At 35.8% G+C, this 121896-nt stretch overlaps 2 protein-coding genes across 4 annotated transcripts in view; both read left to right on the top strand.

Annotated features, from left to right (window-relative positions):
* Positions 1-3074: 3074 nt before the first annotated feature.
* LOC136025211 (cyclic nucleotide-gated cation channel subunit A-like) lies at positions 3075-74301 on the top strand. Of its 3 annotated transcripts, none has more exons than XM_065701023.1 (9): positions 3075-3185; positions 6280-6411; positions 23893-24084; positions 31316-31478; positions 36359-37206; positions 45173-45376; positions 54726-54861; positions 71859-72048; positions 74053-74301. In XM_065701023.1, exons 1-9 carry the CDS (start codon positions 3171-3173, stop codon positions 74126-74128), a joined length of 1956 nt encoding a protein of 651 aa, XP_065557095.1. In that variant the 5' UTR covers positions 3075-3170; the 3' UTR covers positions 74129-74301. The 3 variants fall into 3 exon arrangements, with proteins under 3 accessions (XP_065557095.1, XP_065557093.1, XP_065557094.1); XM_065701021.1 differs by having other exon boundaries at positions 3076-3185; positions 45173-45442; positions 74053-74294; XM_065701022.1 differs by having other exon boundaries at positions 3131-3259; positions 45173-45442; positions 74053-74293.
* Positions 74302-98757: 24456 nt separating this feature from the next.
* LOC136025209 (transient-receptor-potential-like protein) overlaps positions 98758-121896 on the top strand; it is a 92153-nt gene continuing 69014 nt past the window's right edge. Inside the window, exons 1-5 of the mRNA XM_065701016.1 lie at positions 98758-98848; positions 111340-111519; positions 115019-115256; positions 117687-117829; positions 120785-120986. Of these exons, the coding sequence (XP_065557088.1) occupies positions 111368-111519; positions 115019-115256; positions 117687-117829; positions 120785-120986 (735 nt within the window). The 5' untranslated portion in view covers positions 98758-98848; positions 111340-111367. The remainder of the gene's footprint in view (positions 98849-111339; positions 111520-115018; positions 115257-117686; positions 117830-120784; positions 120987-121896) is intronic.

Genomic DNA, 121896 nt, shown 5'->3' with positions numbered 1-121896 from the left:
AACAATTCTTCCATGGAATGCTCCTCCCGCGTTAATTACCCTCTGCAGAATGTTAACAATGGATAATTCGATCCTTGCTGAAACTTTAACCCAGAAAATCTGTATCGTACGGTTCCGCCTAAAAGAATTCTCTTAGCATACTTTCATTTGAAAGAGACTTTAATTTCTGATTGTTTTTAAATCTTGCCGGAAATTCCCCTCACTGAAATTCTTTACAGAAATACCCCACCCCAGTTAAAAGTTTCTCTTGCTTCCCTATATTAGATTTCCCCGGCTGAAAAATATCCCCTGAAGGAAATTTTCCAGACTGTTCGAAAATTTCCTAATTGCCGTGGAACGTTTCCACATGTAAAATTGAGTCAGCAAAGAGAGAGTGAGAAAAATAAACAAAAAATTTTTATAGGATTTCTGGGAAATTCCCCCAGCTTAAAATTTCGTTGGAAAGTTCAGCCCTCGGAAATCTTCCCCATAGAGCGTAAAAATTCATCCTCCCCATGGAAAATTCTCCCCGTGTAAAATCCCCCTTCCGGAAAATGTCTGTATACTTTCCAATTACATATACTATACGTATACATTGAGCAAGTTTTGTGATTTACAGCCATTTCCTCAAAACAGTTTGGGGGAGGGGAGGTCAGGTTATCACCAAAGATTTAGCTATTGAAATTTTTAACTATGTTGAACAAAATAGATATCCAAAAATTTTGATCATATGACTTCACGGAAAAAAGGGACGTGGGAGGGGGGCTAGTTGCCCTCATACCTTTTTCGTCACTTAAAAGAGACGCTAGAATTTTATTTTCCGTTCGAATGAGTCCTCTCTTGATATTCCAGGACCATTGGTTCCATACGATTACCCCTGTGGAAAACAAAAAACCAAATACAAATAAATACCCGCCTCTGACCTTTCTTCTGGCAAAAAAAAAATTGACATTTTTGCAGATGGAAACATGAATCTTCTACAGTGGATTCTCTGATACGCCGAATATGATGGTCTGATTTTCATTAACATTCATTGCCTTTTTGGGGTTATTTCCTTCTTTTTCAAAAATTAAGCAAATTTTTTAAGGCTCATAGCTTTTGTTGGATAGCACTAGACTTCATGAATCTTATACATTGGGATCATCATAAAAAAGCAAATTTCTTAATGTATGTATTTTACATAAAAATTCAGTTCTCTTTGGTTTCGATTGTTATTGAACGGCGTCGCTCTTTACTTACAGTTTCTTACTGCGAACTGCTTGATTTACAGGATGCCTCCGTATTAATGGCACTGATGTTCCCTTTACGTAACATTTAGTTGTAGACTGAAGCTCCTAATCACGCAAAAAGTAAAACCTACATGAAAAAACCCAATCATTTTCCTAAATTAAAATATACTATTTACCAGTACTATGTGATGTGGAAAGCTTGTGAGCCACCACTATTTGTTCTCTGACGCCAAACCAGTGTCACTGGTGGTGTCGCTAGAATATAGTAACGTGATCGGGTGATTAAAATGACCCTATAGTTTTTCTTCGGGCGCTGGTGTGTGTGTGTGTGTGTGTGTGTGTGTGTGAAACGTGTACTATCTTTTCAAGGGCCAAACTATTGGCCAAACGTGCCATACATTGCACCACCACCAGTATCTCTGTACCTATCTCTTCGGAGGGTAAACGGATCTTCTTGTCGATATATTAATGACGGTACTTCTCGCAAACTCTTTTCCAACTTTGCCTGGGTTTGGGGAAAAATATTCTCACACAGTTGGAGAAAATAACTCACTTTTATTCTTCCAAGCGTAAACGCCGACAAAAATATGAACTCTGTACTCTATAACGTAGACTTTGCAGTTTAAAAACAAACTAACTAACACTATGTTCATACCACAGCTTAGATACCAATCACAGGTTAGATACTAATATACAGTTATGAAAATTCCTATCTTGCCCATGAGAAGCTTTTAGTACAGAGCTCTGAACTTGGCGCCTCCTCCAAGCCCGCGCTCCGACGCTTAGATCGTACTACAATACCATATTCGGGAACGCAATTTTGTTTTGTTGCATACACAGCTAAGATACCAATATATTGGTATCTGAGCTATGCTGCCAGTTTCCTGTCTCCAGCCGCTAGTATCGCTGCCACGCACTGTGTCCCAAAAATAAATCGAGTTTTCATAATGGTATTGATATCTAAGCTGTGGTTTATACAAAGAAACCTGCTGTAATGGGCGGACCCTAAATTGACTCTGGCCATTGAGATAAATGAGGGCTTCAAATCAAGGGCATCCATCAATGACCATGCCTAGACGCCTAGACAGATAGAAATATATCAAAATGTTTACTTATTGCGACACCTCTGACTTAGCAGTGAGAATTTAGCATGTCTTTTGAAATTATGCGGTAAGCAAACGTAATTAAGAAAAGGAAATGGGTCATTTATCTAAAGAAAAATAGAAAGGCATAAGGATGAAAGATTGAACAACCCACTTGTCTGAGATAGCAATTTGTAAAATAAAGAGGGTGGTTGGCATTCCCAGTTCTTTTGAATACATATGTAAAAAAAAATTTTTCGAATGAAAGTCCCTGCTAAATACGTACCCAAGGAAGCCTTGGGTCCATACTTCCTCACAGAATATCAAGATTGTATTTTTTTCCCTACATATTCCCATGCCTTCTGCATAATCCACCGACTGTGATTCGATTTTGTTTTCTTTTTTACTGGGTAGACTAATTTTTGTTCCAAAACTTTAAATTTATCTACTTGTTTTCTGGAAATATGTTGGAAAAATGTATTAAAAATGTGGAAATTTTTGTCGGGCCTCTTAAGTTCAAATACACGCTTGAATCTGACCGTACCCGTCTATAAGATATTCGGGCTCTAAATTCTGTACCATCTTATCTTTATAGTTTTATGGCTGCACCAAGAACGGTAACGAGAACCAAAGTATGGGGTGCCTGATTCCTTTTAATTTAGTTGTTCCGTCAAGCTCATTCCATCAAGCTCATCTTAATCGGAATGCCCTAAGTCGCATCATTTAGGACTCACATATCCGGAGAATCCTTTCATTAAAAGGGAGTGTTTTGACTATCGTTACCTTAGAAACATTGTTTCTTCGTATTCTCTTTAGGTTTATATTGCCACCAGTTTAGCTTCTGAACCCGTATGTTAGTGTAACGGTATGGTAATTAAAAATGGCTGTGGAAAACGTATGTTTTTTTTTATTTGTTTGGTATCTGTGACTACTGCATGTTAATACGGAATTTCACTTTCGCAAACTATGGTAAAGTTTGATTTTATATACATATATATATATATATATATATATATATATATATATATATATATATATACATATATATATATATATATATATATATATATATATATATATATATATATATATATATATATATATATATATATATATATATATATATATATATATATATATATATATATATAACTTTAGAGAAAAGGGGACCTGTATAGAAAATTCTTTGAAAATGTAGGGGGTGGGGAAACAACATTTTTGCCAGTGAAACTGTCAAACTGTTCCCAAACACACACACAAAATTTATGCTTATTTTTGGTATTTTAGAGGTAGAGAGGGAATACACAGGTTAAATTACCTCCCCTTGTGAGATTTCCTAATCTTTATATCCTCGATTTGCTAAAGAAAACAAAGAAAACAGTGTTTACATTAGCTTCTATTGTCGTTCAGGTTTAAGTATCCTTGGTAGAGTTTCTTTTCTTTCCTTTTTTTCGTTTTTTTAAAGTAAATCAAGTTTGCTGCTGGTACTCTTCATTGTACTCGCGTACGAATAATAACAATATTCAACATAAATTTTAAAATAATACACGAAAGGGTTATAGATCGGAACGAATTACACTCAGTATAATCCTTTTTGCCTTTTTTTCGGGATAGGGGTTATTTGACCAACTGTAACTTGATAAGGAACAACTCCGTTTTTAATAGACATTTGAAAAAGTAGAGATAAATGACTAAAAAGAAAAGCACTAGTATAATCAAAATGTCTGGCAGTAATTCCATCAACTCCCGCGGAATTTCTTTTCTTTAGTTTTTTACAATAAAACGATACATCACTTGGCTTAATTATAAATGTCGATACCAACATTGAACTTGAGAGTATAAACGATACCAACCTTGAACTTGAGAGCCTTTCTTAACACGCTTGCACGAGACAGCTGAAGCTTCAGCACACTTTAATGCATGGTTAATTTGTAATAGATATGTGGTGTAATATACAAGTCCAATGGCCATTTCTTTTCCATTAAGGCCCGAACGCGTGCACAACAAAATGAAAGGGCACCTTTATTTTATTTAATATTCTGTCCCATTCAAAACAAAACCTCGCATGGTTACCTTTTTTCCAGTCTTTTATATAAAACTACTTTTATCTGGCTGTTTAAAGGCATTAAACGAAGCATTTATTTTCAACTTTATTGGAAAGTGATTCGAATGAAAGCCATCACGAATTACCTTGACAGTTTCAGGGGGGAAAGCTGCAATAAAATGATCAATGAATCATCAGAAGTCGCTGATAGGACACCAATAAACGTGAGAGTTTCTGTTTTGGCAGCAACTGAGTAGGAAGGGGGGAGGAAAGTCAGAAGGAGTCGGGTTCTTGGTGATGAACTGTCTGTTAGGTCACAATTGAAGTCTCCTACGATCAAAACTTGAGCGTTTGGGCGCTTTGAAACTCTCTTCACAAAACTCGCTAGCCTTTTGTAAGCATTTATGAACTTATTCTCTGATTGTGAAGAGCAGTAATTAGTTGGTAGGTAAACTTTTATACAGATTAGGTCCGAAAATTCACCATCAATGAAATGGCCATTCGACTCAAGGAAGTTGACAGGAAATGATAGCTAATCCGCCTGAAGGTCACCCACGGCACATGTTAATTTTCGCTCAGTGAAATAAGAGATAAGAATTGTGTGAAATGCTGAGTAGATTTTTCCTTTCACTAGATAAAAAATGTTCTTGCAGAAAAATTATTTCATTTGTACTTAAAAGTTCAGAGAGGACTAGACCTTTGTCAACCACTTTGCCATTGATATTCCTTGATCGCGAGCCATCATGCTGACTTAACTTCACTTAAAAGTCCTTGGGCGACTGGACATTTAAAGCTGTAACATGGATAATCCTGTGATTTGCACAGTGCACACACACACACACACACACGCACACACACACACACACACACACACACACACACACACACATATATATATATATATATATATATATATATATATATATATATATATATATATATATATATATATATATATATATATATATATATATATATATATATATATATATATATATAAAAGAAACACATTCTTATGGTGGATATTGAACATAGATAATTCATTAAGTGTAAAGCTATCCACCAAAATGGTTACTATTAGCCCAATCGACCTTTACTACAGGTTATCACTGAAGCACCGTAGTAGAAATTTGCTTCATATAACTTATAAGCGTAATTGTCAGTCCACAGCTTGCCCAATGTAAATATTTTTTTTAAAGCACTACAACCTTTCAGCGTAAAGAGAGGGGAGTTGAGGCGAGAGTATACCTCCTCTTGTGTGAAATAATATTTGTTCCTTTTAAGATGTAATGTCGTTCTTCGGTTTCATTTGAAAAAGCTAATTCTTTATATTTCATTTACTCCAAGGATTATCGCATTTCAAAGGAATTAACAGTTGTACATACAAAATGATATAAGATAAACCATAGCTATGGCAAAAAGTAGGTGAAAAGACTTGTTTCTATTTTTTTTTTTAATTTTGGAAAGAGTACCATAGGCTCAAAAGAACCGTAGCCTATTTTTGATCGAGAACGTGAATTCAGCTTCCATTTCAGCATATGGTATCTATTGTAAAAAATATTGTAAGTACTTTACATTTACTTTGTTTTTTCAATGAAAATACAAGAGAAGGCATTTTTCAAAATCTTGGGGAAAGTGTCAAATGCCCCCAACCCAGTTGGCACCACTGGCTACTGATGGAAAAAGTTCATGACCTTCCTTTTGTGAGATACCTTCCATGTGCAAGATCTTCCATAACCTTGTTTTTGAACATCGGAAAAACCACGAAAAATTTCGTCATCATTCATTAGCGATCCCTTAATGCTGATAACTCTTTTCTGTATGAGAATATACCCCAAACTCCGTCCAACTGATAAAATTTATGTCTGTTCTTTAAACTTGTCAACGTTTAGCGCTTGCGCAATAAAAGCTATGAAACTTACCTTTTATCATTATGTTTTCCTAGGGGAGAAACAATGAAATAAGGCCTCTTGAAAAGGATGAAATAGCCACAATTTCTATATCTGAGGATGTGAATGTTCAGCCAACTAATCCTAAGCAGCATCGTACCTTTAGCAGGATCGTATCAACCGTACAGGTAAAAGTCGTAAGATTAAGTTTATTTTGTAAAAAAGTTGCAAGATTAAGTTTATTTTGTAAAACGGAACATGAAATAGGAGCCCCAGTCCTCAGTCCAGGGATGCCACCCCTAGTGATTTATCACTATTTCTAGTGGTTTTTTATGTTGACTAGAGATTTTATTCTGGCTAGTGACCTATAGTGATTTTTGTTCTAAACTAGTGATTCTTTCTTAAATTTAGTGATTTTTCATTGTATAGCACGTAGATTCATGATTCAATTAAATAAATCATACAAGAAGCTAATTGATAAAAAACGCAAAATAGTGATTCGCTACAGTTCTTAAAATGCTCCAGATTAGGATTTATGGAAATATACTGCCTTTAAAACTTTTGATTTCCCATCATATATGCATATCAGATATAAACCCCAGGGCGTTATCATCAATATAATAGGCAAACCTAGTTAATCGCAAAATTGCAAAAATGCTCTATACTTCCTATTTCACAACATTTGCTCAGGTTGAATTTTTGTATTCATATTTATAGTTTTTTTCCTCAATGATCTATCAGTTCCAAATTAGATTTGATTCTGTTAAAACTTTTGTAAGTGGAGTGTGTGGTAGATATGAATCCACCCTCTACATTTACAAATAGAACAGAAATGGATTCACTGAAAAATAAGAAGCTATGTATATATCAAATATAATTTTCTAAATGAAAAAAAGCAATCATTGAAAAGTAAATAGGACTTAGTGCTTTTTATAAGAAGATTTTTAATATAAATTGATAGATTAAATCGGTTACAGTTTGATGATTGAAGTCTGATGGGAGTAGGGGAGGGGCATCTACTTTGGGAGTTGTCGAATGGTTTAAATATTAACTTCTAATATCTAGTCGAGACTCCAACAATTCTCCAAATTCTCTTACTTGTAATTGAAACACCTAATAACCACAGATAACGTCATATTCTTTAAGTTTCTGAAGGTATATACTAATATATCAAACAGTTTGTGGTAAAAAACTGTAAGAATGGAGCGACACGGCTCAATAGTAACCAACAGTCTGAAAGCTGAATTTTGACAACGATCGATATTTCGTCGGCTTGTTATTTTGCTTCCAAATACATAAGATTCATTAAGCTCAGTTTTACCCATCAAACTTCAAAAATTTGCCTAATTTTCAAAAGAGGGAGGAAACACCAACTAAAAGCCAAAGAATCTTAATTGAAATAAAACCATTAGATTCGGCGTAGCAGAGGACCCTGCTGTAGATTTGCCAGAAGAAAAAATCACGGATGAGTGTTAATTCGCTTTTTTTTCCGAGGGGTGATCGTATCGAACCAACGGTCCTAGAACATCGAGAGAAGGCTCATTTGAAAGGAAATTAAATTTCTGGTGTCCCTTTTATTTGAAAAAAGATTGGACGGAAACTAGCCCCCCTCCATCGTCCCTTTTCGCCCCAAAATTGTTCGATCAAAAGTCTGAGATAGCCTTTTTCTTCAGGTTAGTTGACAGGTTCTAAAATTATACCTTTAAATTTAACATGACCCACACTGCCCCTGAGGATTGGTCTGTTGATGAAAGTATGCTAGGGATAATTTGCTAAAGATAAAAAGAAAAGTGTAAGATATATTAAAACCAGTTTCATAGCCACAAAGACATATGACGGGTGACAGAATACATTGGACCTGTATAACTTGGGCTGTATATTTGAGCATTAGGGGGGGGGTGGGTGGAGGTAAGGTTAAGTTACTTTACACTGACAACCTCTAATGTGCAAATATATAGCCCAAATTATATTATCATTTAAACTAAAGTACTATATTTTCATCAATTCTTGGTATATCTCATTAGGATTAACATAACTTACCTCTTGGGTGTGTTCCATATAATTAACAAGTAACTCTTTTTTTTATCAAAGAAGTAATACGACTGGTGCTTATTGAAATTTGTGAAGTGTGGGACACATATTTTCCATGAATATGTAAAGGGCCATTTTCAAAATTGTCACTGGTGTCCTAGTAATGATACTAGCTTAGCTAGTGTAAATAGGAGATGGTTTCTATATTTTTTTTTGGGGGGGGGGGGAATGGGGGTTTGAATCGGCATGGGGAAAAAATTAAAAAGAAAAAGTGAATATTACGATTAGATCGCTTATGACCAATTTTCAGTGATCAGGGTATAAGCCAAGTTTACCAATTAGGGAAAATAAGGGAGGAAGCAAGGATTTTGTTCTATTCTCTTCATAAGCATGCAAAAATCGGATTATTTTTCATTTTCACATACCTGATTGCCTGAGGTATGAATTTTAATCCCACTTGCTAGATATCGCAGTATTTGGCAAAATACCAGTTTTAATTGAAACTTGTGTGACGGTTTATCAAGGTGTCAGCATCTACGAAACCTGTCTGACTAGTTTTTAGCAAGAAATTAGACACTTCATTTAGCCATCAAGTAGTGAATATAATTAGGAATTCCGATATTTAAAGGCAATCACGCTGCGATAGAGTTGGCGAGAGAAAGGTAAGCAGAAGGGGGGGTGAGTGAGTTGGTAGCAAGAGCCGTGGTACCCGCCGGGCGTGCCCCTTAAATTGCGGGGACAAGGTAACCAACCCTCAACACTTCCCTTACTCTTCTCGTAAGGAAGCCACCAGTAAAATGGTGATATCCTAGTGCGGAATGCAGTGCTGAATTTTATCTCGAGAGCTATGATAGCAGGTGTAAAAACAAATGTTTTTACTAGGCGAGAACTCGAGTTTTTCAGCCGTGAAGCGATTTTAGAAGCAAAAGAGATTATCTATCGCAAGTCGGAATTAGGGGAACGTGTAATAAAACACGTAAAGGACGAGGATAACTTGATGGACATTGCGAAGACGTTCGCTCGCTGTGCCAAAGAAAAGAGACAGCTTCCTGAGTTCGTTATTTTTGAGCCCCAAGAAGTTCCGGCCTGCAATGAAGAGATCGCTGCTTGTGTAGTGTCCACTGTCAACGAGATGAATCGCAAGTTCAATGGCCTTCTTGACCGTTTGAACCAAAAACCATTGCCGTGGCCTGAAGGCAACCCTGTTGCTGCTCAAGCTAATGAGTCTCCTTCGTCTTACTCAGTAGTCTTGAAAAAGCCTCCTCCTACCGTTGCTACCGCAGAAGAAAGGAAAAACTTCCTGTCGAATATTTGTGGTGATGCTTTGAATGATGACGATTTTGAACTCCGCCGAGGGAAGTACGAATGGCGCCTCGTAACTAAGAACAAATCTAAAGCAGCAGTACTAGCAACATCTATTAACAAAAAATCGCCTGAAACACTGGCAAGCGTTAAAACTCCCACTTTCATCGGTATGATCAAGTTTGTCCCAGCTCATATTAATGGTGACGCGCTTAAGAGAATTATAGCGAATTGTGAAAAAGCTGATCAATGTGGCAAAACTAGATCCTTCAAATTATACTTCTCATCCCGCCAGTATCTAAACCACGCCATGAAAAACCCTCCTAAAATTGACTTGGAGCGGTACCCCATCGAGGAATTAACTTTCTCCCAAAGCGCTGTTTTAACTGCCAGAATTTTGGTCATATTTCTGCTAATTGCTCTAGCCAGCAAATTTGCTCTTGACGCGGAGAAGGAGGTCATGGCTCTAGCCCCTACCAGTTCTGTGGAAACCCTATAGCATGCACCCTCTGCAAATCAAAACGCCACACTTGCCGTTCCTTCAAGTGCCCCACAATAATAAAAATCGTCAGTGAGCTGAAGCGGCCCAATGTCTAATAGCCCAGCCTGTGTCAAAATTACGTCATGGAGCATGAATAGAGGAGTCCCCAACAAACTCGCCATAATTCAAATATTTTCTGCAGACTGTGACATTATGTTTATACAAGAACATATGCTCTTTCCTCACAATATTTCTCTCCTAAAGTTCTCGCACGAACTTACTTTTTACTTCGAGCCGGCAAAAATTCGGTCTTTCGGACGCCCCTCCGGTGGCTTGGCAATTATTTGCCACCCGTATATTGAAAGTAAGGTGTTATTTACGCATGATCACTTCTTGGCTATATCTTCTGGCAGTATCGCATTCTTCAATCTATATCTTCCTACAAACTACCATGATGACAAATCGGAGCGAAAGTTTATGAACGCAGTTCGCGAACTAGCGAAGTGCCTGAAGTCTGTGACTGCAACCTTCTTGACAGCAAGTGTGCCCGTAGTCAGCTTCTAAACGGCATCTTTGATGACAAACTTATCATCCTCCCAAAAGACAGTGATTGCTCCTTCGTTCATAATTCTGAGTCCGTTTCAAACATTGACCATACGGCCGGCTCTAAGAATATTAACGGAAGTGTAACTGTTCTAAAAGACGCTGTCTTCGCTGATCACTTACCCCTACTAGCATCTCTAAGCATAAAACCAGCTCTGCGTCAACCCAAGAACGACAAGTGGAAACTAGTAAATGAATGGGATAAAATTAATACTACTTTGTATCATCAAGTGCTGAACTCACTTCTTGTAAAGATACGAATCCCCTTCCATTTACTCCAAGTGAATTCGAATTTTGATCACGCGGATGCAAGAGTACTCATCAATATATTTTGTGCCGAGATTACTCACTCGCTTCTCGTAGCTGAAAAAAAAGCAGTTCCTACCAGAAAGTTTAAAATGAAAACAGAAATTCACAAATTCTTGCAAAATCCGGCCCTAGTTAAGTGTTGCAACGATGCTAAGTTTTGGTTTAGAATATGGCAAGATTGTGATAGGCCCAAATCTGGTCCTGTTAACTCTATCCGTTTATGGACTAAACAAAAATTTGACAAGCAACTGAAAGCTCATCGTACCAAATTGAAGGAAGAGTACTCCTCCAGAATCGTAAGTGACCCAAAACTAATCTGGAAAGCCCGGTTGAGCGAACCGGTCGCCGGAAAACCCCATGATTCGATTAGCGAAAAAGATTGGGAATCGTACTTTTCCAACGAATTCAGTGCCCCCGACCCAAATACGTCTAATCCCTTCGTAAACCGGCTAGAATCGGTATTATCCAGCCAGTGTGTCCCTGATTTTGTCGTTACTTACGGAAGCGTAGATGAAGCTATTTTAAAGCTGAAGAAGAAACATTCCCGTGGTGTAGACGAACTGTGCGCGGTAAATCTGCTACACGGTACTACTATGCTTATTGAATATCTGACGCTGCTATTCCAGATTATTTTCACCACTGGTATAGTGCCTGACTCTTTTTGTGTCGGTTTGCTCTCGCTCATCCTTAAAAAAGGGAAACCAACAGACCAATGCTCTTCGTACAGGCCAATCACTGTTGCTCCAGTGCTCTGTAAAGTTCTAGAGATCTTAGTCTCAAAAGAAATTCAATATTCGTGCCGAATGCCTGACCACCAGTTCGGTTTCCGACCGGGTCTGGGTTGTGCTCACGCTCTCTTCAGTCTTGCCGCTATTCTAGCAGATTCTCACGAATCTGATGAACCTATAGTGATTGGTGCTTTTGATGTGAGTAGAGCGTTTGATTCGTGGATTCACGCTCAGGCCCTTTTAGCCGCTTATCAGCAAGGTGTAAACCTCTGTGTCACTAGCGTACTGTACGATATGTATTGCCGTTTAAAAGCGCGTATAAAAATAGGTAACCGCATCACATCAGTGGTTGTTCCAGTAACGAAAGGTGTCCGCCAGGGTTCATTATTATCCCCAAGTTTGTACAATAACAGTGTTTTAAATGCCCAGGCATGTGTAAATGTTTCATGTATCTCCAAGAATATAAATGTGTCGCTACTTACATATGCGGACGATCTATTAAATCTAAGTTGGTCTATTAGGGGTCTGCAATCGAATTTCTCGATCCTGCGTGATGAATACCGAAAAATCGGCCTGGCTTTCAATACTTCTAAATCTGCAGTTCTTTTTTTCAACGATAGTCCTTCTCAGCCTGAACACTTCCTACTGGGTAGCGAGTCAATTACCGTTTCATCTCACGTAGTGTATCTGGGTTTACCCATAGGCCGTAACCTTAATGAAACTCATCTACTGCTCGTCAAACACGTCGATAAAAAACTCCGCACCGCGTATGGGTCTATCGTCGCCAGCAGACTCATCTTATGCCGAAAGTATCTCGCGAATATGTATAACGCTATCGCACTGCCGCATATTCTATATATCGCGCCATTTTGGAATTTATTAACTGACACCCAAAAACGCAAGCTACGGTCCCTTTATTTTAGGTTCGCGAAGTCCCTTGTGGACGAGAAATACTTATATGATTGATAAACACAGGATTGCAGACCCCAGTATCGCGGTAAACCGGTTGATTTCTAATTTCCAGGCAAAATGGAACCACCCCTGGCTTAAACATTTCGACAGTTCTTGATTATGTATTTTTTCATGTTGTATTTTAAATTTCTCTCCGTTTTTCGTCTCTTTTTTTCTTTTCTTTTCTTTTTTTTCATTGTACTCCGTTTTGTTCCATGTGAAAAATACGGGCAATAAATATTTTACTTACTTACTAATTTTTCAAAATTTCAAGGGTAATTTTTGCTTTAGAAAAGCCAAAATGTCAATATTAAGGTATTTTCCACATCGAGGGGGATAATTTTACCCACTTTCTGTAGTTGTGCCTGTATAGAACATGGTAAAGAAACAAAACAATTATTAGGTGCAATGGTAAAGAGTATACAAATCTTGTGATTTCTAGTTAATAATCTAGTGATTTACGTGCTGATTTAGGGATTTTTTTCAAGAATCTAGTGATTTTTTTACCGGTTGGCAACCCTGTCTTGGTCTTAATTCAAAGTTTATGGCATAAAGACCTTTTTTGGGTTGATTTTTTTTGGTCACTTTTTTACTCGTTTAATTGTTGAACCATTGTGTGTACTTTTGGATAATAAAGATATTGATTGATACTGATTGAGTGACGTCAGTGGCTGAAGCAAAATAAGCCTTGAAAAATTTGTCTTGCGAAAGCTCCCATATAATTTCCTTAAAAGAAGACCGATTAGTGGTGCTGGAAAAATGCCTGGCCTGTCAGGCTTTTCTATTAAGAGTTAAAAAAAAAATGATCCCAGGTTTCCTAATGCTTCTCTTAAAAACAAATTTTTAAAAGTTGTTTTTTTTCTAACGAAAGTAATAATAATAGTTGCGTTTACGCTTAATTCTAGATGAACACTAGTTTTGCACCCTTTTCAACCTCTCACTCATGAAGATGATTGTACTAAAAAGAATGCTGATGAAACTCTTTGGATCTGTTTTTTCACTATCGACTATCTATAAATAGGATATTTAGACCCCCATTTCGTATAACTCATCAGTTTTTACCATATAATGGTAGTGCCCCTCAGATTTCCCCACCGAAGCCAAATCTAGCCAGGAGACCAGAAAAAGGATAAACTAATTTGCATAAGTGTCTTCCACCTCATCTTAGAAGATGACTGATCTTTAGCAATCTATTCTTACTTCCATGTCGCTTTCCATAGTGGATGTGTAACCGAGTATTTTGCATCCTCAAATGTACCAGAAGCCAATAATAGGTTCACTCACTAGCAAAAGATGCCAACCCCTCATCACTGAAGATGACCATTGTATAAGAAGGGATTTAAAAAATATAAGTATTTGTGTTTATAGTGAAGCCTGTCCCTTTTAATCGTCGGCATCGTTACCGATTAAACTTAAAAATTTCATCGTATAGAACCTAATTAGCACTGTATATCTGTCTTTAATTTCTAATAATCACAATGCTGCAGCTACTCTTTATTACAGTAATTTTAAAACTACTTCACTGTGCTGTATTTTTACGTATATTTACGGAGTACCCGCATGGAGACAAAATTTACTTAGCCTCAAGTATATTGGAAACAAGAGCAATGTGAAAAAAATATTATTAACCACTTTAGGTAAGTTTAAGGCGCTTACCTGGAACCAAAAATATTTACACCAACTAGGAAAAGTTCCAAGTCCTTCATCGACATAGATGATCACGGCCTAACAGCCGAGTGTTGTTTTCTACTATCTAATTGGTCTTTTACCTCTAATCCGTTTTTAATCCCTCGAAACCTTTTAGACACTTCAAAAATATAAGAAACTAGCTGGGTCCTGGTGGCTTCGCCGCCGGGCCCCAGCCCGGCACGCGGTAGGCTTCTATATATGGATTCTCTTTGTCCCTTGTGTTCTATTGCAGTTTTTTCAAAGCTTTTTTTGCAGTTTTTTCTAAGCTTCGAAGTTTGGTTTTTGAATTCTTGTAATCCCTCGTTTTTTAATTTATTTTTTTTTAATTTTCTTTTTTAGTTTTTTCTTTTTTTCGTTTTTTAGTTTTTTTCTTCTTAGTTTTTTTTAGTTGTTTACTTCTTTTTAGTTTTTTTTTATATTTTTTTCTTCTTCTTTTTATTTTATTTTTCTTCATTATTGTTTAGTTTTTTCTTTCCGGGCGTGCGTAAGCAACACGTGTGCAAGGTCCTAATTTTTAACTGCGTAATAATTGCGGATATACAACTGATAATTCTTCTGATATACTCTGGTAATTCCTCGACACGCATCATTTTTTACTTTCTCTTTCAGCCGCAATCCAGGTTTCGCGTTGCTCTTGTAATACGTAGACACACTTTCTTTTGGTAATTTCTTTCTGAGCCGCAGGCCTAACCCCCCCTTCCTAAAGCAAGACGTTTGCAAGGTGCTAATTTTTAACTGCGTAAAACTTGTGAACATAAAACATTCATTGCAATCCCATTGCCGCTGCATATAAATAGATTGTTCGGTTTAACGACTCTAGAACATGCAACATATAATTGTCCATGGGAAAAACAATCTGTATTAAGATCTATACCGCATTTTTCTAATGATTGACCTTGAGCTTTGTTGATGGTGACTACAAATGCTAATCGAATTGGGAATTACAATCTTTTAAATTGAAAAGACAGATCTGTTGGAATCATGGGAATGCGAGGAATAAGAACAGCCTCACCCTCAGAAGGTCCTGACAATATTGCTGTTTCTATTACTCATAAAGCCGCAAGCCTGGTTTCACGTTGCTCTAGTGATTCCTCGACACGCCTTCGTTGACGTAAAGCCGCAAGCCTGGTTTCGCGTTGCTCTGGCGATTCCTCGACACGCCTCTTTTTTTTACTATCTCTTTCAGCTGCAAGCCTGGTTTCGCTTTGCTCTGCTGGTTCCTCGACACGCATTAGTTGACGTAAACTGGACATTCCTAATTTAGCCCTTTCTCTTTGAGCCACAAGCCTGGTTTTGCGTTGCTCTGTTGTTTCCTCCTTGTGTTCCCTTTTTGGTGACATTATAGGATGATTTTTCTTTGACATAAGTGATACTTTCTCTTTGAGCTACAATGTAATGGTACTTTTTCTCTGAGCCGCAAATATTTATATTGAACTGGCTGTTGGGGTGGCGCTTCGCGCCACCCCAACACCTAGTTGGTGGGGCGCTTCGCGCCCCCCCCAAGCCCCCCCGTGCGCGTAAGTCGTTACGCGCCATATTAGTTACGCGCCATTGTAGTTGTGTCCCTGTATCCCACCTTTGAATATAGATAGATTTATATATGTGTTTCAAACTACGTAAAAATTGCGAATATACAACATTCTTGGCTTTCCCATTGTCTGTGCATATACAAAGCCGTATGTACTAATAATGACGTCATATGCAAACGCTCTTTTTACAAACAAACAAACATGCATACACACAACTGGTTTTTATATAGATAGATAGATAGATAGATACAATACAAATTAACTGCGTAAAACTTGCGAATATACAACATTCTTCGCTGTCCAATTGTCGCTGCATATAAATAGATTGTCAGGTTTACCGACCCTCGAACATGCAACGTACAATTGTCCATGGGAAAAACAATCAGTATTAAGATCTATACCACATTTTTCTATTGATTGACCTTGAGTTTCGTTGATGGTGATTGCAAATGCTAATCAAATTGGGAATTGCAATCTTTTAAATTGAAAAGGCAGATCCGTTGGAATCATGGGAATGCGAGGAATAAGAACAGCCTCACCCTCAAAAGGCCATGTCAAGATTGTGGCCTCTATTAGGTTTTCCATTGTTTTTTTTTACGGCAAGTCGCGTGCCATTGCAAAGCTTTGGTGGGTTGATATTTCTTAAAAGTATTATTGGTACGCCTATTTTTAGTTGTAGCACGTGTGGTGGAAACCCTGAAAGATCTATGGAATTTAAAAATTCAGATGGATAATTAACCGCTTCATTTGGTTCCAAAACTGTGTCTACTGACTTGTAAAGGACTGCCTGGTCTCGAATCTTGGTCAAAACAATATTGTTGATTTCGTGGACGTCTATATTTTTGGGTGCGAGAATCGCTCTGTCACTTAGCCATTTATTATTTTTATAATTTTTTAGAATATTCGGAAATACTTTTTCAATCAATTCATTTTTGGACGTCACTAAATTACAGAAATCAGCAGGTAGTTGTATACGTTCTGAAATTGAGTCAACTGGGATCTTTCCGTTTCCAATTGCCAGCAATTGATCTGAAAATGTTTGACCAGAGTCATCATTTTGCAATCGGACACGCATATTTGTAGTTAATTTTAATATTTTTACATGTGCCCATAAATTAGAATTTTTCAGGCAAGCATTCATTTCGTCTGCAGGAGTTGATCTAGGTATTATAGGTAATGTTTGCCTGAAATCTCCCGCAAGCAATATTAATGTGCTGCCAAAGGGTTTCGACTTCCCTCTCAAATCTTTCAAGCATTGATCCAGAGCCTCGAGCGATTTTTTGTGTGCCATTGTGCACTCATGCCAAATAATAAGTTTGCATTGCTGCAATACTTTACCCATCCCAGATGATTTGGAAATATTGCACGTGGGAGTTTCTGTAGAATGCAAATTCAGCGGCAATTTCAAAGCGGAATGAGCAGTTCTTCCACCAGGCAGCAATGTTGCGGCTATTCCGGACGACGCAATTGCCAACGCTATATCATTTTTTGATCGAATTGATACCAGAATCAGTTTTATCACAAACGTTTTACCAGTACCTCCTGGCGCATCCAAAAAGAAAATTTCTCCAACGTTGTTATCGACACAATGCATTATCGTATCATAAATGTCTTTTTGTTCCGACGTTAACTTGGAAATGTTATTTTGTACATACGACAATAGATCACTCGTACTGTAACTTTGTTCACGATCCAATTCTACACTTGTCGAAACAGCAGCGATACGGTTAGGTGAAGGCATTCCCAAATCCTGAAGAGGTTTGTTTGCCATACGTACGCACAAATCTTCTATAATAACTAAAGTGTAGTTATAAATTTCTGATGTAAAATCAAAAGTCATATCTGACGTCTCTAACTGTTTTCGATGGAGTATATCTTCGGACATTTTTGACTTATATTTTTCCCATAACTCTGTAGGAGCTGATGGAGAGCAAGTTGTTAAAATGATGCCAAACAATGCACGAATTTGACTTGGGGTTGACGTTTTGCACGCGTCATTGATGCAGTTATCCCAGTGTTGGTCATTCTCCAATAAATTCAGAGCTTGGCATGCACTACGGTAAGTGTCATGTATAGTACCGTTTACAGTTCTCAAATACTCAAAGGATGTCGGACCGGGTACATTCACCAAAAGCAGGCGTAGAAAGAAGCATTCATGTTTCTTGGGGTGAACGGTGTAGAGTCTTCCTATCGTGGTATCTTTGAAGATGGTAGGTTGGCCGTCGTCTGACTTACCCTGTTTTCGACGTTCAAATACTTTATTTTTGTATTCCACGTGTAATACGAAGGCACTTCAGTATACAGCAGTTTTTTTTTGCAAAAGAATCATTTTTGCAAAGCGAAAAAAAAAGTTGTTAATGTTGTATCCGGTGGATTCAGGGCTCTTTGTTGCACGTTGGTTTCCGTGAAATAAACACGTTGACCATTTTGTAAATGTACCGCTAAGTGAACAAAAGCTGGACTACGTTCATGTATCGGAAATGAAAGAATTCACCAAACAGCTTCATTACTGCTTATGTATCTTCCAGCCTCATATTGTACGATTTCGTCGAAATCTTTGATTTCGGGCTGCAAGCCAAAAACTGCCATGTCACTGCCTTTGTTGACGTATTTACATATGTATTTGATTGCCTTTACGGAGTTACAGTATTCAACGTTTATGTGTGCATTAAATGTTTATGATAATAATGGGGAATATGGAACAACCCACTGGTTATCTACTTCGATGGTGGTACCGTTACGCTTCTTTATTATTGCTGTTTTACCGCCATCTTCAGTAGATCTTCTTCTATATTGTGGGTAACCATCATTGCCAGTAATTGTGTTTGATACTAAAAGTCGAGGATATTGCTTTGTGCACCTTCCTTTGGCCATGCATGGTGAATTTTTGTTCAGTGCACCGCAAGGTCCATGTATCATATTTTTTACAATAATATCATGTAACCCCTTATCGAGATTTTTATCAGGTATTTCAGCGGAAATCACATCATCAATTTCGTTCGAAGTAATTTTTTTATGTAGCCAGATTAGTATATGTGCGTGTGGCAAACCTCGTTTTTGCCATTCCACTGAGTACATCCAGCATCGCACTGACCCAAACACTTCAAGTTTTACTATGTAGTTTATCAGTGATTTCAACTTTTGCCGGAAGACACAAGCCGTAATGTCATGCCTATGAACCGCCGATTGTCCTTGAAGTAAAAGCTGCAGTATATCGTCCCAAGATTGATTACATGTAAATGTAATAAATAAATCTGGACGACCATAGAGACGAACATACGCAATAGCATCTTGAGCATATTCATGCATATGACGGGGACTGCCAGCATATGACGAAGGTAAAATTGTTAATCTTCCAACGTTTGTGGTATTACCGTCATTTATAACTGCATCTCGCAAATGAATGTATTGTTCAGAGCGGAGCTTGGTCTGATTCAGGCGGATATATAGCAAATGTTCTGATTCAATTTTAGCATACATATCAACGACAAATTGGTGAAACAATTCACGGCATTTTAAAATATAATTTTCTTCATCCTGCCGAATCATTAGTCTATAGGAATAATAATGCATTGCACTGCATTTCTTATTCATTTCTTTGTTAGTGGCTGGATTCATCAATTTAATATTAAAGTGATAGCCGTCGGCTCCATCCCAAAAAATGATAGGATATTGTAGGGCATCGTAGCATCGATGAGTTTCAGCAATTCTTAACAACTGATCGTTTCGCTTATGAAGAATAATATCTCGAGGTAAAAACTGATCACCGACCATAACGATTGCCACTTCGTCGATAGTTGGAGCATTGTATCTACGCACATGTTGGCCAGGAGGCGTTTTGTCAGCGGAAATAACAGTTTTTATTCGTAGCAGTAGGCATCAAATCGATGGCTGTTTTGATCAGACGCACTAAATTATTATTTTCGTGGAAAAGATGTTGCAATTGGGAAACGATTGTCCTTTCAACGTTGGGAGAAATTTCGCAACGTGCATTCAATTCAGAATTTCTATCACTGATGAAGTACAATCGTAAAAATTTATGATTCTCGCCTGAGAATGGTAGAAGGGACCCTGCTCTATGATAAATTTGCCCTTTTACTTTGAAAGTAGACATAAATTGATCTGGATTTTCGATTTGGGCTCCGAACGACGTCATTTGGAAACATGAGTTGTATTTTCTGATTTTTTACAAAAAACGCTTAGATTCCGACGTAGTTCCAGTAAGGAAAGTCTTCAATGGCTCTGGTGGTGCAGCCAATAGAGGAAGTTTAACTTTTCCTGAGGCGCAACACATTCCCATTGTTTCACCATTGAATTTCAAGGCCTTGCAATAGGGACAAATTTTAGACATTGTCCCGATTTGAACACATCTACTCAAGCTATAATCATCGACTGGGCTGTACCTGAATGCCAGGCGATAACTTTCAGGTTGCTCTGATTCCTCGGCACGCTTTCTTTTCTTAGTTTCTCTATCAGCAGCAAGCCTGATTTCTTGCTGTTCTTGTGATTCCTCGGCACGCTTTCTTTTCTTACTTTCTCTATCAGCAGCAAGCCTGATTTCTTGCTGTTCTTGTGATTCCTCGGCACGCCTTCTTTTTTCACTTTCTCTTTTAGCAGCAAGTCTGCTTTCGCGTTGCTCTGGTAGTTCCTCGGCACGCTTTCTGTTCTTTCTTTCTCTATCAGCCTCAAGCCTGTTTCCTTGCTGTTCTTTTGATTCCTCGGCATGCTTTCTTTTCTGACTTTCTCTATCAGCAGCAAGTTTTTTGGCATAGACTCTTTGAGCATCTTCATCGGCTTTTGCCGTTGTAAGTTCATCAGTCATTTTAAACTTAAACATTAATAGATTTCTACGTGAACATATATGTCTTAAATATCTTTAATGACGTCACCGTCATAGCAAAAATGACGACAAATAACTTCATGATTAAATATCTTTAATGACGTCACCGTCATAGCAAAAATGACGACAACTAACTTCATGACGTCAGTCGACACAGAAACATGACGTCACCTGACAGACAGAGACACAGACAGACAACTTATTTTTATATATATAAGATAAGACGTCATATTGAATATGACGTCATGTATTAAAATGAAAGCTTTTTTGACATCATATTGTGACAGACAACAAATAACAGACAACAGACAGTACATTTTTATACATATAGATAGCACAAAAGTCAGTAGAAGCACATGATCCTACTCCATGAAGACGGCCGTGGTCTAACAACCGATCCGCAATTAAAACTCCCTCACTTGTATTTAGATTACGTTTGCCCAATTCTTTTGATTAAAATTAAAGGTATCCTAATTTTCATTAACAAAGAAGATGAAACTAAAAATGAAACCAACATGAAACCAAATTTTTTGTACCCTCAAATGCATCGAATTAATCTTTTTTAATGTACACCACAGTACTGAAGGTGTCAATCCCAACAATTTTTAATATAGTGCATTGTATGAGCGAATTTTGGGCGAAAAATCTACTACTACTACTACTACTAGCAAATCACAGCATCTCAAACTGTCTGATGCCAAAATTGATGCTCCTTCTCCATGCCAATCTATTTAACGCATCCCCCTTTAAACCCTCCCAGGAAGTTCTAGTTTCCCTTAAACCTTTCTTTACGATATCCTCCCACACTGTTCTGGGACGACCTGCTTTTCGTCTGATCCTAGAAGGTTGGCCAACAAGGACAATCTTTGCAATCTGTCATCCTTCATCTGCAAAATGTGCACTTGCTGTGGGGCAATTTCCTAATATTATTGCTTTGAAAGGGGCAAAGAGAAAGAACCAAATTCTTTGGCAATTGAGCCGGGTAACCGTGACACGTCTTAAGCAGAATTTGGTTTTAGTTCCAATTTGACTTGAAATTGACGCCTGCTTGCTTGAAAAGAGCTTTTCAGTTGAAAACAAAAACATGGCTCGACGGAATGAAAGCTTAGGTGCTTAACTTCAGATTGGCCTACCCAACTTAGACTATGAAACTTCACTTCAATTCTCGCACTGTAGGCTCTGGCTTAACTACACACCAAAAACGATCCTTTTTAGCCCCAGGTAATAATAACATGGAGCTTTCCAAAATATAATAACATTTTAATCCATACGGCTCAAGGTCCAATCTTTCCATAAAACTACGGAGTCTAGACCCATACCGCATTATGAAAATATGCTGACACCGTTGGAGTAGAAAGAATGAAAAAAAAGACGAAACCAAAGAATGTTTTCCTTTCCTTTTTTGTGAGCGCTGAAGATAACTTAGCTGAAATTTAGGCTCAGTCTTTTCGTTTATTCACTGGCAGGAATCTTTGTATTAATTTTTATTTTCCGTTCTTCGTTATCTCTTGTGAGTCGGAGCCATTTATGGGTGATCTTAAATATAACGAACGTTTTATATTTGTAATCCGTGTTCTTTATTTAGAGTGTCCGTTCCTATTGACAAATGTCGTTCGTTACTTGTAGCTCGCCAGCACGAACTGTTTGGTACAGGCAGAAAACTAGCACTATTTTACACTATGTCGCTCTTGTGCTGCTTTGTGCTATGACTGCTTTGCGCTGTGATGAATTGTTGGTGGTAGTAGTAGTAGCGGTGAAAGTTTTAACACCAAGCTTTTTTGTAAGTACAATACATATTTTTGTAAATAGAAGTATAACGACTTGACATTACAATGGCAATACGGCTCTTTGTAATTCGAAAGATAAAGAAAAGAAAAAGAAAGCAAAACACGAAGCCTCATTAGCGAATAGACGTCCCCATATGTCAGCTATAAGAATCGGAGCTGATGGTTTAAAGGTGTTCCAAATCCTAAAAAGTAAACTAGAAAATCATGGTACATCATCTTCACGAACATCACTTTTATTTTCTTTTTTTTTATAGTAACACGCCAAGACACCGCAGCTTGATTTTCTCTTGTTTGGAGTCCTTCTATAAAAAGAGAAAATATATGAATGTATATTTTATATTTGTACGAAAATAAAACCTTAAATATATATTTTTCTCTACGCTTCGCCTTTTATTTTGTTTTACTTGCGTAATTGCTTCTTGCTATTTTTTTTTGTTTTTAGTTTGTTGCTTGTTGAAAAAGGCCTCAGGAGATAGTTCCGATACATCTGAACTTGAAATGTTGTATAGACTTCATAATTGCCCTTTAATTCAATTTTTACTTTCAACTTATTTGTAACATTAATATTTGTTTGTTCTCCTTTATTCAATTAGACATGCAATCAGAAATTCAGGATTTTAGAATAAGGTGTATCATTAGTATCATATCAATGTGAATGAAAGATAATCAAGGATAATATAAATGAAGGATAATAGTTTGATTTTGCCTTTAATTAAGCAGTTGTAAAATCAAGTTTGAAGGTTTAATAAAGTTAGTTTTATTCGCTGTGATACAGAGCTAGAACTAGGATTTTTTCTCAGGGGGGGGGGGCAGACTTTGCCACGCCTGCTGCACAATTAATGCTGTAGATATTACAATTTTTAACCAAAAAAATTACAATTCAAATTTCTTGCCACGCCTTGGCGTGCCACCCGGGGAGTTTGCCCCCTCCAGGCTCCCATAGGTCCGGCCCAGCAATGGTATTTCATGATTAATTGAATAACACTTAGACTAATCTTAGTCTATGGGCTGGACATAATCCTTTTGTCTGGAAAAATTTGGGTTTTTGGCTTTACTGGAAGAATTTTTGAGGGTTGATTTAAAAGATCATGACAAAAATATTATTTTCTTCACTCAGCTGTCATAGCAGGGTTTCTGAGTTGTTGTTTGTTTCCCTTCAAAGAAAAAAGTGTTTTGATTAGGGACACTTCAGCCTTACCATAAATTCAAGAAAATACTAGCAATCCCCAAGAGAAAAGATCATGACAGCTGCTCTTAGAGAAAACCAAGTGGGGCTGTTGACTGCTAAATGCGCATCAAATAAAGAAAAAAATATTCCGAATAGGTTTTTGTTGCAAATATTATAAAAAAGTATGAAAATCACACTTCGATGTTCTTGTCCCTGTTTGCTGTAACCTCATATTTTTTTCTCTCTTTCAGAGCATTGAGTTTTTCAAAAATCATCGGCGAAGAAAATTTCAGTCTTTCCGATCAAATCCAGATCCATTTTTGGGAAAGTTTGCTCACAGCAGCAGTGAAGAAAAACATGACACCGGATTTAAGGCTTTCTTTATAAAGAATCGTTGCAAAGGTGACCTAACAATTGATCCATCCAAATCAGACCACTATAAGGTGAGTTCCACGCCGAAATGCAATCCTCGGATCTGGATTCACAATTGTAAGTGCATAAGAAAGAATATTAATATAACTTACATGAGCACAAGTTTTCTTTCTTAGCTATCGTAAAAATTGAGAAATTCTGAATTTTAACAGATATTTTACAGCTTTACTTAATTTTTATCTGTGGATACGATTTTTCTAAAAAAATTTACCATTCATAAGAGAATAATATTCCGTCTTAAGAAATCAAATTTGAATATTTACATCGTGTTTGAAGAAAACGCAAACGTTGGGGTTCATCGTTAGTAATTTGAAATTTAATGTTCATACTACAGAGTTATGGTTTTATAAAGCTAAATTGATTTTCTATGATTGTAATTTTGGGGGGCTATAGGGTTTTTGAAAAGTATATCTGATTGCAATGTTTCCTGATAGTCACTATATACAAGGGAAGATTAAGGATATTCGAAACGACAGCAATGAATATAGGGAAGTATAACATCGGAGCATGTTTTCTTGGTTTTATCTTCAAGGTAATTTTCTGCGTACCGGATTGTCGATTTATGAGTAGAGGACTATCCGATCATGTTTTAAAAATATGAGCTGTACCTCTTTTAGTAAGTTATTACAATTAGGGTTTATACTGAGGCGTCACTGAAGACGGCTTAGAAGAAGTCTTTACCGGAGTTTTTGAATTGTTTTCCGAGATTCGTCTTTTTCAGTGGTCTCTAGGACTTTCTGAAGTATTTACAAATTTTCTTGCTTTATACTTCGGTGTCATATAAGTATTTTTGTATTTTTCAAAGTGTGAAACCAGGATTCACAAATAATTAAGCTATGACAGTAGTGCAGGGTCGTCAGATACGGAGTGAACTTCCTTATTTGAGCACTAAAGCTTACCTATACTACAAGCAGAACACCTTTTTGGGCACTAATAATTAATGATACTGAACTTAAGCATTGAATAACATACATGACCAACTGTCCAGACAGGTATCCGACGCTTTTGGGTGAAGGACCAACATACTTCTGTCAGGACATGATTAGAATATACTTGATCTTCACTGAATAATAGCAATGGCCAGTTTTTATTTTACTTAACATTCATGGCATGAAAATTAACTGAATAATTTTTTTGTCTTTTTAAATATAACTTATTATTGAGGTATGCATAAAGTTGAAACTAATAAAGTAGTATATATTTTAAGTTTTTATACGTCAGCCCTTGGTCAACCATGTCCCAACTTTCAGGGGGCCCCTAATACTCCCGCCGAAGATCTCCCCCCCCCCAAAAAAAAATATAAAAAATAACGGAGAATAAAAACAAATTTAAAAATATCAAAAATTACGAAAGATAAAAACAAACTTAAAAATGAAATAGATAACAAATAAAAACAAATTTTGAGAAGTACCGAATACGACAGCTTTATAAGGGAAATGATATAATAAAGCCTTTTAAAAAATATTGCTTAGTAATAGGGTATGCATAAAGTCAAAATTACATAAAGTATATATTTTACGCGATGAGACGATAGGCATGTAAGGGAAGTGGTATAATAAAGCCTCTCGAAAATATTACTTAGTAATGAGGTATGCATAAAATCGAAATAGTAAAGTCGTATATATTTTAAGCAATGATACGACAGTCCTAAGAGGAAAATGGTATAATAAAGCCTCTTGAAAAGCATTGCTTTGTATTGGGATATGCGCAGATTCAAAATTAATAAAGTCATATATATTTTAAGCGATGATACGACAGCCCTGTGAGGAAAATGATATTATAAAGCCTATTGAAAAGTATTGCTTAGTATTAAGGTGTACATAAAGTCGAAATTAATAAGGCTGTATATATTTTAAGTGACGATATGACATCCACATGGGGGAAATGATTAGACTGGTGAACCAGTTTTTTTTGTGGCTGTCCCAGTCGTACTCTCTGGCTGGTCATCGACACTACCTAATTTGTTGTATATTTGTAATCAGTCTTCTTGTGCATTTGAATGATAAGCACCTGTATCGTATTTAAAAAAAAAGTGGAGATGAAATATTCAAGGAAAGTATGTGCACATGATAAATTTATCGTTGTGTTAAATGCTGGCAAAGACAAATACTTGAATTATGAAACAAGCTATAGTTGGGATCTTATCAAAAATGCATGTCTGCATTTTCATGACAGTGAGACATTAAATTTCTTTGGTGTACTAAGAAGGTTCAAGATTCGTGATAGGGGATATGTGAGAGTACCGTTTCCAGAGATGACCGTGCTCAAAGAGAATTCAAAGATAAAACTAAAAGTTAACGATAAGACTCAGCTTCTCGATTATGGTTCTGGTAACATGTTACCTGTTGATACATTGCTGTCTTTCTGGTATTAGAATTCAAATGAAAGAAAAGGGAAAAAAGTAAGGCCTGCTGCTGCACTAATTTCATAAAGCATATCTTGTCTATGTGCCAAACTGCAAACTATGTAAAAACAATGCGGTAATAGACGATGGAATCGAAAGCATAATAAAAAGGGCATTAGCAGGCAACATACCATTTAAAAATTTATCCAGAATCAGTCAAACACAGACACCATTATCAGCTAAAAAGTGGAATAATAGAGTCTGAAGTAAATGAATTAGGTTTTTTCCAAAATCTGAAAGAGTTGAACCGGATTCTTTTTAGAGTTAGAAATAAATAAAGTGGGAATTAATCAAAATTCAGTCAATCACAGACACTACTACTAGATTACAAGTTTTGTACTAGAGTCTTAAATAGTTGAATTTAGATTTTTACTAGAGTCTGAGAGAGATGAATCAAATTCTTTTTTGAGCTAGAGACATATAAAGTGGGATTTTATCAAGATTCAGTCAACACAGACATTACCATCAGCTACAAGGGTTATGTTAGAGACTGGAATAGATGAGTTAGGTTTTTACCATAGTTTGACAGAGATGAATCGAATTCTTTTTAGAGTTCGAGACAAAAGAAGTTGGAATTTATCAAGATTCAGTCAAGCACAGACGCTACTATTATCTCTCAAGTGGTATACTAAAGTCTGAAATGGACGAATTGGGTTTTTATCATAGTCTTCGAGAGACGAGTGGGATTCTTTTAGAGTTAGAAACATATGAAGTGGAAATTTATCCAGATTCAGTCAAACACAGACGCTATCATCAGCTTACAAGTGGTTCATTGAATTCTAAAATGGACAAATTAGGTTTTTATCATAGTCTGCGAGAGACGAATCGGTTTCTTTTAGAGTTCGAAATATATGAAGTAGAAGTTTATCACGATTAGTTCAAATACAAACACTACTATCAGCTCACAAGGGGTATAGTAGTGTCTGAAACAGATGAATTAGGCTGCTACCAAAGTCTGAGAGAGATGAATCGAATTCGTTCTAAATTTCGAGACAAATGAAGTGGGAACTTATCGAGATTGGGAATTTATCAAGGTTAATTCAACCACAAACACTACTATCAGCTCAAAAGTGGTATACTAAAGTCAGAAATAGATGAATTAGGTTTTCTCTAGAGTCAGAGAGAGATGAATTGGACTCTTTTTGGAGTTAAAGACTTATGAAGTGGGAATTTATTGAGATTCAGTCAAACACAGACACTACCATCAGCTCACAACTGGCATTCTATATTCAGCTATAATAGCTGAGTTAGGTTTTATTTTTACTATAGTTTGAGAGAGATGAATCGGATTCTTTTTAGAGCTAGAGACACATGAAGTGGGAATTTATCAAGATTCTTTCAAGCCCAAACACTACTATCAGCTAACAAGTGGTATATTAGAGTCTGAAATAGATGGATTAGGTTTTTACCAAAGTCTGAGAGAGATGAATTGGATTAGTTTTAGAGTTAGAGACATATTAATTGGAAATCTATCAAGATTCAGTCATACACAGACCCTTTTATCAGCTGACAGTGGGTATACTAGAGTCTCAAATAGACGAAATAGGTTTGCCGAAGTCTGAGAGAAATGAATTGAATTCTTTAGAGTTAGAGATATATCAAGTGAGAATTAATGAAGATTCAGCCAAACACAGGAACTACTATCAGCTGACAAGTGGTATACTAGATTCTGAAATAGGTGAACTAGGTCTTTTACCAAAGTCTTAGATAGATGTATCGAATTTTTTTTTGAGTTAGGGACATATGAAGTGGGAATTTAAAAGGATTCAGTCAAACACAAACACTGATTTCAGCTCATAAGGGGTACACTATAGTCTGAAATAGATGAATTAGGTTTTTACCGTAGTCTGAGATAGATTAATCGGATTCATTTTAGAGTTAGAGACGTGTGAAGTGAGAATTTATCAAGATTAAGTCCAATAAAGACTCTACTATCAGCTCAAAAGTAGTATATTAGAGTCTGAAATAGATGGATTTGGGTTTTACCAGAGTCTGAGAGAGATGAATTGGATTTTTGTTAGAGTTAGAGATATATGAAGTAGATACATTTTATCTATGGATACAAGTTGTACATACATTAGCACATACTTAGTAAATACTTTCTAGAATTGTGTTATACCCACTTTTTAAAATATGATACAAGTGTTTGTCATTCCAATATACAGAAATACTGATTGAATCATACAATCAACTAGATCTTTCGATGACCAGCCATTGAGTACCACTTGGGGCAGCCATATATAAAAATCCAAAAAGACATTTTTACCAGTTCAAACATTCCCCATATTTCTGTTGCAGTAGCATTTAAAATATACACACATTTAATAGTTTTGACTTTATGCATACCCTAATACTAAGTAACACTTTTTAATAAGCTTCTTTGTATTATTTTCCTCTTAGGACTATCGTATCATGGCTTAAAATTTATACGACTTTACTTATTTTGACTTTATGCATACTACAATACTAGGCAATGCTTTTCAAAAGGCATTATTTATATCATTTTCTTCAGAGGATTGTCGTATCATCACTTAAAAAATATACGAGCTTATTAATTTTGATTTTATCCACACCTCAATACTAAGTAATATTTTCCAACGTATTATATTATTCCCTCATAGTCGTGTCATATCATTGCTTAAAATATAAACGACTTTATTAATTTCGGCTTTGTGCATACCCCAATACTAAGTAATATTTTTTAATAGGCTTTATTATATAATTTCCCGCAGAGGCCTGCCATATCATCATTTAAGATATATACGACTTTACTAATTTCGACTTTATGCCTACTCCAATACTAATCAATAATTTTCAAATTTTGTTTTTAATTTTTCATTATTTTCCTCATTCTTTCGTTTTTTCATTTAAATTTTATTTTATTGTTATTTTTTAATTTTTCTTTTGTTTTTTTTTCATTTTTTGGGTGTGGGAGGGGATAAAAAATTTGGAGGACGGTGATTGAGAGCCTCCCTGGAGGCTGGTAGATGAATGACCAATGGCAGATGTATCATTGCTTAAAATATATACGACTTTATTAATTTCAACTTTATGCATACCCCGACAATAAGCAGTATTTTCAGAAGGTAAAAAATGTATGCATATAATTGTCATGACTTGAATATTAAGTATTATAATAACTGGACATTGCTTTTATTCAGTGAAGATCAAACTTCTGCTAATCAGTCCTGAGAGGAATATGTAGGGCTTTTCCCACAAAAGCGTCGGATGCCTGTCTGGGCAGCTAGTTATGTATGTAGGTCAATGCTCTAGTTTAGCATAAGATATTTTTAGTGCCCAAATAAGGTGTTCTGTTGGTATTAGAGGTAAGCTTTATTTCTCAAATAAGGAAGTTCCCTCCGTAGCTAAAGATCTTACGCTATATATGACTTCTGTAAATACAAGCCAAAAAATGTTCCATTATCATTTATAAGACCAATATCTTTCTGACCACGGACACAAGACAAATAATTAGAGTCACAACCAGCTTTGGCGTCAAAACTGATAAAGACAAAGAAAACATCATATTCAGGTACCGTGTTGACTGTGTCATCTAATTCACTTCGTAAAATATTCTTTTTTGGATTTTGGATTTTTATAGTTTATTCCAATTAGACCTCATATGAAGGTTTTATGCCTTCATATGCTTCGTGACTATTTAAATGCTGCGGAAAAGTAAATATTTTGCCCATATTTTTTTCGATAATGTATAATTTAAGCTAAACAGGTGTACACAGATCCGAGCCTTAGCAGTGGGGATAAACGATAGTTTGTTTCGATGTGGGTGAGATAAAAGACACTTGAATTTAAATGGAATAGTTGTATTATGGCTAATTGTAGAAAAAGCCAAGACAGATAGTACAATTGAGTGAGAGGCAATTCTGGTATTATCCTCCCTCCCCTTATTAGGATTGTATAAAAATAATGTTAATTCATATGTGAACAGATATGTCTATCTATTATCCGTCAATGCGTCATTCCTAGGGCAGTAGAACTAAGGTAGATAGTCATAGAGCTAAGATAGTCATAGAACCTATAGTTTTCCAAGTGTTTGGTTAAATGGCAGTGGTAAACGGCGGGAGTAAGTGTGCCTCTCTTATTGGACCAATACTTGGTTGTTATCTTTTAGCAAGTCACGCCTGCCTAGAGTCCCTGGCAGGCTGACCAAGAAAATAAAGTTGACACAAGACCCTTAGATTGCCTGGAATGAGAGGTAAACAAGCACGCCTACCTATGGTCTTAGGCAGGTTGAACCAAGAATTCAGGATTGACATAGGAACGTTAATTTGCATGGAATGACAGGTAAACAAGCGTCTAAAGTCAAAATTAGGCAATTCTGCAATGAGTGTCAGGCAAGGCGATTGATTCAATTGATAAAATTAGACAATTTGCACTAGATAAAAGTTAATTTATTGTTAGCTGACCAATAAGTTGACTGAAATTGCAAGGGGAATAAGCATCCAAAGCCTAAGAAGGCCTCCTGTCTGCCTGGAATGTTAGGGAAGTGAAACCAATTATAACCTAAGACAGTTGGGCTAACAAAAAATGAATGAAAGATTGGTTGACCAATATTTAGTTGACTGTCTGTGTTTGTGTCTTGGGTTTGACTGTCTAGGGCAGTTTTACCAGCAAAAATGTCCAGATAGTCAGTAAAATGGTATTATCCCTCTTATCTGCATTTGTGATGCATTATCTAAATATCTTAACAAAATAGTTCCTTAATCACGACCAGGAGCAATTGGCTTTTGTTTGTGGAATTAATATTTCTTACTCTTAATTTCGTTTGAAGTAAAATAGTATACCAAGAAATAATTATCTTTCCTTTTCATGTATATCAGTGGCTTGCTGTTGTTACAATAGCAGTATTATACAATTATGTCTTCATTATTGGACGAACAGTATTTTGGGAGCTACAAAATTTATTTCCAGTCCTGTGGATTGTTTTGGACTACCTCTGTGATGTTATTTATGCTATTGATCTTGTTGTGCATATGCATGAAGGTACGAATATTTTTCACCTATCCAATAATTCAGTTTTATCTCTCAAATTAAAAGAAAATATTTATCCAGCCTCTTAATTGTGTTTTTAGTTTTTCTTTTTTTCATATTAAATAAAATTGATATCTTATAGAGAGCGCAATAGTGTTACCTAGGTAAAGAGCAATACAGCTTCAGTGTATTACTCATTTTTTTTTACCATGCCACTTCGTGTGGGAGGATTTGAAGTAGGAACTTCACAGGTGGCTCATTAGATTGGAAATTAAAAGTTTTAGCGCCCGTTTTTGATTGGAAAGAAAATAGCGTCCGTCCCAGACCCTGCTTGGCTACCCTCACCCAAAAGATAGGCTATCCGATCAAAATTTTGAGATAAATCTATTGTTCAAAATGGTGAACAAAATGGAAAACAATGTCCCAGGGGCAAGGACTGTAAGCTATAGACAATGTCCTTTGTTTATTTATAAGTTTGTATAAGGTTTATTTATAAGGTTATTAGGGAAGGGGAAACGCTGAGGTGAATTTTGAACTGAATAAAGCGACACAATGTGCATCTAGGTTGTCAAAAGGACACATCTGCAATACAGTATTTCCGAAAAAGCTAAGGATTCTAACTTGAAACTTTCAGGGGACATTAAGGGGGAATTTTGAAATAAATAAAAACACGCTATGTGAATTTCGTTGTTTAAAAGGCCGTATCTTCAGTGTCTCAAAAGTAACTATGAATATCAATATGAGAGTTTCACGTAATGTTAAGGAAATGTTGAACTAAATACAAATCACTGAAAATCCAGGTTAAGGGCATTAAGTTGAAACTTTCAGGGAATGCTGAGGGTGATACTGAACTAAATCTTAGACTCTATGTGCATCCAGGTTGTCAAAGAGGTATATCAACTATATTTTAGGAACTACTAAGTGGAATAAGTTGAAACTTTCTGAGAATGGTAAGTGTGTAGCAAAAAATCAGGAGACATCATATGCATGAAAGGGGTCAAAAAGGCAGATATGCAAAATATCAGGGTCGGTTAAGGGTATATGGCCAAAGGCACTCCTATGCGTTCCTTAACAACCATATCCTGTTATGAACCTTCCCTAGCAACCATATTGTCTATAATACAGAGGGTACATCTCTTTTTCAAACTTCCATGAGAACCTCATTTGCATACTTACATAAAGTGCTGGGAACAAACCAAAGTAACCAGATCTAATATAAGGCTAGATTTTAAATGTGTATTATACTATTAAGAAAGTAAAATTAGAGAGAGAACAGTCTGAATATATTCTTTATCATCAAGTTTTTATTTGACAAAACATAGTAGCAAAAATGAGTGGTTTGTTTACACTATTATAAGTTGATAATAGAGCTGGCAGCAGCAATGATCCAGAGACAAAAGTTACCAAACATAGCAGTAGAAATTACAAGAGGATCTCAACAAAGCCCTGAATGGGATGAGATGTGTGCAAGATATGGGATACCATTGAGCAAATTCAAATTGGACCAGCAGTTATGTTTTGCAGCAAAACTTAATATAACGCATATTGTCTCCCGAGAGCGGTTTGTCATAACTAAGGTTCTTAAAACTCCGAGAAAATTTAGTTTGAAAATTTCATTTTTGCTAGAACTTACACTGTACAACCGATTTTCTTCGCAAATACATAAAAAAAAGAGAAAAAATAACCAGGAAGGTCCCAAATGTCAGATGGAAAAGGTGAAGTTTTCATTGTCAAAACTTGAAATGAAATAGATATACGAAAATCAACCCTTAACGAAATTGGAGTAAACTTAGATAAGATGAAATGGTATTGGCTGCCTATTTTTGCAACGTGAAGGTATGACAAACGAGTTCTGATGCAGCAATACTATTTGAAAACGCATAAAAATTACAAAACATGTCAGAAACGTTTATGTTTATTTGAGTTTCTTCGCCGGCCGCTGTTTTGCTTCATTGGAATCCTCCTCTGGACAGGTATCTCGCGCAGACGGAGAGGCTTTCAAACGTTCAACATCCCCCTTGGCCTTGTAATACTTTTCAATCTTGGTTTCTAAATACTCCTGGTCTTCGTTGGGGATGAACTTCAGGAGATTATCGAAATGTTTGATTTTCGCATCAGGTAGATCAATCCTTTTCCGCAAAGTATGGGAAAAACAAGACGTTCAAAAACAAGGACTTCCGAAGTGTTGGGACACTTTTTAATCGAAGTACATTCTTGTGATTTAATAACCGTTTGCAATTCTCCAGAGAAGAAAATTTTAAAACAAACTCGTTTAGCGTTATTCTGACGGAACTCAAGTTACTTTACCTTTAAATATGGTACCGACGAGCACTTGTACATCTTTTCTGGCTTTTGAAAGTCAAAGAACTTTGACTGGGGGATTTGCAGGATATGAAAAGGATGTATCCTTCTTACTCTCAGTGACTTCCTCACCAGATCTATTGGGGGAAAAAAGTGAAGGTGCTTTAAACCCTTTTTAATAGTGCCATATAGAGCATCAACCTTCTGTATTCTCGAACGACCTGGTTTACAATACTTCCTAACCACTTTTTAACCGTCGATATTTTCTTTGAACATCTTGGATGGCGAAGCTTATAATTGAGTTTTGGTTCTGGGACACGCAGGAGTCCGACCAAGTAATTAATTGGCACATGTCAGGGTAAGTATCAAGAATTTTTTCCAGTATAGCCAGTAGTCCACTAGCTTTTTTGTTTCCTACACGTTCAGTCTCCAGCTTGGACCAAATGCGACAGTATACCTCATTGATTTTCTCTCTAGTCCATCTGTGGAATGAAAGATTTGCCGTGAGGTTGAATGTAGTTATCTTCCTTTTATAGAAAAATGAAGAAGTATTACCCCGGGGCAGTGGAAAAATATTATCCAGATTAAAACAGAGTAGAGGAATAGATAGGTTTGCTCTGTCTACGTCACGCTCAATCTTGGTCTCAATTTTACTTTCCACATGAGCCTCATATTTCTCTTTGACTACCTGACCCATTTCAATTCTGTTTTCTTTTCATTCCTTACATACATCAAATCGATCTGTTTTCGGAAACGAAATGACAAATTAAACTGCATGTTGAAGATCTCACGATACTTTAAGTCAGTAAAATCATTTCTTGCTAGTTATCTGCAGCATTCCTGATACAGTTCATACATTTTGCGAATGTTTAGATTTGCATCCAAGAATTTTCTAATAGACTTGTCTCGTGTATAATGCAATGCAACGGACGGGAAAGATTCAATATGCTTTATCACTAGTTCAATGTCCTCATTATTAGTTTTGTTTCGAGGTACCTGTATTGTCTTTGGATTTGGCACTCCTGTTGTAGAAACATTTGAATGTGCGTAGTAAATTCTTCTCTCTGAAAATATCTAGAGTAGCCAAATAAAATTTCTTGCAAATCTTGGCTGTTTTCGTGTTAACGACAAAATAGTATCGCTCTAGATAGTGGCTGCACTATCCACTTTCTTCTTGGGTGGAACGGTCTTAGTTCCTTTCAAGTAAAACTTTTTCTTAATATCCTTACTTAGTCTCCAGAAATCATTAAATATCTTTTGTCTCTCTTCAGAGGCTATAGAGACTTACTGCAATTATAATGACAATCCTTATTACAAACAACATTCTTGACTTTCTTCTCTTTCCCATGAGTTTTCTGGTTGTTAGGATTCATATATACAGTACCAGAGTCTACTGCTCCCTTGATCTTTGTCTTAACCTAGTTCTTCCTATCTGAAATTCGGTTTCTGTTTTTTTTTTTAACGTGAATTAAGATGATTCACTGTATTGCTTTGACTATTTAGATCTGGATTGGTTGTTTCTTTACATGTTAAACCTTTTTGGGAATTTCGAGGTGCTCCTAATTTTTGCTACTACTGAACCTGTTATGGCGCTTGAGCTAGAACCACAGCCAACTATGACATTAACCTCTATAAAGAGACCTTAATCCTCCTTTTCTTGAAGAGAAAGCTACTTCCTGATAAGAGTCTTGGAAATTTATTTCTGAAAGGCTGATTGCATCTAGTTCCAGTTGATAGAGAGGTTCACTGCCTTTTTTGAATCAGAAGATAGATCCTCCTCGCTAGAAAAAAAAACTATAGCTTGAGTACGCCTGTCAGAAAATTTATTACACAGGGGTGGAACCAGCCTTCCAATCTAGGGGGAAATCTTTCGACAAAGAGGGAGGGTGTGTACGAAACTTTTCCGTTTCTTCTTAAACTCATCTTACGACCTTTTTCAAGTATACAGATTCTATCTCATAAAATCCATTATATAATGCATATACATAGACTACAAAATGGATTAAATGCATTGGTGGAATGTATTGAAGACAATGATCTGAATGAAAATGTGAAATAATAGCGAGATCATTATTATTCTTTTTTTGGGGAAGAAGAATGCTTCGAAATCGGAAAAATATTTTTTCGTATCATATATTTTAGTAGGTTCCCGCTCCTTTTTCAAGGGGACCAAAAGAGGATGAGAGGGTATTCAAGATAGAAGGGATCTTCATTCCCTGGCTTTGTTAATTTAGTCTATAATCAGCTGTAAGAGTGTAAGGATTAAATAAATGGATGGATTTGAGAAACAAAAAATCATTTGGAATTTTGTGTATTTGGTAAATGCTTGAATAGAAATGATCATTTTTACAAATTATCAGTGCAAAATAAAATATTCTCTCGAAGAATACTTGATCATATCATAAAAGATAAAAAAAATCCTAATCTCTTAGAAACTTGTCAAGCTGACTTTTTAAAAACCTTATTTCGTGTAATACTTGAGACATATTTAAAAGATTCCCTTTTTGAACATTTTCAACGTGCTTCAGGTGAGTTTCAAGGTGAATCTTGATAATTTGAATGAAAATAATTATTTTTTATTGTTTTTTCAGGATATTTGGAGCAGGGATTACTAGTGAAAAACCCTACATTACTTCGCAAGAACTATTTGTTCAGCATAGACAGCAAGCTTGACCTTCTCAGTATCTTACCAACTGATTTCTTATATTTATTTTCTGAAAGTGGTCTTGGATACTGTTCAAACGCACCATGTCCAGTATTAATCAGATCTAATCGGTTACTTAGAATCAGACGACTTCTTACATTCCTTGATCGGACTGAAACACATACTAATTTTCCGAACATTTTCCGCATTTGCAAAGTTATTACTTTCCTATTAATAATCATTCACTGGAATGCATGTATATATTTTGGAGTAAGTAATGCAATAGGATTTGGCAGTGATGAGTGGGTAGTTAAAGATTTGGTGGCTGAGAATAAAACACTCAGCAGTCAATACATTTATGCATTCTTCTGGTCAACTTTGACCCTGACAACCATTGGTGAAACCCCACCACCGGAACTAGAAATTGAATATATCTTCACAATTGTTGATCTAATGATTGGAGTACTTATTTTTGCCACTATTGTTGGAAATATTGGAAGCATGATTACAAATATGAACGCTGCGAGAACTGAATTCCAGAATAAAATGGACGGAATTAAGCAGTATATGGAGTTCCGAAAAGTGTCAAAAGAGCTGGAAGATAGGGTTATAAAATGGTTTGATTACTTGTGGTCAAATAAGCAAAGTTTGAATGAAGAAGAAATTCTTGGAACTCTGCCAGATAAGCTGAAAGCAGAAATAGCTATTCACGTTCATCTTGATACCTTGAAAAAAGTGAAAATTTTTCAAGACTGTGAGCCTGGTTTACTAACAGAACTGGTCTTAAAGCTTAAGGTAATTCGGTATTTTAAATTTTCAATTTCTTACAGACGAGAAATTTTAGGTTCATAAAAATTGAAAATATTGTATTTGTAAAAATTTGAATAAGTATAAAAGTGTATATTTTTACCAAAGAACTTGAAGGGTGGGGAAGGGAATCAGAAGGAAGACCCCCATCTAGTAATATAATTTTTCTTTATAAATAAACAAGGTAAAACCATATTCAATTCCTCTTAAGTAAGTTTTGAGTTTTATCTCCCAGAAATGATACATCTTGTTTTAAAAATACATAACAAAAGAATAATAAGATCATATTAACCAACTATGACAATCTACCATATATAGGTTTATGGATAAATGTAAAACTTTACCATTGAAAGTCTTATCGCTTTATTTTTTTGTTTTTTCTGTTCTTGTGTTTGTTTGTTTTATTGTTTGTATTTACTATGGGTATAAAGGGCAGTTGGGCTTAAATTCGTTATATTTCTATGAATAATCAAAATGAAAACAAATAACCCACAATTTAGGTAAGAAACAAAAGCCAAAAAACAACAAAAACAAGAGAAGGGCAATTTGTTAAGGAGAGAATGTAAAATTTCTCAATCTAATATTGAAAAACATTGAAATGTTATCTTGTTTTTCTTTACCGTCTTTTCCCACCTTTATCGGACCTATTGGTAGTAGGCCCTTTTTCTACTGTTACTTTTTCACCTTATCTATACTTCCATCCTCTCCCTCTGTCTCGATCTGGCGTTATTTAAAACTTCATGAAGTTTTTCTACTAGTGAAGTGCAGTGTGTGGAGTTACTAGTGAAGTCTTTTGTAGTTCTGCAGCTATTGTACTTACTCAGACAAAGTAATTCATTAGTGATACTTGACGATTAGACGAAAAACTACTAATTGCTTGTTAAATTAAAGCGTTTAATCACTTACTCATTATTTACTGGCCTAACTCGTCTTGATTAGTGACTAATATTTCTCTTTAAGGTTAAAAATAGATTTTTCGTTTAGAAATTGAATTATATTTGACACATTTTATGCTTTTACTTTGTGGCATAAAGATCTAGTGCCTTCAAAAATACTCAGCAAGTGTATTTTACTTAGAAAAAAAAAATTAAAAAGAAATATCTTCTTCGATGACCAGGGTATTTATTTAGCTATTAAATCAAATATGCTATAAAATGAAAACATATTTGAAAGCAAAAAGGTTTTGATGTCACAAAAAAGTATTATGACACAAAGGAAAAACTTTTTTTTAATAAATGGAAACCATCATATTATCTTCTTTTCAATGTGATTAATCTTTCTCATTTCATTAAAAGAAAATTATTTTTCTTTTGATTGACAAAAAAATAGTCTTCATTTCAAAAAAACTAAAGTATTTTTGGCTTTAGTCAATTGTAGCTTTGATTTAAAAATTTTGAACATCATAAACGTCAGTAACCTTTAACACAAAATATAATTGCAAATTAAACATTAAGCACCAAATTTTACTTTAAACAAATAATTTCTTCTGTATAAGTATTTCCTTACTGCTATGAATATTTCAATAAACATTTCTGCATTAAAATTGATGATAAAGCTCTTTGCAAATTTAAAAGAAATTAAAAAGCACGCAATTTGATCAATTTGACAAAAGAAAACTGATATAAGAATTAAACATTGATATAGATCTTACGTCAAAAAACATGATAAAACTATAGAGTTAAATGTTTTAATGTGGTATATTTGGTAGACTATTCTAAATAAGAGCATATCGTTCTTTAAAATCTTGGATTTAATTTTTATGATGAAGTTTTTATTATCACATATAAAAACCATGTCGAGCAATTTTTCGGGATAAACTATTACAACTAATAATTGGATGTTTCACTAGTAATTTAAGGAATTAATTACTAGTAAACTATTAATTAATTAATTTAACAGGGCAACACACTTGCAATGACCTTAAGGTGTTCACCCCGTGCGCCGATTCGATGAAAGAAAAGATGCTGTACCGCACGATGTGCAATACTACTGAAGCCATTTTTTCACTGTTTTTCCTGGGTCGTAGCCCTTTGAATTTGGAACACGAATTTAATTTTTTTGTCTTGGTTATAATGTCACTGTAGCCCTATTTTATGTTTTTACCGTCTTGAGCAATTTCAGTAGAATTCAAGGCCGTATCCACGGGAGGTTAGGAGAAGTTATTTTTTTTTGGGGGGAGGGGGCAAAAAAATACTTGTCCGACCCGTAAAAAATGTAACAAATGAATATAAACGAATTTTTGATACATTTTTTAGATTTCTTATTGTAACCCCTCTCCCGAAAAAATTCTTTTGTACCCCCACCAAAAAAAAAACTTGGATGTAGCCCTGGTAGAATGATTTCTAAAATGACCCCTAAAACACTTCTTTGGACCCTCCCATGAGAGATCTGTACACCCCAATAGGGAAACACTGCTGTATACTCATTTATCTTTGAAAAGAGCAGAAATTACCCTTAGAAGGGAAAACTGTCGTTCTTCATAAATTCTAGTCTAAACTCTACAAATGCTCTTTAATTTAAACTTTAAAAATTCAAAATAAAACCTGGTCTATAATTTTAAATTTTAATGACGTTTGATTCGAATTTGAGATCATGTGTACTAATTACAAGAGCCGTGAGATTTAATTAAAATTTATATTTTGTGTTCCTTCTACAGAATACATAATGGCTTTGGCCTTCTTAATTTATGCTTGCTTAAAGTTTGAATCAAAGGGTATGGGTAACATATAAGAGCCAAGAATGGAAACTGACGCTAATGTTGATAACAAAACTATCAATGTCATCTAGCGTCTGGCTGTTTAAATTAATACAATTAGTGATTCTCATTATTACAGTGAAAAAAAATGCCAAGTGTTGTCAAATGCTAAATGACGCTGACAGTTTTTTTGTCGACACTAGTGCCAGTTCCCACTCTTACAAGTTACCCATACCTTTGGTTTAAATCTTAATTTTCGCTGCCGCTAAATAACAGTACCTTGAATTATTTTCAGACACGGGTGTGCTCTTTGTACTTAGAGATGTGACCGCACGACAGTACTTACCCTGACGCTGAAGTGTTGTATATAAGATTCGTCTGTCCTTGTGATTCTAATGCAATGCTCAAAATCTTTGTTAATGTCGGGCCTTAGGGCTCTTTGGTCCTAAATAATATATTTTTTTTTTTGAGAGAGAGAGAAGCTGGAAGAGGATTTAAAATTGAGCTCCTCAAACCATCTGAATCCATTGGTGCTTTTGTGTTTAAACTTAACACGTATTTATGGGAATTGCGAATTATCCCTTTCTCTTAAGCCTTAAGCTTGGAATTTTATAAAAATTGGGTTCAGTTACAAAAATTGGCGAAACCCTATATAGGCCAGTGTATTCTCCTGATGAGCCCTTATGTTGGGTGTTGCCTCTGAATTATTTGTCTATATTATTTTTTCTTTTGTTTGGTAAATGACGACTTATACTTATTGACGACATGACTGCCTGTCCATGGATTATTCTTTATGGTTGATTGTGTGTGGCTATGCTGTTTGACCTATGTGATTGTATGGATGAGTAGGGTTAAGGCCTCATTCAAGTGCTGGTCTATATTAATCACTAATTTAGGAAAACAGTCTTCCTTTTCTCGTTCTGTCTCTCTTTTTTTTCTTTTTTTTGTGTTTGTGCTGTTGCATTGGTGATTTCTCTTTTCATGATATATATATATATATATATATATATATATATATATATATATATATATATATATATATATATATATATATATATATATATATATATGTTTTTAACTGCGTAAAACTTGCGAACATACAATATTCTTCGCTGTCCCATTGTCTGTGCATATAAATAGATTGTCAGGTTTACCGACTCTGGAACATGCAACACATAATTGTCCATGGGAAAATAATCGGTATTCAGATCTATACCGCATTTTTCTAATGATTGCCCTTGGGCTTTGTTGATGGTAATTGCTAATCGAATATCCCTGTGTCCCCGTCGTCATTTATATATCCCCTATGTGCCCTTCCGGCGTCCCCGTTGCAGTTGTGTCCCTGTGTCCCGGTCGTCATTTATATTTCCTGTGTCCTGGTCGTCATTTGTGTCCCGGTGTCTCGGTCTGTAATTTCTCTTTAAGTGTCCTGGTCGTCATTTATATTCCCTGTGTCCCGCTTGTCATTTGTGTCCCGGTGTCCCGGTCTGTAATTTCTCTTTGAGTGTCCCGGTCGTCATTTATATTCCTTGTGTCCCGGTGTCCCGGTCTGTAACATACGACAATAGATCAATTGTGTTGTAACTTTGTTCATGATCCCATTCTACACATGTAGAAATAGAAGCACTACGATTAGGTGAAGGCATTCCCAAATGCTTGAGAAATTTGTTTGCAATAGATAAGCACAAATCTTCAATCATAACTAAAGTGCAGTTATAAATTTCTGTTGTAAAGTCCAAGGTCATATCTGACCTTTCTAGCCGTATTCGGTGGAGTATATTCTTGGCCATTTGCGATTTTTATTTCTCCCATAACTCTGTAGGAGATGAAGGAGAGCAACTTTTGCCGGAAGACACGGGCCGTAATGTCATGTCTATGAACCGGCGATTGTCCAGGATGTAAAAGCTGTTGTATCTAATCCAAAGATGGATTATATGTAATTGTAATAAATGACGAATCATTAATCCATAGGCATAATATTTCATTTCGCTGCATTTCTTATCCATATCTTTGTTGGGGATTTATCAATTTTATATTAGTGATAGCCGTCGGATCCATCCCAAAAAATGATAGGATATTGTAGGGCATCGTAGCATCGATGAGTTTAAGCAATTCTTATCAACTGATTGTTTCGCCTATAAAGAACATTATCTTAAGGTAAGAATTGATCACCGACCATAACGATTGCCACTTCGTTGATAGTTGCGTATCAGTAGGCATCAATTCGATTGCTGTTTTGAACAGAAGCACTAAATTATTCTTTTTGTGGAAAAGATGTTGCAACTGGGAAACGATAGTCCTTTCAACGTCGTTTTTTTTTTATCATCGGTATCACTTTCAAGTTGTTTGGTTTGTTTTACCCTGGGTTGTCTTTCGTCACTATGAAATACATATCGCCGAACCTTTGTTTTTTAACTAAAATCTGGTAGGCATTAATGAGCTTATCCAAGTCAGAATCCCAAACCCAATCATCATCGCTATCATTTTGAGTTTTGATACGTTTTGACTCTCGCTGTCCAGGTTGGTTTTCATCTAACTGCGCGGTTTTGTGTTCTTTAGCCGCAAGCCTTTTCGCATTTAATCTTTTAGCAGATTCCTCGGCTGTTTCTTCTGCCATTGTAGGATTTATGCTAAAATTTCTCTTTGAATTACCTATTTAATGCCAGGCGAAAACTTTCAGGTTGCTCTTGTGATTTCCTCGACATGCTTTCTTTTGGTGATTTTTCTTTGAGACGCAAGCCTGTTTTCACGCTGTTATTGTGATTCCTCAGCACGCTTTCTTTTCATACTTGCTCTATTAGCCGCAAGCCTGTTTTCACGCTGTTGTTGTGATTCCTCGGCACACTTTCTTTTCTTACTTTCTCTATTAGCCGCAAGCCTTTTGGCATAGACTCTTTGAGCAGCTTCCTCGGCTGTTTCTTCTGCCATTGTAGGTTTTTCTGTCATTTTAAGATCTATAGTCGCAAGCCTGTTTTCACGCTGTTGTTGTGATTCCTCGGCACGCTTTCTTTTCATGCTTTCTCTATTAGCCGCAAGCCTGTTTTCACGGTGTTGTTGTGATTCCTCGGCACCCTTTTTTTCTTACTTTTTCCATTAGCTGCAAGCCTTTTGGCATAGACTCTTTGAGCAGCTTCCTCGGCTGTTTCTTCTGCCATTGTAGGTTCTTCTGTCATTTTAAGATTTATATTAAAAATGTCTCTTTGAAAGGCCTTCTTATATACTTATAATGACGTCATACACAAAGCCTTTGACGTCATAAAAACATGACGTGAGTGGACAAACAACTTAATGACGGCATACTGCTCAATCCTTATAATGACGTCAGTCGACAAACATGCATGACGTTAGTCAACACAAAGCACACAAACAATTTATTTATATATATATAGATAGATATATTTGTTTAGAATGAATTCTTCCGTTCATCTTTTTTTTTAATTTTGGCTTCCTATTCTACATTAGTATTATCAAACATTTTGAACGCTAAACCATCTATACAGCATCATAGGCTTTTCCAAATTAAAATATTACCAACTGTTATGGCTAAAACAGGCCTATATATACTGTCTTGAGATTATTTATTACTCTTTAAGAAATGCATGTACTACTGCGTATTGTTTCTTACTGGTATAAACACCACGATTGGTCTTCCTCATTGCTGTTTTCGGCAAAACAATTTCAATAGCTGTATTCGAAGGTAACTCTCGTGTTTTGAAAAAAAAAATTATATAGTAGAGGATAAAAAATGGTAATGGCATTAAAAATTATAAATTTTTATCAAATTTTAAAATGAGAAGAGTGGCCCAAAAGATGAAAAGAATCCATTATTTACACTGCAACAAGCATAAAATCAAAAATGAGTTAGAGCTTTTACATATATATATATATATATATATATATATATACTAGGTGTTGGAGTGGCGCTTCGCACCACCCCAACACCTAGTTGGTGGGGCGCTTCGCGCCCCCCCAAGCCCCCCGCGCGCGTAAGTCGTTACGTGCCATATTAGTTACGCGCCATTGTAGTTGTGTCCCTGTGTCCCACCTGTGAATAGAGATAGATATATATATATATATATGTTTTTAACTCCGTAAAACATGCGAATATACAACATTCTTCGCTGTCCCATTGTCTGTGAATATAAATAGATTGTCAGGTTTACTGACTCTTGAGCATGCAACATATAATTGTCCATGGGAAAAACAATCCGTATTCAGATCTATACCTCATTATTCTAATGATGTGTCCCTGTGTCCCGGTCGTCATTTATATTCCCTGTGTCCCGGTCGTCATTTGTGTCCCGGTATCCCAGTTTGTAATTTCTCTTTGAGTGTCCCGGTCGTCATTTATATTCCCTGTGTCCCTGTGTCCCGGTCGTCATTTGTGTCACGGTCTGTAATTTCTATTCGAACAATCCCTGTATCCCGGTCGTCATTTATATATCCCGCCTGTGCCCCCGGCGTCCCCGTTGTAGTTGTGTCCCTATGTCCCGGTCGTCATTTATATTCCCTGTGTCCCGGTCGTGATTTGTGTCCGGATGTCCCAGTCTTTAATTTCTCTTTGAGGTTCCCGGTCGTCATTTATATTCCCTGTGTCCCGGTCGTCATTTATGTCCCGGTGTCCCGGTATGTAATTTCATCAGTTGACAAACATGACGTCAGTCGACAAACAACTTCATGACGCATACAGCTCAATCCTTATAATGACGTCAGTCGACAAACTTGACGTCAGTCGACACACAAACATGACGTCACTCGACACACACACACACACACACACATAGACAACTTATTTTTATATATAAAAACATATATATATATATATATATATATATATATATATATATATATTACCTATAGAATATATATTACCTATATTACCTATGTATATATATTACCTATAATATATATATATTACCTAAAAAACAACCAAAAACTAACACAATCACCAAAGGTAGGTAGGCCCTTCTTAAAATTATAAACATCGAACAAAACAAAACAAAATGGCATTATCCTCAATTCAAAGAACACTACGTTTTACGAAGGCCTAAAAATGAAAAAGGAAAATTAAAACGAAAATAGAAAGGAAAAAACGTGATCAAAAGGAAAATCCGTAATCACAAGGAAAAAAAACATTAATGGTCATGAGTTATCAGTCAGGGCTTGTCAGAATGACAGTACTGGAATGTTTGAGTTTTGGCTCTATAGCTACCGGCAATTTTACTTCGAAATAATCACGTTTATTTGATTTGTTTTTAGCTTCAAGTTTTCAGTCCTAGTGACTACATTTGCCGAAAGGGTGATGTGGGTAAGGAGATGTATATTGTCAAGCGAGGGAAGTTAGAGGTGGTGGCAGATGATGGAAGAACTGTCTTTGCGACTCTTGGCCCTGGAAGTGTATTTGGAGAAATTTCAATTTTAAATATTGCTGGAAATAAAACTGGAAATAGAAGAACAGCAAATGTAAGAAGTGTTGGATACTCAGATCTTTTTTGTTTAAGTAAAAACGATCTCTGGGATGCATTGCAGGTACTTTTTTGTGGATTTTTAAGTTTTAGTTTCCGCTAACATTTAAGATGCAAAGATTTAATCACAAAGTCAAAGACGATATACAAGTAAAGAATTAAATCATGATCGTGCTGAAATAGAAAAGGGATAGCAAAACACTTTGAAACTTTGGTTATAAAAATATAGAAAATAAAGTGGAAAAAGTAAGGACGGGCCAAAGAATTCTCTATCGTATTATAATCCATCAGCAAGTACCAATCATTAAGTTGTAAAAAATTGAAATAAATCCTATGTATTTCTAGTTGCATGTACATGAAATTAATATCGAGAAGAAAGTGGGGGGGGGGGGTAATCATGGATTCTTAGCCACGAAGGGCCCAATATGGGATTTTCTTAAGGTCTTATTTTAATACGAGAATTGACGTGGCCTGTTTATTTTTTTTCTAATTATAATAATAATAATTTATTTATTACCCTCAAAAACACTGCACAATGTGTTAGGACGAGAAGTAAAAATTAATTAAGTACGCATAGAAAATACAAAACATACAAAAATGAAAGAAGTTAACTATAAAAAAAAACAAGACGATTATAAGAAAAAAGTCAATCAATTGCAATGTGCCTACTTGAGAGCTTCCTGTATAGCTTTTTCAACTGCAATGTTGTTTCGGGTATATTATAATTACTAGTTAGAATCTAGCTACGTTACCAAAGAGGAATGAAAAGAAGAAACTTACAGTATCTGAAATGACTTCTCCGGATTCATTTTAAATTGCTTTTTCTCAGGGTAGGGAAAATTCCTGCCATGTAAAGGACTGGATGATCACACAAGGCAAATTTGAGTTCCACGATTGCCCTTCTATTATATTTCCCATGATTGGGAACAATTTTCCCATATCCAAATTGTATTCTTTTAAAAATATCTGACACAGTGCGTTGACGAAGAATTGAAACATTATTAGTACGGGTTATGCCGAACCAACGCAAAGGACCAATAAAAGGAATAGAGGTAGTATCACAATTAACAGGAGACGAAGAAGTTGAAGTACTGACACTTGTACTCACACTTTTCTTCCTTTAAAGGAAGACCAATCTCAGAAAAAGTGTTAGAAACAGAAGATACAATTTTGGAGAAACCAGTCTTAATCCGACTAATCAGGAGTAAATCCTCAGCATACAAGATAAGAAACATCTCAAAGATCAGAAAAATACGCAGAGGAGGTTTTCTCAAGCACACGAGAAAGGCAGATTTTAAATAGTGTAGGTAACAGAACACTAGAATCTCTTTTAACTTCAATAAAAGTAGTCGGAAAAGATTTCAAATTGGGGAAAGAATTAGAATACCAATAGTGCAGAAGCAGAATAACTGAAAAATTCACCCCTGAAATATATAGGAAATAAAAAACTTGGGAACAGATTACACTGTCAAATGCCTTCGAAAGATCTGAGGCACAAATATAATTTCCTTTACTCTTAGAATTATTATCCAGAAGAAGAGATAATAAAATGGGATGAAGATGCTGACAACCCACTCCAGGACGAACATCCAACTGGCTCTCTCCTTCATTAGTCTCATTAGTTAGATGGGAAGGAATTAAATATTCAGCAATTTACTAATATTACAAGAGACAGTAGTGAACCGGTATGAAGAACAATCAGCAGGAGTCTTTTCCTGCTTAATATTGAACTTAGTGCCACAAAGGAAACTCTCAAGAACACTCGAAGTGCAAAAATACATCTGAAAAAATAACTGTAAATGAAAAACCAGTGCAGGGTAACATTACGAAAAATAAGTTTTAGATTCCCATCTACATAAGTAGAATCAAACTTTAATCTCTTAATAGATGTTAATTGCATGTCGCTGCGAAAAATGGATAGAAAAAGAGGTGCAATGAGACAAGAATACATGACATGTACGGTATAATTAACAAACAAACAAAAAACGAAGAAAATGCTTCTGCCAGGAAAAATTTTTGCCAATGCATGCCTCTGCAGGAAAAATTATTGTCAAGGTTTTTGGAATTAATCACTTTACGCCACTCACGTTTATTCACAGGGAAATGTATCCAACGATGCTTTACTGACATAAGATACATCTTGTAATCCGCTTTAGTTTTTATTTTAAATCCACAGCAAACACAAATCGTCGGTGTCCACATAATTAATTAAAGCAAATTATATAATCAATCAAAATTTTCATACTTGAGTCGTCTCTATGAATTCATTTTACCACTGAAAATAAAATTGAATTTCAAAAGATATCTGCAATCGAATCATTCGAAAACCTTAAAGTGTACTATACTATTACTATTACTAACAACTCACTGAAGCACCAGGCGGCTTGAGGGTAACATAGCTACACAAACTCCTCCTCCAGCCCAATCTATTCAGAGATTTCCTCCTTACACCCTCCCAAGAAGTTATCATTCCCTTAAATCTTTCCTTACGACATCCTCCTACCCCATTCGCCGACAACCTACTTTTCGTTTTGCCCTAGACGGTTGGCCGACAAGGCCAGACTTTGACAATTTGTCATCCTTCATCTGCGTAGCGGGATCTAGCCATCTTATCCTTTATTACAGCTACAGAAAGCGGGATTGAAAACTGTGAAAAAACCCTGGGCAATGACTATACTATTTTTTAAATCTCCACTGCACCCACCGGCTTTACAAACGGATACTACTTATGTCAGTAAAGTTTTTCACTTGATGGATCTTCTCGTTGCCCAACATCACTTCTTCAACTTCGCTTATACGTTTTTTAGTTACTTTCTCTTCTTGAAATTAATTTTTAAACCTATTATTGCACCTTGAACTCGCAAAACCTTTAGAGTTCATTCAGTTTGCTAAAATTTTCATCTAGGATACTTAAATCATCACTGTAATCTAACTCTACAAGAGTTTTACTTCCCCGTTTTACTCCGTGTTCTGCCATTGCCATTGCTGTTCTCCTTAGGACAATGTCAATCAAAGTGTTCCATACAAATGGGGATAGAACGCAACACTGCTCAATTCGTGATTTAATACGAAACTAGGAAACTAACAACTAGCCTCTTTCCTACCTTATCTGCAACTATTATTCTCATATATAGCACTAATAATTCTTGTGCATTTATCTGTAATACCATATAAGGATAGCACCTTCACTAAATCCAATGCTGAATCTAATACTTCCTTGTGATATATAAAAGTGAAGACTAAAGGTGTTTTATAACTGAGGCGGTTGACGATAATTAATGTAAGAGTGAGAATTCGGTCGACACATTTTCTACCCTTCCCAAAATCCCACTATTGTTCTCTTAAAACTTTATCTATAGCATCTCTAAGTCTAAAAAGTAGCATCACACAAAGTAATTTGGTTCTTACAGAAACCAGGTTGTTGCCTCTAATATTACAACACTGACTCTTACCACCTTCCTTATGGAGGGTTTTACATAGAGTTTTATAAAATCACCATGTACTTTTTCAAAAATATATTCAAAATTAGCTGTTGGGGTGGCGCTTCGCGCCCCCTAAGCCCCCCCGCGCGTGTAAGTCGTTACGCGCCATATTAGTTACGCGCCATTGTAGTTGTGTCCCTGTGTACCATCTATGAATATAGATAGATTTATAGATGTGTTTTGAACTACGTAAAACTTGCGAATACACAACATTCTTGGCTTTCCCATTGTCTGTGCATATACAAAGCCTTATGTACTTATAATGACGTCATATGCAAACGCTCTTTTTACAAACAAACAAACATGCATACACACAACTCGTTTTTAAATAGATAGATAGATAGATAGATACAATACAAATTAACTGCGTAAAACTTGCGAATATACAACATTCTTCGCTGTCCAATTGTCGCTGCATATAAATAGATTGTCAGGTTTACCGACCCTCGAACATGCAACGTACAATTGTCCATGGGAAAAACAATCAGTATTAAGATCTATACCACATTTTTCTAATGATTGACCTTGAGCTTTGTTGATGGTGATTGCAATACTAATCGAATTGGGAATTGCAATCTTTTAAATTGAAAAGGCAGATCCGTTGGAATCATGGGAATACGAGGAATAAGAACAGCCTCACCCTCAAAAGGCCCTGTCAAGATTGTGGCCTCTATTACGTTTTCCATTGTTTTTTTACGGCAAGTCACGTGCCATTGCAAAGCATTGGTGGGTTGATATTTCTAAACAGTATTATTGGTACGCCTATTTTTAGTTGTTGCACGTGTGGTGGAAACCCTGAAAGATCCACGGAATTTATAAATTCAGATGGATAATTAACCGCCTCATTTGGTTCCAAAACTGTGTCGACTGACTTGTAAAGGACTGCCTGGTCTCGAATCTTGGTCAAAACAATATTGTTGATTTTGTGGACGTCTATATTTTTGGGTCCAAGAATCGCTCTTTCACTTAGCCATTTATTATTTTTATAATTGTTTAGAATATTCGGAAATACTTTTTCAATCAATTCATTTTTGGACGTCACTAAATTACAGAAATCAGCAGGTAGTTGTATACGTCCTGAAATTGAGTCTACTGGGAGCTTTCCATTTCCAATTGCCAGCAATTGATCTAAAAATGTTTGACCAGAGTCATCGTTTTGCAATCGGACACGCATATTTGTAGTTAATTTTAATGTTTTTACGTGTGCCCATAAATTAGAATTTTTCAGGCAAGCATTCATTTCGTCTGCAGGGGTTGATCTAGGTATTATAGGTAATGTTTGCCTGAAATCTCCCGCAAGCAACATTAATGTGCTTCCAAAGGGTTTTGAATTCCCTTGCAAATCTTTAAAACATTGATCCAGAGCCTCAAGCGATTTTTTGTGTGCCATTGTGCACTCGTTCCAAATAATAAGTTTGCATTGCTGCAATACTTTACCCATCCCAGATGATTTGGAAATATTGCACGTGGGAGTTTCTGAAGAATGCAAATTCAGAGGCAATTTCAAAGCGGAATGAGCAGTTCTTCCACCAGGCAGCAATGTTGCGGCTATTCCGGACGACGCAATTGCCAACGCTTTATCATTTTTTGATCGAATTGATGCCAGAATCAGTTTTATCACAAACGTTTTACCAGTACCTCCTGGCGCATCCAAAAAGAAAATTTCTCCAACGTTGTTATCGACACAATGCATTATCGTATCATAAATGTCTTTTTGTTCCGACGTTAACTTGGAAATGTTATTTTGTACATACGACAATAGATCACTCGTACTGTAACTTTGTTCACGATCCAATTCTACACATGTCGAAACAGCAGCGGTACGATTAGGTGAAGGCATTCCCAAATCCTGAAGAGGTTTGTTTGCCATACATACGCACAAATCTTCTATAATAAGAAAAGTGTAGTTATAAATTTCTGATGTAAAATCAGAAGTCATATCTGACGTCTCTAACCGTTTTCGATGGAGTATATCTTCGGACATTTTTGATTTATATTTTTCCCATAACTCTGTAGGAGCTGATGGAGAGCAAGTTGTTAGTTGATGCCAAACAATGCACGAATTTGATTTGGAGTTGACGTTTCGCACGCGTCATTGATGCAGTTATTCCAGTGTTAGTCATTCTCCAATAAATTCAGAGCTTGTCATGCACTACGGTGCATGTGTCATTTATAGTACTGTTTACAGTTCTCAAATACTCAAAGGACGTCGGACCGGGTACATTCACCAAAAGCAGGCGTAGAAAGAAGCATTCATGTTGATTGGGGTGAACGGTGTAGAGTCTTCATATCGTGGTATCTTTGAAGATGGTAGGTTGGCCGTCGACTGACTTACCCTGTTTTCGACGTTCAAATACTTTATTTTTAGTATTCCACGTGTAATATGAAGGCACTTTAGTATACAGCAGTTTTTTTGCAAAAGCATCATTTTTGCATAGCGAAAAGAAAGCAGTTAACTTTGTATCCGGTGGATTCAGGGCTCTTTGTTGCACGTTGGATTCCGAGAAATTAACACGTTGACCATTCTGTAAATGTACCGCTAAGTGAACAGCAGCTGGACTACGTTCATGTATCGGAAATGAAAGAATTCGCCAAACAGCTTCATTACTGCTTATGTATCTTCCAGCCTGATATTGTACGATTTTGTCAATATCTTTGATTTCGGACTGCAAGCCAAAAACTGCCATGTCACTGCCTTTGTTGACGTATTTACATATGTATTTGATTGCCTTTACGGAGTTACAGTATTCAACGTTTATGTGTGCATTAAATGTTTTTGATAATAATGGGGAATATGGAACAACCCACTGGTTATCTACTTCGATGGGGGTACCGTTACGCTTCTTTATTATTGCTGTTTTACCGCCATCTTCAGTAGATCTTCTTCTATATTGTGGGTAACCATCATTGCCAGTAATTGTGCTGGATACTAAAAGTCGAGGATATTGCTTTGTGCACCTTCCTTTGGCCATGCATGGTGAACTTTCGTTTAGTTCACCGCAAAGTCCATGTATCATATTTTTTATGTATCTTATGTATCTTTATGTATTTTTTGTATCATCAATTTCGTTAGAAGTAATTTTATAGTGTAGCCAGATTAGTATATGTGCGTGTGGTAAACCTCGTTTTCGCCATTCCACTGAGTACATCCAGCATCACACTAACCCAAACACTTCAGGTTTTACTATGTAGTTTATCAATGATTTCAACTTTTGCCGGAAGACACGGGCCGTAATGTCATGTCTATGAACCGCCGATTGTCCTTGAAGTAAAAGCTGCTGTATCTCGTCCCAAGATTGATTACATGTAAATGTAATAGATAAATCTGGATGACCATAGAGACGAACATACGCAAAAGCATCTTGAGCATATTCATGCATATGACGGGGACTGCCAGCATATGACGAAGGTAAAATCGTTAATCTTCCAACGTTTGTGGTATTACCGTCATTTACCACTGCATCTCGCAAATGAATGTATTGTTTAGAGCAGAGCTTGGTCTGATTCAGACGGATATATAGCAAACGTTCTAATTCAATTTTTGTATACATATCAACGATGTATTGGTGAAACAATTGACGGAATTTTAAAATATAATTGTCTTCCTCCTGCCGAATCATTAGTCTATATGAATAATAATGCATTGCACTGCATTTCTTATTCATTTCTTTGTTAGTGGCTGGATATTGTAGGGCATCGTAGCATCGATGAGTTTCAGCAATTCTTACCAACTGAGCGTTTCGCTTATGAAGAATAATATCTCGAGGTAAAAACTGATCACCGACCATAACGATTGCCACTTCGTCGATAGTTGGAGCATTGTATCTACGCAGATGTTGGCCAGGAGGCGTTTTGTCAGCGGAAATAACAATTTTATACGTATCAGTAGGCATCAAATCGATGGCTGTTTTGAAAAGACGCACTAAATTATTATTTTCATGGAAAAGATGTTGCAATTGGGAAACGATTGTCCTTTCATCGTTGGGAGAAATTTCGCAACGTGCATTCAATTCAGAATTTCTATCACTGATGAAGTACAATTGTAAAAATTTATGATTCTCGCCAGAGAATGGTAGAAGGGACCCTGTTCTATGATAAATTTGCCCTTTTACTTTGAAAGTAGGCATAAATTGATCTGGATTTTCGATCTGGGTACCAAACGACGTCATTTGGAAACATGAGTTATATTTTCTGATCTGTGATAAAAAACGCTTAGATTCTGACGTAGTTCCAGTAAGCAAAGTCTTCAATGGCTCTGGTGGTGCAGCCAATAGAGGAAGTTTAACTTTTCCTGAGGCGCAATACATTCCCATTGTTTCACCATTGAATTTCAAGGCCTTGCAATAGGGACAAATTTTAGACATAGTCCTGATTTGAACAGATCTACTCAAGCTATAATCATCGACTGGGCTGCACCTGAATGCCAGGCGATAGTTTTCAGGTTGCTCTTGTGATTCCTCGGCACGCTTTCTTTTCTTACTTTCTCTATCAGCCGCAAGCCTGTTTTCTTGCTGTTCTTGTGATTCTTCGGCACGGCTTCTTTTTTCACTTTCTCTTTTAGCAGCAAGTCTGGTTTCGCGTTGCTCTTGTGATTCCTCGGCACGCTTTCTGTTCTTACTTTCTCTATCAGCCGCAAGCCTGTTTTCTTGCTGTTCTTGTGATTCCTCGGCACGCCTTCTTTTTTCAATTTCTCTTTTAGCAGCAAGTCTGGTTTCGCGTTGCTCTTGTGATTCCTCGGCACTTCAGTAACTTATCTGTGACCTCACAACCATCATATTTAAAAGACTCATTTACCATACCATCAGCACCTGGGACCTTAATATTTTTTAATCTTTTTAGTACTGTCGCTAATTTTTTTTTACAAAAAAACTGTTTTCATATCAAAAGTATCACAAACTTTTTCATTCTTTTCTTTATTGATGCGTGCAACTGTATCACGGTTTAGCTCATTCTCAAAATGTTCTGCCCATTCCTCTTACTCTTTCCTTCTGACTAATTGGTTCGCCATTTCTATTTTTAACTTGGGGAAGTCCAGATTTACTATTCCCTCTCAATTTATTAGCATATCGTCACAATATTTTACTATTATGCCGTCTGGCTGCATCTTCCAGATCTTCGGAAATTTTATCCGTGGCCTCCACGTCACACCTCCTTAATTAACATTCTAATACTTTCTCCACTTTCATTATTTTTATGATCTATAAAATCAACACGAGGGGATGACCAATGAAATGGTGCATACAGTTATTCGTTTCGATGCCCAGGACCCCTGCTATAACTCGTCAAGTTCGTTCACAATCTAAAAAAACAAGAAGACTTCTTTAAAATGGATTTTTTTTAATGAAATCTTATTTTAATTCCAGTTTCAAAGGCGAGGTGCTGTCTACCCTCTTGTGCCCGGTTTACATCTCGGGGTACCACTTTTCTGCTTTGCTGAAATAAATTTTAGAAAAATTAATTACACAAAATGAAGCCAAAATTATATTTGATTCAAATTAAGTTGGCACTCTTAACGAAACAAGCTTATTTTTCTCTAATAAGCCAAAATTTTACCAGAAATAAGAGAAATCTAATTTTCAGTGTAAACATCGTCTTCGGGGATAGCCTTATGATGATGCCTATAATACTAGAGGTTTGAAAAGCCCTTCTGGAAAAAAAAACGAAATGTCTAGTGATATGAAGGTACCATAATGCCCATAAAGACGTAGATTTAGTAATAGTTCTGAGGGAAGTGAAAGAGAGGGAGAAAGAGAGAGGGAGAGGAATTGAAAGAGGGATAATGAGAGATGGACATAAAGAGATGGAGAGAATGAAGGAGAGAGAAAAAGACAAAAAAATTATCTTTTAAAAGTCTGTATTTTTCAGGAGTATCCAGAAGGACGGAAACAGCTAATGGAAAGAGGGCGTCAGCTGCTACTGAAAGATAACCTGTTGGACGAAGAAGCTCTAAGAAGGGCCGAGGTTGAACAGGAAAATATGAAAGAAAAATTTGAAAAGCTTGGTATGATTAATTTTTTTTAGAAGAATCCTATACGTCTTAGTTTTATACCTAGGAACCTTAGATTTATCAATGCTACGGCTATAATCACTAAATTTGGGGAACAGGACTCCTCCTTTCCTGTCCAAATGCGGTTGGGAGACTAAATATCCAGGAAAAAGGCTTATAAGAACTCCATAAAATCCATTGGATATTTACTTCGAAAAAATCAATATCTTGTTAAATTTGAAATTATGATCCCCAATATCCTAGAAAGATCAAATTTCATGGCCCTGAAGGCCAGTTAACAGCTTTTTTGGTGGCCAAATCAAACAGTTCGTGGTAACGAACTGTAGTAAGGAGCGACCCGGCTCAATAGTAAACGAAACTCTAAAAAACGGAATTTTGATACTAAAAGATACATCTAAAGAATCGAATTTTCATGCTGATTTTAAATATATAAGTTTCTTCAAATTTAGTCTTTGTCATCAAAAGTTACAAGCCTGAGAAAATTTGCCTTGTTTTGGAAAATAGGGGGGAAACACCCCCTAAAAGTCATAGAGTCACAACGAAAATCACATCATCGCATTCAGCGTATCAGAGAACCCAATAGCAAATATTTCTAGCTCCTGTCTCCAAGAATGTGGAATTTCGTATTTTTTGCCAGAAGACATACGGGTGTGTGTTTATTTTTTTTTATTATTTTTTTTTCCCCAGGGGTCATCGTATCGATGAAGTGGTCCTAGAATGTTGCAAGAGGACTCATTCTAACGGAAATGAAAAGTTCTAGTGCCCTTTTTAATTGACCAAAAAATTTGGGGGGGGCACCTAGGCCCCCTCCCACGCTCATTTTTTCCAAAAGTCAACGGATCAAAATTTTGAGATAGCCATTTTGTTCTGCATAGTCGAAAACCATAATAGCTATGTCTTTGGGGATGACTTACTCACCCACAGTTCCTGGGGGAGGGCTGCAAGTTACAAACTTTTGTAACCAGTGTTAACACACAGTAATGGTTATTGGGAAGTGTACAGACGTTTTCAGGGGGATTTTTTTTGGTTTGGGGGTGGGGTTGAGGGGAGGGGGCTATGTGGGAGGATCTTTCCTTGGAGGAATATGTCATGGGGGAAGAGAAATTCAATGAAAAGGGCACGGGACTATAAAAAAAAACAATGAAAAAATAAACATGAAAAGTTTTTTCAATTGAAAGTAAGGAGTAGCATTAAAACTTAAAACGAACAGAAATTATTACGTACAGACCGGGACACCGGGGCACAAATGACGACAGGGACGCCGGGACAAATGGAATATAAATGACGACCGGGACACAGGGACACACCTACAATGGGGACGCCGGGGGGGGGGGGGTGGTGGTACAGGGGGATATATAAATGACGACGGGGACACAGGGATATTCGATTATCAATCATCATCAACAAAGCTCAAGGGCAATCATTAGAAAAATGCAGTATAGATCTGGATACGGATTGTTTTTCCCATGGACAATTATATGTTGCATGTTCAAGAGTTGGTAAACCTGACGTTCTATTTATATGCACAGACAATGGGACAGCGAAGAATGCTGTATATTCGCAAGTTTTACGTAGTTAAAAATATATATATATATATATTTGTATATATATATATATATATATATATATATATATATATATATATATATATATATATATATATATATATATATATATATATCCCCCTGTGCCTCTCGGCATCCCCGTTGTAGTTGTGTCCCTGTGTTCCGGTCGTCATTTATATTACCTGTGTCCCGGTCGTTAATTGTGTCCCGGTGTCCCAGTCTGTAATTTCTCTTTGAGTTTCCCGATCGTCATTTATATTCCCTGTGTCCCGGTGTCCAAGTCGTCATTTGTGTCCCGGTGTCCTGGTCTGTAATTTCGTCAGTCGACAAAGATGACGTGAGTCGACAAACAACTTCATGACGGCATAATGCTCAATTTTTATAATGACGTCAGTCGACACACAAACATGACGTCAGTCAACACACAAACAAACAACTTATTTTTATATATATATACTAGCTGTTGGGGTGGCGATTCGCGCCACCCCAACACCTAGTTGGTGGAGCGCTCCGCGCCCCCCCAAGCCACCCCACGCGCGTAAGTCGTTATGCGCCATATTAGTTACGCGCCATTGTAGCTGTGTCCCTGTGTCCCACCTGTGAATAGAGATAGATATAAACATATATTTTTAACTACGTAAAACATGCGAATATACAACATTCTTCGCTGTCCCATTGTCTGTGCATATAAATAGCATTTATATTCCCTGTGTCCCGGTCGTCATTTGTGTCCTGGTGTCCCAGTTTGTATTTTCTCTTTGAGTGTCCCGGTCGTCATTTATATTCCCTGTGTCCCAGTGTCCCGGTCGTCATTTGTGTCCCGGTGTCCCGGTCTGTAATTTCTATTCAAACAATCCCTGTGTCTCAGTCGTCAATTATATATCCCGCCTGTGCCCCCGGCGTCCCCGTTGTAGTTGTGTCCCTGCGTCCCGGTCGTCATTTATATTCCCGGTCGTGATTTGTGTCCGGGTGTCCCAGTCTGTAATTTTTCTTTGAGGTTACTGGTCGTCATTTATATTCCCTCTGTGTCGGTCGTCATTTGTGTCCCGGTCTGTAATTTATCTTTGAGTGTTTTTTCTTTTTAGTTTTTTTTTAGTTTTTTACATTTTTTCAGTTTTTTTTCTTCTGTATTTTTCAGCGTCACTATGAAGTACATATCGCCGAACCTTTGTTTTTTAACTTAAATCTGGTAGGCATTGATGAACTTATCCAAGTCAAAATCCCAAACCCGATCATCATCGCTATCATTTTCAGTTTTGATATGTTTTGACTCTCGCTTTCCAGGTGGATTTTCATCTAACTGCGCGGTTTTGCGTTCTTTAGCCGCAAGCCTGTTTTCTTGCTGTTCTTGTGATTCCTCGGCACGCTTTCTTTTCTTACTTTCTCTATCAGCTGCAAGCCTGTTTTCTTGCTGTTCTTGTGATTCCTCGGCACGCTTTCTTTTCTTACTTTCTCTATCAGCAGCAAGTTTTTTGGCATAGACTCTTTGAGCAGCTTCCTCGGCTGTTGCCATTGTAGGTTCTTCAGTTATTTTACAATTAAACATTTTTCCGTGAACGCATGTCTTAAATACCATTAATGACGTCACCGTCATAGCAAAAATGACGACAACTAACTTCATGACGTCAGTCGACACAGAAACATGACGTCACCTGACAGACAGACACACAGACAGACAACTTATTTTTATATATATAGATATCTATATTCACAGGTGGGACACAGGAAAACAACTACAATGGCGCGTAACTAATCTTGCGCGTAACGACTTACGCGCGGGGGGGGGGGGGCTTGGGTGGGGCACGAAGTGCCCCCACGAACTAGGTGTTGGTGTGGCTCTAAGCGCCACACCAACAGCTAGTAAAAATATAAGAATATAAAAGTTTGTTACGTAAGTTAATTCTTAAGTTACGTATATTTTTTACTAATAAAAACGTTCGTTAAAAATTAAAAGCTCTAGTTGCCTTTTTAAGTAACCGAAAAATTGGAGGGCAACTATGCCTCCTTCCCCACCCCTTATTTCTCAAAATCGTCTGATCAAAACTAAGAGAAATCCATTTAGCCAAAAAAAGAATTAACATGCAAATTTCATTTTAATAATTTATGTGTGGAGAGCCAAAATCAAACATGCATTAATTCAAAAACGGTCAGAAATTAAATAAAAAGAAAATAGTTTTTTTAACTGACAGTAAGGGGTGACATTAAAACTTAAAACGAACAGAAATTACTCCGTATATGAAATGGGTTGTCCTCTCCACAATCCCTCGCTCTTTGCGCTAAAGTTTGACTCTTTGCCACAGTTCTACTTTTTAAAACAATTAAAAACTTTAGCGTAAAGAGCGAGGCGTTGAGGAGGGGACAACCCATTTCATATACGGAGTAATTTCTGCTCGTTTTAAGTTTTAAAGTCGATCCTTACTTTCAGTACAAAAAAAAACTATTTTTAAATTTAATTACAATAAAGTACAAAGACAGCTTTATCAAATATGCAGAAAATTTTTCAGAAGATTCATTCATAAAATTCCTTTCATTTTGAGAGCAAGTGCTGGTTTAAGAGACTCTCACCTCTTTATTTCGCTCAAGCCAGTGTTATTTTCTGGAAACTAAAACTTCGTGAGGGAATGTTCATTTGAATTAAAAATAAATAAATAAAAACCATGTAACATCTAAGGTGTAAACAGAAAGCTTGTGCTATTGATATATACCTTTTCATTTACTCAATCATCAATCATTCATTTTATTAATACTAAAACACTATTACAAACGTAAAAAAGTTATTCGGCCCAAGAAGCTTTGCTTATTATGGGCTATACAAGACAATAATAGAGGACTAAAAAAACATAAATAATACCCTAAATTAATCAATACGAATGAAATGAGGATGAGGAAGAATGAACACTAGCATACAGTAGAAAAAAAAACAACTTGGTAGTAACTATAATAATAGAAATAAGTAGAAACCAAGAAAGTAGAAAAACACGAAAGACAAAAGTTGACATTAGAACATCAGAAAAAAGACATATAAACAAGGACTTTAAAAGTTAAGAAGATTCTTGAAAACAATTTTTTAAAAGAATAAGAGAGAGAGATATCAGTTAGGAAAGATTTTGAGGATTTGATTGAAGTGTCTTTCAGAGTTTCTAATTATACTATACTGCTCTGCTGTTGGTAAAATAGTCCAGAGAATTGGATCTTCAAATAGACCTACAATGGATCTACAATAATATATTAACAATAGAATCGGATCTTACAACAATATAGTAGCCTACGGTTTCCGAAGGTGACTATCGTTCTTTGAAAATTGGTTTTCAGGTATATTTGAATTATTTTAATTCATTCATTTTTCTGTGGTTTAAAATCTCCGTTATCCTTCGCAGAAGCAGTGCTAAGATATACTTGCTTATCATGGGGAGAGGTAACTAATGTCAAGATTGTACGTAAAATGGCATGAAACACAAAAAGGAATAGAAATTACAATAAATAGTTGATTCAAACTCAAAACGAGTAGAAATTAACAAGAAGTTGGCTGAACCCCCATGCCTTTTTTATTTATTTATTGATGGTGATTTGTGGTAGTTTTACGCCTGGAAGGTTATTTAACTTTATTTCTGCTCATTTTTGGCTTAATGGAGCTCTTTACTTTACTCTATAATACTTGTTTTGTGGAAAACATTTCTTAAATTAATTTCTGTTTGTTTTTTTATTGACATAACATTTTTCAAGGCAGAAATAGTATTTTATATCTTTTCGTTTTTTTTTCTCTATAAGATTCCATTCTTTGGGTTGCTATTGGTAGATTGGAAAAACTTTTTCAACAATTTTTAATCCTGAGAAAAAAGTATTTTTTAATTTAATTTTATAACTCCTGAAGCTGACATGAAAAATAAAACTTAATACCATTCCCAAAAGATTCTATGTATGCTCTTTGACAACCTGGATACTCTTACATTGTTTTAATTTATTTAAATTGTAAGAGCAGAAGTAGCAAAAGAAGTAGTCCCCAAAGTTTGAACTTAATACTCCCAGTGGTTCTCGATATATTGCTGAGGTGTCTTATTGGCACCCAAAAACACAACGCCATTTGATTTAGTTTAAAGTAACATTTAATTTTGAAGAATAGTGGACAAATTGCATAAATGTGGGGGAAGATATGCCCAATATCTCTACAGTCATGGCTGCTGGATCGTTGTACTATGCTGAGCAAAATGGTTGTCTCAAAATTTTGGCTGGATGTATTTGGAAAATGAATGGGCTTTACAGAAGGGCTGCTTACCCTCCAATCTATTTTTACTCTTAAAAAGGGCACCAGAACTTTAAATTTTGAATCGAATCAGCTCTTTTAAAACTTTCAGAGACATTTATAGCTAATATAGCGTGGTGCTGCCTATGATTTTGCTTCAATGCCCTATTTAAAAACCTAAATGCATAGAATTTGTTCGTTTAATTGAAACTCCTCCTAAACGTTCCCTAAAAGTTTCACCTTAATACCCTTAGCGTCATTGGTTACAGTTATGTTGTTGAATTATTAAAAGTATACACATAGCGCATTGTGGCTTGTTCAAAATCTCCGCAACTGACCCTTAAAGGTCTAATTTAATAATGTAAGCTGCTCTTCAGATATTGCTTTGTCACTTTTTTGAAAGTCACCTTGATCCCAGTTTGTTTTGATTATTTTTCGCTGTCCTCGTTTCCAGGCTCTTGTTAAGACCGTTACAAGGCACCTTCATAAATGAACTGTCGCAAAATTTCGGTGTGCTCGTTTAACATTAACGGGACTAAAGACAAAGTGCCAAGTCTGGAGGAAAAGTTAAGCCGTTTTGATGTCCTTCTCCTGCAAGAACACTTAATTCCTGCCTTCAGTTTAAACTTTTTACGAAGGAATCGTGATCACATTGTGTTTAGTACCAATGCTAGACAGAATCTTCTTCTAGTGATGCTATTCCAAGATTGTCGTGGATTAAACATTATACGCGTATCTTTTCGCTATTAATTATGATGTTCATAGCTGTTTTACTGCTTTCGTGGCGAATTTTCTTCCTAATATTTTGAGCCAAAGACATGTTATACCTATTGATAAATCTAATATTGTGAAATCTCTTCGACGGTTAAAGTCAAAGTCTTGTGACCTTGATAGTATTTGTGCGGGTCATCTTGACCCGAGGTCAGCTGAACTTCTGTCGCATTTTCAGTTATTATTTCAGATGTGCCTTTCAAGGTCTATTGTTCCTGATTCACTTTTATGTGGAAGTGTTACTTCTATATTAAAGAGAGGAAAAGATCTAAATTCGTGTAATTCGTACACGCCGATTACCGTCACATGTACTCTAAGTAAATTATTTGAGTATGTTCTACTTTCACATATCGATGAATTTGTAAAGCTGTCAACATGTTCATCGTGTTTTAGCGCAGCTTATTAAGGAAGCTACTCGGAGTAGTTATAGTCTTTATTTTTGCACCCTTGATATATTTAGAGCATTCGACAGTGTTTGCCATGCCCAGGCTTGGTATGCTCTTAGTCAGCTTGGTGTGAATGCGTCTGTGATTCTGGTTTTGAAGTTTTGGCATTCAAATCTTAATTAAGATTAAAGTCAGGGAATATTGATTTTTTCGGACATGTACCAGTCAAGTGTGGAGTTAGACAGGGAGGAGTTCTCTCTCCTCATATTTTTAATGCTTCTATTGAAAATGTTTTGTCTGGCATACGTAGTTCTTGTTTTACAGGATTCACAGACGTATCATACTTAGCTTATGCTGACGATTTGCTTCTTATTAGCCGAACTGAGGCCGGTTTAGCGCGTTCTGTCCGATCTGTCTCTGATGCATTTGCAAGAATTGGATTATTGCTAAATCTAGATAAATCTGAATTTCTTATATTTCATGGGGTTAGTTCGTCTCACCCTTTGGATTGCATTTCTTTTTCCGTACAAGAAGTCACTTCTTTTCGATGCCTTGGGATTTCTGTTTGCAATTCTCTAAGTTCTTTTCGTTTTCAGACAATTCGGGGCATTCAATTTAAGCTTAAACTGGGATATTCTAAAATTGCTGGAAATCGTGGACATTTCCGGCTACAAGCACTAACAAAGCTGTACTCGAGGTTCTGCCACCATTCTGTGTTATTTTATGCTGGTTTTTATATGCTTTCGAATAAAGATGACGTAAAGAGGTTCAAGAATCAGAATATATCATAAAGATAAAGAGATATCGGAGGTTTATATCATAAAGATAAAGATAAAGATCGAAGCTTCTACGAAAAAATCCTTCGATACGATGCGCCCTGGTCTTAAAAAAATCATACATTTTGCCCTCATCGCTCTTTACTTAGGCAGCGCTGTCTATAACTTTGTATACCTTAAATTTTAAGAGCTTGATCTATCAAATCGTCCAAATCAAACGTGATCAGTACTGAAATTCCAAATTATTGAATCAAAATTCACTTCTGTGAAATTTTCTTTTTCCAGGGAATTGTTAATCTCCTCGTCTCGTTTTTTGCGGCCTATATAACATACCCGAACAGTCTTTGCAACTCTTGACCCTGAAAGTGGTTTAGGAGAAAAAACAATTAATATCAGCTAGTGAGAAAACCAATTCGGTATTTATTTTTGCTCTGTGAGAGAATTCGACTGAACGTATAAAGCTAATAGTTAATTGAGTGACAGTGATATTTTAAGAAACTAATTTGTCAAACTGTTAAAACACTTTCAATTTATATCACATTTTTAGGACGGGAGCAGGAAACCCTCCTTCTAGTTTTTTAGAAATTTGACTTCTAGTGTATGATTTCTTTTCCTTACAAACAGAAACAAATACCACTGCTATTAGCCTTGATGTCAAGGGTATCAATTGGAAAGAATGGAAGTGGGGGAGGTAGGGACACTATCACAGGCTTAAGTACCTTTGCTCCAATTCGCGACACAACTGACATGTATCAACCTTGATTATAACAAAAGTGTTTAAGAAAGGAAGTGAATTAGATTTGCATGCACTTCTTGTTCCAATAATCTTTTACTGTAAACAGAAATTTCTAAGTTAGCGTCTTCTGAGTATTGAGGCATAGATGGGTCCAAGCAAGCAGTTACTCCTTCGAATCCCAGTCCTGACATATTTTTCCAAAGTTCTTCCAAATGCAGATGCTCGCTACGTAATAGGGAGGATTTTCTTCAAGATGCAGGCGCTTCTTACGTAATATTATATGGTTAACCTATGTTGAGGATGACGTAATCTTGTATGACTTGTTTTTCTGGAGCTCACAGGTCACTAGTCAAGTGGGGAGCCCCTAGTTGTGACTGAGGATGACATAGTCTCGCATGAACTGTTTTGATAGAGCTCACAGGTCTCTAGTCAAGTGGGGAACCCCGGATGCAACTGAGACTAATATAACTTCGCATGACTTGTTTTGCTAGATCTCAAAGGCCGCGAGTCAAGTCGGAAACCTCCTCTTGCAACTGAGAATGGCACACACGTGGGTGTTACGTATTACTATAGGGCGGTGCTTTTCCCGTAATAGGGAATTGTTTAGCTTGTGTTGAGGATTAAGTAATCTCACGGGACTCGCTAGAGCTCACAGGACTGTTGGTCAAGTTGGGAACCCCTGGTTGTAACTGAGAATGACGTACACGGCTACATTATGTAATACTTTAAATATTCTTTCGAGATTTCTTGTTCTTCAATATTTTTTTCTTTGTTTTTGTTGTTTCAAGATTTTTCATCGATACATTTTCAGTGAGATATTTTTTCTTCGAGGTGTTTTTGCTCCTCAAGAAATTTTCCAAAAAGCTTACGAAAGATGTGTTTTGATTCAGGGAACCTGTACAATCCGTCATAAAAGATTTTTGTCTGCTCTTGGAATCGAACGTGACACTCAAAATTCCCCCCCCCCCATGGAATTGTGCCTTAAACACCAGAACCAAATAATCTTTACTAATATTATATTCCATTAGAATACATTGAATGCAAATGCTATCATTGTTTCTGGGAATTTCTTGGGGCCATGTCGATAGCGCGCATAGCGTGATGATTTTTGCCTGAATCTATAAGATCCCTACTGCTGTTCTCCGTGAGGTAAGAGTTGTATATTTCTTATAGTCAGATATAATTCAGATGGAAGGAAGAATATTGACTACTGGAAATAGGTTGAGGGGGTTTTATTGTTAAAAATTGACACACACATGGATGTTACATCATAGTTATACAACTTTAAATGAGAGCGACGGCATTGTTTATTTGATTTATAGCCCAGAGCAAATAATGAAAACATAGGGTGAAATAACAAGCAATGAATAACCATCCATAAGCCAAGACTGTTCTTGGCACGTGACACTGTTTCCCATGCGTTGTGTTTCAAGTAAGATCCCATTTTTGATCACAAATATCCGATTTTTTCAGCAAACGTAACTCATTTTGAAGCATGAATTTGACTATTTTCATCTCGTTTTGAGCAAAACGACAGTTAGAAACGTTGATTTGCATATTTTCTTGGATTTTCGAACATTAATACAGTTTACGTCCGACCGTGGCAATATGTGGCCATCACAAGCCAACCCACCATGATGCCCCTCAAGGCAGTTCTCGCAACAGTGCTACACTATGGCTGGCTCGTGGCACCCTCTGGGACACACTACCATTCCTTAGGTATTTTCAACCACTTTCCTAGAAAATTAACCCTATAAACTAAATTGACCATTGTTTTAATATTAACAGCGGGACTTTAAATTTCGTTGTTAGAGTGTGATAGTCCAAGGCAGTTCACGCCACAGTGGCAAAATTTGGGTGGTCCACGGCATCCGTGTGATGCATATTCTACATCCTAATGCATTTTAAGATATTGTTTCATAAAAATATGCATTAAATCCATTGGTTTGTGTTTTCGCAAGCCAAGCCTCCGTGATCCCCCCCATTGCAGTTTACACCACAGTGGCATACTGCGGCCTGCCTGTGGCTCCCTCTGGCGCACATTATCATTCAAAAGGTATTTTCAACCCTTTGGTCCATATAGTTATCTTTTCGTCTTTAATTATATATTTTCTTATTGTTAAAAAGGGTTAAAAATTTAAAACATTTTCTTGAATAGGCATTTTTCTTATCCCATTAGCCAGTGGTTTTAAATGTTTTCTGTGTAAAATTGAAAAATTTCTGAAACATGCAGAGAATACCTTCTAAAACAGCACAACTTCCTGCTTGCATCTTTGACATGGCTCCTAAGTTTCGAAATTGCTCCTTACTTTTAGCAAAACATTTAATCTATTTCAGAATCTTATCGTTTTTAATTTTACAGTTCCTTGATTTACATATTTTTATTGATTTTCGAGCATTAAAAGAATTCAAGCCCCACCTTGCGCAATATTAGGCTGACCCGAGACATCCCTGTGAAACATATTATCATTCCTAAGGCATTTTTCACACATTTTCTTGATATAAATAATGCTTAGATCCATTGGTCCATGTTTTCACAAGCAATCCCCTCCTAATACACCATATTAATTCACACCACAGTGGTACTATGTGGCTGGCCCATGACATACCTGTGATACATATTATCGTTCCTAAGGCATTTTTAAGATATTTTCTTCATACAAATTATGCTTTGAATCCATTGATTCGTGTTTACGCATGCCATCTCCTTGTGATACACCAAGGTAATTTACGCCACCGTGGCATTATGTGGCTAGTTCGTGACATCCAAGGGGTACATATTATCATTCCCAAGGCATTTTTCATATCTTTTCTTGATAAAAATTGTGCTTTAAATCCATTGGTTCATGTTTTTGCAAGCAAGCCCCTTCGTGATGCCCCAATGGCAGTTCACGCTACCGTGACATACTGTGGCTGGCCCATGGTACTCTCTAGCACAAAATATCCTTCTTAAGTCAATTTCAGCCAATTTGCTTCAAAAATAGCCCTATAAACCGTTTAAATAAAATCCACCGTTTAAACTTAGAAAAAAATTCCCGTGGTTCCATCGCCCCCGGTTCCAGTTCCAGTTCCACCACTTCTTTCTCCTATTCCACCAGTTCTGGTTCAACCTATTCTGCTCCGAGTTCTTTTTTCTGCAGGATTTTTTTACGTGGTAGACCCCCGTGGTATTCTGTGGCTGGCCATCAACACTAGCTAGTTTATTATATTTTGGGGTCCATTTTGATTAAGGACATTCTAGCTTTTGAGGGTTTAAAGCAATTATTTACCATATTTAAATATTTTCTTCATTCTTTTAATATTTTATAGAACCTATACGCCAAGATTTTGAGAATTTAAGAGATTAGTTTCGATATCTTAATTTTTTTTCATATTTTTCATTATCTCTCCTGGTGTAAGAGATCCAGGCATGAAAGAATTCAACTTCAAGAGCAGAATGGCAAAGTAATACTGTTTTCACACACATCTGGTGACAAGTTAGGTTCAGGGCATTCTAGATATTGAAAATTTTTAGCAATTGTTTACCATATTTAAACATATATTTAATAGTTTCAAGGGCTTATGGACCATGGTTTTGAGAGTTGTAAGAGACTATTTTCCGTATTTTAATATTTTTGCATATTTTATTATTTTCCCAGGGTTTAATAGATCCAATGTCTGAAAAAATTCAATCTCGAGAGCAAGATTGTTACACTGATAGACAATAATACCTGTTACAAAACAGAAATAATTCTTACAAAATACAAAATGTTCTAACAAAAGCCCAAATAGGTCTTACAAAACAAAAATTATTCTTGCAAAATGCAAAAAATATTTTAGACAAGTCCAAAATACTTCTGACAGAATAATAAAAATTCTGCAAAACACAAAATACGTGTTACAAAACGCAAAAAAATCTAACAAAATCCAAAATATTTCTTACATTTTACATTTTTGTATTTTTTACGAATTATTTCTGTTTTATAGGAATTATTTGGAATTTGTTTGAACTTTTGTGTTCTATAAGAACTGTTTGGGATGTTGTTAGAATTTTTGTGTTTTTGAAGAAAATATTTTTGATTTTGCACCGACTGTTTTTTCATTCTGGTAGAACTATTTTAGATGAGTGCAAAGTATTTTTGTATTTTGTAAGAATAATTTTTTTATAGCAGCTATTTTGGATTTATTGGAAGTTTTTTATTGGGTAAGAAATATTTTTGTAACGTAAGAGCTGTTTTGGATATTCTTTGAACCTTATGTATTCTGTAAGAACTATATTCGACATTTTTAGGATTTGTTGTGTTTTGAAACAAGTATTTTTTTTTGCAGCAGCTATTTTTATTCTGTTAGAACTATTTTGGGTTTGTTTAAAGTATTTTTTTTTTATTTTGTAAGAATAATTTTTGTTTTGTAGGAACTATTTGGATTTTGTTAGAATATGTTAGAGCTACTTTGGATGTTGTTAGAATTTATGTTATTTAGCACGTTTTTGTATTTTGCATGAATTATCTGTTATTATGTTTGTACTATTTTGAATTTGTGTATAAATTATTTTTTATTTGCAAGAATAATTTTTGTTTTGTGAGAACTATTTTGGAATTGATTTGTAAGAATTATTTTGTTTCGTAATGCTACTATGGGTTTCGTTTGAACTTCTTGCGTTTTGTAGCAAGTATTTGTATCTTGCAGTAACTATTTTTTATTCTGTTAGATGTGTTCTGGATTTGTGTAAAGTATTTTTGTATTTTGTATGAATAATCTTTGTTTTATAGAAACTATTTTGGATTTTATCAAAAACTTTGATTGTATAAGAAATATTTTGTTTTGTATGAGCTATTTTGAATTTTCTTTGAACTTTGTGTATTCACATAAAAACTATATTCGATGTTGATAGAATTTTTTTTGAAACCGGTATTTTATATTTTTTGCCTCGACTGTTTTTAATTCTATTAGAACTGTTTGGATTTGTTTAAAGCATTTTGTATTTTGTATCAATAATTTTGTTTTGTATGAGCTATTTTGGATTTTATTTGAACTTTTTGTATTCTGTAAGAAGTATTTTAGATTTAGTTAGATTTTTGTGTTTTGTAACAATTATTCTGTATTTCTCAGCCTCTATTTTTTATTCTGTTAGAACGATTTTGGATTTGTGTAAAGAATTTCTTGTATTTTGTACGAAAATTTTTTTTTGTAGGAACTATTGGGGAATTTCTTACAAATTTTGCATTTTGTAAGAATTATTTCTGTTTTGTAAGAGAAATCATTGTCTATCACTGTTTCACTCTGCTCTCGAGGTTGATTTTTTTCTGTCTTGGAACTATTAAACCGCAGGAAAATAAAAAAAAGAATCTGAAAAAAAACTAAAATACGGAAAATAATCTCTTACAACTCTCAAAACCTTGTAAGCTCAAGAAAATATTAAAAATATGAAACAAATGTTAAGACATGGTAAATAATTGCTTAAAACCCTCAAAATCTAGTATGCTTTGGGCCAATATTGTCCCCAGAAGTGTGTGAAAACAGTTTCGCTGTCCCATTCTGCTCTCGAGGTTGACTTTTCATGACTTGAATCTATTAAACCCGGAAAGATAATGAAAAATATGATAAAGTATTATAACATGTAACATAATCTTTTATGAACATCAAAACCCTTGACCATAATCCCTAGAAAATATAAAAGTATGAAGCAAATGTCAAAATATGGAAAATAATCTCTTAACACTTTCAAAAGCTAGTATGTCCTTAGTCAAAATGGTCCCTCAAATACAATAAACTGGCTATTGTTGATAATCAACCACAGAGTACCTCGGGGGACAACCACGCGAAAAAATTCTGGAACCAACAGAACTCAGAACTGAACTGATGGAACCAGAACTGGTGGAATAGGACGCAAAAGTGGCGAAACAAGACCTGGAACCGGGGGTGTTGGAATCGTGGTAATTTTCTTTCAAGTTTAAAAGGTCAATTTTAGCTTATACGGTTTATAGGACTATTTTTGTAGGAAAATGGCTGAAAATGCCTTAGGAACGATAATTTTTGCCATAGGGTACTACAGGTCAGCAATAGTGCCTCACGGTGAACTGCCATGGGGGAATCACGAAGGGGTTTGCTTTTGTAAACATGAACCAATAGATTTAAAGCATAATTTTGGTTAAGAGAATATTTGGAAATTGCCTCAAAAGTGATAATACTTATCATAGGGATGCCAAGGGCAAGCCACATATTGCCAGGGTGGCGTCAGTTACTATGGCGTATCACAAGGGGGTAGCTTGCGAAAACACGAACCAATGGATTTAAAGCATGATTGACATCAATAAACAATCTTAAAATTATTTTAGGAATTATAATAAGTATGACAGGGATGCCACGATTCAGCCACACATTGCCACGTTTGCGTAAATTGACATGGTGTATTATAGGTGGATGGCTTTCGAAAACATGAACATATGTGTGTAAAGTATAATTTATATCAAGAAAATATCTGAAAATATCCCTTAGTTATGACAAATTGCATCACAGGGATATCACGGGTCAGCCCCATGCTGCCTAGGGTGGGGCACGAACTTTACTGACGTTTGAAAATCGATGAGAATATGCAAATCAGGGAAATTTAAGATTAAAGACGAAAAGGTGCTGAACTAGATCAAGTAATCTACTAAAAGTAAGGATCGATGTTAAAACTTAAGAGTCATATCTTAAATGCAATGTGGGGGTTTCCCTGTTTTTAGAAGGAAATATCTGTATGTTTTAGAAGGTTTTAATTTTATATATATAACCACTGGTTTAAGGGGATAAGCGAAAGGGTTATTCAGCAAAATGTTCCAAATTCTCTGGCCTTTTTAGCAAAAAGGAAATATTAAATTAAAGACGAAAAGATATTGAAATAGATTAAATGGTTGAAAATGCATTAGAAATTATATTGTGCTCCAGAAGCTGCCAAAGGCCAGCCATGGGACATGGTTGACCTCTGGCATACCTGCCATGGGAGGTATCACGGTGGGTTGGCTTTCAAAAACAAAAACAAATGGATTTAAATCCAATTTTATCAAAAAATGTCTGAAAATTGCCTTAGGGATGATACTATGTATGGGTGTTTGCGACAAAAAAATTATTCTTGCTTGAAACACAGATTCTCACGTGCCAAGAACAGTCATGGCTTATAAATGGTAATTCATTGCTTGTTCTTTCATCCAATGGTTACATTATTTGCTATGGGCACTAAATCAAATAAACAATACCATCACTCTCATTTAAATCTATACAACTGTAATTTGACATCCACGTGTGTGTCAAAGGCATAAAATTATACCCCCTAAGCATAATTCCACTAATTGATATTCTCCTTTCCGTGTGTATTATTTTCGAGGAAAAAAACATGCAATCCATAGATCACAGAAAGCAGCATTACAGATCTTTCAATTCAAGCAATAATCATCACGCTGTGTACGTTGTTGGAATGGCGCCAAGAAATTCCCGGTAACAATGAAGGATTTTAGATTGAATTTATTTCTCGCAACATAATATTAGGAAAGATTAGTTGGTTCAAGTGTCTAAGGTGAAATTCCACAGGGGAAATCTTGGGTCTTTTGTTCGATTCCGAGAGCAGACAAAAATATTTCACGAAGGATAATAAAGGATCCCCGAATCAAAAAGTACCTTCATATACGGTTTGAGGAATTTCTTTAGAGAAAAAACACCTTGAAAAAAAATGTCTCGAAGAAACGTCTCGAAGAAACAATCTTGAAGAAACAAAAAAAAGAAAAAATCTTGAAGAAAAAGAAACACCAAATAAAAAACAATAACATCTAAAAAATTACGTATCATGCACATGTGCATCATCCTCAGTTACAACTGGGGGCTTCCCATTGGACCAGCGGGCCCGTGAGCTCTAGAAAGTCACGCGATATTACGTCACCCTCTACATAGGTAAACAATCTCCCATTAAGTAACAAGCACGTCCCTATAGTAAAATATAACACGCATGAGTGCGTCATTCTCAGTTACAACTGGGTATTCCCCACTTGAATAGCGGCCATATAGCCCTAGCATAACAAGTCACGCGAGATTACGTCATTCTCAGTTACAACCAGGGGTTCCCCTAGCGGCCCGTGAGCTCTTACAAAAGACATATGCGAGATTATGTCATCCTCAGTTACAACTGGGGTCTCTTCACTTTATTAGCAGCCCGCGAGCTCTTGCAAAACAAGTCACGTGAGACTACTTCATCCTTAACATAGATAAACAATCTCTTATTTCGTAACAAATACTTGGATCTTGAAGAAAATACTCCGTGTTACGTAACAAGCACCTGCATCTTGAAGAAACTTAAAAAACTGTCAGGGCTGGGACTCGAAGGGATACCTGTCTGTTTGGACCTGACTGCGCCTCACTACTTTTTAGAAAGAAAAAGAGAAAAAAATAGTGAAAAGAAAATGTTTGACAACCTCTATATAAGGGGTCAATATTAATATTTTTATTGGTGTTGTTTAACTAAAACTCGGCCATAATGTTTTCTCTGATCCAATTTTCTATGTTTAGAAACATCCCTTGATTATCTACAGACACGTTTTGCCCGACTTCTGGCTGAATATACTAGTAGTCAGCAAAAGATGAAGCAGAGGATAAGTAAAATAGAAAATGTCGTTGAGATAAGTGATGGAATATTATCTCCATTCACATCCCAAGCGTCGCCCATAGGGAATTTAAAATTGTTGTGCGTTCCTTCAAGGTAAGCTGCATTTTTCTTTGTGATTAGGACTCGATGTTACAAAGACTAGTAAATTTCAATTGAGGTTTTTTCTATTTTATTTTTATCAGCTGTCCAATTTTTGTAGAATTGTAGAAATTCACATAAGTTTTTAATTCTGCTTGCTACATTTTCTCACTCAGTTTGTGGGTCAGATATTAAAGCAAGTTTGACGAATCAAGTCAGCGTGTCAGGTCTAAATTTAGATTCTTTGAGTAGGTGGTAATACAGAGATATAAAGAGGAAAACAGGTTATATTGTCGCAAGATGTTGTCATTTATGGTATTCTTCTATAAATAGTATTTCATTCTGAATGCATGCAGGGTTAACAGAGAAACACAACCACAAAACTTTTCAGAATCTAGCCTTTATCTCTATCTCTATGGGTGGTAGTCATAGTGTATAGAATTATTTGCAGGAGTGGGCAAAGAGACATCCTTTCAGGTACAAGAGAAGGATATACAAACCTCTAAACTCTGATATTATAAAGAAATATGACAATTTTTTTACAAAAGCATTCTTTTTTTTATATTTAGCCTACCCACTTGAATATTTGTTTTCCATTTTTGAGACTGTTATGAGATTTAAAATAAAATATGCGTAGGCTTAGAGACTATAAAAGTAAATCCAGGCTACAAAAATAATGTTGCTAAAAAAACAACTTGAAGTCATTACAGAAGAAAAGATGAAAAGGGAGAGAAACAAATTAACAGTCCCTCTGTTACTGTAGCTGGGAGAGCAACCGTGATCAGCAGGCTTATGTTCCCTGAAAGAATCTCTAGTGAAGTCATTGCCCCTTCTTATGGGCTTATGCCTTTAGGGACATAGTCTATCTATTCAATAAACAATTGCCTCAACCACTTCTGTTTTAAATAGTTCCAGAATTTGGTGTAATCAAAGGTCTCAGTTTCGGACCATTATTATACGGAAGATTTGAAGGCTATAGTCCTATCTGAGGCTAAGGATTCATAGAATACTTTGAAAAGAGAGATTCTAAGAAGAAAATGGGAAAAGATAAAGAAATTACTGTAATTTACTATTATTCAGCCGATACGCCATGACAGTCTCTATGGAGCTCCGAATATGATCCTGTCATGCCAATAATACCCTAAATCCATTTAGATTTTTTTTGCCCAAAACTATTACTAAAAACATCATTATCCTTCTGAAAAAAAAATTCAAATAATTGTTTACACTATTTATAAGCGTCCTTGATTAGTTTTTTTTTTCCGGTGGAGAGAGTACACTCTATTTATGGCATTTGGTTTTACACAATACTGTTAAACTGAACAATTCACAGTCAGTCATTCAAATATGTTTTTTTAGTTGCATCTGTTCTTCGAAAAATAAAAATAGAAAAAATAACGATTGAAAATACCAAAATTTGTCAGAAGCCCTTAGGATACATTTTTTTCTGTAACAAGAGCTTCTGGGAAGGTGTTTTAGGCTCTCAGGCCCCTTGAGTTAGTACGATTACAAATCTCATTAAAAACTGTATTTGGTAAAATTCTAGTTAATTGACTTCTTGCTATCTTGGAAAGGGTTTAGGTTAGGAAAATAAAACTTTCAGGGATGGGTCTGCAGGCTAAAGTATCTGAAAATGCAATTCCTGTTGTTTGAGTAGGATTTTGAGCCATATATGTTTTTTTTCAAAATTCAGGAAATGTATTTGCATATCTTTAAAACCTTATAAAATGGAATTGAGGAAAGTTATGAAGCTGAAAACAATTTTTTTGTACTTTAATTAAGCAGAAGATCTATTTTGCAAGGTTTCACTTTTATAACACACATATTTTGAAAGGTCATCAGAGGTCAGGGCGCTCTAGAGGGAGAAGAAGTGCAGGTAGCTGCTTCAAATACCTTCCCGGGACATACTTTAGTCTGTAGATTCATCCCTGAAAGTTTCATTTTTCCTAACCTAAACCCTTTCTGAGATAGCAAGAAGTCAAGTAACGAGAATTTTACCACTGTATTTTTGTATTTCAGGTCTGGAACACCTTATCCTTCGTCAAGTACCAATAGTTTGGATACGTCCTCAACCACAGCCAATCAACCAAAGTAATTCTTGATGCAAGTCTCTATATATTTGATGAAATAAATCTTTCAAAATTGTTATTTGAGTTTTATATTAATTGTCTGGTGACGACGATTTGTGTGAATTATTAACTTCAAAAATAACTTTTCTTCAAATTATGGAAAGAGTCAAATAGCAAATTAAGACGAACACAAACTATACTATCAATTGGTTCGTGGTAACGAATTCTAAGTGAAGAGCGACACGGTTCAATAGTTACCGAACCTCCAAAAATGTTATTTTAATTTCAGTAGATACATCAAAAGAATCGACTTGCTATGCTGATTCAAAATGTATAAGATACATTAATTTTAGCGCTACCCATCAAAAGCTACGAGGCTGAGAAAATTTTCCCGATTTTCAGAAAAAAGGATAACACTCCCTAAAAGTTCAGGAATCTTAAAATCCCGCCATCACATTCAGCGTATCCGAGAACCCTATTGTAGAAGTTTCAAGCTCCCATTTGCAATATGTGGAATTGTGTATTTTTGCCAAAAGAAAAGACCATAGATGCGTCTTTATTTGCTTTTTTCCCCCAGGGGTGGTCGCATCGAATCAATTGTCCTAGAATAATGGGACAGGGCTCATTCAAATAGAAATCAAAATTTCTAGTGGCCTTTTTAAGTGACCAATTAGAGGGCGACTGACCCCCTGCAGCTCCCCTCTTTTCCTCAGATTCATCTGATCGGTATTTTGAGATAGTCATTTTATTTAGCATAGTTGAAAGCCCAGTAACTATCCCTTTGGGGATAAAATGATCCACTGAAGTCCCTGGAGAAAGGTCTGTTATTCATGTTTTTGCATGTTTACGTATAGTATTTGCTTTTGGGAAGTACACAGACATTTTTTTGGGAGGGGGGGTATCTCCACTGGGGAATTTTTCACAGTGATAATTTTCATTGGGAAGGGAAGTTCCCGGGAGGTGAACCTTCCAAGGAAAATTTTACACAGGCGGAATTTGCCAGAATTCTTGTACGAGATTCTTTTTAAATGTCTTATTTTGTCTTTGCCAATTTAATTTTACATGTGAAGATGTTAAGGGGAATTGTCCGGGGGAAAATTTTCACCAGCTCGGAATCATCTAGACTATCTTTCCCTAGGGGGAGGATTTTCCAATAAAAATTCCCCATGGAGGAGTTTCCCACACAATAAATTCTCCAGGCAGAATTTTCTACGGGAGCAGCTTTCTGTCAGGAGGCAGCAGAGTATTTGTGGATAGAATCTTTGAAGGAGGGGTATTTACGGCACAATTGCAAAAACAATCAGAAATTAAAGTCTTTTTCAACTGAAAATGTTCGGAGAAAAAATTTGCAGCCGGAATCATCCGTAAGAAATTTTCTGGGGGGGGGATTTTCAACTAGAATGGAATTGTCTTTGGAAATTTTTCTGGTGAGGATAGGGGGTATTTTACATGTTAAAACTTCCGATGAAGGTATTTTTCGTGAGGGGAAGAATTTTTTCCTGGAGGGAGGATTTCAAGGCATTATTTAAAAACGATCAAAAATTAAATAAAAAAATCAACTGAAAGTAAGGAACAACGTCAAAATTTAAAGCAAACAGAAATTATTACATATATGAGAGGGTTGCCCCTTCCTTAATACCTTACTCTTTATGCTAAGGTTTTTTCTATAACTTTTAAGAAAGTTTATTATTCTAATTAAATGGTCCTTGTGTTTCAGGAGTCATTTTTAAAGAATTGGGACATACTTTAGCGTAAAGAGTGAGGTATTGAGGAGGGGAACCCTCCTCATATACGGAATAACTTCTGTTCGTTTTAAGTTTTGACGTTGCTCCTTACCTTTAGTTGAGAAATCTCATTTTTTTTTTTATTTAATGTAAGAGAGGAGCGGTTACTCCTGACCGCAGATGTTGACGATTGCAATCGTGAATGTGTATGAGCGTGCAGAAATCTAGATAGCTGCTAATTGTAAACATTTTTTTCACCAGTTGCCAACCCAGACATTCTGAAAACCTTAATATGTAAAACAAATGCAATTTAATGAACTCTTTTATTCTCAGAGAATTGTGGAAAAGGAAGGCAAAACTTTTATCACGTTTCTGACGAGGTAGGGCATTAGCTGTTAAGGCAAAGGGGTACTAAAGTCAAATTTTAGTGTAAAGACTGACTGAGAGGGAAGCCATAATTGATACACCAAAAATAAAGCGTTGTTTAGGCCCCCTTTCAGCCCACTTTAGTCCAATGTTAAACTAACAAATTTGGCCATGCTTTAAACGAAAGGGCATATCTATGTATCACTATTGATAATCTTACTGGACAACATAAGATAGACTTTTCATATTTTAAAAAATTGAATTCCTTTTTTCAAGTATTTAACGCGATAAATATCTAAAACCTCTTTTGTGCTGCTAAATATTTGTTATGCGGTAAAGTGCTCTGATTTTATCCCCTTTTCTTTCTTCCTATTTCCTGATTTCAGTTTATTTCTAGATAGTGGTTTACTACTACTACTACTACTAATAACTCACTGCAGCACCAAGCCGCCTGAGGCCAACACAGCTACACACGCTCCTCCTCCAACCTAATCTATTTAAAGCCTCCCTCTTTACACCCTCCCAGGAAGTTCCCATTTCTTTTAAATCTTTATTTATGACATCCTCCCAACCCAGACAAGGACGACCTGCTTTCCGTGTAGCCCCAGACGGTTGGCCAAAAAGGACAATCTTCGGTAATCTGTCATCCTTCATCCGTAGAACGTGGCCTAGCCATCTCAACCTTTCTTTCATTATAGCCCCAGAAAGCGGGATTGAACCACACTTTTCGTACAACCTACTGTTTGAAATACGGTCAGTCAGCCGGGTACCCAGAACAATCCGTAGGCAATTTCTCTGGAAAACATCTAGTAAATTTTCATCTGCTTTTCGGAGTGTCCATGCTTCAGAGCCATATTTGACCACTGTCATCACTGTAGCTTCCAATATTCTAATCTTGGTTTGTAGGCTTATCTTTCTATTCTTCCAAACTTTTTTTAACTGTGAAAAAACACCCTGAGCTTTAGCTATTCTACTTTTAACATCTTCACTGCTCCCACCATCTTTACTAATAATACTACCAAGGTAACTGAAGCTCCCAACCTGATCAATCTTTTCGTTACCTAAGGTCACCTGTTCATCTTCACTTATTCCTAACCTTAGTGACTTAGTCTTCTTAACATTAATTTTCAAGCCTATTTTAGCACCCTGAACTCGTAAAACCTCTAAAAATTCATTCATTTTGCTCACACTTTCATCTAATATGCTTAAATCATCAGCATAATCTAAGTCCAGGAGCGTTCTTCCTCCCCATTTGATTCCATGGTCTCCAATTGCCTTTCCTGTGCTCCTTAAGACGAAGTCCATCAAAATGATCCATATAAAGGGGGATAGAACACAACCCTGCTTAACTCCTGATTTAATACAAAACCAGTTGCTAACCTCATTTCCTACCTTAACCGCAGCAGTATTATTCTCGTACATAGCGCAAATCACTTTAATGTATTTTTCTGGTATACCATATAACGATAAGACCTTTGTTAACGCTGTTCTATCAACAGAATCGAAAGCTTGCTCATAATCGATAAAACTAAGGACCAAAGGTGTTTGACAACGAAGGGACTTCTCAATTATTAACCTAAGAGTGAAAACATGGTCGACACATCCTCTACCTTTTCTAAAACCGCATTGTTCTTCCCTTAAAACTTTGTCTACAGCATGTCTCAGTCTAAAAAGTATCATATTACTCAGTAATTTGCTACCTACAGAGACCAGACTAATGCCTCGATAATTCCGACATTCACTCTTGTCACCTTTCTTATACAGTGGTTTAATTAAGGTTTTCCTAAAATCATTGGGTACTTCCCCTTTTTCAAAAATCATGTTCATAATCTTCAGTAGCTTATTCCTAACCTCAGAGCCACCATATTTAAGGAACTCATTAATCATACTATCAGCACCTGGGGCCTTATTATTTTTTAATCCTTCTAGTACTGTCGCTAATTCTTCCTCACTAAACAAATCTTCCTTCACATCCAAGGTATCACAAACTTTTTCATTTTCATCTATATCTTTTCCTGCAACTGTATCTCGGTTTAGCACATTCTCAAAATGTTCCACCCATCTTTCTTTAACTTTTTCCTTATCACTAATTGTGGCCCCATTTCTATCTTTAACTGGGACTAGTCCGGATCGGCTACTCCCTTTCAATTTATTAACATGCCAGTATAATATTTTACTATTATGCCGTCTAGCCGCATCTTCCAGATCCTCAGCAATTTTATCCATCGCCTCCATTTCACATCTCCTTAGTTCATATTTTAATGCTTTCTCCACTTTCTTTACATTCCTTTTGTTTTCATACGACCTATCGCTCAGATAATTCTTATACAAACCCCTTCTACTCTCTATTAAACCTAAAGCTTTTTCACTAATATTCCTAGTTGCTGTCTTAGCACTCTTCCCTAGGACACCATCAGCAACTTCACAAATTGTTTTTCTGAAATTATTCCATCCATCTTCCACATTGTCAAATTTTAAACCCTCAAGTTTAGTACTCAACTGTTCCTGGAATTTTTTTCTCAAATTTTCATCCTGAAGTCTACCAACATCATAACTTTCCGGGAGGGAGTTACTCTTCCGAAATGTCAGCTTTAAATTAACCTTAGACACTACTAGATGGTGATCTTTACTTTTAACATCAATAACGGCACTCCTATACACCCTAGTATCTTGTATTGATCCTGCTAGTCTTCTGTTTACAATAACATAATCAATAAGGTTTGCTGTCTTACCATCACGTGAATACCATGTCAACTTATGGGCCATTTTGTGACCAAACACCGTATTGGTTATAACTAGGTTGTTATACCTACAAAATTGCAAAAGCCTATAGCCATTACTGTTTTCTTTTCCTACACCAAAATTACCTAGGCTAGGATACCATCTATCCCTATTTCTACCAACCTGGGCATTAAAATCTCCTAGCAAAAACACCATATTTCTACCTGGTACCCTGTCTATTTGCTCCTGTAACTGTAAGTAAAATTCATCTGAGTCACTAGTATCTCCATCAGTTGGTTCAATGGGGGCATATACTACTATAACTGATACCCTAAACTTTTTAGTCATAAAATGAGCAATTAGTATTCTATTATTAATACCTTCCCAGCCTAAACAAGACTTAGCAGCTTCCTTATTCATCATGAGCCCTACTCCCTGTCTATGTACCCCATCCTTCCTTCCTGAGTAAACAAATTCTATGTCACCTAATTTCATGCTTCCTACCCCTGGGATATGAGTTTCTGAAACTCCTAATAAATCCAGTTCAAACCGTCTGAATTCGTCAGTCAAAATGTCGATGCGATAGTCATTTTTTAACGTCGTAACATTCCAAGTTCCAATTTTCATGTTCTTTAAATCTTTGAAATTATTTTGGCCTCAAGAAAAGCAGTGATCCCGGATACCAGTGCAGGATGGGGACCAACATATCTTCTCAAGTCTACACCGAAGCGCTTAAGCCGGCTTAGAACCGGACAGCAAGAAGTCCCTGGGACCTCCAGTAAGTTGGAGGCTTTGTGCAATCCTGGGCCCATCTTGGTCACAACATGGTTTTCAGCACTTGGCGATGCTCTTCTATCAACAAGAGTCGAAATCCTGCACAGACAGTCCCAAGCCTATTACCTCCGACTCATTATATATTCATGCCTACAAATATTATGCTACTACGGGGAGGCAGCCCATAGTAGATAAATTAGCTAGGAAGAGGTTTTTCAGCCCGAAAACGCCCATCAAAACAAACCAAGCCCAGAAAATTATCCAATAATCAGAATCCCGTACGAGTGCTGTGTTGTTTACTAGGCTATAATTTCCTCCAGGGGCGCCACTCCTCAAGTGGGAAAAATTGACCGCAAGTTTCTTAGTCTTGCAGGTACCCCGAAAGGGTCGAGGCAGCCCTTTACAGAGGCCGTTGTCCATAAATCTGGATCTTACGCCCTGCCGCAGTTGTCCTCCTATAGAGGATCCTCCCACGATGGTGTTCTGCTTCACCATGCAATTTAACCCATTACTGGGAGAAGGTTTGTAACTCATCTGTCGCGTGAACACGGCAGTTGGCCCTGCTGAGTGTACATTTGAGGGGCCTTCTTCCTCCTCCACCTGAAATTATGACCCCCAGGGGAGGGTTTCCCAGTTTCTATTATGGGCCCCACTGGGACAAGGTCCTACTTGGCCTAAGCCTCTTATGGAGCTACTCTACCTATCTATAGGGCTTTCCCCTATCTGTTGTCCTCCACAAAAATCTAGCATGATTATCTAATAATTTTACTAACTAATGCAACTAATAAATAGTTGCAGTAAATTGCAACTTTACTTTAATTTAGACTATGCAACGTCTTCGAGAATTTCCATTGCACTGTTCTTAATATTTCTTCTATATATACATACATACATACACATACATACACATGTACACATGCATGATATATACATGTATGATATATACATGCATATCTGTACATAAACATAAAACAAATGAACATATATAATACTTTTGCCATTCTAGCAAAATATAATTTTGCTCACAAATCTTAGTTAGCCCCCCTAACCATTGAAAACGCTACTAGAGAAACTCACTCATAGATTTTTAGCGAAAAATTCAAAAAATTTGAAAAAATAAAACTTTTACATTAGTTTATTTAAGAAAAATTGCGGGAAACTTTTGTTTTTAGTTTTGTACGCCAATATTATGCTTATTTATGCTTACTAGACCCGAATATTTTTATTTAAAGTTGGAAACGCTATTTGAAACCTAAGTTTATAGTTTGCTGTCCTATTCTTAAAATTTCCCCTCGATCAATGCAATAATATAATACATAATATATTATATTTTTTATTAATATTATAATATATATAATTCATAGCATATAATATAATATTTATTTTATACTAAAGTTATATTATAATAATAAAATACAATTAATAGTATAACGTGATGCAATTCGATGAATTGCTAGTAGCAAAGTTGTTTTTTGTGTTCTGTTTCCACACGCAAGCAAAAACTATAAATAAAACTTGGACGGCGGAAAAAGGCCTATATTCAGTAGGGTTCTGTAGCAGTTCGTAAGAACACAAATAAAACAATATCAAGATTGCCCATCGTTCACATCACTTTAAAGTCTGCGGTTTGCAAAACGAATTTTATCTTTCGGGCTAATTAGTACTAATAACTACATAATATTATTGCTTGGTTCCAAATTGAGTGGGGATGTGGGTAATTGAGTGGGGTTGTGGCGCCAACAGGCGCCAATTTCAAATCAAAGTCATACGAATATGTAAAGTGCTTCACACTTCCGACGACTCTTTCGCGGTTCCATCAAAATATCTACTCCAAATAATAAATCAGAAAATTTTTAGAAGAAAAAAGGTGTATCTTCTTACCGGTCCAAAGGCGCTACGATCTACTATATAGAGTCATTTTTGTTTGTTATTTCGGCTGAGTTTTTTTATCCTATTTTCTCCGATTGGCACTGAGAAAGAACGATGGTATCACACGTTCCTCTTAAGCTTCAGAGTTGCCTAACTGATAATACTTGTAATAATAATAATATCCATCAAGCTTACCATTTTCTCCTTTCTTATTGTTATTACTGAAAATTTAGCACATGGTAAGAAAGTCTAACTTTGAATTAGGAGAGTTTTTTTTAGGGAGGGAAGACAAATTCATTGTTTTTGTGCACACGGAATGAATGTGAAAGAATCGTAATGATTCTACACAAAAACAAACTTTAGTCCTGACTGGGGACAAAAACAATATAATTCCTGATTTACTGACAAAACAAGCAGGAACCACAAAGTGAACCCGTGGACCTTCTACCATTCTCTCTCTTTGTGTCAACTTTTTGGGTAAGTTGCACCTTCTTTGAAGCAAATTCACGCAAACATTTTCAATCTGAATTAATGGGCGCACGAAACCAGAAAATCTTCACCACCCTTACTACCGATAACTTTTTTTGTTGGAAGGTTGGCACTTTTTATCTTCTTTGATGCAGAATCACCCAAGTATCACCAGCCCGCATGACTAGAGAATCAAACTGGACAGGTAGTATTTTTAGGAATTCATCCTCTCTCTTATTATAGAAGAAAGAAAACCATGTTGCATCTATTTTGAACAGAATCATACAAAGATGTATAAACCTCAGGGATTGAAAGTCAAAAGTGAGTGTAAAGTTTCTTTAGCCTCCTTACTCTACCTCTTATCTCACTACCAACTTCTTAATAAAACATAGAATATTTGCACCTTGCCGGAACTGTAATCCTACAAAGGATTCCAGACAGCATTATTGAAAATACAGAGGCACCCCATGACATTTACCCCTCTCTCACACATATTTTGCAGAGAAATATGTAAGTTGTATCTTGTTCAAAGCAAGATTATCAATCTATATTATTAGTAGAATAAAATGAGTCCATGGTCCCTCCGAGGTGCTCCACCCTCCCGCCACCAATTTCTCAGCAAAAATATAGAATAAATGCATCGTTCTTATATCAGGATGAGGCAAGAACTTCTAATTGGTATTGTTATGTACCCAAAGACAGACACAAGCTTCCCTAATGCCTTTTCCACCCTCCCACTACCAACAATTTTGCCTAAGGACATGCCTGCTATACCTTCCTCGGATCAAGGTCATGCAAGGATTTTAAATATTCAAGGTGAGTAGAGGAAATTGGACCGATTGCAGGTCTACCAGCATTTAGCTCAAACTTATGCATATTGAACCTTGTCTGAACTAGAATAATGAAGGATCTCTAATCTGTATTTTTCGGAGGATTAAGAGGGACTCATGGTTTCTCCAAATTCCCCAGGCTCTTACATCCTCCAAACCCCTCCAAGCCCAAGTTTGTAACAGAGAGGTAGGTATATTTCATTTTATGAGAAATTTGACATTATTCCTAATCTATGTAATTCGAGGCACAAATTTCATCGGTACCCCTCCAAAATTCCTTTTCTATCTGTCAGCTTCTTTTTATCAAAGTCAGACCTTGTTTGAGGTAAAATCCCGGAAGAACTTTCAATCTTTCCTATTGCAGAATAAAATTAAGTCCACCACCCCTCAAGTACCCCTTCTCCTCTCACCTCCAACTTTATATCACAGCGGTAGGCATTTTCTGCCTTGTCGGAAGCAGAATCGAATGCCTTTTTCAGTCTGTCTGATTAAAAATCCAAGGTGTGCCAGTGCGGCTGCAACACACCCCTATGACCAACTTTTTTGGACAGATTTTGACAGGCCTCTTTTTTGTCTCATGGGGTAGTACATCATACTAATGGTACATGGGAATGATTTTTAGAGGTGGAACGCCGTTTTTAAATTTTTCTGTGAAAGCGTAGAATTTGCTTGAAATTTGTAGGACAGTAGTTTGTAGGACAGCAGGTACCTATTGAGCTTAATTTTTACTCACGCTCTAGTTGGCTTCATAGTTTCAGTGTTCGGAAATTTTCCCTCTATCACGTGGATTGGCGTGTAATTAAGTACTTGAATACAATTCATCTGGGCTGGGTTTTATACATTTATGTTAATTGACCTTTCTTATTTCTTTTCCAATGCCTTTGAGAGAAAGAGAATTTTCTTTCATAAATAAGAATGACAGATTTTTGTTAATTTAATATAAATAATAGTAAAGCAATGAAATTGCACGGTTTCTAAAATAATAGTAAAGTGTTTATTGTGTAATCGCTTGGTGATAAATATTGAATTAAATTATTCTTAAAGTCAAAGTCGAGTTAACGTGACCCTAAATTGTACAAACTGCCTCTGATTTTGTTACCACATGTTTGAGGACAGCTACGAAGTTTATTCGAGGATGAAAGAACACAACGAGAACACTCTTTTGACCAAAGATTGCTTCCGCACTTCATATTGCCCAAGCACAGTAGATCTACCTTGGGTTCATCGACGGATATTGATGAATACGCCTGATCATTGATTAATCATAAGAAAACAATATATAATGTTCAAAAACATCGTAAGGTGCACCCTTTGATTTAGGACTCGATTAGAAAGGGACTACGTTTTGCAGAATACGGGGAGTTGATTGGCTTTAAGCTATAGATCTAGACTAAAATGAGTCCAGGTTGGTTTATCTCTAAAAAGATATTTGTGGAATATTAAGCCAATTTTATAATGTTCCAACGGTTGGAGTTATCGCAGCAGAATAAGTACATTTACGAGCCTTTAACTAAATCAAACAGTTCGTGGTAACGAACTGTAGTAAGGAGCGACCCGGCTCAGTAGAAACCAAAACTCTAATAAATTGAATTTTGATACCAATAGCTACATCAAAAGAATCGCATTTTAATGCTGATTTTAAATATATAAGCATCATCAAGTTTAGTCTAACGCATCAAAAGTTACGAGCCTGAGAAAATTTGGGTTATTTTAGAAAATAGGGGGAAACACCCCCTAAAAGTCATAGAATCCTAACGAAAATTACACCATCAGATTCAGCGTATCAGAGAACCCTACTGTCAAGCTCATATATACAAGCTCATATATACAAAAATGTGGAATTTTGTATTTTTTGCCAGAAGGCCGATCACGGATGCGTGTTTATTTGTTTGTTTTTTGTTTTTGTTTTTCCCAGGGGTGATCGTATCGACCCAGTTGTCCTAGAATGTTGCGAGAGGGCTCCTTCTAACGGAAATGAAAAGTTCTAGTGCCCTTTTTAAGTGACCAAAGAAATCCCACGCTAATTATTTTCCCAAATTCAACGGATCAAAATTCTGAGATAGCCATTTTATTCAGCGTAGTCAAAAAACCTTATAACTATGTCTTTGGAGACGACTTATTCCTCCGCAGTCCCCGTGGGAGGGGCTACAAGTTACAAACTTTGACCAGTGCTTACATATAGTAATGGTTATTGGGAAGTGTACAGGCGTTTTCAGAAGGATTTTTTGGTTGGGGGAGGGGTTGAGAAGAGGGGGATATACTGGGGGAACTTTCCATCGAGGAATTTGTCACGGGAGAAGAAAATTTCCATGAAGGGAGTGCAGGATTTACTAGCGTTATTAAAAAAAAACAATGAAAAAATAAATATGAAAAAGTTTTTTTCAGCTGAAAGTAAGGAGCAGCATTAAAACTTAAAACGAACAAAAATTATTACCCATATGAGGGGCTCACTTCCTCCTAATACCTCGCTCTTTACGCTAAAGTATTTTTAGTAATGTCAACTATTTATTCTACGGCTTTTGTGATTCAGGGGTCATTCTTAACGAATTGGGACAAAATTTAAGATTTAGTGTAAAGAGAGAGGTACTGACGAGGGGGCGAATCCTCTCATATGTGTAATAAAAACATGAGCATAAAAAATTCTTTACGTAAGCTAATTTATAAGTTACATATATCTTTACTAATAAAAAGATTCGTAAAAAATTAAAAGTTCTAGTTGCCTTTTTAATTAACCGAAAAATTGGAGGGCAATTAGGCTTCCTCCCCCGCTCATTTTTTCTCAAAATCATTCGATCAAAATTATGAGAAAGCCATTTAGCCAAAAAAATAAATAAATATGCAAATTTCGTTTAGTTATTCCTTTGCGGAGAGCCAAAATCAAAACATGCATTGATTCAAAAACGTTCAAAAATTAAAAAAACAAAACAAGTTTTTTCAACTGAAAGTAAGGAGCGACATTAAAACTTAAAACGAACAGAAATTACTTCGTATATGAAAGGGGCTGCTTCCTCATCAACAACCCGCTCTTTACGCTAAAGTTTTTTACTGTTAAATTAGAGTTGAGAGAAAGAGTCAAACTTTAGCGTAAAGAGCGGGGCGTTGATGAGGAAGCAGCCCCTTTCATATACAAAGTAATTTCTGTTCGTTTTAAGTTTTAATGTCGCTCCTTACTTTCAGTTGAAAAACTTGTTTTTTTATTTAATAGACTACAGGGGCAAACTGCATACAGTCAAAATTGTAACCAAACCATTTTGGCAAATATCAAATTAAAAAAAAATATATTAATATGCCAGATTAAACAGTATTTTATTGATTTCGTTCTTTTGTTATTAAATTGAGTTTATTGAGTTCGTTATTAAAAAAGTGAAAAAAAAAATGACAAAAACTGAAGACGCGAGTTTCTTAGAATATTGGTGTCCAAATTTTCAAAAATTACCGCTTTAAATAATTTTTTTCACACGCTACCTGAAGCATTTTCTGCCTTCATTTGTTTTATTGATAATTTACGTCATTAATAAATCCCTAATGCATTCTCCGATGCCAACCTGACTCTTATCTATATATATATTTTTCCCATGGACAACTATATGTTGCATGTTCAAGAGTCGGTAAACCTGACAATCTATTTATATGCACAGACAATGGGACAGCGAGTATATTCGCAAGTTTTACGTAGGTACAAACATATATATATATATATATATATATATATATATATATATATATATATATATATATATATATATATATATATATATATATATATATATATATATATATATATATATATATATATATATATATATATATATATATATATATATATATATATATATATATATATATATATATATATATATATATATATATATATATATATCTATATTCACAGGTGGGAGACAGGGACACAACTACAATGGCACGTAACTAATATGGCGCGTAACGACTTACGCGCGCGGGGGGGCTTGGGGGGAGTGAAGTGCCCCCACCAACTAGGTGTTAATGTGGCGCGAAGCGCCACACCAACAGCTAGTACATAATAATGGTAGATGGTAATAAGCTTACCTAAGCTATGGATGTCAGGTCTCGATTTTGTTTAAACGATAATTTTGACAGGACCTTTGCCTGTCATCATCAAGCTCATCATCCGACACTGATGATGACAAGCGCAGATCCCGTCAAAATTATCGTTTAAACAAAATCAAGACCTGACATCCAAAGCTTAGTTAAGCTTATTACCATCTATCATTATTGAACAATAAATTCCGGAGAGTAAGAACCCCTCATAGGACCATCTTCACAAAAGGACTTCTTCGCTACGCTTAATGTGGTCAGGTATTATAATATGAATTTGTGACATGGCACATTCAAAGAAATATTTGTAATTCTTTTGCATGAAGGTACAAAATGATTTAAGAAAACAGACGGATTTCATGTTTTTAGGTGTGATTAATATAACAAACTTTTTCCACAAAATAAGTTTTTCAAAGAAAAGCTAAGAGCTCCACTAAACCAGAAATGTGCAGAAATAAAGTAAAAAAATCTTTCAAGCGCAAAACTACCACACATAACTATCAATAAATTAAATGAAACTCAGAGCGAACAGAAATTACAATAAATAGCCGAGTCAAACTTAAAATAAGCAGAAATTAGCATGAGTAGGGCTGATAACCACCATGCCTTATCAAAACCGGATATGGGCGGATCCAGGGGGGCTAGTGGCGTCTTAGGTCCTCCAAGATTTTTCTGGCAGCCTCATTAGCATTCATTCTTTTTTCTTTTTTTACTCTTTTTAAGTTAACTTGTCAATTTGATCAATTGTTCGTAGCTGATTTACCCAATTAACAGAAAAAAGCAAAGCTATCCTATGAATATAAATAGTAAAGTTGAGACTTAAAACGAACAAAAATTATATATCTTCAGCCGGTTCAGCGTCTATCTGCAAAATTGGCATAGAAATTTTTGATTGCCGCAAAGATTTTTCTACGAACATGGAACTTTCCCCTGTTTTACGAACATGGAAACGCATTTTGAAAATGAAACAGTTTTTCTTTGTATTAAACGTTCGATAAACGTTCAGTAGCACAGGAAGTTATAGCTATTTGTCTATTCATAATGACAGATTGAAAAGTAGCTTTGTAGCTAAAAGTTCAAAACGTATAAAAATAGAAAATCTGGACACGATCATCGAATGGATAAGAGACGAAAACTGATGGCTGAATGTGCAAGGAGACGAAGGATATTTCTGGATATTTTGGTAAAATATCTGAAAATGCCCAGAAATCGAAAGGCCAGTTTTGACTAATAATAAACCCCCTCTACCCTCAAGAAATCCTTAATTTTAGCTTTGTGGCCAATTAAATAGAAAATTGCCCAATAGGGCTTTCGTTTGAATAAATATATCTATCTATTTATTTTAACTAAATAGCTAATTTAGTTGAAATTAGATGAATGAAAAGGTTAAAAGCAAAATAAGTTAGTAACAGATCCATGGGGTTGGAGGGGGTGACCCTCCCCCAAGATACTTCTGGCACACTTATTCTGTTTTTTTTGCTTTTTTAAAACTTTTTAAAAATGAACTTGTATTATTTCGCCATAAAATTATAAGATAAAGCTCGTTTACAGGAAAAATTAATAATCTAATTAAACTTGCTTGCTAAATCTTCATCTTCAGATTGTGTTTTCTTTTTCTTTTTTGGCAGATTTTTTTATTCTCTTTCCTAAGAGGTCAGTTTAGGGTACGGGTTCTGGGCATCAATGATGGGGGTATGATAAGGCAACTTAAAACATTAATTTTTGTTCTGGGGGAATTTTTTTAACTGCCCAGATTGATAAGGTCGATGTAGGCTGGCTGATTCGCAAGTATCAATTATCTCAAGCTCTATCGTCCCAGCAAGACGTCCCTGGAGACTATTAAATTTTGTTTTCGCCCTTGTCTCCCTCCCTTTTTTCATTGACCACCCCGATATTACCCCTATTTTTTATTATTACCCCGAAATTAGGGGGGATGAATAGATAATGACCATATCAATATCTATCTCATCGTAAATTATTTCATCTACCATAGCTAACGTTTCTCTGACAGAAGCACATTTTTTGGGACCCATCTGCAAAACAGAAGTGATAGCCTTCTACAAAGTATGTAGAAAATTTTAAGTCTACTTAACACCTACATATCCCGGTTGGGAACAATTTTGCTTAACTTATACTGCATCCTCTATTTGTAAACATTTTGGTGCAATTGTTTCATAAATTCGAAGAGCGGTGATTATAGAACAAAAAACACTAAAACAAGAGGTTTCAACCACTTACCTTCCCTGATGTTCCATTAGAAACAGATAGCTTTCAAAAACTCACTTTTTTCCATGTTTCAAAAATCCAGAGAACCAAACTAAGCCAAATTCAAGTCATAAGAAATTTGAGAACTTCTCTGGTACTTATGAAAGTTTAAGCGACGCTTAAAATTTGGCCTAGCTGCTACCGTGTTAGTCATAAAAATTTAAAGTTTGGTGCTCCCAGATTGGAGCGTTGGACAATAATGGGTTAAGTTAGAGATTATTAAAGCACCTGTTTAAATAGCATTTTGACCGTGTTTCGGCAAAACGCCCTAAATTCAGATAAGGAAGAACATCCAAAACCATCCATTCCTGAAATGAAAAATATCAACACGAGAAAACGCTGTATCTCTACTTAGGGCGTATTTTTGAGAATATTTTTATTATTTTTCACTGCTTAACGTGAATTTCACAAAGAAAAAAAAATAGCCTAACTGGCTCTAACGAGAGGAATGGTCAGAATGGGCCATTTAGGGCTTGATTGAGCACTGGAGGTTAATATACTGATCAGAAGTAATGAAACCCTATAAATTCGCTTAGAAAAAAAGCTAACTCAGGAAAGCAATTTTGCCTAGACACTGCCTAGGCGAAATTGCGACGAGTGCTGAGAAAAATATCAATTATCTCGGGTCACTTACCATCACTTGTTTTTTTTTAAAGGGTTTTCTTTAACAAGAACAAAACAAAATAAAATTTCTATCAGATGCCTCAAGTTTGTCGTTTCCCTTAGTTCAGGATGCTCATTCAAAGACTCTGACGATAACTTCAGGTTTGCCGTTACCTGTTGCCTCTAGTTCTCACACGGATTCGACTACAGAGACACTGCCTACCAACTCTACCAAGGACAACGAGCTGTCACTACCGACTTTTTCCCAAGATTCCGACACAGACGTTGAAGTGAAACATTCTGATCAGCTAACAGAAGGATCGAGAGATGACGAAAGAGACACGATGCAGCAGATGGATACGACACAGCCAAGCAGCAGTACATCCTTCTCGCTTGACACCGGCATCATACCCTTCTCTGACTTCAATTTCGCAGTGATTCTAAAAGAAACAAACCAACTAACATCTGAAGATATTACGTTTTTTTTAAAGAAATATGGAAGCCAAAGAGCCAAGCCAATGTTCCGGCTTCAATACAAACACGAAAGGGGGGTGGGGATGGTGTTCAAAAAAAGGTTGGCTCGTATTAAAACCACTGAGGGACTGCTTAAGTCTGACTGGAAAAGATGGTGCACTTACAAAACATGCCCAGCCACAGTATCATATGAATTACCAGTGTAGAGCTGCAGCACTTTTACCTTCGTTCAAGCAAGACCTTCAAGATATCAGGAATGCCTTGGACTCTAAAAGAATTAAACGAACACACCAGAAATCTGAACTATTTACACGCATTGTGGAAACAATTAAAATTTGTGGGGCATAGAATATACTCCTCCGTGGCCATCAGGATGATGGGAAACTCGATAATCAGGGCCCTATTGTAGTCGCAGCAGAAAGTGATGGTAATTTCTCTCACCTGCTTTGGTGTCGTGTTCAGGGGGGGGGACTCGCTGCTTCAAAGGTTTGTAGATATTGCACCTGGAAACGTAAAATACACTAGTAAATAGATCCAAAATGATCTAACCGGGACGATTGGAGAACTTTTAAAGTCCTAAGCAGTCAGAAAAGTGAAAACAGCAAGAGTTTGGTGTCTCATAGCGGACGAATCCACCAATAGACAGACAAGTGAACTCATGGTAGTAGAGTGTCGTTATGTTTACAAGTCAGAGAAGGGTTACATAATCCGAGAAGATCCTGTTGCCGCAGTCGACACCTTTCAAACCTTATCGGGGCTCTCTGAAGACGAAAAGGACAACACCAGCCGAAATGATCGCTATGTTTAAAAATCAGAAAAGGGTTACGTAATCCGAGAAGATCCTGTTGTCGTAGTCAACGCCTTTCAAACATTATCTGGGCTCTCTGACGATGAAAAGGCCAACACCATCCAAAATTTTGAAGAAAGGCTAGACGGCAAAAGCCTCGCCCGGCTACTTTTAAGTAAAGTCATCCAATTTGGCTTAGATACGACAAAGTGCGTCGGCCAAAGTTATGACAAACCCGCTAGCATGTCAAACTTGGTAAATGGGGCTGCTGGCGAAATAAAGCGCAGTTACCAGCTTGAAGATTATTTTCATTGTGTAAGCAATGCCACTAATCTTTTTTGCTCAAAGATAGTTTCTGTCCCAATCCTACGGAATGCGCAAGCTGTCGTATGAGAAATCATCTCTCATTTCAGCTCGAATGCCAAACAAACAAGGCTTCTGAAGAAACGTCTAATGTCAGACAACTGTAAAGCTGAGACCCTGATTGGTTTTTGTATCACAAGATTTGTAGAGAGGCATGAGGCAATTAGTCGGTTCTGGGATTCCTTGTCGCCTATTATTTCCACTCTGGGAGAGATGGAAGGCTGGCTGGACCGAGAGGCCATCAGTTAAGCACATCTACAACGTTCTTGCATTGAGAAATCAGACACCTTGATTGGACTTGTCTGCTTTGATTCGCTTTCATCTCTAATGACATCATTGGCAGAGTCACTTCAACAAAAGGAGAGTGATCTTGTGAGAGCTTTAGAACTCATAAGCAGCGTCAAGACAACATTAAAGGAAATGCGAGCCCGTGCAGAAACCGAGTTCCAGTCTCTCTATACGGAAGTCGAGAAAATTGCAAAAACAATTGGTGTTGCCATGAAAGTCTTCCAACCACACATAGCCTTGCGCTGTGTGTATCGAACGGGAGTACCAAATCCGGATCCAGAAGGCCACTACAGGATGGTGGCATTCATCCCAGCCATGGATGCCATTCTCCTCAATTTCTCGCAAAGATACAGCTCCCATTTTGCTCAGGCGGCTAAATTTTCATCACTAATTCCAACAATTGTCCTTAGCAAGAACTGGGACGATATGAAGGAAGGCTACAAGAAGTAGAAGGTCCTTCTAATTGGCACATGTACTGAATTGAAAATGGAATCCCAAATCTGGAAGGGCCACTGGTTGAACACAGCAACAGAGAAGCCGAAGACGGCTATTTTGGCTCTCAACGGCTGTCAGGAGCAGATTTTCCCGAACATCTTTGCATTTTTCACAATCTTTGTGATGCTTCCAGTTTCAACATGCGAGGCAGAAAGAATTTTCTCCATGGTCGACATAACGTGTTCTGCACTCGGAAGCACAACGTCAGAGGAGAGGTTAGAGGCTCTGTTGTTTATGCAGGTATACAGAAACGAACGACCGAAAACAGAAGATATAATAAATTCGTTTGCCATCAGAAAAGCTCTAGTATGACCTTTTCTTTCTTTTTGATCAATTTTTCACACCTTGAATTCAATAGAAGAAAGGAGAATAAGCCAGCCACAACTCTTCTCATTCAGAGATACAAACCAGATCTACAGAAGCGAGACTTGCAGACTAACCGAAAAATCTGTCAAGAAGAGAACCACGTTTGAAAAAAATAAGGAATGCTACTACTATTAGTAATGATATTTAGTTTAGTAAAGTGATTTAGGTGATCTTAAAAAGTAGAGATGGGATGATATGATATAGATTAGTCGGGCTCGGATGGGTTTGATATAAATTAGCAGATAGGATGGTCTAGATTAGTCGAGGGAGATCTGTCACTTATATTTTTATGTGTGGGAGAAGAGGGAGGAATGAGACAGAGAATAGGAGTGACATATAGTAAAAAAAAAATATTAGTGAAAGAGGACACCCACATACACACACGAACACATATAGAAACACACGGACAAATACAAACCCACACACACAAACGCCACACCACACACACAAACACTTACCTACAGTTTACTTTTCTATATACATTCTATATATTTTCTATATACTTTTCTACTCTACTACTACAACTACTACTACTAAAAAAAAAAAAAAAAAAAAAAAAAAAAAAAAAAAAAAAAAAAAAAAAAAAAAAATTCTTCTTTAGCAATTAAGACAGATAAGCACTTGAATGAGGCCTCAACCTTAGCTACCCATCCAATTACCTAGGACATACAGCTTTTCGAAATTCATATCTTGGAATATCACATAGCTTCATATTACCATAGAAAAAAATAGTTAGGTGCTGGGAGTTGGTTTTATTGTTAGGAGTGAGGGGGTGGTGGGGGTGGTGCTGGAAAACCTTCACGTTGGTGCCCCTATTACTAATAATCTAAATCCAGCATGTCATTAGAGTTCATTCTCTTATAAATTCTATGTATTTTTTAAATCTATGTATTTTTTTTAAGGACATTTAAAGGAATGAAACATTAAATTTTTAAGTTGCAAAACATACAATGTAAGGCTATTACGGGCTAATATTAAATGCTAATAAGGGCTATTGCCCCTTACTCTCAAGCCCCCACCCTTATGAGACACTGATTTTGAAGTTTACAATTCAAACAATGAGTAGAAAATACTTTCATGGAAGGGTAAATTGATCTTTCTACTAGTTTACATTACAGATTAAAGAAGGTGAGGATATACAAGCTCAAGAAATTACATTAATGTCATTTCAGAAGAATTTTCCTGCTAAAAACAAAACTTCAAATGGCTACTACATTGCCAGCTATAAAATATATGTAACATGAAATCAAATGAATTAACGAGCATTCTACTGGCGTATGATCCTAAGAGAAAGGTATATCTAGAAAAGCAATAGTAGGAAATGAAACTATTTTACAATACAATATTAATACTATGTAATAATGTACATGACATTATTTTAATATAAATGTCTATTTACAACAATATATCTTTTTTTCTATCATAATTAGACTTGTATGGTTTTCGAAGAAATTAGTAACTTTAAATATATTTGGGCATTAAACCTTCCCTCGGTAGGGGTAGGGCTTATAATAAACATCGTAATATAAATACTTTCCTTTTTGAAAACAAATCAGCTTTGACAGTGAGAGACACAACCCCATTCCATGTTTTGGTTCTGGTTCCGATTAAGCAATCCTCGAAAAAAGGAGCCCTTAACACAAGTAAAAAGCAAATATTCCTTTGCTTGTCATGGAATGTCTTCAAAACATTTTCTAGCTGCGAAAGCAACAAGGCAGGACCCCCACATTTCAAGTGCTCCTCACATATTCCACAGTAACCAGGCGTGCGGTTGGTTTTCAGTCTCTTTACAGAAAATGTTGGAATCTTGTGCGGATCAAGGGGCTGCTATACAATTCTCTACCTCTTGTAAGAACAGTTGTACTTCCACTTTTTGAAATTAGAGGTTTCTTCATTAATTAATTTTTTGATCAAGCTTTAAAATAATAAAATAAAAAATTAGTCTGGCCAACTCATTCAAAAGTATGAATGAAACCATAGTAATTTATTCATCAAAAAATCTGCTCGCGTCTATTGTTACTACGCATTTTACTGCTATAGGAAAATAATATTGGCTTTCAAAGAGGTTTTTTTGTCACTTTACGTTAGCGCAAACCAGATTCACAAAAACAAACTAGTCTGACGAAAGCGTTTTCTATACCGCCGTCTATCATTAGGCTCGAATCACATTGGCGCCCTTGGTCTAGTGGCTCCCCAAGATTTTCTTCTAGATCCGCCCCCTAGACCAGAAAATAATTTGCGCTTTACTGAACAAAAAGAAAGACCGCGGATTGTAAGTTTAATTGACATATACTGATATTAATTCCTTAAAGTTTTGATAATTTTTTATTATTGAAAGTAAAAAAAAGTGAAAACATTTAAAACGTGTCTCGTTTTTGAAATTAAATTAATTCTTGTTCGTTTTTATTGAAATAGCATTTTTTTGTCGTGGAAAAAAACAATATATTGTATTTTTCAGGTTTTTTTCTATTGGAATCCTTAGTTTGGGTTACTATTTGTATGTTGCAGAAAGTTTCCAACAATTTTTAATCCTGACATTAACAGTAATTTTGAGTTTAATATTATAACTTCTGAAGTTGACCTAAAAATAAAGCTTAATTATCATAAAAAATTATTCTATTTCTGCTCTTAGACAACCTGGAAACACTTACGCTCTTTTTATTTATTTAAATTTAAAGAGCAGAGTCAGTAATAGTAGTAGCCCCAAAAGATTAAACTTAATACCAAAATTTTTCTAGATATGTTGTTGAGGTGTCTTGTTGGTAACCATAGACACAATGCCTTTTGAATTAGTTTAAAGTAACACTTTATTTTAAAGCATAACGGACCAATTTCATATTTGTGTGGGGTTGACATGCCCAATATTCCTAAAGACATAGTCGCTGGATTGTTCTACTATGTAGATAACTTCGAAGACCACACTGCCTTTCCTTTCCAAAGAGATTAGCCTCCGCTGTTGCATTGAAAAAAAATAAGAGTAATAAACTATATGTAATTAGTTTATTAGGTATATATTTTGTTTATTTTTAGTCATGTCTTTTAGTTTTACTGCTGATGATGAACACTGTATATGTGTTCAAAATATCCAGTTAAATAATTTTATATCTATTCACTGTCAATAAAAAGGTATCATCCCTATTTTGAACTGTTTCACTTTTGTTCTACTATGTTGAACAAAATGGGTTTAAAAAATGAATAGGCTTGAGAGAAGGGTTGCTTGCCCCCCCCCCCCTATCTCTTTTTACTCTTAAAAAGGGTACCTGAATTTTTAACTTTGAATCAAATTAGTCCCTTTAAATTGCATGCATACAGTTTTTTCGTTTAATGGAAACTCCTCCTAAATGTTCCCTAAAAGTTTCATCTTAATACCCTTAGCGTCATTAGTTATAGTAACTGCAGTGGTAGTATTAAAAGTGCACAAATGGCACCTTCTGGATAGTTCAAAATCCCCCTCAACTTACCCTTAAAAGTCTAACTTAATATTATAAGTGGTTCTTCAGATATTGCTTTGTCACCTTTTTGAAAGTTGGCATGCTCATAGTTATTTTTATTTAGTTGAACATCCACCTAACTATTCCATAATAGCTTTCAGTATATTTTAAATTTGCATGGTTTTAAGTTTTTTTTTTAACACTTACCAGCAGCAGGGACAGGATCAGCAGCACGTCATTATTATTTAAAATTTTTAATATTCTGTATAAACGGAAGGTGTTCATAACCGTTTCCTTCGTAGGAATAGTAAAATTCTTAACTTACCAATGTTATCGTTAATTAGCTAGCTCCATCATTTGTGATGTCCTTCTATTAAAGATATCATATATTCTGTTGAGATGTTTGTTTTTCTTACTCTTTTTACGATTAGTTTTGGTAAGTAAATATAGCAGAAATATTATTAATAAATGTAATGTCCAAGTATTGCCTTTTTGTGGGATGATTCCCTTTTAAGCATTCTCTGAAAGTTCCAACTTAATACCCAAATCAATTCTTGCGATACGCTATTTTGACAGTGTGCATACACATAGCGTCTTTTGATCAAGTACAAATTTCCCTTCAATATTGTAAACGAAGTAAGGGGGTACTAGTACCAGCGGTACTTTTAGTAGTATTGGTTGCATGTAATTATTGCCTTTTTGATCATCTCCCGAATCATTTCCTGAAATTTTCCAAATTAATGTACTCAGTTATTTCTGTGTTACATCCTTTGTGTTCCATCCTTTACCTTTTACTCTTTTGACAATCCGTATACATATAACGTGTTTGATTTAATTCGACACTCCTGGGCACTATCTAAAGGCTTACCTAAATGCCCTTCGTCTTCTTGAAAAGTAAAGTTCAAACATGCATATATTTCTCAATAATGTATACTATGTGTATAATCGATGAAAGAAATGCCAAACTTGCAACCTTTCTCCCTAGGACTGTGGGGAGGTTAACATCCCCAAAGATATAATTACTAGACTTGTCAACAAAGCTGAACAAAATTGCCTTCTTAAAATTTCGATCGGTTATGTTTCGGAGAATGATAGGTTTGGGGGGGGGCAATTGCCCTCTATTCACTTTTGACTCTCAGAAAGGACAATAAAACTTTCGACTTCCAATCAAATGAACTCTATTCGTTCCCAAATTTATGCGATTATCCGTTCCATCAGAACCTTGAATGCCCCAAGGCATATCTTGCAACCATTGTGTCCATCCTAAAGACAGTGTTATATGATTTTTGGACTATTGGTAAAAAAAATGGGTGTCCCACAATTTCAATTGAACGCGTATCGGGAGAAGAGGATGTCAGGGGGGGGGCTAGTTTCTCGCCATGATGTTTGACTCTTAAAAGGGAAATAGAACTATTCACTTCGAATCATATGAGCCTCTTCTAAAGTTCACAATACCACCCCCTCCATAAAAACCTTATATGCCTCTAGGACACAACTAAAAACAATTTTCCCCAAGACTCTGGGGGAGTTTTTCAACTCCAAAGACCTTATTATATGATCTTTGTACTATTGTTGAACAAATGGTTACCTCAAAATTTTTATCGGATCAATTTTGGAAAATACGACATGGGTGAGGGTTGGCTGCCCCCAATCAATTTAAATCTCAAAGAGAGCGCTAGAACATCTGATTTCCAGTTCAATGAGCCCCACTCGAAGTTTATGTGACCACCTTTACATAAAAACCTTATATGCTCTCGGGATATAAGTTACAACCCTTTCGCTGAGGCCTGTGAGGATTCGGTGTCATCCTCAAAGACATAAAAGGCTATCTCAAAATTTTAATTAGATATATTTTTGGAATTGATGGGTCCTTTCAATTCCCAATCGAATGAGCATTTTCCAAAGTTACTACGACAACAAATGGCCATCGCAAAATTTCTATCGTATGTATTTCTGGAAAATGCGAGGTGTGGGGGGGGGGGGTTATCAACCCTCTGATAACTCGGAATCTCAAAAAGGACATTAGATCTTCTGATTAGTAATCCAATGAGCCCCATTTTAAGTTTACACGACCACTCATTCTATGAAAACTTTATACGCCCCAGGGCATAACCTTCAGCTCTTGCCCTGAGGATAGTGGGGGTTGTCATCCTCAAAGACATATTTTCCGGACTTTAAAATTACGCTGAACAAAATTACTATATCAAATTTTGATTGGATTGTGTTTTGTAAAATAACAGGCATGAGAAAGGAGGCAAACAATCTTTGTTGTTTGCCTCTAATCACTTTCGAGCGTTAAAATGGGCACTAGCACTTTAAATTTCCAATCGAATGAGTCCTTTTTGAAGTTTCTACGACAGTTCCTTTGTTACAAAGTGCCCTGGTCTAAAAACAAATAAGTAACGCATCGTTCCCACATCCCTCTTTACTTAGGCAGCGCTGTTCTACTGCCTATGATCTACATCTGTAATCTTAATATGTGAGCCGTGGTGCAGAAAAATGGGACTGTGAACTTCCTGTGGTTATGTTACCAATAAACATACAACCTTTTTTTTCTAATAATTTCTATTAAACACATATATGACTGGTAATTTCACTTTAAGAGTTGAGAGCTTTAACTAGAGCGAAACCACAAAAACCTATGTTTTCTTTCTCTAGTTTTTATTTTCTTGAGCTGCGAGGCGGAAGCTCCTCACGTTGTCAGCTCCGCAGTACTTTAACTTGTTTGGTTTCTCCAAATCTAATTACTTGGTAATCATGATTCTTTAGGAAAGCAGAAAAACAAGTTAGTTTAGTTAGAGACCTTAATCTTCACTTTGGAAAGCTAAAGGCACACCGAGTACTTATGGTAAGTGGAACAATAAAAAAGAGACTCTTTAAGGAATGTTGATTGACTGGTGTAGAGATACGTGTACAAATACGGAAGGGAGAGAGAGGTAGATAATAAAAAACTGTGGCTTAAAAATGCAGATTTTTTTGTGAGTTTAACCCTTTCTGTTTCCTCATGGAGAAATCCCAACGATGGCCTTTTAAAAGTTTGATTATGAGTGAATCTATATGTACAACCTTACAAAATCAAAGCACATTTTCTGTGCAAAGAAATCATGAGTATTATTACGGTTTGGAGTTACTTGGTGATATAGAAAACGATGGTACGCATTGATAAAAAAAATACAAAACGAGATTTCTAGGGGCTTATAAAACACCACTGATCGGTAAAGCTTGTTCATTAAAATATGCAGATCTGCTAAAAAAAACCACACAACTTGTTTTTATTTTTGGCTACTGGGTCATAAGGTGTTTATTCTCAGAACTAATAATACCAGCATTACTCACGAAACAGTGAAAACTTGTCGATGGAAAAGGACAATATCGGAGGCAGCGCAGTAGCGCTGCCTAAGATAAGAGGTGGGTGCCTTCCATGTTTTGTCTATTTATTTTTTGGTTGTTTTTTCTGATCACTTCGTATAAAAGGAGCAGTTGTTAAACTAGGAAGGGGCTTATTCGATTGGAAATTGAAAGTTCTAGTGCTCTTTGAGATTGGCAAATTATTAGAGAGACACCAGCTGCCTTCAATTGCAGCTTTTACTTCCTCCCTTCCCGTAACTACCCAATGCATCCGATGCATTGCGGTGTGAAGTTCGCTTTCGTAATTTGAGAGTTTAGCCCTAAAGAAGAGTAGGACCATATTCAAATTTCTTTACCAAATTTCTTTTACCGAAGCATTTTCTTCTTATACAAGATTTTCCCAGAATCCTGCAAAGTAATTACTTCTGACCTGAAAAAGACAATTAACACCTCCCAAACCCAATTCAGGAGTACATGAATAAAGTTTTACTGAAATATGTTTGTCAGAATGCCAGAAAAAATTCTAGGAGCCTCATGTAGAATATACCGGAAAACGTGGCCTCTTCCTAGATCCGTCATGCAGCCCTATTGTAAGTTAGTCGTTAACTGCTCACAGTTAACGTTTAAGATTGACCTTTTATAACATGAAATAAATAAAAAAAACGCGCGGAAAAGCTAGAAGGAAAGACATTGATAAACTTCTAAACAGATTTGATGACCACCTTTTTGGAGGACAAAACATCTTGGACAAGTTTAGAGATCTTTCCGATCTTGTCCTCTAGTACAATGAAGGTAGGTAGTCCTATTTGGATTGTAAATCCTGTGTTCATTCAACGGATCGGCTCGATAACTGATTTGTGAGTTAAGTGTCCCCTACCTCAGTTGAGATGGCTGTACAGATGGCTATGATAAAATAAGCTTCTTGGAACTGACACCATCAATTTTGTCATCTACATAACGTCTCACCGGCACCCTAAACTCCTCAAAGCCTGAAAAACTATATTTCCGGTTTTCGAACACACGAAGTCAGAGCACGCAAGGAGTAACCGATAACGATAACATAGGAACTAAAAGATATTCCCGTCCATTCGATTATAAATATTCCCTTGAATATTTCGATAGTCGCAAATTGTCGGAGACAAACTTTTTCATCAAAGAGCCCCACAAATAGTCAGAGTTGAGATCGGAACGTACATTCCTTATCCTATCAAGTTTGAAACTTCGTTATTAAGTCAAAAGATTAAACCACCGTTCATAAGCTATTAAGTGCAGTTTTTTGGGGTCCCATGCCCAAGGAAAGGCATAGATCAAGGGGAACGTGAACACCGGCTATGTCAGATATAATAGCAGAATTAATTCGAAATTTTTCTTTTATCGTTTCAGCAACAAACGCTTCTACCACTCTACAGCTCTTTTAAATGTTTTAAACACTCAAGATGCGGGTCGAGAGCTATAATAGGGTTTATTGGGGGTAGCTACCGCGAAACCCTTTTAAGGACTCTCACATACTCTAACTATCTTCAACACAAGTCATAACCCCTCAAAAAATTGACATTGGCCTAGCTTCCCTCTAAAACATCTTGAACTCTCTGTTTTAGTTGACGAGATACCTGCACCTTAATCAATTTGGCGAAGTAATTCCACCTCTGAAAAATTAAAACTGTCAATGGCCACACTTTTCCCATATTACAATTTATGTATACACTATGCCCTCAAATTTTATTCAGTGAATTGTTCCATCAACAATCATCCTATGTGCACAAATAAAAATAATGAAGCTTTTAATGCATATTTTCAAGAAAATGTCCCATAACCCTTAAAAAAGGTCATTGACTAATTCATTATTTCTTCTAACAAAATACTTTTTTTCTTTTAGGGAAAGCATATATCTCCAATACAATGGAAATTAGTTAGTTATTTCTTTTAATCGAAATAAATAATATTTCGTTATCGAATCTAACCTCAAATATTGACTTATATGCATACACTATTATCTAATAAATAACTACACTCATTAATTTTTGTTTTACCTAAAACCCTGAAACAAAAGAAGCCAAAAAACGCTAAGACATGAAAAGAGAATCCATATATAAGTTCAAAAATGGCTCATTCGACTTCAAAAAGGACTCGTTTGATTAGAATTTGAAAGGGCTACTGCAATTTTTAATAGTTGGAAGCGATTGGAGGGTGACTAGTCCCCCTCCTCCATGCTCATTATTTCCCCAAACACATTCAATGAAAACCTTGAAAAAAGCCATTTTTTAAGGCGTAGTTGAAAGGCCCAAAACCTATATCTTTCAAGACAACAACACACACACCCCTCCCACTGCTCTCAGGGCAGGAGTTTTAAGTTATGCCCTGGGGTATATGAAGTTTTCATAGAATGAGTTGTGGCGTGAACTTTAGAAGAGGCCAATTTGATTAAAATTGTATAGTTTTATTTCCCTTTTAAAAGTGATGAAGGAAAATTAGCCCCACTGCCCTTACTAACATCCTCTTTTTCCCTAATGCATCTGATAAGAATTACAAGATCGCCATTTTGTTCACAGTAGTCCAAAGAAAATATAAGAATGGCCTCAGGGTAGACGCAGCCCCCCCATAGCTCAGAAGCAAGGGCTGTAAGTCATGCCCCGGGGTATATAAGGCTCTTATAATGAGTTGTTGCATAAATTTTGGTTTGGAGGGTGCTTATTTGAGTTTAAGTCGGAAGTTCTAGTTCACTTTTTAAGAGTCAAAAGTAAATAGAGGGCCACTATTCCCTCCCCTCCATTCATGCCTATCATTCCCCAAAACATATCTGATAATTATTTTCAAAGAGCTATTTTGTTCAGAATTCTTGAAAGATCCAGTAATTATGTCTTTGGGGATGTCAACCTCCCGAGAGTCCTCGGGGCAATTCGTTCATTGTTTACAGATACTACATAATATTGAGCAAAATAGGTATTTTGAGCTTTACTTTCCAGAAAGACAAAGGGCATTTAGATGAGTCTTTCAGAAAATGTTGAGTAAAGTATTGAACTAAATCAAAACACATTACGTGAATACGGATTGTTATAAGGTAAGTAACTCAGGAATGACTGAGTGTATTATTTTGGAACTTTCAGGAAATCGTAAGGGAGATCAGCAAAAAAGCAGTATTTGCATGCCACTACAACTGAAACCCCCACTACTACTACCATTACTCCTGCCATAATACTTTGTTTAAAAAAGTGGGAGGGGGGGGGTTAAAACAATCATATGACTCTATGAGCATGTACATTGTCAAAAGATTGTATCTCGAGAATTTATTTGGGTTTTAAGTTGGAACTTAAAACAGAATATTGTTCTATATCCTGTTCTTTTGCGGTGGATGCTGGCCAACAGTTCACAGGTCAACAAGATTCATAGAGGCCTCCAATTGACCAAAAAGCATATATGAAGACGTTTATTGACACCATCGTCAGTAAACAATCTGAGGCAAAGACGAAAATTGAAAAATAAATCTTTAAACTCATTTTAAATTCAGCCTTCGTTAAGATATGCGAGAGTTTGCACAATAGGAGATGTTTTGACGTTGTAATCGACCAAAAAGAATGTGCCCGAAAAATGGCAGATTTAAATTTCCCATCGTTCATGATCATAGACTCCAATATAGTCCATTTACATAGAAACAAAAGAAACGTAGTAATAAATAAAAACATTGCCGCTGGTAGCGCGATTTTAGAGATTTCAAAGAAATTCATGTGTGTAAGCTCCAATGGCCAGGGGAGGGAAAAGTTTAAACGTATTATGCAGACACTTACTCATTCCTGTTAAAAGCTAAAACAGATAATAGGTTGGACGTTTTGAAAATGGTAAGCACATTAGCTCTCGAATAGACTGCACCAATTGGGAGGAGGCAATTTATCCAGAGCTAGTGTAGCACCATGCCTGAAACAAATTATTATTTCTAAAATCCTTGATATCCAAAGGTATGCTTGGAGGTCTAAAGGTGCACCCACTGCAAACACACAGTGAGGACATCAAAAAAGTCTGCAAGGGCGTGCCTACAAACTATGTAAACAAAAATTTCGATATGAATGTTTTTAGGAACTGCGTAGAAAATAGCGAATGTCATGGCCATTCGCTCTTTAAAATATAAGAACTTCACGGTTCGAGTCGAGAAAAATGCCAAATTGGCAAAGTCTATCAGACAAAGTCTATGTATGCACGGACGGTGTTAAGGTACTATCATCGGGGCATTATCTTACTTCAAATTGAGACGTATGTGTAGATTACAGAAGGTGTCTCGGTCTGGAGAAAGTTTAACAGTTGGTGAGAGGAGGGTCCGTTTTTTCTATCTCTACAGTTTCTCTCAATCTCTATTCCTGACAGCCTCCAGCTCAGCAGCGTATTTTATAAGTAGTGGTTTTTACATGTTTTTGTTTATTCATATTTATTCATTTATTTTTGCGCAGAGTGGAATCGATGATTTAAAAGGTGCTTTATATTATACTATTGTTTTTTCCTTACAATGCCTCCCTTCCGGTCCACCGGTTCCCTCCGGTGCCGTACCTTCCGGTCCAACCCGGTCATCCAACCACCTGGAATGTATAAGTGTTTTATGTTGTTGATTATTGCTCCTGTAAATATGTTAAAGTGCTTATTTAATTTGTTTATAATGTCCATGTAACTATGTCTATGTAAGTGTGGTTTACATAAATTTATAGTGCATTTATTTTGTGTATTAAAGTCTGTATTACTCTATTATTTCTTGAGTATCAACAGATTCAGGTTAGGTTTGGGTAGTTATATTTTTATAGCGAGAGGAATAAGTATCAATTTAAGACTCGATTCAGATCATTTCTTAGCCGACATTCAATGTCTGGCAAAACAACACTTTTAACATAAATAAAACGAATTCGTTTTAAAACGTTTTTAGAAAATCCGTTTTTGTTATTGATGTAATGTTTTGCAAGAGTCGTATGATAAAATGAAGACTTGCATCGGATATAAAATTCATACAGGGACTTGAAATTTTTAATATTATTGAACTGAACCATTGGTTGATTGTTGGTGATTTAGCTGAATCCATTGAAGAATGGTCTCAGGAGTGGCTATGCTTACTCATGGATACAACTCTGATTTTGATTCTTGGATTGCTGATGAAGACGTTCAAAATGTTCAATGATTTTTATGTGACATTCAAGTCCAATGTCTCCGATCCACTCTACAATGCTTTGAATAAAACAAGCGATTTTTGGACAAAACTCTCCCCCGCCATCAAATTCGTGATAAGGTGTGAAGTTTCTCTTGTTGATTGCATTCTTAAGAATGCACATGATATCCTGGGAAAGGATCGTACGTATGATATACAAGAAGACCACATGATTGGGCACTCCTTAGTGAAAAATGACTGGAATCAATGAACTCAGGTGAACATTAATTCAGTGCATTACCACACAAAGAATATGGCAGAAATACTGGTTTGTGTCGTGCTATCAATAGACAAATTTATACTCGTAAGAGTGGTGCATTCTACTTTAACTATTCAATGGAAAAGGGCAAGGTTTACATTGGTTCCCCCATCGATAATGAGAAGGTTATTCTCAAGGATAATATAAGAGATATTTTTGGTTTTAAACAAAATATGAAGAATGGTCGAACTGCTGGAAGCACTAACGGGGTTATTTTAGCCGACTATCTCCCCGGCTTCTCATCTGACTATTGTAATTTTTTTTGCTTCATTCGTTGAAATATTAAAAGTTTGCAATAGCAGTGTCCCCCACCTACTTGTTCTTGAACAAAGAACCACTCACGAACACATTGACCACTATATTATAAAGTACCTTCAATATATTCTACTCATTACTTCTTATTTGGAGCTCTATCAGTTAACAATGAGAAGTGAATTGGGAAATCTTCTAGCAATAACAAAAGGTTTCGCTGTGATTACATGTCATTTTCAACCCGTACAAATGGTATAGCTAATTAAAAAAAAAACTTTTTTTCTCCTGATGTTGATTGCGATGTTGCTACTCTTGAACCACGACAATTGGGTCATAGAACTAGATATTAAAGGCATCTTTCGTCAATGTCCGGTTTCAGTCTCGGCAATTGGTTTGCTAAGTCTCTTCGCTCTGCACAACAGTTGTTTCTGCCGTGGATTTTCCATATTATATACCACACCATTGGGGCTCTGGGAAGGATTTTAAAGAAAGTGTTTCGCAAACTTTTTCCACAAAATAAGTTTTTCAAAGAGAAGTTAAGAGCTCCATTCAGCTAAAAATGGGCAGAAATGAATTTAAATAATCTTCCAAGCGTAAAACTACCACAAACCACAATCAGTAAATAAATGATACCAAAAACGAACAGAAATTGCAATAATCTACCGAGCGAAACACAAAACGATCAAAAAGTAACATGAGTAGTGAGGACAATTCCCAAGCCTTCTAAGACCAGAACATAATTGGAGCTTTACTAAAACAAATACCATAGATTTTCATATGCACATACTGATATTTATTCGTTAAAGTTATGATAGTTTCTTTTTATTTTCCAAAGTAAAAAAAGTGAAAACATTCAAAAAATACTCTGTTTTCAGTAAAGTGCAAATTTTAATCTGATCTTGAGAAGGCATGGGGGTCTTCAGCCCCCCTCCTGTAAATTTTTGCTCTTTTTGAGTTTGAATCGGTTATTTATTTGAATTTCTGTTCGATATGCGTTTTATTTCTTTATTGATTGTGATTTGTGGTAGTTTTATGCCCTGAAGATTATTTGAATCTATTTCTCCTCATTTTTGTCTTAATTGAGATCCTTAGTTTTCTTTGAAAAACTTATTTTATGGAAAAGTATTTTCGATATATATATATATATATATATATATATATATATATATATATATATATATATATATATATATATATATATATATATATATATATATATGTGTGTGTGTGTGTGTTCTTAACTACGTAAAACTTGCGAAGATCCAACATTCTTCGCTGTCCCATTGTCTGTGCATATAAATAGATTGTCAGGTTTACCGACTCTTGAACATGCAACACATAATTGTCCATGGGAAAACAATCCGTATTTAGATCTATACCGCATTTTTCTAATGATTGCCCTTGGGCTTTGTTGATGGTAATTGCTAATCAAATATTCCCTGTGTCCCCGTCGTCATTTATATAAACCCCATGTGCCCTTCCGGCGTCCCCGTTGTAGTTATGTACCTGTGTCCCGGTCGTCATTTATATTCCCTGTGTCCCGGTCGTCATTTGTGTCCCGGTGTCTCGGTGTGTAATTTCTCTTTGAGTGTCCCGGTCGTCATTTATATTCCCTGTGTCCCGCTTGTCATTTGTGTCCCGGTGTCCCGGTCTGTAATTTCTCTTTGAGTGTCCTGGTCGTCATTTATATTCCTTGTGTCCCGGTGTCCCAGTGTCCCGGTCTGTAACGTACGACAATAGATCAATTGTGTTGTAACTTTGTTCACGATCCCATTCTACACATGTAGAAATAGAAGCAGTGCGATTAGGTGAAGACATTCCCAAATGCTTGAGAAGATTGTTTGCAATAGATAAGCACAAATCTTCAATCATAACTAAAGTGCAGTTATAAATTTCTGTTGTTAAGTCCAAGATCATATTTGACCTTTCTGGCCGTATTCGGTGGAGTATATTCTCGGCCATTTGCGATTTGTATTTCTCCCATAACTCGGTAGGAGATGAAGGAAAGCAACTTTTGCCGGAAGACACGGGCCGTAATGTCATGTCTATGAACCGGCGATTGTCCAGGATGTAAAAGCTGTTGTATCTAATCCCAAGATGGATTATATATAAATGTAATAAACGACGAATCATTAATCTATGGGCATAATATTTCATTGCGCTGCATTTCTTATCCATTTCTTTGTTAGTGGCTGGATTTATCAATTTAATATTAAAGTGATAGCCGTCGGCTCCATCCCAAAAAATGATAGGATATTATAGGGAATCGTAGCATCAATGAGTTTAATAAGAACTTCTCTTTGAAACGCCTTCTTATATACTTATAATGACGTTATATACAAAGCCTTTGACGTCATATACAAATCACCCACCCTAACGATTGCCACTTCGTTGATAGTTGCGTATCAGTAGGCATCAATTCGATTGCTGTTTTGAACACAAGCACTAAATTATTATTTATGTGGAAAAGATATTGCAACTGGGAAACGATAGTCCTTTCAGCGTCGTTTTTTTCATCATCGGTATCACTTTCAAGTTGTTTGGTTTGTTTTACCTTGACTTGTCTTTCGTCAGTATGAAATACATATCGCCGAACCTTTTTTTTTATAACTAAAATCTGGTAGGCATTGATGACCTTATCCAAGTCAAAATCCCAAACCCAATCATCATCGCTATCATTTTCAGTTTTGATACGTTTTGACTCTCGCTGTTCAGGTTGTTTCAGGCTGCTCTTGTGATTCCTCGGCACGCTTTCTTTTGGTGATTTCTCTTTGAGACGCAAGCCTGTTTTCACGCTGTTGTTGATTCCTCGGCGCGCTGTCTTTTCATACTTTCTCTATTAGCCGTAAGCCTGTTTTCACGCTGTTGTTGTGATTCCTCGGCACGCTTTCTTTTCTTACTTTCTCTATTAGCCGCAAGCCAAAAGGCTTGCGGCTAATATATATATATATATATATATATATATATATATATATATATATATATATATATATATATATATATATATATATATATATATATATATATATATATATATATATATATATACTAGCTGTTGGGGTGGTGCTTCGCGCCACCCCAACACCTAGTTGGTGGGGGTGCTTCGCGCCCCCCCGTGCACGTAAATCGTTACGCGCCATATTAGTTACGTGCCATTGTAGTTGTGTCCCTATGTCCCACCTGTGAATATATATATATATATATATATATATATATATATATATATATATATATATATATATATATATATATATATATATATATATATATATATATATATATATATATATATTGTAGTTGTGTCCCTATGTCCCACCTGTGAATATAGATATATATATATATATATATATATATATATATATATATATATATATATATATATATATATATATATATATATATATATACATATCTATATATATATATATATATATATATATATATATATAATATATATATATATATATATATATATATATATATATATATATAAATATATATATATATATATATATATATATATATATATATATATATATATATATATATATATATATATATATATATATATATATATATATGTTTTTAACTACGTAAAACTTGCGAATATACAACATTCTTTGCTGTCCCATTGTCTGTGCATATAAATAGATTGTCAGGTTTACCGACTCTTGAACATGCAACATATAATGGTCCATGGGAAAACAATCCGTATTCAGATCTATACCACATGATTCTAATGATTGCCCTTGAGCTTTGTTGATGGTGATTGCTAATCGATGGTTCCCTGTGTCGCCGTCGTCATTTATATATCCCCCTGTGCCCCCCGGCGTCCCCGTTGTGTGTCCCTGTGTCCCGGCCGTCATTTATATTCCCTGTGTCCCGGTCGTCATTTGTGTCCCGGTGTCCCGGTCTGTATATACATTCGTTTTTGAATTGGTCTTTTTTTTAGGTTTTAGTTTTTTACCTTTTTTTTAGTTTTTTTAGTTATACCTCATGATTCTAAGGAGTGCCCTTGAGCTTTGTTGACGGTGATTGCTAATCGAACATTCCCTGTGTCCCCGTCGTCATTTATATATCCCCCTGTGCCCCTCTGCGTCCCCTTTGTAGTTGTGTCCCTGTGTCCCGGTCGTCATTTGTATTCCCTGTGTCCCGGTCGTCATTTGTATCCCGGTGTCCCGGTCTGTATATACATTCGTTTTTGAAATAGTATGTGAGGAAATTTTTGTATTTTTGTATTTAAAATTTTTGTATTAAATTTTTGTATTTTGTAGGAATTTTCGTATTTTTCCCCTTTTTTCTTTTTAGTTTTTTTTATTTTTATTTTTTTTAGTTTTGTTTTACTGAAAAAGAAAAAAAAACTAAAAACAGGAAAAAAACTGAAAAATAAAGGAGAAAAAGAAAACTAAAAACCGGGACATATGGAATATAAATGACGACCGGGACACTCAAAGAGAAATTACAGACTGGGACACTGGGACACAAATAACGACCGGGAGATATAAATGACGACCGTGACACTCAAAGATAAATTACAGACCGGGAAACCGGGATACAGGGAATATAAATGACGACCGGGACGCTCAAAGAAAAATTATAGACTGGGACACTGGGACATAAATGACGACAGGGGGATGCCGGGGGCATAGGGGGATATGTAAATGACGACGGGGACACAGGGAATGTTCGATTAGCAATCACCATCAACAAAGCTCAAGGCCAATCATTAGAATAATCAGGTATATATCTGAATACGGATTGTTTTTTCCATGGACAATTTTATGTTGCATGTTCAAGAGTCGGTAAACCTGACAATCTATTTATATGCACAGACAATGGGACATCGAAGAATGTTGTATATTCACAAGTTTTACGTAGTTAAAAACATATATATATATATCTTTCTATATTCACAGGTGGGACACAGGGACACAACTACAATGGCGCGTAACTAATATGGCGCGTAACGACTTACGCGCGCGGGGGACTTGGTGGGGCGCGAAGCGCCCCCACCAACTAGGTGTTGGGGTGGCGCGAAGCGCCATCCCAACAGCTAGTACATATATATATATATATATATATATATATATATATATATATATATATATATATATATATATATATATATATATATATATATATATATATATATATATATATATATATATATATATATATATATATATATATATATATATATATATATATATATATATATATAGGAAAGTAGTGTATGAAAGTGCCAACTCCCTGACTGCTCAAATTTTGCCAGTTTTTATCAATGGTTCGTTTACTCTTCCTACATGATTGCATAAAAGCACACTGGCTCTTGGAGCTTTCAGCATCTCAGACTCCCAGAGAGGTGAACTGTGAGCCCCGACTACTTACAAACCCATAGTTCGGATACCTGTTACTCCTCGAGTGCTAGTATCATGAGAATTAGTAGCTGTTCTAAATGCTTTGGAAATGCCTAAGTTACCACAAAAATTGCTTTTGACTACTGGAGTACTAAACAGAAATTACTCTTGGATTATACCAAACTCTGAGAGTCATACAAAAAATTGTTCTTAGCACGTTCCAACTCCAAGGTCTATGAAGCTTTCACACTTGACTATCTCGCGCCTTTTCCCTCATCTCTACTCTCTTAGGAAAAAAGATGAGACAGAAGCCCCTTGATAGGGCTCTTTTTGTCTACGAATTTTAATTATATTTTCAGCAACGTGCTATTCTGGGGTTAATATCTCTTCTTGTCGCTGTACTGGGATTCCAAGTTGAAGGATCCGACCCGCATTGGGCTAAAAACGCTGTATACTAGTCTGTTTAGCCTATCTAGAGTAAGGGTTGGCAGACATCTCCAGTTTGATCACATAGCTACTCTTATTTGAATTTGATTCAATAAAGAAATAAATATGTAAGAAATCATTCAATCAAGAACATTAGTTTATTTTAGTTACAGTCTGAAATTAAACATGTAATAAGCAAGCAAAATAACTCATTGTAAACTTAGACTTGTATTCCCGTGGTTTTGTTTTCTTTGGTTCCGTCCTTTCCTGTCATAAGAGTATCTTTTTAGGTCAGTTTTTGTTACTGATAATTACTTTGAAGTCTCTTTTTAGCGATATGCAGTCATTTAAAGAGTTTGAAAATAAATTGAAAAGGCATGGATTAAGATATTATTATTGCCTAATAATTGTGTGTTTAATGTGTCATAGATTCCATTTCAACCTCTTTGGTGGAAGAGCTAGGACAAGAGACTTGAAATTGAAATATTAAAAAAATTACATAAACATCCTTTTTATTGTAGACTTCAACGTCTCTTTGCTACTAGCAATATGGACAAAGAAGAAAAACGTGTCGAAGACAGTTGTCCTCGCTCGGAAAGCACCAGGGATATCAAACTCCCAGTGTTGCCGAAACCTCTTTCTTTAGATGAAAAGAAATATCTTCTTGCTGTCGAAAGGGGTGACCTTACAACGGTCAAAAGGTAAGTTAAAAGCGTAAGAGAAACTATCTCTTGTAAAAAAAAACTATTTATAAAAGCCAAAAAATGAATTTATAAGCGCTCATTTCCATTGTGGATCAAATGTTTCGCCAGTGAACAATATAAATAAATAAGATTTTTGAATGTTTGTTGCATATGGGTATCTGATAAACTCGGCTCAATACTAATCACCAACATTAAAACATCTACTGTAAAGATCACTCTTTGATATTCTACACTCCTAGATCATGATTTCAGAATAGCATTAGATTTTACGATTTTCTAATATTAGAATATGAAAAGATCATATTCTTAGAAACGTAAGGAGAGAGATCCCGAAGGAAATCAGAAATCTCGAGCCTAAAGTAGATCACAGATCCAATTTTAAGAAGGCAGGTGAAGGGACTGCTAGAATTTCGAAGAATCTTTTACAGCAGTTCAGACTCGTAAACGAGAATTTTACAAGGGAAAAAAGTTTGACCTCCCGGATTTTACTGTTGCTTTTGGTCCGGAATGAAGAAAAATTCAAGTCTAAAGGTGACATTTAGGGGAGGATTTGAATGTAGTGGTCTGAAATTTCTAACGATCACTTTTTTTCTTTTGAAATTTTTGTTCTTACTTAAGAAAAATAGTTATATTTTGACACTCATCCCAATATAAGTGTTCTATTAAATTTAGTTTCAAGCTTAAAGCAAGCTTACAGAAGACATACTTATTTTTAGGTTCTCGATTTCAAAGACATATTCTAAAACTGATTGTTTTAATTGGTAGCTACTAAGTTAATAGAATTGATGGGTTTCGAAATCAACAGAATTATCTTATTTGAACACTTCCCACATATTCACTGAAAGGTTGTCATGAGTTTATATTTTTGCATCCCTGTATAAAGCAGAGTACTAACTGATTGTCTTCCTTTTCAAAATTTTGTGTCAAATATGCCTAGACAGAATGCAACTAAGGAATCAGATAAAAGTTCAAATTTTGATAACAATGAGCTCGATTTTGATTGAATTCAGTTGCAGGATCGGACACTCATCGCACCAAAGGCAAATCACGAACAGTTCTAGCATGTACCCGGAACTTACATCGACATAAATGGAATTATAACTAAAGGGGGGAGGGGCTGATAAATTTCAAGTAGCAAAAGATGATTTACATTTTGGGAGCCAACTTTCTTTAAATAAGACAAAAAAGAATTTTTTAGGAGCGGCAGAATGTTTGACGTTTTCTACGGGACAGAGAATGTTTTTGGTGAAATGGACACACAATCGAGGTTCAAACTTATCGTCACACCAAATGTGGTGATTCAAAAGGAAATATGTGATACTTGTTGTCAATTTTTACCCACAGAAATTCGTAATCTGCCCTACCAACCAATATACATTTGGTTGATCTATCCAATTGGCTTTCCTATGTCTTATTTTTATCTGAAGGTATCTAGAAACATCCATTTTTTCATAAAATTTCTTTTATCTCTTGGTATCAAAAATTGAAACCTCATTAAGTTTTTTAAGCTTTTAAAATTACAAATGCATTTGTCTCACGTAGAAGGCAAGAAAACAAAGTGTCTGTTAATAACAACCAAAAAACCTTTCTGCTATTTTGTTATATTTCGCTTTTCTATTTTACCTATTTTGCGCGAAAAAACATGCCTAGGGTTATCTGTTAATAGCAACCAAAAAACTATCTGCTATTTCGCTCCATTTCTCTTTTTTATCCTACTTATTCTGCTCTCCTGTAGAATATTTAATGAATAGCATACTATTCTTTGAATTATTGCAGCATATGCATGAAAAATGTTCAGGTCTCCGGCACCTGCAGTACTACAACGTCAGGGGTTTTCTATTAAAACAAAAGGCCTGTTTTATTAAGAGGACTGACTACTATAAAAACCATTTTGCGATTCTCAGCGTCGGCTGACCGTCTCAAAGACATGGGGTCCGTTAATAAATTTTCCTAGAGTAACAGGGAACTAGCAAAAAAACCTTGGTAAGAAATTGACAATGATCTTATATGTGTCAACAGTTCGAAAAACTAATTAGAGGCTAGTTTAAAATAAAGAAAACACATAATCACTTACAAGTTGTTAAGAAAAGCCCAGTCTATTAAACAAACATACAGCATAAATTATACATAGACTATCCTACTTCGATGAGGTTGTCAGTCATCAAGTTAGAAAAACAAGAAACTACCAAAGCTGTATTACTAATCAAATGGTACTCATTTTGAGCTGATTTGGAATGTTTTCAAAACAGGTAGGCTGGGAAATGTGTTAACTCTAAACTTTCATACCTTTCCTGACCCTTAAAAATACGATACTACCCCGTTCAGTAAAAAAAAAAAAAAACGAAAAAAAACGCTTTCCAATTAGGCAAGTATTATTGAATCTGAATATATCTATCTCCAGGACTAAAAAGCAAAAGCTAAATGGTTTTTCTAGGATTTGCGGGAAAGTAAATGACAGTTTTTAGTTGCTTATCTCGAACCAATGTAGACACTGAACCCCTTTTTATCAACAAAGCATTTTACTTCTCAGTTCTCTACTCAGTTACCGGTACGAAGTAAAATGTAGCTTAGAGGGTTGTTTGTTTGTTTTTTTGTTGGCCGGCCGCGTGCCCCCCAAAAATTTGGCGTACCCCCGGGGGTATGCGTACCATAGTTTGAAAACCACTGCTTTAAGGTATCGAATCCTAATGAGGATATATTGCAATAGCAGGTCTTCTTGGTTTCTCAGATTTATTAGATAGGGGAGGAATCATTTCTTATCAGTACTTAATGAAACAAGACAATTTTGTCTATTTCTGTTTAATTAACTAAAACAAAACTTATTCACCATCACTCCTTTATAAAATGAAGAAATTGAGTAATAAATTAGAATCAGGGGCTTCCTACTTTCTGCCAACTCATGTATATCTCATGGTGCAACTTCTGCCACACAGTCCCACCTTGCTTTGCAAGGTCTCCTAGACGCTTTTCACACCTCTAACAGGCTTGGCACACTTTCAGCACGCGCCACCTTGTGCATGTGATTGCTGAAAGTCGTCACCTCCTCGAACTGGAATGATGCTTTGTTAATCACAACAGGCAATAATACACATTGACGCAGTTGGTGTTTACTTGAAAGCTCTCTTCCGTGATTAAATTTACAATTCATAGAATGAGGAGGCATTATAATTTATTTAATGTAACTAGACCAAATTCCTCTTCAATCAGAGGTGGCAATTCACAGAAATGCATTGGGAAGGGAGCAAAAATATATTTAAGAAAATCTCGAAAAATAGTCTTGTTCTTTCATTATTTTTCAATGAAAATACCAAAAAAGGCGTTTTTTTTCAAAATCAAGGAAGGAAGGAAAGAATATCTCGTTGGGTAAATCTCCCTTTCTCCCCCAATTGAAGCCAATGAGGAACTCATAGGTTGGTGATGGTTGTGTTCAAACAGTACTTTAAGCATAAACGTTAACATAGTATGGACAGTTGATAAAACGTACGTCTTTCCCAAGGCTTCTGCAGCGTGCCAAGAGGCATAAAGCTTTCAATGTAAACTGCCGAGACCCCATGGGACGTGGAGCTCTTCTGATGGCTATCGATAACGAAAATCTACAAATGCTTGAGCTTCTCGTCATAATGGGGGTTGTTACTGAAGACGCCTTACTACATGCCATTGACAAGGAGTTTGTTGAGGCAGTTGAATTGCTTCTGGAACACGAAGAACTCATTCACAAAGAAGGAGAAGCATATGTAAGTATTCTATTGAAGAATATTTGTTTTATTTAGTAAATTCAGGGTGAAAGAAAATTATTTGTTGCGACGACCACCCAAGGTAGTTTGCGACCAAATCTGGCAATAACTGTAATTCACTTAAAGAAGATATGATTAAGATTATAGGTATAAACCTATGCATACCTTTGACTAAAGGGAAGTATTTTTCAACTGTTTTTTGTTCTTCTTTAATAGCCTGCATTCAAAATCTAATCCGTATTATTTTTTTTCTCTATACGTATTTCTCTATACGAGTTATACGTATTTTTCTCACACAGTGTCTACACAGACATTTTTCAAGGGGGCGGAAGCTTGCATTAATTCTTCCAAAGAGGATAATGACGCGTAATTGTGGCGCTGATTGGTTTCTCGACAAGTTGCATTTCTTGTGTCTTTAGGTTTTCAGGAGTAAGCAGTCAGTAGCACCAATTAAGACCGGTGGAAATAAATTTAACTTTTAACTTCACTGCTTCTCGAAACACATCGAGACATCTTAAAACGTAAAAAAATTGTGCTGTGTGATTGCGACTTTCCGGAGTGGATCTACAGCTAGTATCATGTTCTGTGAAGATGCTTTTACTTCCGACCCATCACAGCTTGTAGAGCTTGAAAGTTTGCTTGGAGATACATCTAAAATTGTTAATTGAAAAAAAAAAATACACTTCTACCTTACACTTGAGCTCCTGTTCTAGGAACGACCATGTCCATGGCTAAGTTTTGGAAGAGCTGAATCCCAGGCAAACTTACATTCTTCAAAGTTAGAATGGATACCACTCCTCAAAGAATCTTCCAAGCCTTGCAGGTCAGGGATAGAGGAAAAAAGAGCCTAAAGGTGCATTTTATTATATATTCGGCCCATGACAGGGTAAGAAAATCTTGTCCATTTATGGCAAAAACACTTCTAAAGTATGTTAAGGATCGGGAGCTAGGGACTAGACAATAGATTTCTTTCCTGACGAACTTCATAGATTCATCACAGTTACTTTTACATGATATTTATTTCGCACTTACAATTTTTTATTGTGCAAAAACATGTTGGCTTAGGGTTGGGGCAGGGCTGCTCAAAAAATTTCAAATATCCACAAAACCTACCAGTACATCGGCAAAAACAGAGATATCTGCAAAATATAGCTGTAAGGAAGTTCTATTACTACTACTTAAGTTTCTGTATGTTAATGTTTTGTTGTTCTTTGTTATTTAAAGAGCTACTCACGCTTTATTTTTTATTTAATTTAATTTTTTACATTAAAATTGTAACAAAGAGATTATTAAATAAAATAGATTTCGTTAAAGACAACAACTAAGAATTGCACGAAGTGGGGATAAATGCCCGAGTCGACACCTGAACGAACTTATGTTTTCCCTTTTTATAGATCTCAAATAGAACTGTGTCTTTTCAACTTTGTATAATCGGATTGTTGTGTGTTTACAAATTAATATGAAGAGCTAATATATTCAAAATTTTGTTCTGGTTGTATAAAGATAAAATTCCTTACAAAATCCATACTATAAACAAAAGGAAAAGAAAACTGACGTTAAATTTTTGGCAGTAAATTTTGATAACAATGTATAGTTCGAAGTAAAAGTTTCAACTACATAAACACTTCACTGGTAATAGTATTGTAAGTTATTTTGGGGTAGAGTGTGTGCAAAAATAATAAAATTTTAAAAATAGACAGCCTATACGGGAAATAAAAAATACAGAAAAAACCTTCAAAAGCTTGATTTTTTAGGAATTGGGCAACGATAAAAAGACCCCAACCTCATACTTTCGTGTCTGCTCGACTCTTACTCTTATAGTATTGGCGGCTGTGGCCATGGAAATAAAATGGTAATAATTTCTGTTTGTTATACAAATATACAAAAGGGAAGAATTATTTCGGCCATAAAGCTACTTTTTCAGGTTGGATCATTTGTTTTGTTGCAAGGTGGTTTTAAGCAATAGGAAAAAATCACATGCAACTAATCCCAAAGGTTTTCCAAATAATTAATTTACTTTGAATTAATCGTCTGGAATCTGAAGTAATCAATAAAGAACAGAAGGTTAGAAAACCTGTTACCATGTGCGTGGCTGGTAGAAAAGAGTTTTTTTCTTGATACGTAACAGAATTGTCAGTTCCTTCTAATATTTATATTTGTTAAAATTTCTTATCCTTACTAACTGCTAACAAACCCATACTAAACAAAAAAAAAAACCTTGATTACAACTATAACTTTCATCATTACTTTTATACTTTTATCATTGATAATGAGAATGTACTGAAGAAAGCCCTGTATTTTTCATATGAAAGTAAAAAGTAAACATTAAAATTAAAATCCAGCAAGGGTTACATTGTATATGAGGGAACTGTTAACCCATAAATCCTTACTCTTTGATTTTTCAATTTGACGGTATTGTTATCTTTCCAGAGCTGGGAAAAAGTTGATAGAACTACAGCTGCCTTTACGCCAGAAATAACGCCCCTTATCTTGGCTGCACACAGAAATAACTACGAAATTTTAAAGATACTACTTGACAGAGGTGCCACTCTTCCAATGCCACACGACGTTAGGTAATCTTTTCGCTGTTAATTTTATTAGAAAGCCTTTGCAACTTCTTACGCATCCAGATTCAATACAAGCAGTTGGACCAGAATTTATTATTTTGCATATGTTGGTGGGCAAATTGCCAAATGAAAATTAAAACCAATAGTCGGGTAGCATGAAACATGTAAATAATTATAGGAAGAATCTTCAGTATATTAACATTTTGAAGGGGGTATGATTTAAGAAACCTGTGTATTTTTAAGAATTAATCAATCTTGTAAATCAACCTAACCTAATTGCCACTGGATGTAAATTTCCAGCAGCCTCATTTATTCAATTTAGACCTGCTAATTCCTTCAAGGCACATTACAGTAAAATTAAATGAATTATATAGTTGCTTACAAATTAAAGCGAATAAACAAAAAGCAGGATTTCCTCGAATGGGACGAGAAGAGATCGCATTAAAGCATTCAGACGGTTTAAAAAGTTTAACGGGGGGGGGGAGTAAACATAAAATGTCTGAAAGTACTGGGTAGAGAAGGAGTGTGAGCAGCTGTGTAGTCCTTGGGTGGTTTGGTGCTGCGATGAATTTTTAGAAAGAGTTATTTTGTAGTAGTATTTCAATAACACTCATACTTAGGACATTGTGCCTGTGTCTGGTGATTGAAGATAAACGAAGATGGAGTATATTCTAAAGCATATTCTAAAACTAGGCAAAAATGTGGCTTTATTTGTATTTTATTTTGATAGTACTTGTATGATATATCCACTACTTAATACTCTTCTAATATGTTTTTTCACCCGCAATTTTAATGAAATATACCAAAGAAAAATAAAAACATAATACTTTAGAAGCAAATGTGGGCTATATATCTGCAGATTAAGGGGGGATGGTGGTAAAGTATAGCGGATCTGCATGCCTAATGTGTTAGGTATAATTATTCTACATATTATGTAGTAAGAATTGCTTTCTAACTTCACACTGTCCAAATACCTTACCCCCGTCGCCCTAATGTGCAAAAATATAGCCCAAATTATATATTTTCCGTCTATTCTGTCACTTTTCTTTGTCTTGTCTGACGCTAAGCTGAAATAAACTAACGAAGAAAAACGGTTCTACAATCTTCTAATGAATGAACGACTTGAGCGGTAAAGGGTTTATCGTACAAGTGCATTTTGACTATTCGTAACTAAAAAAGAGAAGTTAACATTTTAGTGAATAATGCTAACAATCAGTCTAGTAAACGAACAATAGCTTTGCTAATACCAGCAATAATTAAAACACTTAAGGAAAGTGTATTTTTTACCAAAAAGGATAATTAGAAAGAGAGTATAATATAAAAGGAAGCGGATAAAGTATAATAAGGATCAATAAAAATACACTACATTTTGGGCTATTTTACAGTTTCACCCCTTTTCCCAAAAAGGTGGTAAGAAAAGTAATCTATATATATAAAAATAAGTTGTCTGTGGGGCTGTCGAGTGACGTCATGTCATCATGTCGTCATGTCGTCATGAAGTTAGTTGTCGTCATGTTTGTTATGACGATGACGCCATTAAAGGTATTTTAGAAAATCGTTCAAAGACAAATTTTTAATTGTAAGAAGATCGTGGACGGAAAAATTTTTAATTTTAAAATGACTGAAGAACCTACAATGGCAACAGCCGAGAAAGCTGCTCAAAAGACAAATGGGAAAAATAAAGGAAAAAAAAGGAAAAAAAACTGAAAAATAAAGGAGAAAAAGAAAACTAAAAGTCGGGACACAGGGAATATAAATGACGACCGAGAAACTCAAAGAGAAATTACAGACCGGGACACCGGGACACAAATGACGACCGGGATACTGGGAATATAAATGACGACCGGGACACAGGGACACAACTACAACGGTGATGCCGGGGGCGCAGGGGGATATATAAATGACGACGGGGACACAGGAAATATTCGATTAGCAATCACCATCAACAAAGCTCAAGGGAAATCATTAGAATAATGAGGTATAGATCTGAATACGGATTGTTTTTCCCATGGACAATTATATGTTGCATGTTCAAGAGTCGGTAAACCTGACAATCTATTCATGTGAACAGACAATGGGACAGCGAAGAATGTTGTATATTAGCAAGTTTTACGTAGTTAAAAACACACTCACACACACACACACATATATATATATATATATATATATATATTGCCATATTCAATTTGATTCAGGTATTTTTCATACTTCATTTTATTACATGAAATTTCAACAATTTTCGGTCTATTTCCCAACTTGATCCGCATTTTTATTAAACAACACCAGCAGAAACTTTTGTGCGCACTTTTTAAAAGCAAGACTTATTTAAAAAAAAGAGCTTTGAAACTAAATTTAACTGCTTTTGAATCTTCCCTGAAAATACGAATAAGAAATGCAGTGTTTCGTCTTGATATAAGATCTTTGCAATTAAAAATCACTTTACAATCAAATCGACAACCGGATTTCCAGAATTTGATTGTTTAATTTTTTCATCTTTCTGATGTTCAAAAAGGTTGCCAAAAAAACCCTTTCAATGGACAATCCATTTGTTAGAAGTTTGACAAAAAATAAATCTAAACACTTACTGACATTAATAGTAACCGTAATGATATTTAAATTTTATTAGTTGCTGAGTTACTATTACTATTCTTGGGATTGTCAAATTAATTACTGTTTTATTGACATTTATGGTATCGTTGAGGGAATTGGTAGATACGACAAATTTCTGTAGATTTTTATTTGTTTTATTCGGAAAATGATGATATGTCTTCAAATTTGTTTAGGCATTAGTTCAATGTTATTTTAAAAAGATTTGCCAACAGTATGATAACTTCGAAGACCACACTACCTTTCCATGACGAAAGTAAAACAGTTGAAACAAAAAATGAGAAAAATATGCAGCTGATAGGCTAGCCAAATCAGCTAAAAAGCAGTTTCCAGGGTTTCATTGTGTCTTTTTAGGTGTGGCTGCACAGACTGTATATTATCAATCCAGGCGGACTCTTTGCGACACTCAATGTCAAGAATTAATGCATACAAAGCTCTGGCTTCGCCATCTTTGATTGCCTTATCTTCTGTGGATCCAATCTTAACTGCGTTTGAACTAAGTGCTGAGCTACGCAATCTTGCTTATACTGAAAATGAGTTCCGGCAAGATTATTTGGTAAGTTATTCTTTCTAAATAAGCGCTGTGTGGGTCTTTAGTGCCATGATAGTTTTTCAACAGTTTAAGAAAGAAATAGTAAGCAAATGATTAGAAAAGCAACACATATTGATGAAATTTTTCTTAAATGATCGAAATAGGACAAGTAGTGACATCTTATCTACTATAAGAAAATGCACGGAAATAAAAAAAAAACTTCAAAAATCTAGAATAAAAACTATGAAGTACAGAAAAAAATAATAAAAACCAAACAGAAAGAAAATAAAACTATCCTAACTATAAAGGAACCAAAGTAGTCGTGAATACTAGGACAAATCACAAATATTTCAATATTGACATATAAAACAAAAAATAAAAATGCACAAAATAAGTCTCTCAAATAAAAAAAACAAAAACAAATAAAATTCGAAATCTTTTCGGTTTTATTAACTTGCAATATGTCCATAAATAAAAACTTCAACTTTCCAAATATATTCATGACATACCGATGTTGAATTAAGCTAAGTTGTGTCGATTTAATTAAATTACAAATCTATTTATTTCACAAAAAACAGTAGGCTAAGGGACCTGAAAGGGGGAGGGAGGGAAGTGGGATGAGGAATTGTTCCTTATTGTTGATTTGTTTTGCTCGCCATAGGTTTTTTTCTCTCTCCCTGCATTTTCTTTGTATGAGTCAAATATGTCCTTGTTCTTAATTTAATAATAGCTGTTTCAAAAACAGCTTTTCAGTCCAAATTATTTAGTCAAAAAATATGTACGGTGGTTCATTCTGCTTTATGGCCCAAGACAGCTAAAAACTATTATGGTAAGACAAACGACGTAAAAAGTTCATTCTTAAATTTCTTCGTTTATCAGTTGTTATTTGAGCATGACTACACAGCTACACATTCAACTTACTTTTCAACAGCTA

This window comes from Artemia franciscana, chromosome 3, assembly GCF_032884065.1.
Source record: "Artemia franciscana chromosome 3, ASM3288406v1, whole genome shotgun sequence".
NCBI lineage: Eukaryota > Metazoa > Arthropoda > Branchiopoda > Anostraca > Artemiidae > Artemia > Artemia franciscana.
This window is presented reverse-complemented; position numbering and strand designations above follow the sequence as displayed.

What these genes read in the sequence shown, in the direction of transcription:
- LOC136025211 (XM_065701021.1), top strand. An exon ending in GGATCGTATCAACCGTACAG is followed by an intron (nt 6,412 to 23,892) that starts GTAAAAGTCGTA and finishes TCTCTCTTTCAG; the next exon opens with AGCATTGAGTTTTTCAAAAA. An exon ending in CCAAATCAGACCACTATAAG is followed by an intron (nt 24,085 to 31,315) that starts GTGAGTTCCACG and finishes CATGTATATCAG; the next exon opens with TGGCTTGCTGTTGTTACAAT.